The sequence below is a fragment of the Indicator indicator genome, chromosome 15, assembly GCF_027791375.1.
Source record: "Indicator indicator isolate 239-I01 chromosome 15, UM_Iind_1.1, whole genome shotgun sequence".
Taxonomy (NCBI): domain Eukaryota; kingdom Metazoa; phylum Chordata; class Aves; order Piciformes; family Indicatoridae; genus Indicator; species Indicator indicator.
The window spans coordinates 3,845,075-3,989,253 of NC_072024.1; the positions used below are offsets into that span (position 1 = coordinate 3,845,075).

Here is a 144,179-nt window from a genome sequence, read left to right on the forward strand (position 1 = left end):
TGTGTGATGTGTCTGTCCTCTTGGTTGAAGATAGTTTATCTCTAAACCCATGAAAAACAGGGTCTGTCTTTGCTACCACCCAGCCACTTGCTGGTGTGCTAACTGGGGGCAGGGTGGAAGGTGGGGATGAGCATCAGGGTCTTAAAGTGGAGCAGGTAGATTTAGGTTGGACATAAGGAGAAAGCTCTTCACAATGAGTGGTTAAATACTGGAATGGGTTGCCCAGGGATGTGCTTGAGGCCCCATCCTTGGAGATATCAAACTTGATGTGGCCCTGTGCAGCATGATCTAGTTGGAGGTGCAGGAGGGAGATTGGGCAAGATGATCTTTGAGGGTCTCTTCGAAGCCAATGCAATCTGTGGATCAGTGGTGCTTACATGCTGAAGCCGATAGTAACTCTTGGTGGTCTGGATCTTGTGCATGCTGGACAGTAAATCCGTCCTGTATGGTGGTGGGACATACATGTGCAGGGTCATATGCAGTTTTTGCATGAGAAACTCATGGCTAAAATGTCAGCATTTTCTGTGATGGCTTTTTATTTGAACAGTAACTTTCTTGGTGCTTGCTGCTCTGAGTGTAGTGCAGGTGGTTGTGTGCACAAAGCTGAGGTGGTGAGTGGGAGGAAAGCTTTCTTCAGCATCCTGGGTGATTTAACACCTCAGTCAAGTGTGATGTAGGTTGTACTTATACAGCCTTTTCTTTGTCATTTATGTTTTCCTAGAGTAAGTTATAAAGCAGAATATAGGTTTGATAGCATTTCTGCTAGGTCACTGCTTGACCCCCAGTGCCTCCTTCCCACTGAAGTGTTGTGCTCTGGGAATGAGTGCTGGATGATTAATAACAATAAAATGTTTGTTGCACTTCTTAAATGCTCTAAAGAAAGCTGACACAGTGATGAAGGGCTATTATTAGTATATACTCTACCACCCATGTTGATGCACTTTGAGTCTTTCCCTTTATTAACATTGGTAGAAGACCCTTTATGTTCTTATCTTTTTAGTATTTCAAATCTGAGCATCCAAATGCTGTGGGGAAATAGTGGTGAACACTCCCTCAGTCCTTCAGAGGAGTTAGGAGAATATACATTTAACTTTTTATGTTATTTTGTGGAGTTCTCTGTCTGCAGTTAAATGTTTTGCTGCAGGAAATTATGTTCTCCATTGCCATAAGAGAAGCCAGAGGGTGTTTATTAATCATTCTAAATAATTGCTGCAATCTATATACAATTTTAAACCAGCAGGATTCTAAATATAATGGAATGGGTAAGTTAATGATTATATAGGTAGGTATTGCATATTATTAAAGTACTTGAGGTTTGAAGGTGGGATTTTATTTTTTTTCCTGGCACTTCCACGGTTATAGAAGAGAGCTGTTAACTGAGGATCTTCCCTAACTCCTGTTGGCAGTAGCTGTCTCCTTGACAGTGTGTTTCCAATTGGAACCTTACAGTTATCTGGTGAGGAGGATTTAATTTGGTCTGTGGTGTAGTTTGAACCCTGTAGTAGATGCTTAGCGGTGATGCCAGGAGGGAATGTTACTTCTACAGGTGGGCCAGGGTCTCAGAGCTGTAACAGCAATATTTTTCTCTTGCTATAAAGTGATGAAATCCCTTTGTACAGTTTTCTGTTGTTGCTTACCTAGTGAAAAATAGGGCTGGCTTAAAACAGCCTCATTAGAGAGGTCAGTTCTATATTAACTGTTAGCATTTATTGAAGTGGTGGGAACAGGACTTTGTTCCACTAATGCTTTGGCTGTTAAGTCCCTCCATCCACTCTTCTCCATCTCATCTCCTCTAAATTTGGGTCACTTGGAATACTCAAGGAGGTGATATTTGTGGAGAAACTAGAAGTTTATTAGAAGGAACAGCTGGTGCTCTTTTTATCTTCTCTTGCTGCTAACCATGGCTGGTGAGAAGGGTGAATCAAGGGCATGGTCACAGAGGGAGGCTGTTCCATCTAAGGTTGTACTTCATTACAGCCTTTCAAGTGCTCTGAACATCCAGAATGATGTAAAAAGCCTGCTGCCAGCCCAGCCTGGTGGTGGGATGCCCTGTTTCAAGCCGAGCACTCAAATCTGCTTGTGTGGAACTGAGACTGGAGGGAAGGGGCAGAGCTGAGTCTGGTCTGCAGTTGGCCTTTTACTTTTGATGATGAGGGGGTTTTCTGTTGTGGTTTTAATTATTTTTTTTGTACAATGGAGTATATGCCTGAATAATTGGTAGGCTGCTGTTCCCATTTTGAGTTACAAGGGCACATTATTATAAATAATTGCCCTTGAAATGGGAACTTGCTAAGCGCTAACAATTTCTCCATCACGTTGGTCTGTACTGAATTGAAGCCTCACTTCATTGGCCCATACTGAGGAACTCCTTAATGATATCAGTTGTTTCCTTTTTAACCTTGGGAGTTAGGAATATATTGCCTTAGTTATTAAAAGGCAATTGAAAACATTTGTGCTACTTCACAGGGGGATATATTTAAACAGTGATTGATTGAAGTTCCAGCCAGAGAGTAGCCTTGCCACTTTTGAAAGTGACCTAGTAAGTCAGTCCTAGTTTTGAGCATTGCTACTGGCTTTTGGGCCATTCAGGTTTGCATCTGGCTTTTTAGGAAAATTCCTAATGTTTTTGTACATGAACTGGCATTCGTTACACACTGGTGCTGGCTCCATCTCTTTCCTTTCCGTCTGTCCTAGTTTATCCTTATAGTGACTAAATATATCAAGTGTGGGTTTTCAACTGTGCAGATGAAGGTATGAAGATGAGTATCTGCTTTGGATCGTCTAGGTGGAAAGAATGAGGCTTGGAACTATTCTCTTTTGTAGGAGGGTGCGTGTAAATATGTGAAATGAGTCCATCTGTTAGCATAATGGCTTGAAGAGAGTAAGGGGTGTGATTTATTCAGGGTTTCGGAGTGCTTTCATGTCACTGTCCTTCCAACGAAGCTGAAGCCATGAGATAAAGGGAAGTGAAGTTTTCCCCAAGACCACAGATCAAGCCAGTAGATTAATATCAGATTATCTTTTCCAGGCATGCCTTCCTACGTCTGGATCTTATGAAATGGACAGTGTGTAGTGATTTAAATCAAAGCCAATGCTGCTGAGCAACACCTCCAGAATGTTTAGTGAAAACCCCAGTGAAGGCTGTTAGTAGCAGCTTATAGCAGAGGGGAGATAATCAACTGTCCAAACCATGAACTCCTAACTTGCTATTTTGATTATTTTTTTGGTCATGTTTATTCTCCCACTCATGAGCACAAATAACTTGCCTTAGTAACTAATCTGTGGATTAACTGATAGGCAAATGGTTAAGTTTTATGAAAGCTCAGCTAAAATTCATGCAGAGTATTATGTGTGTGCTTGGTCGTGTCCTCTCTTGCATTTTCTTGTGCCCAGCCCTTAGTTTGGTTTCTGCAATTGGCAAACACTAGAAATTCAAAAGTGGTCAGTCAGGTATTTTTGGGATCCTCAGGGAGACAGCTTGCAAAGTATCCCAGTCCAGTGCTTCAGGTAGATGTGTTGAGTGCTTGCTGCTTGAAGTTTGGGGGTTGACTGGGGTAATACTCACTATTCCTTAAAATGTCATCCTGAACATTGAGTCCAGCTACTGGGGTGGGAGTGAGTACCAATGGAAATGGGGTAGAAATCTACATCACTGTCTGTGAATGAAGCAAGTGCTGAAAAGACTATGCAAATAAACAAATATGAAGAACTAGATACTTAGAATCCCTTTAGACAGTGACTATTGAAATGTTGGCAATGTATTTGGTGAATGTTTATCTTGCGGTCTGTGGAATGCTATTTCTGGCAGGTTACTTGAAGCACACTAAGATCTCTTATGGTGCTTATTAAATTTGTAAGCCTTCTTTTAAAAGAACTTGGACATAGCTCTTAAACTCTATGGGATGCTGTCTGGGTTGTTTGCTCATCTCTTCAGATGGGGAGATTTGGAGAGGTGAGGAAAGGTGTGGTCAGGGTGTTGTAAATTCGTGAGGTTCCCTGCAACTTGGCACCTACCCTGCCTCCTAGTGGAACATGGGTGGAAATGGTGTATTAATTAGTCTGATGATTATGAGTTGATATCTGTAGGTAGAGCAGACACTACTGAACACTTCATTTTAGTGCTGACTTTCTTCTACCCTCTTTCCCAAGAGCTGCTTGTCCTCTGGCTTAACATGTCTAGTCGCCCAGCAGGACATCTGCTTTTCCCTAGGGGTGGGTGAGGAAGGTGGTCAGGGGAAGCTCTTGGGCCCTCTGAGGAAGAGGTACAACATGATGCTGAGCATCTCTGCAGAACCATCTGTTGGGATTTTCTTTCCCTTTTTGTGATAAAATCTGAGAACCTTAAAATGGAGAGGTGTTTGATTATTCACTTGAAGTGAATTGATTTGTCTGTTTTATCAGTGCCATAACCTCATTTAAAACAGGCAAACTAAAACAACTTTAAGAGGGAGAGGTTTTATGTTTATCAGCCACATGGTACACTGGATTTTTAATGTATGAGTTTCTAGCTATCACACTTTATCTTCAAGAGTTTTCTTACTACTTTTGCCATTAAAATCTGAGACAAGCTGCCAAGGTCAGGAGGTTGCAGATGATGCAGCCATATTAAAAAGGGAGGGAGAAAGTTTATAGTGGAAATCAGAGTCTGTGATGGTTTGAAACTGTCTTTTTAATTTTTCCTTCCAAAGTTCAGAACAGAGAAAGTGAAAGAATGTAAATAAGTCACTATTGGGTGTAAGAAAGCAAAATAACGATTGTTCTAAACACTTCCATTGGATAGATAGAAATGTTTAAGAACTATTACCCAAAACAAAGTAGGCATTCTGCACATTCTGCGTTCGGCAGTGGGGGCAGTTGCTGGGCTGTCTGGCTGCTGTTTCTTCTTCTCTTCTGGCTGAAGATAACACATACTGACCTTGGCAGCTAAGTTAACAACTTTCTGCTCTAACTAACTGTGCTTCTCTGTCCAGGGGGGTCTGGGGGGAAGCTCCTGGGAGAGGGAGGCCCCTTTGGGAGGGTCCCCTTGGGGGGAAGCAAAGGGAGATCGGTTGTGCTTTTTCTGATGATTGTATATATTTGTGAATGTTGTGAATTTTGTATATTTGTACGTATTCATTGCATTTCATCGTAGATTTTAGACTTTGCTTGTAAATACAGCCTTCATTTGCTTCCAGACTGAGCTAGCCTGGTTATTGTCGGTGGGGGGGGGAAATTTCAGCTCACACCGACACAGAGTCTTAGGTAAAAACTTGCTGAATTAATTAGTTGAGGCTGAGTTGTGGAAAATAAACATCATTACATGTGTCTTGGAGTTTTTTGCCACTTCCAAGTGACATGCAAGACACAAGTCTCCTTGATGTGTAGTCATTGGTTTACAGGATAAAAAAGGCAAAGCTCAGGCTTGGAGAAGAGAAGGAAGGTAAACAAAACTGATTCAGCAGCCAGGAAGGAAGGAGGTATGGCTAAGAGTAGAGGTAATTTACATTTGTTTAATCCCTTCTAGATTTGAAAGATTTTTGGGATAACAAGTGAAAACTTAGAGATGTCAAAGTGACTTAGCTTTTTCAGAGATATAATCCTTGAGTTGAGGGTGATGTACAGGGCATCAAATCACCAATCTCCTTAATAACCCTTTAAGCCTACATCAACTCTGTGATTTTGGTCATTGCAGGGCTGACAAATGGCTGTACTGGCATCACCTAAGGAGTGAATGATGAGTAGGTGAGGACAGAGACTAAATCAGCATTGCTGCTGAAAAGGCATCCCTATAACTGAACCCTCTGACTTCTAAATGATGTAGCCTTTTAAGAGGAAACCAGAACCCTAGTTTCTAAGGTTTGTGTTCCTTCATGTGAGGTCTTCAACTGTGCAGTCTCTAACATCTGTTTGAGTGTTTAAGCCTATGTTTTAGCAACATTCGCTCCCTCCAGGTAAAGATTTATTGATTCTACAGAGATGTTCTAGATACTCATTAGGTTTCTGTGCTTGTCATTAGTGGTGTATGAAAAGCCTCTATACAATAAACTTTTTACACCTTAGGAAATACTTTTCTGTTGTTGGAAACTAACATTCTCATCATTCATATAAGAAAGATATGTAGGTGTTTGCTAGACCAAAAGGTTCCCTGTTAAAGCTGGAAGAAAGTGGTTGGCTACACTGATGCTAATTTTTTTTTTTTCTTCTAATTCATGTTGAGGTGGAACCTCCTGTGTTCTAGATTATATTCATTGTACTTTGTCTTGTCACTGGGCACCACCCAAAAGAGCCTGGCACTTTAATCTTGACACCCACCCCTTGGATATTTATAGATATTGATGAGATCCCCTCTCAGCCTTCTCTTCTCCAGACTAAACAGTCCCAGGTCTCTGTCTTTCTTCACAGGAGAGTTGTTCAAGTCCTGCAATCATCCTTGTAGCAGAAGCTGTGGAACTCAGTGCTGCTGTAGACAGCCCTGATAAGCTCTGTTGCCATCATCACCCAGCTGTGATGGATGTGTACTTAAATGTGTTTTTCTTCTTGACAAGATAAAGGGCAGCAGCTGCTCATGTGTAACACTTCTCCCATTCTTAGACGTTTATTTGTTTGGCTATTTTCTACTCTTGACTAAGCAAGAGTTAGCTTTTGTCCCAGAAGTAGCTAAATTAATGTAAACAGGAGTTATTTTCCTATTCTTCCCTCACTTTTGAGGGTCTGCCCTTTCACAAAGCACTTTTCCTCTTGTCTCTTCTCTCCTACTGTTCTAAAAATTCTGTTGGAAGTACAGTGAAAAGGCAGTGAAGCCTTGCAGGGGGCTGACAAATGATTTGTGGAATCAAACACAATTACTGGAGTAGTTGCATATATACAGTAGTTTTCCTTTTGTATATTTAGCTTGGTCTGTTTGCAGATTTTTGGAGTTTATCAATTTCTTACTCTAATTGTTGCAACTATTGGATTTGGAATCTCATGTTGGCCATCTTTGCTACTGCATTGCTAAACAAACTGAAAATCTGTGTAGCTCTGCTGAAGAGCTGTTTGTAATGCTTTGAAAGCTGAGGTATTGTCTGCCTGAACATCATTTTTCCTTGATAAGACCTCTTCTGTTTTGCATTTTGATCTTATGTCTTATGCTATACTTCTGTCACAGTTCCCTGGAGAACAAGTAGGGTTTTCTTCCCTCTTTTCCTTTGGAGAATAACAAAAAATTCTGAGTTTTGCCTGACATCTTGTTTTGTAGTGAGTTCTTACCTGCCTTGTAGCTGTAGTTTGCACACTGGAGAGTTACAGTATTTCATTAGGTAGATGCAGATCAGAAAGCTCATCTGCAAAGCAGCTGAAATAAGTGAATCTTCATCAAGTGAATCTTCAAAAGCACAGCTTGAGAACTGGCCCCTGTGAATCTGCCTTAGTGAGTGCTGTGCCTTCACCTGGTGTTTGACACCACTGTTGTATTTACCCTTGAGGTGGTGATGGTGGCACCCAAGTCCAGAAAAGGAAGATCATGGACTTCTCAGCTTTTTCTGTGTTGCCCTAGGCTTTCAAGAGGAGCATAGTGTTTCTTCTGTATTCATTGATCAACTGAGTTAAGCTTTGATTCACCTTAATCAAGACTGTTGTAAGACTTCAGGTTTTAAACTTGTCAAGAATGTTCTTGTAACAGGATAGGGATTAGAACTGTTGTGGGTTCATTGGTTTACTTTCAGACAAAAAAATCCAATCAATCATAAATCTCTCTTTGGCCTAGAGTTACTGCAGTATTTATACTGGTTTCTACAAGTGTTTCTAGATGACTACAAAGCAGCTGCTTTGTTGTCAGGCTCCACTTAGAAACTGGGAAGCAATCTCTTGCTCATACTGCCTAAGCTGGAGCTAATATGCAGATGTCCTGTGTCGTGCAAGGAAATGTCAAGGAAAAGAAGTATGACATTGGGGTTTTTGTTGTTTTGTTTCTGTGTCATCTTCCATTGGTAAGAGAGCAGAATCACAGCACTTGAGAGATATCTGTCCCAAGTGTAACTTAACTTTAAAACTGTTCTGATAGCGCTGGCTGAACGTACTCCAGAGTTAAAAGTTGTATAAGCTTCTTACCTGAAGCTAAGCAGCTTAAGGAAGTTGCAAAGCTCCAGCACCTTGTGCTTCCTGCTGTTGTGAGCTATTTTGACATAGTCTTTTCTTCCCCCAGCATCTGAACATCCTAATGTTACGGATTTTGATAAATTGCCTAGTTAACTGCTCATGCCTGTATGTTATCCTGAAAGAACAAAAAGCTCCCAGAGCTTTCAATAGTTCTGATTTAAAAAAAAAGTGTGAAATTCATAGGAAATCATAGGGAGGTTTGAGATTAAACCTGCAGCTTTCTCCAGTCTGCTTTCGTTCTGAGATGGGCTCTCAATTGCTTAATGCAGCGTAGCCAGAGTTATGGTCTGGGTCATTTGATCCCCATAATTCCTTGTGAGATATCCACTACCTTTCTGGGAACCTTCTAGCCTTGTGGTAGGAGTTTTCAGGTGCTTTCTGGAGCTTTCTGCATTACAGTAAGAACAGATTTACATGTAAGCCCCAAACATATAAATCACAAACAACAGAGATGTTCTTTGCCGTTTGTGTCAAAGGATGCTCTCCTTCCAGGACATAATAGTCTGTAGTAACACTTTGAAGAGAGCCAGGCTTGGAATTTGTAGTTAATGCATACAACATCCAGAAAGGAAAAATCTTATTAGTCTTCTCTGCAGGTGTTTTAGCAAAATAAGCAGAAGAAAATCATCTCCCTTCATCCTTATGATCCTTTACAATACTATAACAAAAGGAATCTTCTCCCAGTCTTTGGTTCCTTCCAGTAGGGGGCAAGAATCAGCATTTCCACCATATTTTAAGTTTTTTCTGAAAGTACATCAGTCTGGGGAGTAAGCACTGCAGCCAGTTAACTGTCTGCAATCCCAGTTTAAATTTCCTCCAACTCTAAACTTGTAAAGATCTGCCTTTTTTTGTTTTCTTTTCTGAGAGACTCAGTCACTTGTCCAATAAGCCTAATTAAGGTGGTAATGAACATATCATTCCTGGATTAATTTATTCCTGTGCTTCCTGGGAAGCGATATTATCTAGTGATTCAAATTAGTTAAATGACACAAGTGAAAAAAAGTTGTTTGTGACACAAGGTACATATGAAATGTCCATGTTGCAGTGATGCTACACAGATTTACACTTCACATGTTAAATTTAACCTATGATGGCTTTATGGAAATATGCAATGCTTATGAATCAGGGGGTAGAGAATTGGTAGTGTATGTTTTTTCTTTTTGACCCCAAGTGGTTCAGGTTTGGCATTGGCAACAGAAAAAGAAATGTTGTTTCCATCCCCACCTCGTCATCTCAGTAAATGATGGCAAAAGGTGATTCTATCAGTCTCAGTTATGCCAAGTCACATTCAATATTTACATGGATGTTCCTAGCAAACAGCCATCCCCAGTTACCTGGAGGAAAGTGGAAGGAGCTTGATGGAGTCTGTTTCTGCAGCTGCTGCTCCATGGAGCTGGTTCTTCCCTCTAGCAGCTACAAGCTGTGTCCTGTGGTGCTGGCTCCAGTCCCTCTTTATTCTACAGATGCAGACAACTATAATTCTGGGCATGCTTGTTACTTCTGTTATTTATCTGCTTCCTTTGCAAACCCTCCTGAGTGATGTATTATTCTGGTAAATTCACAACTTTTCTCTGCATTGTGTGGAAGGACCTCTGGAGGGGAAAGAATAAAACCCTTCTTTGTTTCACTGGCATATATTGTACATTTTGTAGACTTTTTTTAACTAGAAGAAACTGGTACTTCTAGAAGCAAAATCCCAGAAAGGCTTTGTCATCTATTGATGATGGTTCTATCATGGTATTCTTTCTCTCCACCATGTCAAATATATGCAGATCCACTTAATGCTACAGGAATGTCAAAGAAGTCTTGAAAGCTTCTTTTAACGTGAGGTTTTGAAAAATCCTGCTTCCTGGATTCATTGTGTTCAGGTTACTTTAGTGCTCTCATAGTCAAAAAAGGCTCCAAAAGCCTTTGTAGAAATAAAATTACTCTTCATGACTTAAAAACATGAGCGTTGGAGGCACAGCTTCACATGCTCTTGCACAACATTTTTCATAGATGAGTTTATACATTTGTATTCTTGCTTTGATGATACTGCTTAAAGACCAGGTTGTTCAAGGCCTCATCCAACCTGGCCTTGAACACCTCCAGAGAGGGGGCATCCACAACCTCTCTGGGCAACCTGTTCTAGTGTCTCACCACCCTCACTGTAAAGAGTTTCTTCCTAATCTCCAGTCTAAATCTGCCCTTTTCCAGCTTCAATCCATTCCCTCTCATCTTATCACTGCAAGTGTTCTTTAGGTGTCTTCATGTATTCTCTAAGGCTGTGTTGCAGCATAAGTTAGAACTTTCTCCTTCCCTACAGTTAAGCATGCAAAGGTGTCCCAAATATTTTTAGTAATTAGTATCTTTCATGCCATATGTCACAGTTTGGATCATGACAATTGCATATTCAACTTAACTTCCTCCTGCAAGGAAGAGTAAGAATTTAGACTGGATGTTATGAAGAAATTCTTTACAGTGACAGTGGTGAGACACTGGAACAAGTTGCTCAGGGAGGTTATGGATACTCCCTCCCTGGAGGTGTTCAAGGCCAGGTTGGATGAGGTCTTGAGCAACCTGGTCTAGTGCAAGGTGTTCCTGCCCATGGCATGAGGGTTAGAACTAGGAGATCATTAAGGTCCTTTCCAACTCAAGCTGTTTTATGAATCTATGAACCCATCTAATATATGTGTTGAGACTGACGTGTTCCTGTTTTTCCTAGAAAATGGTTTCTCTTCATGAGGGTAACTCCAGCACATTGTAATGCAGAAGACCTCTTTCTGTAGGCACACTTGGAAATTGCTAAGGCATGTTCACCTAGGTCTCCTCCTATCCAGGAGCCTTTGCTGCTTTGACTATCGCAGAGGAAAATACAAATTCAGTGACAGATTGAAGTTCTGTAACATGTCTCTAGTGTGGCTGCTCATAAAAGATTTTTTTGGTTGTCTTCTGGCTGCTTCTTCCCCTCCTGGCTGAAGACACAGATATGTTGTTAAACTATACAAACCGTTTCCGCTCGGTGCTTTAAATAAAAGGTGGTTGTGTATCTTGCTAAAGAGAGGAAAGCAGCTTTGCTGCTTGTAGCCTGTGGCAGAAGGGCTGAGCTTTCTGGTTCAGTGGCTTTATTGGTTCTTAAAGAATTATGAATTTAGTTTAAGGTCACTTCTGCAAAAAAGTGCTTTCTCTTGGCCTGCAGTACACAATTAATAGTGAGAGCTGCACCAAGTGCATTACAGCATGAAGGGAACCTTGGAGATCCAGAAGAAAAACAGCGGCTTTTGGGGTCTGGGGCTTGTGGCTGCTTTATTCCTAGTCACTGTGGAAAAGGTTGGTGGTTGTTTTTCTCTCTTTTTCTCTTCTCTGAAGAAAAGGTGAAGTGGTATTTGGGAAGCAGGAGCTTTTCCAACTGAAAAGCTCCAAGTGTAGGTTTTCTGAAGCTGTATTGCAGACTTGCTTTGGCTCCATGAACGATTTCAGAACAACGTTATTAGGATGAAATAAACCTCCTCAACCTTAAAAAATTAGATTTGGGGTTGTTTTTGCATCTCTTTCTCTGGTGCAAACTATGTGCTCTCTCTGCATGGCTCTTCTGCAGGTTTGTTTTCCTACCAGGGCACTTAGCAAGGTACTGAATATTTTACAAAACACTTAAGATCCCTTCTCCTGTTCTTTATCGGTGGTTTTTGAAACTCTGTCAGACAGATTGCCTAATTTCAATTTAGTTCCTATGTCAAGAACTTGATTTAATTTTTTAATTTATCTTTTATTTCCAGTACTTCAGATATTCTTAGGTTCATTGTGCCTGAATGTTATCACAATATTTCTCTCTGCTCCTTCCAGTTTTGTTAGGTTCTTTATAAAGCAAAGCTGTCAAACTTCTCCAGCCAAGCTGGTGTAGTCTGTATCATGTCTAACCTTGTGCTGATGTTTAAAGAGGTCTTGATAAGTAATTTTATACACTGTGTTTTGTGAAGGTTTTTTTAATAGCCTGAAAGCAAAGCCTCGTTATGCAGGAAGGATTAAAGAGGTATTTTTGTTGTCATAGATCAGCTGTGGTTGCATGCGCTAATTTTGGGATAGACCCTGAAATTCCTCTCTCGGTATCAGTGGAAGAGAACTCAGTTGACATCTAACCTCTAGTATTCTGCTTTTTTCATATTAATGGGCCTTATGCTGAGACTTGGTTCCTGTTAGGACACAAGTGACAAGATGCCCAAATAATAATAATAATAATAATAATCTCTCAATTATACAAATCTGTGATTACCTGCTGGCATTTCATTGCTCATAGCATTTTTTCTTTCCCTTTGCTTTCCACCATAGCAGTCTGGGTACTCTCCTTCCAGTGGTCAGTTAAAAAAAAAAAACAAACAAATGAATCTAAACTAATGCTGGAAGTCATACTGCAGTGATAAAGGGTTACAGGGCTGTGTGGGGCAAAGCAGAGAAAGTGAGGAGTAGGGAAGTGTTCTATTATAACAAATAATTTAAAAATACCATGTTCTGTGGTCTTAATAGTAGCCATAATATTATCAGATTGTGTTTAACAGTGCACTGTCCTGTGCAAGCTAATCAGCCACACTAATCAACTGAACATCTGTAATGGCTTTAACTATTCTCCAGTGGGTATTTTTCTGCCTGTTAGTTCAGTTTAAGTGTGGGTGGTTCTGGGGTTTTTGTTTTGTTTTGGGGTTTTCTTTCCTGTTATAACCTCACTTTGGGGTTAATAATTCAGCTCCTAGTTTGAAATTTGACTACAGTGCAATTTCCAGTTTTTCAGGCAGTGCCTCATAGTTTCTTCTTATAAAAACCTTTGCATAAAGATATGTGAGCATTTTATTTCTTTTCATAAGAGAGGAAAGTCTCTTGGGCTGAATAACTTCTTTTTTTTAAGGTGAAACTTCATAGGCATCAGTGCAGATTAAGCTGCTTTGGTCTTGAGTAAGAAGGGGGGGGGGGGAAACCACCTGAAATGGGTTCAGCTATAGCCATTCAGCTGTGACTTTGAGGCTTTTCTTTCCTTTCACATCAGTGCTCTATGCTGCAGGGGATTATTTTCTTGCATGTGACTTTGAGTGAGATAATCACAGACAGGATAGATTAAGGATACCTGTGGCCATATCTCCTGAAACTCTGTTCCCTTGCTAAAATTGGTGAATTCTTCTATCTAGCTCCTCTGTTCCCAGGCTATAGATAGATCAAAAGAATAAGAAAAGGCTGGTAAGGCTGTGTATAAAATGTTATTTCACTCTTTTTACCTTTTTTGCCATCCCCTTATTTACCAATACTCAAAGTACCTTTGCTTTTTTGTCTTCTTAGTGTCATATTTGGGTATTAATTCTTTTCTTGGACAACTAAACAGAGACAGTAAATCTCCTCACCCATTGCACACTGGCTGCCAAGCTGTAAATGAGTGTTGCTGTGGAGTATGTGGGGAAATAGAGTTGCTCCTTAGCTTTGCAGGATGAAATCTCGGCTTGGGGCTGCAAGATGCATTCTCCTAGTGCTGTTTTTCTGTTCTCTTCAGACATGCAAGGTGATTTGAGAGTTATTCCCTGTCAGGCAACTGCTCATGTAGTGCACCAAGCATGGCCTAGCGTTAAGCTTAGCTTCTCCATTGCTGGAGGCAGTTTTATGATGCATTGAGCTTTGGAGCAGTAGACTCTCCAGAGGAGCCTTTTGCTGTTGGCTTCCCCACGCAAACTCCTCCATGGGTCACTACTGAGTGATGTTTCCAATAAAATCTATCCACTGTGTACATGTGGGTTTAAAGGCTATTGTACTTGGAGATGTGTGCTGACCTTAAAAACAAGGATTTACTGCTAGTTCAGTGATGTATGTGACACCTCACCCTTGCTGCCATGGCAAAACCTGGAGATGTCTAATAGCTAAAGAAGAAACAACAAAGGATCCCCTGTGTTCACCTGCAGGCTTCTTCCTCTGCTTATCTGGCTGTGAGGCAGAAAACAAGCCTGTGGGGTCTGTCTCAGGTCAGCCTGCCTGTAGGTCATCTCTTCCTCCAGGCTGGCTTCTGCTTGGAGAGAAAGAAAAAAGAAAATATGTGAAACATCTGGACAGATTAACTTTCTCAATTGGAGCAATGTGTCTCACCAGCAAGTCTTCATCAATTCTATGTCATTTTAGTTCTAGGGAGTTTCTCCTGCTATTAGTCAAAAAGAAATGTTTAGTGTAGTAGTAAAGTACTAAATTTGCACCTTGAAGCCTACAACTCTTATCAGAGGATCCATGTAAGCGGATAATTACCTGTCTTAAAGTCATGTAATGAAGTTGGTTTGGTTTGTTTCTACTATCTTTATAATGACTCACTGCTAAGGTTGATATAAAAAGCTGAATTAATGGTTGAAAATGTTATAGCTGATGAATTAGACACAGGATGGATTCTTCTCCTATATTACAGTTCAAAATTCTCAGTTTAATGAAAAGTTAGGGTAGAAATGTTGAGTTTCTGTATGCTTTCCTGTAGTGAGAGCAACTAGAAAGGCTGGAGTGTACATTTTGAGTGTTTTTAGGAGCAGCAATATTTGTTATATGGAGGTTTGTACATCAGAGTCATTTCTTCCTCAGGAAAAATTACTTAAACACTGTTTGTGTAATTTTTGGTGCAGTCTGTGGAGAACATTTCTGTGTTGAGTTCTGTGTGCTTTTGAGTCACAGCTCTCTTACAAAGTAATATGTCTACACTTTGAGTGGATTGACTTGTGTTGTTGGTTTATCTATTGGAATATAGTGATCTGTCTATGCTTATGGTTATTGTGCTGTTGGTTTGGTTTTTTAAATTTCTTTATATTGGGATTTCCTTTGTTGGATTTTCTTTGTTTCATTTTTCCAGGTCGTCTGAGCTTATTATTACTTTATAGTGGTTCTTTGCTCCCTACTGTCCTGGAAGAGGCATTAATGAACCAGCTAAACTGTTTGGCCACTACCCTTTCTCCTCCCTCCCTGTTTCACCTACATGCCTCAGTAAAAGTAAATATAGGTGCCTGAATTTCAGTTACTGGGTTTTAAAGCATCTTTCAAGGGTGGGATGAGTTTTAGTTGTCCTACATTTTGATGCTGTGTATGGGATAAACGTAAGGGAGAACAGCACTTTTTGTTTAAAAAAATATTTAAACTAGATGGTATTACAATGAGCAAGAGGATTCTTGGAAATTCATCAGTGTTTAAGTTTTTGAAGAGGCAACTGATGACAAATTGCTGTAGGTAACCCTTGGAGCCAAGTCATCAAGCCATAAGCAGCATTCCTGGAGGGTCCTGGCCAGAGGTGGATTTTAGGGTCAGCTGGAAAAAAGGCAAGATGTACAGATCAGCTTTGTTCTGGCCCAAGAACATCAAAGTGAAATTATGTATGCAATGGGAAGTGATGAGTTATATTTGAGCAACCATGCAGGATAAAAGAAGCTTTTGAAGTTATGATTTGTAGGAGATGGAACCAAAAGTCTTTTGAAAGAAATACTGTTACTTGTACCTCACCACAGACCACTCTCCATACAAGGGCTCTTTGCATGGGAATGAGGAATGTCTAAAAAGTAACCCTAACAGTCCAAGGTCAGTTGTATTTTCAGAACTGGTTCATCAGGAACATGTCTTGCCATCCTAAGGCTTGCTGTGCTAATGGTCAGCAGGTACTCTGGCAGCCCTGGGGAGCTGGTAGTACAAACACAGACATCAGTCATCTGAGTTATGGAAACAGAAATCAGGTAGTCAGGTCCTCCCTTTTCCCCCTACCGTAGCTACACAAGGCATAGTTCATCCAACTCTGTTTGATTTTTCCAGTAGCCTTGATTTATTTATCATAATTCTAGACCCTTAGATTATTTTGAAGTGATTTGTGACATCTTGGTGTCTGGGTTCAAAGAATTTCTGACCTCTGGAAGTACCTGTCTTGGAACGCCTGGTTGAGGGTGATGACCCATATGTGTTATCCAAAGAGTGTCTGAAATTGGTGAGTTGCAGGGGGAAAGCCTCAGGCACACAAATTATAGGAACAAGAGCTTGGAAATAACAGTGGAAATACTTTACTTGTGACAGGTCACTCTTCTGGAATTGGAAAAAAAATAAAATAAGGCTTTTTGAATTTGGTTATTGGCTTGAAATATTGTTATTCCAAGGAAGGAAGAATTGATGGACAGAGTGCAAGTCATGTCATCAAGCGTGCATTGCAATTTTAACCTTGCAGTATGCTAATCACAGAGTTTTGAAATGCAAGAAGCTGTTTTACTGACATTTGTGTGTCATGGATTGGCAAGGCATTTAATAATTGACTGAAGTGTAGAAGAATGTATCTGTGTAATGGTAATAAATGGAGGTGTTCAAAGTAGCAGCAGAAGTTGGCCTTGACTGGTGAAGAGTAATATACATGTATTTAAATTTTAATGACACTTGTAGGAAAGTTGAAACTTTTCTTTGTGTTCAATAGGCAAGATTCTTGATTACTAGAGGGAAAGAATTTTTACCAAGAATTTTCAGCCTGGAACTTTTAGTTTGCTGTAAAAAAAAAAAAAAAAAACCTGCCCTTTTCTCCTATGCTGTTTGAAGGTACAATTTTGGTGCTGAAGAGAAGATCCTACTTGGAAATTGGAGCTCAGTGGTAACTAGGGCACACAGTCTGTGTGCAGATGATCACTGCAGCAAACCCACAGGTCCCCTCTTAGGGCTCGAGAGCCACATCTTGGAGCAAGGACAAAATCTGTGCTTGCATCCAGTTTGGGACCATGCTTTTGTCATTTCAAATCAAATGTCTTGTTGATGCCTCTGCTGTTCATATGTCATAGGAGATGCTTTGTCTAAGAGTGTCTTAACTCTATTTCTTCTGTGAGTTCTGTTTTTTCAATCAAACCTTCAAAATGGTATGGGAAAACCCCCAACATAACTTTTTTGCTTGTTTATGTTAAACTAGTTAACCAGAAGCCCTGACTGACTGGACAGAAAAAGCAAATTGTGTTAAGATAAGTTTTGAGGTATCAAATGTGAACTTTTGTACAAGTCTCTTTTGTCTCCTCAACTTGTGTTTACCACTGTGTGAATGTTTTCATGAAGTAATGTAGCAGAAAAGCAACATAATTCTGTTTAAATGTAATATATATGTTTTGAATTTGAAAAATTTAACTACTTTATGAGTATCTCAACAGCAGAAATAGACATAATTTAGGTTTTTTTTATGAGAGTGACTTAAAAATCAAATTGGAATCACTCTGGAATAGGTCTTCACAGAATCATTAAGGTCAGAAAATACTTTTAAGATCCATGTATGTTGGTAGTTTAAATTGAAAGAGTTAAAAGATTCTGATAAACATTTCCCTGGAAACCTGGGGAAAAAAGCCAAGCTGGTTCTTTTGCAAACTGTTCCCAAACTGATCAAGGTAGTCTGTTTCTTTACTGCAAAGTAAACCCTTCTGGCTGGGTTTAGAAGAGGCTCTCAAATTAGTGATACAGAGTTGTGGAAAATAGTGGCCTTAAAGTAGGATTTCTGAGAACTTTAAAATGAATGTCCTTCCTTATTTCCTTTTTGCAACTTCAGTGCTTTTGCTGACTTGGGTGGAATAACTCCCTGTGGTAAAAGGCTTGGCTCAGTTAAAGCTTTGCTCAGTGGGTACAGTTCTTAAATGAAAGAACTGCAGATACTGAGTTCAGTAAACTTGTTGGTGCATTCAGAGGGGGTTGTAACAGTATGACAACTAAGGTATAAAGCAGAGATGGTCTGTGACACTGCTTGTAGAACAATTAGTATGTGAGGAAGGTGGGCATTCAGTGATTACAAATGTTCTTTGTCCCACTGAGGAAAGGAAGGACTCAATTAAATGTAAGGCTAGATGAAGGTGCACTGTAAACCAGAACCACCTGCATGGCTTGTGTGCCAGAGAGATTTAGGTATGGATAAAGGATGGATGGCCAGGTGAGGCAGGGGACCATGACTGAAAGAGTCAGTACATGCAGTCAGACAAGAGAAAGTGATCAAACTCCCCACAGAATAGTTTCTAGTTCTTCTGTTTTAAGCTTTTGTAAAGAAATTTTGCTTAAAATGATGTTTAATGAAGTCTCTGCTAATGACACACTAGAGATGACTTTAAATCCTACTAAGTGCTTGACAATGGGTTCTCTAAAACTTTATTCTCTTTGTGCTTACAGTCCAACTTGATCAGGATGATTTGTCTATTGTCCAAGTCCCTACAGGGATCGAAAGAAGAGCCACGGGCAGCCTCACAACTACTGCCTGCAAAGGCTCCTTCTAATGAGTGGTGCTACCATGCAGCCATAGAACAAAGACCTAATGAGACCCCAAAGGAGTCAGAGCTGCCATGATTTTCCTTGGAGCACCATTTGAAACTTTTTTTTTGGAGGAAGGCAGAGTATTGCTCAGCAGGGTTTTTTAACTCTTGTCATACACTAGTTTTTTTAACTGGTCAATTTCTACTTATTTATAGTCTTAGAGGTGCATTAGATGCATCTGCTTTTCCTACAGAAGCATGCTGCCACTGCTGACTCTCTAACAGCCATTACTTCCTCTGTAGCTTTGATTTTTTTTTGAAGCCTTTCAATCTCAAACATTACTCATATACCTTGCTCTCTAGATTTGCCCATAGGATTGGCAGTTACTGGCACAGGTAGATGCTCTGTCTCTGGAAGTGTTTCAGGTCAGGTTGAATGGGGCTCTGAGCAACCTGATCTAGTTGAAAATGTCCCTGCTTACTGGAGAGGGGTTGGACTAGAGGACCTTTAAAGGTCCCTTCGAACTCAACTCAAACCATTCTGTGATTCTATATCCCTGCTGACTGCAAGGGTCTGGACTAAATCATCTATAAAGATCCCTTCCAACCCAAAGCATTCTGTGGATCTATGATTTTTTTTTTTCAAGTAATTTCTTCAGAAGTTTCAGCTTGAACTGACATTGTCTGCTTCAGTAGGACGAATAATTTCACGTAATAGAACTTGTGATCAACTCTGGCATTGGGTAGATCCTTGACTTGTGACTTCCATACGTTTAGTAACTTTGAGTTGGATTGATAGCAACAGAGACAGGTCCCAGTGAGCTGGGCTGTCCTGGTATGAAAGCCAAGTCTAGAGACCAGCTAGTACTGGAGAAAGACTAGCTTGATTAAATCATGTGCAGATTTAGTACTTCTGTAGAGGTTTTGGTGGGTGTTTTTGGGGTGGATTTCTAATATCTTATGTTGTGGGCTAGCTTTTTTCCATGTAGATACTACATGAACCTAGAATGTTTTCATCATGGCACTGGTTTCTTTCAGCAGAGTGAGCACTGTAAGAGGCAGAAGCTTGAATTAATGATGCAGAAGATAACAGTGATTTTTCACAGCTAGTAATTTCATTTTGGGGGAAATGAGAAATGGATATTCCCCCTCCTTCAAGGAGGGCTACTTGATGTTGCTGAGGGCTATCCCATGCTCATCAGTGCATCTTCTCTTTACAATGCCCTGTGGAAATAACTCTATCATTAGCTAGAGAATTAACCTCATAATTTATTGAGATGAGATTCTAATAATTCTTTCCCTTTGCAAAGGTATGCTGACCTCTAGTGTCAGTACATCAGTTGATTTTCTGCTTTGTGATTTGTGATCAAAACAGAAAAAATAAGTTCTAGGTCTCTGCAGCTCTCAAGTTCCAGGAATTTCTGATTCATTTAGTCTGGGTGACACCACAAATTCCTTCAACTCCTACCAAAGTTTAACTTGAACTTGTCAGCCAGATCTGACAGGTTCCATTTCTATGGACTGCACTAAAAATGCCACCTTTGGGGTACTGCTGCTTTTTACACTTGGCTCTAGGTAGTAAAATTAAGGTCACTGAATAAAATTACCAACTCTTGAACCTCTCCTGAACTTGCTGTTTCTTTCAGATTCCCTTGTCTATCACTTACGTATATGATCTGAAAGCACATAGGTTTTGGAAAGCTAATTTTGAAGGAAGGAAAGTCATGGTGATTGATTTTGGTTTTTCTTTTTTGGGGGGTGTGTGTGCTTTCATCCTATAGGATTTGTTTGGTTGTGGGGGTTGGTTTTTTTTTGTTTTTTTTTTTTCTTACTGCCTTGTGGTTGTCTTCAACAAGCTTTTCAGAGGAACTTAATTGTCTTCAAAAGGCTTTTCAGAGTAACTTAATTATCTCTGCAAGTCAGAGACGTATAATAAAGAAATCACAGGATGTTAGGGGTTGGAGTGGACCTCCTGGAGGTCATCTAATCTAACTCTCCCGCCAGAGAACATTCACCTAGAGCAGGTTGCACAAAGTGGTGTCCAGGCATGTTTTGAATGACTTCAGAGATGGAGACTCCACCAGCTCTCTGGGCAGCCTGTTATAGTGCTCTGCCACCTTCAAAGAAGCTCCTTTTTGTGTTTAGCTGGAACTTCCTATGTGTTTTAATCTCTCTACCGCATTAGTCTTACAGAATATAAGATCTGGGGGATTTGTTTTGTTTTTTTTTTCTTGATGTGTTGCCATCACATCAGGTTTCGCCGCCTTATGGTTTTGACCTATCTTTGGCTTCTCCTGAACTAAGACTAGGAAGCCTTCTAATGTAAAATACATATTTAAATTTCTTTTTGCGTATTCTGTGGGTATTGTTGTTTCTTCACCATCTTTTCCAGCCACAGCAGGTGCTGCTTGTCTTTCTTTCAGGCATTTACATACAAAGTGCTGTAGTTCTGTGGAGATAACTGAAGTCCAGGTATTTCCAAAAGCACCTAAACGATGTGGACCTGCTCCTTTGCTTCTGCAAAGTGAGGGGGAGGTGAAGTTTATTCTTCAGTATTAATATTACATTCCTCTCTATTTGTAATCTGTGACATGTGAAATGGGGCAGTGAGATGGTGAGAAGGTGGGACTTGGGTTTTTTTGTTTGTCTTTCTAACTTTCTTGCCCATTTCTGAATGTGGATGATCTAAAAAACAGCCATGGTTATCTGGAAGCTCTGAAGGTCACAGAGATGCTCAGCAGTGTCACCTGATTTTGAATCCCTTTGCAGATTATTTCCATGTGATAGATGATTGGAATATGTATATTCTGAAGAGCACCTTGCTGCAACCTTTCTAATGTAATGGATTTTGACTTCTTGCCTCTGATGGGGATCTAATTTTTAGATTAATACAATCATCTTAGATTAACACAGTAAAGCTGAGCTGCAGTGCTACTCAATAATACTTCATTTTGGAGCAGTTTGGGGAGCAACAATCTTACTCCAGTGCCAGATATTCACTGAGGATCTATAAACAGCCTAATACTTGATTTTTATTTTTCTTCTTTTGAGCATTTTGGCAGAGACAACCTCAGTGCCAAAGGGGAGGGCAGGGAGTCGGTGATGAGTCTCATGCTTCCTGTGCCTTCCAGCTGCGCACTGGGGTGGTATCAGCAGAGAAAACCTCCTTTTAGCTTCCTTTCTTTAGTGGGAAGGCTCTTGCTGAACAATGAACTGAGGAGAAGCTTCAAGATTTTTATATTTTGCTGTTAAATGTGTATGCATATGAAGTTACATCTTTTTGTAAAGAACTGACATGTGAATGAGCATAAGGAAATGTTTATCTGGCTTAAAGCTATAAATTTGAACACTATTGAATGTCATGTTTTACAAATGAAATTTTGGGTGCTCAGGAGCAGATCCTAGACTAGCAAAGTCTGAGAGAACAGAGAGAAAATGAAGCATTTGAAGTGATTTAAATCTTACACGGTTAGCAAGCTGCTGACTACCCTTCTGTCTTTTAGATATTAAAATGTATTCAAATACAGTGTAGGCAGAGGTTGAGATGTATTTTTATTTTACCCACATATAAAACTTTTCCTTTCTTTTAGGTTCTACCAAAGCCTTTTTTTTTTTCTGGCCTGAAACAGATCTATCATGTTCTACTTCACCCTGAGAACTTAAAGAACAAAATCAAATTAATTTAGCTTTTCCATCTTTCTTATATTTGGCCTTCCCCTGTAAGATTGCAAATGAGTTGACATAGAAGATTGACCTACTTTAGTATTCTTATTCCAGCTCCTCCCCTTTCCCTCCCTGCCCTTCTGACTGTCCTCAATACTTGGGGCAATCATTGCAGAAATAAAATCCCTGGTTTCCATGAGCTGGGGTTGTGATGCTTACGGAGGATTTTTTGCATTGCAGCCCAAAACTGAGGGTATCCTGAGGTACTGCTTTGCCACACTAGGGTGGCCCAGGCACAGTCCTGGCTTCTGATGGCTATGGAAGCAGCTGGTCCTTGAGCAGCACAGACAGGGTTGGATCCTGGACTGGTGTTTGGCTCTCATGCCTCTGCTCTGTGGGTGCTTATGCGTAAAGTTCCCTAGGGGATGGCTTTGCAGATGGCCCTTGGAAACACGAAGTGGTAGTTGAGATTCCAAGTTTTAACTTTTAAAAAAGGGATTGTTTGGGGTGTTGTATTTTGGTTTTAATTATTACTATTAAAAAATAGTAAGGTCTTGGACTGCTGATCTGATGCAAAACAGGTTTCTACCTTCCTTTCTATGACTTCCTCAGTATGTTCATCTGACCTCAGAGATGTTTTTTATCTCCAGGGTAGGAAGAACTCTCATGTTGTGTGGTTTGTGTTTTTTTTTTTTTTTTTAACAAGCAGACTTATCAGCAGTTTATTACACTTACATGATTCCTCTCATAAACCAGCTTCACTTTAGCTGCATAGGATAAACTTCTTCAGGTCTTAAGGGCTAAGAGAATTGGGTGCAATTCCTCAAACTGTCTGATCCAGATTGCTGCCTAGGGGTGAGATATGTCAGTGTACCCCTATCTGTAGGTACTTGGGAATTGCTGTAGCCCTACAGGAAGCTTGCATCTTGTACCACCTCTGGCAGCAGATACCTGCTGAGTGATCAATGCCTATCACTTCCTAGAAGTGTGAGGGTTTGGGTTTGCTTAGTTTTTGGTTTAGAAGCATATGGTAAAAACCAGAAAGCAGCACTTCTGAGAGTACAGAGCAGAGGATACCACTGTCAGCACTGTGTTGCTGCAGAAGCTGGTCCTGTATCCTCTCTGAGCTGGGATTGCAGGATGAGAAAAGATACAGTTCTTTTGGCAAAGGTCTGAGGGATGTTTTCCTGGGATGCTTAAATTCTCCTGGTGAGTCATGAAGCAGGGTGTGTGATCTCTTCTGGGGTACTTAGCTTGAAATTCAGACCTATTTACAGAAGTATTAGAAATTTTCCACTGTGATATGAAACACAGTTCACATGGGAAAAGGACATTCAGCCATCTCACATTTGGTTCCTCAGTTAGTGGTTGATTTCTTGAATTTGATGTTTCTGTGCAGTGATTGTAATCTAATTGCAGAAGGACTCATTTGGTCTAGTCACAGCCTCAGATTTTGCCCAACTCCTCTTTCTTTGAAGAAAGAGGAACTGTGGAACTGATATGCATGAAATAGAGGCCATAGTTGTCACACAACTTCAGAAAATGTGCTGTAAAGCTTCTTTAGAAAAAGTAAAATAGCAATGTAATAGCCTGGCTAGCCTTGGTAAACTATTTATTATCTAGCTAGTAATAAAGGTGGGAATGGAAGTCATCAGATGCACTTGGGTGCAGTGTACTCACTAGTGGGTTTTAAGGTTGGGTTGCCAGGTCTTCCTCAAACACAAGCCCTATGAGGAGAGGCTGAGGGAGCTGGGATTGTTTAGCCTGGAGAAGAAGAGGCTCAGGGGAGACCTCATTGCTCTCTACATTTACCTGAAGGGAGGTTGTAGCCAGGAGGGGGTTGGTCTCTTCTCCCAGGCAGCCAGCTCCAGAACAAGAGGACACAGTCTCAAGCTGTGCCAGGGGAGGTTTAGGCTCAAGGTGAGGAGAAAGTTCTTCACAGAGTTGTTACATTCTGGAGTGTGCTGCCCAGGGAGGTGGTGGAGTCACCATCCCTGGAGGTGTTCAAGAGGGGATTGGACGTGGCACTTGGTGCCATGGTTTAGTAGTCATGAGGTCTTGGGTGACAGGTTGGACTTTGATGATCCTTGAGGTCTCTTCCAACCTTACTGATTCTGTGATTCATATTTTTGCAGCTGAGTGCAGGTTGAGTATGGAGAGCAAGCAAAGAGTAAAGGGCTGAACAGGGCTTTAATTAAATCATTATTGCACATGTTCAGATGGTTGCTAGCAGAGCCTATACAAGGCAAGTGCAATGCTAGCTCTTGTAACAATCTGACAATGGGACTCATTTCAGGAACAATGCCATCAGTTCCTGGGCCCATAACCCAGAGGTCGATGGATCGAAACCATCCTCTGCTACCAAAAATCTGTGCTGGTTTGGGGCCAGACAGATCCTCTCTTGCCCCGAAAGGGACAAAAGAATGAGACTCACACAAACGGATTGGAGAGTGATGGAAAGTTTAAATGGAAAAGCAATTGGTGAAGCTACAGAGAACTACAAACCACAAAGCATAGTGACAAAGAGTATCCCAAAGCGTACAGAACCCCTCACAGAATTCCCAAAGCTTCCCAATCCTTCCCTTCTTCCCACCTGAGGGTAAACCCAAACCCCCCAGGGCTCTTTCTTCCCCCTCCCGCTGCTAGGCAAGTCTCAGGCTGGCCAGGTCTGAGACTGCCCCCCCTCCATTCTCCTCCTGGCATTAGGCCTAGACAGGCCTAAGAGGCCTTGAGGATACTCCCCCGGCATTACCCGATAAGAGAGGACATCTCCCGTGGGAGCAGAGAGGGAAGAAAGAGGAAGAGAATGACTTTGCAGATGGCCTTATAGGGTGCAGGATTTATGGGTAGAAATACGTCGTTTCCTGTGTCCACCCTTGTGGGTGGGCACCCAGGACACCAGAGGTGTATCTCATGCGGCAGTGGCAGGGGGCACCCAGCCTAAACTGCCACACAAACGCATTAAACTACTGCATTTTGTGTGTGATTGCACCTCCTGTACTGTCTTCCTTTAAATCTTCTGTTTCTTACAAATAAATGAATGTTGGTGAGAAGCAGGAGCTACAGAATCAAGTTATCCATCAGTTCTGCTGCTGCAGATTTATACAACTTCTATCACCACCTAGATTTCTACATGTAATACATGTCCCTTTCTGTTAAGAATTAAGTCACAGGAAAATGAGCAGCAACATGAGAGGATCTGACAGCTTTATGTTTATTAAAAAGTGCATTAACAAGGAAGCTGGCTCTTAAGGATCATCATGGGATTCACTTTTATTTTTGTTCTTTTAACAGGTTAAACCGTGCCACCTGGAAGACTAAAGATACAGTTCACCTGAGACTGAGCCACAATTACTGAATTTAGGTGACTGAAGATGCTGCTGCTGTGGAAACAGCTGTTCCTGGTATCATTTGTTGGCTGTCTTGGAGGTAATCATACACAATTATGTCTAGCTTCCAGTTTAGAGCTATGCATAAGTCTCCAGATTCTAGATTTGAACTGCACTTCAGAAATAAAACCTTGGAGCTTTTGAAATGCAAATGTCAGAGTTTAGAAACCAAGCATGCAATACATACCTTAAATAATACAAAATATTAATAGTTAATGAATGAAATTACCATGTATTTTTCTCCCAAGTTACCACATCAGGTTGTGCTATCAAAACAAACAGAAGATACTTGACCACATGAAGGGTGTTATTAGTGATGCATGCATTGTAGGTATGCTGATTTAAGAGCTGCAATGTGTGTTTTTCTTTAACTGGAAACTGTGAATTTTTCCTGTCCCTAGAGAAATCAGCTGCAGCTTTTGTCAAAACTTTGTGTACTTCAGAATGGATTTATTCAGGAGGAGTAGTGCTATGTTATCACTGCACCAGTTCAGAGGTTTGCTTTTCCCACTCTGCCAGGCAGTAACCCAGCTAATTCTCAGGGTTTGGAGGTTGTGTAGCTTTTCAGGTGTCTCTCCTACCATGCTATCTTTTCTGAGTTGTTTTTCTTTACCAAGGCCAATGTTCATAGCAGCAGAAGTCCCTTACTTTCCTTGGTGACATCTTCATTCAACATGCTTTCTGCTTGAGCATCCTTAGTAATTCCAAGGGGTGTGTAAGGAGAGTTCTGTCCTCAGCAGCTGACTTGTAAGCCAGCAGTGTGCTCAGGTGGCCAAGAAGGCCAACAGCATCCTGGTCTGGATCAAAAACCGTGTCCATCAGGAGTAGGGAAGTGATTGTGCCGCGGTACTTGGCCCTGGTGAGGCCACATCTTGAATGCTTCTGGGTTGCACAGCATAGGAAAGACATTAGGGTACTGGAGCACGTCCAGAGAAGAGCAATGAGCCTGGTTGAGGGGTTTGGAGGGCATCATATGATTAGCAGCTGAGGGAGCTCAAGTTGTTCAGTCTGGAGAAGGTAAGGCTAAGGGGAGATCTTATTGCTCACTACAAATCTCTGAAAAGAGATTGTAGTGAGGCAAGAGATTGTGTTGGTCTTTCCTCCTGAGTAACCAGGGATAGGATGAGATGAAATGGCTTGAAGTTGTGCTAGGAGAGGTACAGATTGGACATTAGAAAAAAATTTCTTTACTGAGGGAGTGGTGAGGTGTCAGAACAGGCTGTCCAGGAGGTGGTGGAGTTGCCATCCCTGGAGGTGTTCAAGTGTGTAGATGCAGTGCTTCCAGGATACGGTGTGGTGGTCATGGTAGCTGGGATATGGATGGACTCGACCTTCAAGGTCTCTTCCAACCTTAGTGATTCTGTGGCTCTGTGGTATTTGTAGTAGAATGAATGACTTCATGATGTTTGTGGTTGCATTGGTCTTAGGTGAGTATTGATGCTGAAGCAAAAGACCTGTTAAAAATTCCTGGGTTTCAGTTGATAAAAGGTAAACAAGTATTAATTTTTTCTTGCTATAGTTTTTATTTAAGTTTGTAAAATTTACTATTTATTTGTTGAATAGTAACAAATATCTAAGTTAGAACTAGTGCAAGAGAAAAATACTCAAACCCCAATATTTCAGCATACAGTAAAACATTCTTTTGAAAGACAACAATAATTTTACTCTGAAATTGTCTCTCTTTAAATTGCAGAGTATGCAAATCTTCTGGCTTGATGTATTGAATTTAAATGGGGGGAAAAAAAACCCTTTGAGACAATACTTGAGATAACATCCAGACCCAGGAGGGTAGGCTGACTCCTGAATAGTACAGGGTTCATCTTTGTTGCTGTGTTACGAGCAGTAATATGGAGAAATGTGTAAATATCAGCATTTGGAGAGCTGCAAACGGATACTGGAGTGTGAGCTGCAACATCTGCAGAACTCTTGGTGTGTGTCTCACAAAGCTTTGCTTAGATCACTTTGACCTTGGTAGTGATTTGTTTGGAGAACATAACCTACTTCAACAAGGACTTGGTTTTTAGCCTTTAATCTCTTACTTTTTTTTTTTTTTTAATTTAATGTTGTTTCAGTTCTTTTGGGTCACATTTAAAAGCTACTTAGATGAAAGCAAGTTTTGTTTCGCTGCTCATTGAGGAAGGGTGGCCTTCAGGATGATGTGAAGGTTTCTTATTTGTTACACTTGGTGTTAATACAGTTTAAGATGATTTTCCTAATAAAAACATCTAGTCATAAATGTAGCTCTATGTAAATGTAAGTGCAGCAAGAGACACAGTATCAAAGGAATGATGTTAGCTGCAAGTTCAATATTTTAGTATCAAAGTTGGTATTGACTGCCAACTATTGAAGTTTCCTAATACAGAAATATTTGTTGCTCAGCTAATTGCTAGTAGATTACTTAATTGCCAATCACCATTGCAGTAACAAGGAAAATGTTGCTAGTCTTTTGAGGTACAAATGATTCTGGCCCTGTGTAAGGCTGTCTTTCTCCTGTGTTGATCCTGCTAGCCATTCTTTGCATCTGTTTCAGTTCATCTCCCTTCAATTAGGATACTTCCCAAATGGCAGTTTAGTAGCCTTGGGCAGTTGGTAGATTGGAGGTACCAGCAAGAAGTCAAGCAAAAAGCTATTTTTCACATTGCCAAAAGCCAGATGGGTTGATGGAGCAGGACTGCTTGGAAGCCTTGAGCACCCATAATTGATAATGTATATCCCCGACTTAACACTGCTGTAGTGCTGTTGTGAGATTGTTGCTTGGAGTTAGTCAGCACTTGCAGAGACAGGACTTGGAGCCAGATGTAATTTGCTGAACAGCCTGAACTGAGCATTTCTAGCTGCCTAAACCATCTCACTCAAAACAGAAGGTCACAGAATCAACTAGGCTGGAGAAGACCTCAGAGTCCAACACCACCTGACTACTAAGCCATGGCTCCAACTGCCACATCCAGTCTTGTGTTTTGAACACCTCCAGGGTTGGTGACTCTACCACCTCCCTGGGCAGCTGATTCCAGTGGCCAGTAACTCTTTCTGTGAAGAACTTTTTCCTCATCTCAAGCCTGAACTTCCCCTGGTGCAACTTGAGACTGTGTCCTCTTGTTCTGCCACTGGAGCCCAACCCCCTTCTGTCTACAACCTCCTTTCAGGTAGTTGTAGACAGCAATGAGGTCTCCCCTGAGCCTCCTCTTATCCAGGTTAAACATCCCCAGCTCCCTTAGCCTCTCCTCATAGGGTTTGTGCTCCAGACCTCTCCCCAGCCTCGTTGCCCTTCTCTGGACACGTTCAAGTACCTCAATGTCCCTCTTAAAATGAGGAGCCCAGAACTGGACACAGTACTCAAGGTGTGGCCTAACCAGTGCTGAGCACAGGGCAGGATGACTTCCCTGCTCCTGCTGGCTACACTATTCCTGATGCAGGCCAGGATGCCATTGGCCCTCTTGGCCACCTGGGCACACTGCTGGCTCATGTTCAGCTGCTGTCAATCAGTACCCCCAGGTCCCTTTCTGCCTGGCTGCTCTCCAGCCACTCGACCCCAGCCTGTAGCTCTGCATGGGGTTGTTGTGGCCGAAATGCAGAACCTCAGTCCTGACATATGCAGTTCTGGTGTTTGGAGACTGGGCATGTGTTTAATGATAACATTACCTGTTTGCTTCTATCCCTTGAATGTTATTAGTAAACCTTTGGATCAGCATGCTTCAGAAATCCACTTAAGAAGCCTGCAGTTGAGTTTTATTTCAAGACAGATTTTTTGATGTAAAACAAGTTGTTAAACCAATCTGAGAATATTTCTTTTAACCCATCATTAAGATAGATCAGCAAGTATTCTGATTATGTGGAGAACAATTTTTCCTGTGCTCTCTTTATAAACAAAAAGACCTGCCTGCAACTCAGTGTGATGAAATAACATTGCAGCTACAGAAATGGAGGGATGCTGCTGATCTTGGCTTAGAAACTTTGGCATTCTCTGTCTTTACAGAGAATATATTTCCATCTAATTCCCTGGGTGCAATACCCTGTACCGAATTGCCTTTTGTTTATCCTATGTGAGTCTTCACAGTTCATCAAAGTGGAGATGTGAGACTATTTAATGAGAAAAAAAGTAAGTGGCCCTTGGGTTTTGGTTTGTTGATGTGTGCTTATATCTCTGTGACTAATGATCCTGCAGTCTTTTTGTCTATTTACTTTGGGGAGCAAAAAGGTGATTAGTTAGCACTGAATATATATAGAGAGAGTTTCACAATGTCTACCTTGTTAGGAAAGGAACTTTAAAACACATACTTTAATATTATTATGTTTAAATTACTCTGAAGAACAACTTCAAAGGTAAATGAATAAAATATGCCAAAAATATGAAGAGCTGGAATACAAAACTAAGCCATGATCTGGGGTGAAGTCATGAACTGATTCTGTGTCACAACCTCTCCTTAGTCTTGTATAAGCTTCCCTCTCTTGTGATTGACCTGGTTGGTTTCACTTAATCTTGGTGAACTGCAGAGCAGTTCCTTCATTTCCAGAATGTGGGAGGATAAGCACACTGCAGACTGCTGGTACAGTGCCTGGTGAACATCTGAAGATAATTAAGCTTAACACCTATCATAGGCTTACAGAGTGGTTTGGGATGGAAGTGGCCTTAGAGCATCTACTTTTAACCCCTGTGTGATTGCAAGGGCATCTCCTACTAGACCAGGTTACTGAAGGCCCCATCCAATTTATCCTTGAACATTTACAGGGATGGGGTATCCACTTGTTCCAGTGCCTCAGCACTCTCACAGTGAAGAATTTATTCCTTCTATCTAAGCTAAATCTACTCACTTTCAGTTTGGAACTGTTACACCCCATCCTATCACTCCACTTGCTGATAAAGTGTCTCTCTCCATCTTTGCTGTAGTGCTTCTCTTTAATGACTGCAAGGCTGCTATAAGGTTTACCTGGAGCTTGTTCTTCACCAGCTCTCTCAGCCTGGGAGCCTCTTTATAAGAGAGGTCCTCCAGCCCCCTGATTATTTTCGTGGCCAGCTCTGGAGCTGCTCAGGCAGGTCATTCTTTCTTGCACTGCAGGCCCTAGAGCTGGATATAAAATTGAGTGGAGGTCTCAAGAGAACAGAACAGAGAGGCAAAATGGTCAGAATATGATCACGTTTCTGGGCTGCAAGTACACTGCTGGCTTATACTCAATTCTTCAGCCACCAACATGCCCAAGTCATTCTTAGCAGTGCTGCTCTTAGTGTACTCATCTCCCAGCCTGTATTTGTGCATGGGATTGCCCCAACCCATATACAAAACCTTGCACTTGGCTTCCTTGGACTTCATGAGGTTTGCATGGGCAAGCTCTCAAGGTCCTGGATGGCAGAGTGGCCCATCCCAGAAGTGTATAAACTGCTTCTCTGCAGATAGCTGCTTTGTCTTACCACTCTTACTACTTTTGCCTTCGTTTGCCTGCTGCAGTTCCTTGCACTGCTCAACTAGAGAAGAGGACACTCTGTGGGGAGTGACTTCACCAGCCCTAGCTGGCACCAGTGCTGTGCAGGTGTTCACCCAGCCTTTCCTGGCAGTACTGATGTGAGCACTGGCATTAGATTATTTTTTCTTACTTTGGTACAGTTTTTGGTTGCCTTCTCCTGTTAAAGCTAACTTGTTCTTTTCTCCACAGAATAGGCATCTTTTTAAAGTTTCTCTTGAGAAATAGGAGGAAAAACAACTTTAGAAGGATGTTTTTTGAAGGGGAAAGAAAGCTGTGAACAAAGAGAAAGTTCAAAGAAAAGAAACAAGAGAACTGTGTGTGTAAATGCATAAAATTTTTGTTCTTTGGGAGATGAAAGGGCACATTTCAAACAGCAAGTCCAGGGCCAGATCTGTAGAATTCACTCAGACTAACTTTCACTAGGACAGACTTTCTCTGCTAGGCTTCTAACACTCTTTGCCACCACAAATAGTGTATCCTAAAAATGCCTTGACTGCCCTTTGCATAAGTGAGGCAAACAAAAACATTACTATTAACCTTTTTTTTTTTCCAGCCATTAAAACATTGGCAAAAATAAAATAATTTCAGTCCAAAACAAAACCCCCCAACAAGCCAAACAACAAAATAAATAAAAAAAACCCCAAACAAAACAGAACCAGGAAAAACCTTCCTCAAAAAAAAAAAAAAAACAGAGCCCCAACCCAAAAAATATTTTTACATACAGAAACTATTTTGACGTTGAAGCCTGCTTCCTGTTTTGTCCCTTTACACTGAAGTTTGCAAACAGGGAGTTTTTCATTCTAATTCCTTATTTAATAGTACACTTAATTTGTAAAACTAGATCATATTATGTATTTGTCAGTTCTGGTGTTTTCTTTGGTTTTGTCTTTTCCCTTTTTTTTTTTTCATTTTATTGATTTCTCAATCTAACACAGAAAAAAAAAAATAAAAACCAAAACCTTAAGCCCTCAGGCTCAGTAATGTCATGAATCGGATCCACAGCTTTCCTCTTTATTAGTATTAGGTTTAGGAGACTTATGAAATGAGAGAGTATTGTTACTCTCTTGATTTTCAAAAGAGCATGAAGATAAACTTTGTGTTCTTACTGATTTATTGTTGCTATTAAACTGTGCCATGAGGAAAGCAGAAATATCTTCTTCAGAGGAAATCCTTGGCTCTCCACACCCAGAATACCATTTCATGAGGTGATAGGTGATTTGCTTGCTGGGGGAGGTGCAACAGACCCCAGTCAGGTTCTTTTTTAGACCCTGCCACTTCTGTCTCATAGATTTGGAGAGGCAAAAAGGGATCCCACTGGCAAGTGTGATATGGGGTCACTTTTTAATATTTTTATTGTTTTTTTTAATTAAGGTTGGAAAAGATCTCCAAGATCATCAATCCAACTTACCTAGCACATCCCTGACCACTAGACCATGTCCTGAAGTACCACATCTGCTTGTTTTTTGAACACCTCTGGGGATGGTGACTCCACAACCTCCCTAGGAAGCCTGTTCCATTGCCTTACCGTACTTGTCCTGGATCCTAAATACAAGGACCTCATAAGATCAGTGAGATGACTGAACAATATTCCTGTTCATTCTATAATCTGGTGCACTCTCATGAGACTTTCAGAACCTACCTGGATGCATTCCTGTGTGACCTGCTCTAGGTGATCCTGCTTTGGCAGAAGGGTTGAACTCAATCTCTGGAGGTCCCTTCCCAGCCCTACTAATCTGTGATTCTGTGTGGAAAGAGGCTTGAATTTTTGTCAAATCCTTCCTAGCCAGCTGATCTGGAAAGCCAGTCCCTTGCCCCGGTACCAGGTTTGTGTACAGATGCAGTAGTCCATGTTTTCCCATCAGTCTGGGATAGGTATTTTTTATTTTTGAGTACTGCTGTAGGATCTGCCCACAGTAATGAATCTGGCCTCAATCCATGCTTCCCTGAATTTGCATGAGCAGTCTGCTTGGAGCTCAGTCTCCTACCCAGTACCCACAGGTGCATTTGTTATCTTCCTCTTGGTTAGCATTTAGGGAGTGAGATGCTGTTTCCTTCTGGTTAAACACTTCGAGAAGTTGCAAGAGTGCTTGGTTTGTGTTGTTGGTTGTTTTGTTTTTTTTTTCCTTTCCTATTTCTTGAAAACAAGGGGTATACAACACATCAATATGTTGGTGATTCAGTGTTGATGAGGAAATAATTCACATGTTTCTGGTGAATTCTTGTATTGAAACTAATCCCATGTAGGAGTATATTTGCAGTCATAAATGTGTAATTCTTATAGTAGGTTTCTTAGACATTGGCAGAATTCTAATGATACCTTCCCTGGTGTGAACCAGATACAGCTCTTGGAAACTTGCAATAATTTTGATTTAGTTTTCAGTGAGGACTTTCTGTATGGGTGAGAATCCATTTGTAGGAAAAAATAAATAGCTGTCACTGTGACACTGCTCTTGTTAAAATTCAGTTTTCATTAAGAGTTACAGCATTCAGACAGGGCAGGGCTGTATCTTAATGCATGATGGTTTTGCATATTAATAGTAATATCCTTTTTTGTCCATTTCCCATGTACAATCACAGTGCTAAAATGCATCTCTGCCAATAGTGACTGTCAGAACTGGTTAGCCTGGATTGCTGGTGCATTACTAACAGGCTTCTTTATACTGATAGAAAATTCTGTTTGCTTATAGAATCAGTTACAAAATGAGGAACCAATCTTAGAGTTCTGTTTTTCTATGAATTGTTGGATATCACAGGTGTTATCAGAAAGCAGAATTGCTGCTGTTAATCTTAAAAGGCATATATTGTAGAGATGCCTTTGCACTTAAACCCAACATGCTATCAAGCTTCACTTCTATTATGGTGAGAAAAAAGATGATGCAGTGAACAGCCTGGTGTGTAAAATCTGGGAGGCAAGAAACTTGCCCTGCTGCAGGCATCTTTTATCTATAGACTGATAGATAGTGGTATCTGACTGGAGACCCAGTTTCACCTCTTACTGTGAACCAATGTAAAACTTGCCTTTGCCTTCCTGCTGCAACTCTTGCTCTTAAAAGACACATAGAGGTGCTGAGGGCATGGTTTAGCACCAGACTTGCTAGAATAAGAGAATGGTTGGACTTCATCATGTTAAAGGTCTTCTCCAACCAAAATGGTTCTAAGGTTCTGTGGTCATCTAGTACACTGTGCCTTAACACTGTGAGCTTTTCTGTTTGCAAGCTGCCAATGGAGCACTCGCAAGAAAGGCTTTTTAGGGCTTGTGTTTGTTCTTCATCAATATAGCAATAAAGGTGAGCAGCAATGCAGAATGATGCTAATCTGCTAACTTGGAATGAAGCAATGTGTAAACCTGGGAAGGTCCAGATCAGTGAGAAGACTGTCATTGTCTTCATGGACTTTCTTCAAGTTTGGTGGATTTAAAGGAGTATATTCAGTGATGGGCATATTCCGATCAGCTGCAATACTTAATTCCTTCAGTTGGAATATGCTGTGTTATTAAAACTGTTTGAAAAGAGACCTTAAACACCTTGGAAGAGTCTCCTCATCTACTTTCTTCTCCAAGCTGAAGAAAACTGTTTTTTCTGAAAGCCACCACCTCCTTGCTGCAGATATTGTCTAACGTTAAAGCTGAATCCTGCCCTCCAGACGATTCACGCTCCATTTCAATAAGACAAATGCTGGCTTTATCATTGATTAACCTCATCAGAGAGACTTTATGGCATTTGAACAGAGAAATTTTGGCTAGTGGCAATTCAATTTTTTTATAGGAATTACCAAGAAGAAATTTTGAAGTGCTTTCTCTTGCAATAAAACATGGCTAATGCGAATAGCCTAAGCATAAAGGCTGTATGTCTTTATCTACAGTCCTTGTGCCTAGTTCAGTTTAAAGTATGGTAGAATATAGCAAGGAATTCCAATATATATAATTTGTAAAAGGTTATGGAGCTTGGCTGCATTTAATAGTAACCCTTACCAAAATACATACTCAAATCTACACCTTAAATATTAATTAAGGATGATGCTAATTCTCAGTGCATTGAGACTTGTCTGCTGAGTTTCTTGGTATTTCATTTATGACTATTGTTGTATGACTTCAATCTCCTGGCTCCAAAAAAAGAGAGTGGCTTTTCAAGGTACATAGCTGTTCCTTAGCACGTAGTATGGCTGCTATGTGATGGGAGTAGGACAGAACCCTGTCTACAGCTGTTGTTTTTGGGTTAGCAGGGCCTAATGTTGGCAATGCAGGGTTTTAGGAGAAGCATGGTCTTGGAATCTATTGTGGGACAAGTAGCTTCCACCCTAACATCAAGCAGCTCTCCCCTCCCATCCTTAGGTGGTATGAAGGAACTCTAGGAACTATGTTGAAAAGAGACTATGTAATCTGTTCTCTTGCAAACTGAGATCCATCTTTCTTCTTTCTTAAAACATCAGTTTCTCTCTTTTGTCTCCTGGCAGCAACTATTAAAGCCATCCTTTAATTGCCAGGCTGTCCCTACTGAAGAGATAAAAGTTTAGAGCCTGGCTGTTTTGCCTTTCTTCTGCTGGTTTGTGTAATGAAATGAAGATAAAACTTTCACTCATTACCTGGATAGTGTCCTACTGAACAGGCATCCTATTGTTTCTTCTGCCTTTTGATAGTAAACTAGAGAGAAGCATCCCAAGCTTGCTGTTCAGCCATTTTCATTGATTAGATTTGCCTTCTGAAGTATCTGTCACTGACTATGGCTGAAGAATAAACGATGACCAAGATGGATGAGTAATTTCATCTAGTGTGATAGATCCCAGAGTCATGGGTGCTACCTTTAAGCTTCTTTTGTACCTGCAAAAGAGATCTAGTGGTGCTCATTGCTCTACAAAGACTGTGATTCACACATTGCATTGGGTTGGAAAGGGACCTTCAAAGGTCATCTTGCCCATTCTCCTTGCAGTGAGCAGCAACACCTCCAGCTAAATCAGGCTGCCCAAGGCCACATGAAATCTGACCTTGAATGTCTCCAGGGACAGGGTCTCAACCAATGTGCAGGTGAGTTAGGCTATAGAAATACCAAGGTGGGTAGGGGGATCCCCTTTCCTCTGTAAGCAGAAGGGTAAAAAACATTTGGGAGAGGAGGAATGCAAGGGAAAACAATTTTGGGAGAAGTTTGCTGTGCAGACCAGCCCCTGATTTGGTAAGCCCAGGACACTGAAGCAGAAAGATGTGTTGTAAAAGTGGCTGAGTGACAGTTTAAAAACACTGCAGTATAAAGCTGAATCATTTGGCAGATGTTCTGGAAAACAACAGAACTGAGAAGAAATACTTCAGTTCGTATATTTAAAAAGCCTTCCAGAAGAAACTGTCCTGATTTTGTTGTTCTTAATGATCATGTTCAAAATGAATGCTTCAGATTTTTGCTTTTTGGTAATTTTAAATAGGCTGCTGGTAGCTTCTTGGACAGAGGCTTTATTTTTTGCCATAATTAAGTTGTTAGTATAATAACAAATGGGATAATATTGCCCTTTAACTTTTCCAGTATGGGATCAGTGATGAGATTTTTTTGGGGGTCAGAATTTATCAGGAATGAGAACACTGTTTTCACACTGAGTTTTCAGTAAAAAAACCCAACATCCAATTGTAAAGCAAAAGTTTAACCTCAACCATATTACAATACACGTTTGAAAACCTAAGCAAATAGAAGCTCATTTGTATTCTTGTCTGATTAGCACAATCAGAACTTATTGATGCTAAAAGGAACCAAATTTCCATAACTATAAACAGAATATTAAAATATAGCTGGCTAATGTAGCATGATGGTTTGGGATTTTTTTTTCCCTTCTTGGAACGAGCAAGCAGTTGTGACATTCTCCTCAACTTTTTAGGAGTCTTTTAGCAAAGTCAAAAGCATTTCAAATGCATGCCTTTTGGCAGGAAACTACACCTTTCCTTAGAGAAATGCTTCTTGCTCTCTTGAAAGAGAAAGCAGAAGATGACACATAGGTGAATGTTCATGCTTGACTCTCGTGTAGTCAGGGTCAGATGTTCAGGAACTGACAAGTCACAGAAACCACTTTACTTGAACCAGGCACTGTGGGTATTTGGCATTTCAATTCATCAGAGGAAAAGAGAGAGTCTTAAAGAAGAAGGGGAGGTGTGGAGTAGCTTTATGCAATGATGTACACTGAAGAACTCTGTATTCTGAAGGCTGTTTGCCTGTGGTGTAAAATGATAAACCTGGAATAGCTTAATGCAAAGGACCCAGGGAACTCTGGGTTTTGAGGACACCTGGATTTGAATTGTGGTGGCTGTGACTTTGTGTAGGTGACTTCCACTTCCATTCAGATTGCCAGCAAAAAGCATAAAGATGCTTGCAAGTTTTTGTGCAGTCCCAGGGGTCTGTGTGAAGAGTCTTAAACCTGAGAGTTACTTCATTGTTCCAAATACACCTTGCAGTTCATTCCTATCTCCTAAGTGGCATTTCCATTAAGAGCTACCAAGTGTGAGGAGTTGATGGATTAGTAGAGGCAATGAAGTCAGGAACTGTTTTAAACAATCAGGAAAGTTTCCCAACTCCTGTGCTACTCCTTCACCATTGCAGACTGGAGAGACTCAAAATGCCACCTTGTCCACCGTGAACTGCAAGTCGCACCCTGCACGCATGTACTTTGCAAAATGATTTGGTACATCTTACAGTGCTCTACAGCAGGAGGCAAAGGACTACAAGGAAAAGAAGTTTTATTCCTTTCCTCTTGGCAGTGTCTGTGCAATGAGCGCTTTAAAATGTTTTAAACTTGAATTAAAACCAGCTTAATTTACCTCCTGATGGAGAGTAGGTTTAAACTGCATCTTAGGAAGGAGTTTTTCAGTACAGTGGTGAGACTCTGGAATAGGTTGCCCAGAGAGGTTGTGGATCCCTCCTCCCTGGGGGTGTTCAAGGCCAGGTTGGATGAGGCCTTGACCAGCCAAGTCTACTTGAGAGTCATCTAGTTGAGAGGCTGGAGTAGGTGATCTCTGAGGTCCCTTCCAACCTAAGCTGTTCTATAATTCTAGGAATATACCCCAACAGAAATCTTGTAATGGCATCTTAAAGGAGCTTCAGATGTGCTCCTTGGTCACTTTTAGGAGACTCCTGCTTAGCTTGGAAGCTTTATGTTTTTAGAAAGCCTTCCAGAAGCAATTGTTCTCCTGCAAATCAGAACCAGTCCTGTAAAGCTCTGCTCCATGTTCAAGAAATTTTTTAGCTAGTTAATTTCAGATTTTTTTTCTGGTCTTTATGTTGCCAAAGATCATCCATCGGCAGTGACTTCATGAATTGGGTCTTTTAAGGTTTCATCACAGTTCTCATTGGTAAGGTTCAGGGTGTAGGGAGATCAGCTGGCATGTTATTTAATGAGGCAAGGCAGCCATGGGAATGTGTAATGTAATACATTTTGTCCTGCATTTTTCAAAAGGTGAAGAAACATTTATCCTGTATCAACAGCTTAAAAATGGGACAGATTCATTCCTGCCTGAGATGTGCTGTGCCAGCTGGGAAGTGATTCCAGCACGCTCTGATAAGAGACAGTGGCTTGTGAGATAAACTACTGACATTAATGGTACCTTGACTTTTGGGGAGAAGGGGTGGTGTGACAGTTCTTTCTGCCCTCAAAATGTAGAACTGCCTTTGACTGCAACTGTGCAAAAAAATAAATACATTGTGATTTACTGACTAGCCTATGCAAAACTTTATTGCAGACCATAAACTGTAGTTTAAAGAAAGAAAATTACATGCTGGAATCTATTTTTTAAATATATATTTTATAGGTAAACCATAAAGATTAATCTCAAATTCCAGATCTTGCATCCAGAGCATTGATGCAGGGTGGACATATTTCAGCTTTTACAAGAGTTTACGAATGAGCGAGAGCAGTGAGCAGCAGATTGGAAAATACTTCAATTTTCTGTTTTATTTTAAAGTAGTTTTTTGGATCTTACCTTGAATTACTCTATTCTGCAAATAGTATCTGAAGGGAAAATAAAATTACATGAATGCATGAAGTGAATGAAGGAAAAAAAGCAGTTGTTGCAGATCATAACCTTACTGGTTGGGGTGACACTTTCAATTCCATTTAAGTTCTCATCCTTTTTATGTTGGATTAAGTAACAGTTTTTGTCTTCTTATTCCCATAGCAACCTTATCTATCTTTTTGTTTTGGTTTGGTTTTTTTATGTAAATCTGCTCATCTCTATCTTTCAAAGCTTGTGTATGAATAGCTTGTGAAGGAGGGTGAGGAGAGATAGCAGAGACTTTCTGGTGTAGGAAATAAGGGGAAAATGTTTTGGAGAGAGATAGAGAGATAAAACCATTTTGATTTACCCAAAGCTGTTTGTTGCATCGTTTTCAGTCTAGGGTGTTTTCATGAAGACTAAAGCTTTCATGCTTTTTTAGTAGGTTGTTTGGGCCCAGTCAAAAATACAGAGTTAATGGCCTACCACTTTATGGTTTCTATAACTTAAGACAGTGCCACTTTTAGTGAAGTTTACAGATTCACAGATTACATGGTGTTGGAAGGGACCCTCCAAGGTCATCTTATCCAACCCTTTTTTCCTTTTAAGTGTTGACTTTCCTGAAATACAAAACATTCTAAGGAATGTTCTTAAACATCTGGCACATGATTTTTTTAATTCCCTTTTTTTTGGGGGGTTGGGGGGGGAGGTTGAGGCAAGGCGAGGAGTGGGGAAAAAAACTTATTTACTGAAAAGTCAAAGCAAGTTCTTGCTAGTGAAGGAATTTGAGCCCTTGTTTGTCAGTATTACCTAATGGGGTCTTGGTAGCTGATTTAGCATACCACAGATAATATAAATCTCTCTAATTTTTATATTAATATTACATTAAGGGCCTGATCTAAAACCCATTGAAGTTGATAGGTATGTAAGATGGTTTTAAGACTTTTAAATGTTTCTTCACAAAGTTTGAGCACAGACAGTGAATGAATGTAAATAAGTCACTATTAGGTGTAAGAAAACAAAATAATCATTATTCTCAACACTTTAGAATAGCAGCAATTTAAAGCTTTGATCTTGTTGTTGTTGTTTTACAACTTATAAAATCAAACAAACAAAAGAAACAAAACTCAAGTTTCAGTCAACACAGACAACACAGATGTGTCTGTGTCATACTTTACCCTGCATAGCTGATAAAACGTGGATTTGGAGCTCTCTCAAACTGAAGTAAATATTTTAGTAATTCTGGATATATCTTGCAGCAACAAGTTCTGGAATAGAAGTGGTGTTGCTAAAAGGTGTGTAACAAGCAGGGCTGTCTTTGGTGTATGAAATGATACCAACATCCAATGGATATATAAATACACAGTAAATGTTAACTGTAGGTAGCCCAAGGCTGCAGCACACTCAGAACTACTCCTGGTACACTGCCTTGCTTCTGCCTTTATTCTCATATTGGTAATGCATTTACCTAAGTGTTTCCAGAACAAGGTGATGGTGAGCAGTGACAAAGAGCACAGGCTGTGAGTTGTGGGGAGTCTCACTTAATCACCAGGGAAATTCTCATCACTTACAAGAGATGCAGTACCTGGCTTTTATTTTCCTTTTATTACCTCTTAGCCCTGTGCAGTCAGTTTTTCTTTTTATCTTTTTTTTTTTTTAATGAAACTGTATTTTTTTCAGCCCATGCCTCTTTTTATTAAATTGTAGTTAACAATATACTTGGGAGGATTACATCACCCTATGTGGAGCAATTTGGCTTAGCCTGGAGATCAATCTGCACATAGAGCATCTGTCACTTAACAATACTGCTTAGATACCAACAAAAAGATTTGAGGTCCCACTGCGTTTTGGGGCTTTTCTCCTCATGTAGATGTCTCAATCCATTAAAACCTCTTCAGTAACACTGGGATTGTATTTGCCTCTAAGTGGAATAGCAGAACGTATTTCTGGGCAGCTGTTTTTCCTCTACTCCTGCAGCTTCTGTTTTGGAATGGTCTAATGCTGAAAGTATTAAACCATGTGGTTGCTTGCTCAGGTGTAATCCTTTGTTCAGCCACATTTGTTCACCCACTGAAGGGTGTGCACATTGGTACATCATGGCATATTAAAGGTTTACTGCTGCCTGCCACAGCTGTCATTTCTTTGACCTTTCAGTAAACTAACAGTCTTCCACATAATTTTACTTTCATTCAAGTGTAATGCCATTACTGCAGAGGCAGAGAGAATGCAATTCTCTGAAGATCTTGTCTCCTTCCCTTCTCTTCCAGAGAGGTTAATCTGCTCAAATGATCCCTGCATTTTTGTTTTTCACTCTCCTGCTGTAAGACAAGCAAAGGAAGAAGTGCTCTGGATCATGTTTGCACTAACTTTTGGGAGCTGGAGCACACTGGGATGAGGAACTCACCAAATGATGAACCCACCAGTTAGGTGGAAGCTCTCTTTTCCACTTGAGGCTTTCATTTATTTCCTTACCACTTTTATTTTTGTAGCTTTTTAATAACAGTTTATACATTGCTTTAATATTTTTTTTTTCTAGTATCACTTACCATGGAACTAAACAAGTCAAAACCTCTTTACCCAACACAACCATAGTTAAATATTAATGGGAATAACTTAAGCCTGACCTTTAATTGGTGTTCTGTCCGTAGACATCCATATCGTTTACAAGTGAACCATTTAAAAAACAAACAAACACCCTTCATGTGAATGTTTGCATTACATGAGTGCTTTTCAGGCAGTGTGGCTGGCCTTGTGATCTTGCAGAGCTGATGGAGAGAATGAGAGCTTGTAGATGATGGGCTGAAACTGCTGTCTGGGGACATCAATTCAAAACCTCGCTGCGTCGGGCAGCAGCTGTCATGTCATTGAGAGTGCAGATTCTCTTTATGAACTCATTGTCATTGTGATGTCTAATGATTTGTATTTTCCTACTGCTCTTTTATTGATTGATTCTACTGTATGTACTGCTATTTTAGCCAGTAATGAAGTTAAACAGTCAAATGAGTCAGTGATTTATTGGGTGTCTTGGTTTAGAGACTGAATCTACACTGCCACAGCGTCTCATCTGTTCTCTCAGCTCGTCTGAGATTTACCAGTAGGCTTCCTCACTCCCTTCCCAAGTACTAAATAAGTGTGTATGGTGCTTTTGATTGTCAATAATCTGATAGTAATAGTTGTTTTGTATTTCCTTATCAGTTGTTTCCACTTCTTTGCATTCATCTGGTTTTGAGTCCCTGATTTCTTCATGCATATCTTTCTGGATTTATTTCCTGGTATTTTTAAAATACCTTTTTTTGAATGTTGAGCTTCTTCAGTTAAAATCTAGCATTTTCCTCCTTAGTATTTGGTAACTGTTGCTCATAATGATATACATTTTCTCTTATCTACCCTTTAATCTTTGTAACTCTTTTATTCACTTCTATTTAGGAGTATCTATAGCCTTTCTTTAAGCCAGTTCTCTCTTATCCATCCTGTCTTTTCTAACAGTAATTCCACTGAATCTCCATCTTGGTTGGTTGTGGGGTTTTGGTGGGGGTTTTTTGTTTGTTTGTTTTTAGAAACCCTTTTTCCTCATAATAAATCCTCCTCAATTGGAAAAAAAAAGTCTAGAGATTCCACTTATGGGATTGGTCTATACTGTGGGATCTAAACATACTTCCAGACTCCAGCACTTAACAAGTCCATAGCAAAAGTAAAATTGATTTATCACATCCCACTGCCCATGAGAAGGCTGGGTTGGTTGATCTAGAAGCTGGAAAAAGACTGCTGTGCACTGCAGCTGTGTTGATTTGAGAGCAAGGCACTGAGCCACACCATGGTACTTGTCTGCCCCACACTGAATTGCATTGATTTGTCACTATCTGAGGTGTCTGAGTACATCAAGTTACAGTTCTTAGAGCAAGTCATTGCTCTGTATAATGAATTTAATTTATTCCAAGCCACGCTTGCATAAGTCTCCTGTTCTTCCTCCAGACAATGCAGTATTAGACACCAATTCCTTCTGAGAAAGACCAAATGCAATTTTATCATCTCCTCATCCTTTTGTTTAATTGCATAATGATTGTTTTTCCTGCTCTTACAAACCAAAACATGGGATTTGTTATCCGTGTGGGGATTAGACTGCTGGCTTTCTAAATGTCTCTATTACATCTGGGTCAGAGCAATGATTGATATTGGAAGAGAGGTTTTGTGACAAGACTGGAGTTCTGCCACATGTACTGAAAAGGCCATTCTGATTTTCATAGGGGACATGAGGAGCAGAAGTAGATGTGACAGAGCAAATGAAATTTTGGCTTAATTGCAGTGAGTAGATGTTGTGGTTCCAGCCAGGCTGATCAGCCTGCGTTTCTGTAGCTGGTAGGAACATAGCAGTTCTTCAGTAAGATAAAGTAGTGTTTGCAGTCATAGAATCATAGAGTCAGTCAGGGTTGGAAAGAACCGCAAGGATTATCTAGTTCCAACCCCCCTGCCATGGGCAGGGACACCTCACACTAGATCAGTCCTTCAGATTTGAGAAAACAAGCTGTGCCATGGGCTATTCTCATGTCTTTCTACCATGGCAGAACAGAACATGATCTGTTTTCATCTCCTGGATATCACCATATAATTTTACTCAGTAACCTTTTTTGGTATTAAGCAAGTAACTTATTGCTTCCTCTGAACTATCTGAAGTTTTAATTCTAACTTTTGCCTGGCTCCAACCTTTGGGTTTGCCCTTGCTGAGAAATGATACCAGGAGAAACTGCTGTGAAAATGCAATGGGCAGGTGAGTGGGCAGCATGCTGCTGAATGCTGCTGCATAGCCAATCCCTGCTCTGCAGGTTGTGGTGGAGTGTACACCTCTGGTATCCCTTCACTCTGCTCTACATGATTTCTTTTGACTGCTGTGAGACAGTTGCTTACAGTGAAAACATATTTTAGTGTAGATAAGTAGCACTGCTGCAATGTCTTGCTGTGAATGTTGGAGCAACTGCAAGTTGCAACTGCTCATCAAGTTTCCTTAAACATCCCACCAGGTGCAGGAAGTCACTGCTCAGCAAGAGCTGCCATGCACTTAATGCTGGCTGTGGTTTGCTCTAGGTGCAAAATAATTTGACACCTTCCACTGAACATTCAAATTCTCAAAAACTAATTAAATATACTCAGCAGCACTTGAGGAGAGGTTTCCAGATGAGACAAGAAACTGGCTGCTCTAGTAGCTGGAAACTGGTAGGAATCATCCACTCCCCATACTGAGCAGCTCCAAAATGAGCCCAGATGGCCTTTAGGCTCTTTTGGTAGAATTGACTTAGTCTTTGCTGCTTAAATGCTTCCATCAAATTTTACTCCCCAAAGCTTCTCAGCTTTTCTGCAGCATTTCCATCTCCCTGTGCTTTGGATACAGGCAAGAAAATCCCTTTCTAGGTCCTGCCCTAGATGTGAAGCCTTACCATGGGAGTATGCGCAAATTCTTGATTGCTCTTTCTTGCTGTTAGTTTGTATTTCTCTGTAACGCTCACCTAATGGATTGCTACTGAGATGAGACTGTCTGATGTTCAGGTGCCAGCAGCAAAAGCTGTGAAATTAATCTGGATGAAAAGAAAAAGGGAGGGCCTAGAGGAATTTGGTTGTAATTACTATCATGATATTAGTTGAGAAGAAAGAAAGGTTAAGGGATGTGCTGAGTCTGAATGTTGGTAAGAGGAGACTGGAACTGCTAGGGAAGCAAGGACTGAAGGGAAGCTGCTGAAGAGGAGGGACAGGATGGGAGGTGGTGTGAGGAACAGCAGAAATATGTAGGAACTGCATCACAAGCTAAAGTGTCTCAGACCTAATGAGAAACCATGATGTTGGGATTGAATATTCTAGATCTGGTGATTTCACTCTGTGTGACTGCTTCATGTGACCCATGTTAGAAACATTCCTCGTGGCCCCTCAGTGTATTTCCCACCTTCAATGTGTCCCCAGCAACAGGGACCAATGCGTCTTTTCTTCTAAGGTGTTGATGCTGAAATCTTACTGCTTGGGCTTTTATCATTTTATCTTGGGCAATATTTGGGATCTTAGGTGACTTTTAATTCTGGCGTTTTCTAATTCCAAATAATTAAGTTTGCAACTACAGTATGTCCTGCTAATTTTGAGGGACTACAGAGTAGTGTTTGCAGAAAAATACTGAATTGCTTTATACAGTGTGTTTTAGCTTTTGATTTTTTTTTTTTTCTTTTAAGAACTCATGCTTGTGCACAGGTTGGAGATGTGGCTTCATGGGGAAACTTGTCATCATTTGGCTTTTATCTTCAGAATTCAGGAGATGCTTCTGCTCCTTGGACTGTGCAATGTCCTGTCTCCTAGAGATAAAGTTACATTTTGTCATTTTTGTGTTTTTATGGGAACCTGGCATTTTTATTGTTTTAAACATCTCCCCTGTCAGCATCCCAGTGATGTAGCTTTTTTGCCTTTTATTTTTTTTTCTTACCTTATCTGCCACAGAAAATACCAGTTTCCTTGTCAGCTGCAAATGACATGATGGCAAAAAATGTTTCACTGCATCCCTGTTGCCTAAAGTCTATAAGAAAAGTAACTGCAGACCATCTGCTTCAGCCACTTTGGGCTACTGTAAAAGAAATGAACAAAATCTATTCTAGTTTGCTTTGATGTGTTCCTGAACATCCATCAAGCTACAACTTCAGCATTGCTCTGTGGTGGAAATAGATCATTTTTCTTATCTATGCTGTCCTCCTGAGCCTGTTAATGGAGTCTAATCCTAGCTGGTAACCTAAGAGATTTATAGTCATAAATGTTTGCAGCAATTTTCCAGAATCTATTTTATGCTGTGGCAACATCTTTGTACTCAGCTAGCTGCTGCTGCAGTTGTAGTGGAGCACCCAAGGAGGAGCCTGTTATATCCCCTGCTTTAGAAATGTTCAGTTTGAAGATCACAGAAGCAATGAATGTCAGTACCATGTGCTATCTTCAGGGTACTGAGGCTGAGTTATTGTATTTGTCAGATGTGAAAATTCACTTACCTCATTCTTCAAGTTGTGGTGTGAATAGTTGATACAGTAAAATAACTATTCCTCTTCTCTGTGAGCAACTGTGCTTCTGGGAAGATGTTACTTTTATTTCTGCCTCTGCAGTTTTCTTCTAACTATAACTCCATTAAGAAAAATAGAAGCTTTAATCTCCTCCAAATTTCTCTGTAAATGTTGTTCTTGATCACAGAATCCCAGCATGGTAGGCATTGAAAAGGACCTCTGGAGATCACCCACAGCAGGTTACCAAGGATGACAATGTCCAGGTTTGGGTTTGGAATCTCTCTAGAGTAGGAGATTCCACAGTCTCTCTGGGCAGTCTGTTCCAGGGCTCTGGCATTCTCATGTGAGAGAAGTCTCTTGTTTGTTTGTTTGTTGTTTTTTCTCCTGTTCAGATAGAACCTCCTGGGTCCCAGTTTGTGCCCACTGCACAGTATTATTAGTTTCTGTTTGCACTCTTATCCTCTCTGTGGCTTACTTCAGGTAGGCTATTGAAATCAATTACAAACAAATAGTGTCTAAGTTCTCTTATACTATTTTATTAAGCTAAAGACTCGAGGTGAAAACCCATCAGGTTTTCATCTGAGAAACAGTATACTGGAGAATGTAAAATAAAAAATTCAATAGTATTAGCTCTTCAAGACCCCCAGCACATCAAAGTACCTAACAGCAGCTGGAGATGGAGATAAAACCTGACTGATTTTGGAAAAGAAATGGCACTGGTGATTTTTGGCAAGGTAGGTCATGGGTTAAGGTTTGCTGTCTTCTGGTATTGTAGCTGATGGCTGGGGAGTGGCTTGTCTCAACGCACCTGCCTGCTGGTTGCGAAGCTGGTGGGAGAGGGACAGGTCTTAATAGATAAAGATATCCCAGAGTTTTAGTCACAGCAAGAAATGCAGTCTTGGAGCTGCAGGGCTTTGGAGATCCTGATCCTCAAAGAAAGGATCTGCAAGCTGTGAAAGCTGGAGGCTCACTCTGGAGAGCTGGAGCAGCTCCATAAAGACTTCCTCCAGGGGCTTTGTTTTGAATTAGCTCTGCTGGAGTTAATGGCATTCCTTATGTTTGCAGCTCTGTTTAAAGTTTTTGTGCATTTCATGCGATTTTGCTGAACCCAGGTAGGACATGTATTTTGAGATGAGAATTAAGTGTTTGGGATGTCTGTGAGTATGGGATTTTTATGCTGACTAACAAGTTAGTGTATCTTTGTGTGAAGCAGCAGCTGTGCTAAGACATCTGTTGATAGGACACTTACTCATCTGCTAGATCTGTTATTTGTCATCATTACATCTGTTACAGTCCATATGGCCCTAATCAAAGCAGTGGGGCTTTTTGCCAGGTGTTCTGCACCAAGTGAGATGGGGGAGATGACATATTTTGGTTGCCTGTATCCTAGCAATACTTCCTGGTGACAACCCAGCTATATTCTGTAGTATTTGTGGGAGAATCCATCCATTTCTTTAAGGAAGGTGGCTGTCTTTGGAAAGATCAAGGAATTAAGTCAGTGGCAGGGGGAAAAAAATTATCATCTTGTCATCAGTGTGTTTAATTGGCTTGTTTGAGGAAAGTCTTCTTGGGAACACTGCCACTTCTTTAACAAACAAAGCTTCAGGTAGGTAGATTAAATCTGGCAAAGCATTTAGCAATCTGTTTATAAAATCATGGAATAGCCTGATGCTCTTCAACACTAAACCTGCTTTGTAGTCATGAGTGGTTAGTGATACAAGTGCTATATGGACTTGCAGGATATTCTTAGTGTTTGTTTTAGGAAAGCTTCAGAGGGCCCCAGTCCTCCTTGCATTTGAGAACTTGGCTGTGGGGTAACTTCCTTGAGCAATCATCCTTCCCTCCTGAGATATCTTGAATTGCTTTGTTCACTGCTGTGCTTGCCTTGAGGTCAGTGATAATTCCTAGATAATAGGAATTTATGGAAGGCATAGTTTCTGAAATATTTATGGGACAATTTTTCCTTCAAAACATGCTTTTCCCTTACCATGCTATTTTCCAGATCTGTGAGTACGTTTTTGCCAGTGCATTAGTATGGTTACAAAAAAAACCATTCCCTGCTCATCAGACATTGACTCAACTTTTTTGCTATTAATGTTTCTCGATTGCTATTTTTTTTTTTTATCCTACTGTCTCTGGTCTCTTCTCTCTGTTCCACAGGGCTCACAAAAGCATCTCATCTTTTTCTGTCCCTCTTTCTCCTTTGTTACTGCAGAATCTTCTGCCTCATTCCATGCTGGCATCTAATGTTCACCACACTGATAGATCACTACCAAGTTCTTTCTAGCTTTTCCTATTTGTGTTTACATAACACAGACTTTGTTGTATGACTTTTAAATGAGTCTTCCTTAATTGCTGTAAGAGTGTTTAATTCTTGACTGCCTCATGTTTTTGCTGTATCCCAAGTGGTCATATGGGAGGTGAAGAGTTTGAGAGCTTTGTAAGTAACTTTTTAGTGCTGATGCTTGGTCCTGCTCATTGAAGCTGGCTCCAACAGCCTATTAATCCCTGCATGACTTGCTCATTAGATATTCTTCTTTTCATGCCATGGAAGCAACCTGCGGGGTCTCTTCCCTCACCTGCCTGTGCTAAGTAGGAGTTGGCTACATTTTATTTGCAGAATCTCTATGGGTGTGAGAAATGGATGGGTTAATGAGATGAGACTAATGTAATGTGAACAAAGATAGAACTGTCATTTCAAACCTAAAACTCCAAGTTGTCTAAGTAGTGCTTTGGGTTGTGAATTGTCAAGGGTAAAGGCTGGGCTGGCTGCTAGTGAGTGCCAGACACTCTTTATTAACCCCTCACCCATCCCAAAGAAGAAGAGAAAGGGATTAAAGAAGAGAGACTGATGGGTTGGGAAACTACCAGCTTTAACTGAAGTAATAATACCAAAATATATACAAACCCAATATTGAACTTAATCCTCTGTGGAAGTTATGTCACTGTCACCAATGATGCTGGGAGCAAGCACTGGGGAAGTCCCAGGCTGGACTCAGTAGCAGATGGGAACCAGATTCAGGAACACAGGGAATGTGATCAAATGCAGAGTGACACTGGCCAGTGAAAAAGAGGTTTGCTCCTGAAGATGCCCTGTATGGGCTGCTGTCCCTTGTTGGGCAGTTGAGGGTCACCTGTCCTGTCCACTTCTCCCTTCAGGTGCCACCCTTGACTTCCTATCCTGAGGTGAGGCACAGCTGTGGCAGTGCCCTTGCTGTGCACAAGGGCAAGTCTCAGCCTGAGCCCTTCTGCAGCCCAGCCCTTGGCAGGAACTCTCCCCATCAGCTTCTCCCTCCTAGAAGCAGCCCCTGGCTTTGCAAAGCTGCCCTGAGCTTCAGAAAGTGCCTCCCTGAGCAGAACCTGAGCAGGGAAGTCACAGCACTGACCAGAATCAATTCCGCTCTAGCTCAAAGCAGGACAGAATAAAAAGTGTCTTGAGGGTGGGAGGTTATTTCTGCTGGCTCTGTTCTGGAGCCTTAGAGCATGAATGGCCAGGGTGTCTGTGGCTGTAGGGAGCAGGGCTGAATCTCAGCCTGGGGGAGCATTGCTCATGGGTTGTACAAGGACACTCACAAGGGCTGGAGCTGCTCCTCTTAGTAGAACGAGGTTTACAACTTCTCCATAGTGTGTGAGTCTAACCTGCTATACTCTCCTTCAGATAAATGTTGTAGAGTAAAATGTAAGTTTAGCAGTGTGTTGCTGCATTAAGAGCTGTTGTAGAGGTTGCTGTGAAATTATATCATTTCCCTGTCATACCAGCCTGACTCAAACAAAACTGGAGATGGTTCTTCAGTAGCCAGTGAATCTTATCTCAAGTGACAAATCACTCCAAGGCTGTCTGCTTTGGCTAGTGTTTGCTTTTGTACTGTTAATACTTTATTTTTTGCCTACCATAATGATTGACAATCACAGAGACAGTTTTTTTTGTCTCATTTCTCCCTCCCACCCCAGTATGGTTTTCCCAGGTTTGATCCAAATCCTGGGGAAGGCAGCAGAAAGTCTCAGTTGATCTGTGGGCAGCTGTTTTGCTTTTGCTAAGGGCTAGATAGCTTGGAGTTAACAGGCAGAGTATCCCAACCATTCTGCAGAGAAGAGTAGAAGGGGATCTTATCAACATCTATAAATGTGAGGGGTGAACCTCAAGACAAAGGTGCCAGTCTCTTATTGGTGGTGCCCAGTGATAGGACAAGGAACAGCAGGTACAAGCTGGAACACAGAAGGCTCTACCTTACCATGAAGAGACTCTTTGGTGTGAGGGTGGTGGAGCCCTGGAACAGGCTGCCCGGAGAGGTTGTGGAGTCTCCTTCTCTGGAGTCTTTCAAAACCCATCTCTGTGTGTTCCTCTGTGGCCTGCCCAAGGTGATCCTGCTTAGTCAGGTGGGTTGGACTCAGTCTCTTGAGGTTCTTTCCAACCCCTAACATTCTGTGATTTCTTAGAGACTTAAAACTATGCCAAGCCTACACTCAATGTCTGGTACCTGACTAAAGAAGATGGTTAAGGAAATGCCTCTGTATAGCGAGCTTTGGGGTCTAGACTGGGGGGGGAAGAATGTTTGCTTGTGTACATAAGTGATTTTGTGTGATGGTGAAGAATGGCTTTTGTGGGGTTTGACATGTTTGGTTTTGGTTTGGTTTTGTTTTGTTTTTTTTTTTTTTTTTTAAGGAAACAAATTTGTCTTACTCCTTGTCTGGAAATGGTTACAGCCTCAGCATGCTGCAATAGCTACTTTTTCTGAAGAGCTGAGGGACTGGTGTTTGATTTCTTTTTCATTATATAACTTCTACCAGGCTAAGCAGGTTGTGAATTAGTACTTCATTAGGTGCTGACATTGAACAGAGTCCCCACTTCAGAATTACCTATTCAAGAAAACAGTTTAAGATTTGGTTGTCTGAATCATTTAGGTACTTGAACATCCTACCAGTACAGAATTACACATAAAGAACATTTAACAAGTTCTTCTGCTTTGAATAATAATGAGCTAAATGAAGTAATGGAATAAATATTTTTGTGGCTCTTAAGGGACAATTATGTTTGTAGAGCGTGGACCCTTGTTCTACAGTTATCAAAACATGGTGGCACTGCTAGTAAATGTGTTGACAATAAATATCAGTTGATGTAAGGGTAATAAGATGCTTGGGTATCACTGGACTGGGAGAGGAGCAGGGTTCAGTAGGTTTCCAACTCCAAGGAGAGAATGTGCCATGTACATTACTTCAAATAAGTAAAAAAAAAAACCACAAACCCAAAAAAACCCAAACAAACAAACTAGTAGAGACTCCTAGAAATTATAGTCTCACAGTATATCACAGATTGGAAAGGACCTCAAGAGATCATCAAGTCCAACCCCCCTGCCAGAGCAGCATCACTTAGGGTAGTCTGCACAGGAATGCATCCAGGTGCATTTTGAAAGCGTCCAGAGAAGGAGACTTCACCACCTTCTGGGGAGCCTGTTCCAGTGCTCTGTCACCCTGACTGTAAAGAAGTCTCTCTCATGTTGAGGTCAAGTCTTTTATGTTCAAGTTTGAACCTTGTTCCTTGTCTCATCACTGTGAACCACTGAAAAGAGCCTGGCCCCCTCCACTTGACACCCACTCCTCAGATATTTATACACATTGATCACATCCCTTCTCTTCTCCAGACTAAACAGCCCCAGGGCTCTCAGTCTTCCTTCATAGGGGAGATGCTCAAGTCCCCTAAGCATCCTTGTGGCTCTCTGCTGGATTCTCTCTTGAACTGGGGAGCCCCAAACTGGACACAGTATTCCAGATGTGGTCTCACCAGGGCAGAGCAGAGAGGTAGAACAACTTCCTTAAACCTGCTGGACACACCTTTCTTGATGTATCCCAGGATACCATTGGCTCTCTTGGCCACAAGAGCACATTGTTATATCAACTCCTAATCCAAAATAGTTTTAGCAGGTGTTCACAGTAAACTTCAGTAAATGCTCTCCGCAGGCCTGTGGTCTGCAGGTGAAGATCAGGGTATTTTTATTCTTTATCATGTGTTGATGTCAGGGGAGAACAAGGTCTGGTTTATCTTCTCCAGATTCATAGAATGGTTTGGGTTGGAATGGACCTTTAAAGATCATCCAGTTCCAACCCCTCTGCCATGGGCAAGGACACCTTCTGTTAGACCAGATTGTTCAAGGTCCCATCCATCCTGGTCTTGAATGCCTCCAGGGAGGGGCCATCTGCAACCTGTTCCAGTGTCTCAGCACCCTCCCTGTGAAGAATTTCATTCTAACCTTCAGTCTAAATCTGCCCTCCTCAAGCTTCAATCCATTCCCTCTAATCTTATCACTAGTAGCCCTTGTGAAAAGTCTCTCCCCTGCTTGCTTGTAAGCCTCTTTCAAGTACTGGAAGGCTGCTCTAAGGTTTCATTGAAGTCTCCAGGCTGAACAGCTGAAACTCTCTCAGACCATCCCCATAGGGGAAGTGCTTCATTATCTTCAGGACCTCTTCTAGACCTGTTCAAGCAGTTTGCTGTCACCCCTATGATGGGGACACCAGAACTGGATGCAGTACTCCAGGTGGGGTTTCACTAGAGCAGAGGGGCAGAATCACCTCCCTCTTCCTGCTGGTCACACTTCTCTTGATGCAGCCCAGAGTCTGGTTGGCTTCTGGACTGAAGGCAACCATTGTCTGCTGATGCTGAGTTTCTGCTTCACACTGTATGCTCTCTTTTTCCTTCATGAATTCACAAACCTGTCTTTTAATGGTGGTGGTTTTCACATCAGCTTCTCAGTGCTTCTCTTCCAAAGACACAAACTGGTTCCTACAGGCAATGATGCTTCTGTTACTTTTCCTTCGTATTTTGAAATCTTTCCTAGCAATGTGCTTGGGACTTGAAACTTATTAAATGGAAGGAGAGAGCCCACTGGAATATGCAGTTTTCATATCCTTGCTGTTTGTATGTGCAAGAACACGTTTTGTTCTCCTTTTCGGGCAGAATGAAAGGCTTTTCAATAAAGCTGAATTACATTTCCTTGCTCCATTTTATTGCAGTGGCATGTGTATTTCAGTTGGTGTAACTTCATGTACTTGGTGCTAAAGCAATAAGGCAAATATATGTATTAGCAGGGGAAAGGGGGGAGAAAATGCTGGTTCAGGAGTCAGAAAAATCTCAATTTCTAATTTTCAACTTTCTTCTGTACAGGAAACTATAAACAGGCAATAAAAACATTTTCACTTGCAGATTATACAAATCTAGATTGGGTTTAAATTGGATTTTTTTTTTTCCTTGTGTAGTCAGGTTTTGGTGGCATTTTTACCAAGATTATTTTCAGAAGTTTCTTTTTTGAAGTACTAAAGTTGCCCATTTCCTCCTGGTGAGATTTCGTATGAAAGAAGATAGAAGTAGGGCATAATAAATACAAGTAAGAAGATCTATACAAGACAAACTACTGAAAATATTTCATTTTGGTGACCAGTTGAAGAAAGCAGATAAAATTTTAAAACTCTGATGAGACAACTCACAGATCAATAGATAAAATGTAGGAAAAAAAAATGGGTTTGCCTTTTTCTCTCAAACAAACAATTGGATATTGTCATCCCAGGAGGCACTGAATAGCAAGTCCTGTTCTGACTCATTCCTTCTCAAACCCATCTTCTGTCCTGTTCTTACCTTCATTCTCTGTTTTCAGTTTACATTTTATCTATTAAGACATTTCAACAGGATAAGAGCCTCTGATTTCGAATTGATCTGTGAAAGTAAACACTGTTCTCCATTATTTACCCACCTTTTACAGTGTTTTATTTACCCTGTCAGTTTTCTGAGAACTTCATGTTCCTTCTCGATGATTTCATGTAATAGTAAATTTTGGTAGAAGATGCAGCACTTCTCCCCAGGGTTATTGCTGTCAGGATCCTGGCTTTATTGGAGAAAAAGAAAAAAATAAAGAACAAACCTAAACCTTAAAAACCCCAAACAAACAGAAAGCCAAACCATTCTGTCCTGTTATTCCATCAGCCAGGACTGACTTTGACCTTCAGTACTCAGAATCATTGGAGAAGACCTTCAATATTATCAGGTCCAGCCATTAATGCAGCACCTCAGCAGCCTGTTCCAGGTTTTCACTACTCTTTCAGTCAGAAATATTTTCCTAATATTTAACCTCTACCTTCCCTGGTGCAGCTTGAGGTTATTTGCTCTCATCTTGTCACTTTTTATGTGGGGAAATCAACACCCACCTTGCTGCAAGCTGTAGTAAGATAGTTTTAGAGAGGGAGGAGGTCTCTCTGCAGCCTCCTTTTTTCCAGGCTGAAGAGCCCCAGTTAATAGATTCATAGAATGGGTTGAGTTGAAAATGGACCTAAAAGATCATCTAGTTCCAATCCTCCCTACTGTGAACAGGGACACCTTCCACTAGCTCAGGTTGCTCAAGGCTTCATCTAACCTGGCCTTGGACATCTTCCAGGGAGGAGGCATCCACGACCTCCCTGGGCAACCTGTTCCAGTGTCTCACCACCCTTACTGTAAGTAATCTCTTTCTAATAACCAGTTGGAAGCTTGAGGAGGGCAGATTTAATCTATTCCCTCAGCTGCTTCTCACAACACTGATGCTCTAGATTCTTCACTCGCTTTGTTTCCCTTCTCTGGACCTACTTCAGCATCTCAGTGTCCTTCCTGGAGTGATGGCCCCAAAACCCAGTATTTTAGGTGCAGCCTCATCAGTGCTGCTACAGAAAAGCCTGAAAATCAGAGCAGAATCTCATGTGTAAGCAGGGAGCACTTTCCAAGGTCAGAGGCTTAGACTTCTTTGTATATTACTCATAGAGAACTCTCTTCATATTTTTCATAGTGATTTTTAATTATTGCCCAGTGTCACTTGGCAATGTGTAAAGAGAACATACAAGCATATGAATTACTTAACTGATGATATTTCTGCAGCTGTGTGATTAGTCTGGTGCTTAAACTGCTCTGGAAGGTAGGATGGAGAGCTTCCTGCTAATTAGTGGAAAAATTATTCTTTCATTGTAGTATGGCTCATGCTCTTTACTTTCTGATGGATTCTGCATTGCTGCTTGTTTCCCAAAAAACTCTTCCCCTCTGAGAGCAGTCTTCATCTGCAATCAGTGAGTAATAACTTCTGCAGTACCACACTGCAACAGATTGAACCGCAGAGCTGCAGTGGGTCCCCGCTGGGTGCCAGCAGGATGAGGAGGATGTGCCTTTCTAGATGCCTTGGCATGTCCCACAGGTCATGTCCCTTCCCGTGGTGCTCCCAGCCCAATCCCATCTTTTCCATGCAGGTTGTTGGACAGGACAAAGACAAGCAAGCTTCTGAAGGTCTGTATTTGCAATAAATGAGCACGTATCCTCAGAAAACAGTGATAAACTACTTCAATTTAATTATAGAAATTGTGTCACTGCATCTATGCCTTGCAGTGGCTGTGATGTAGGAGGGCAGAATTTTGTCTAGATTCGTTTTCTATACAAAAAAAAGTGGGCTTTTTTAATCCAAATGGTATGCCTGCTTTCATTCTAATGTAGAATAATGTGTGTCCTCTGGGGTCCTGTCAGCTCTTGGTTCTTACTTTTGTGGCTCAGGGGAATTGTGTTAGGGGAAGCTCATGAATCTACATTGTTAGAGAAGGAAGAGAAGGATTTTGGAAGGTCTGAAGAGAATTGCAGGGCGTGCTATTTTCACAGAATCATCACAGAACAGCAGGGGTTAGAAGAGACCTCCAGAGATCATCTAGTCCAAGGCCCTGCCAGAGCAGGATCACCTAGATCAGGTTTCCCAGAGTCACAATGTCCAGGTGGCTTTCAAAACTGTACAGAGAAGGAGACTCCACTCTGGGCAGCCTGCTCCAGGGCTCCAGCACCCTCACAACAAAGAATTTTTTCCTCAAGTTGAAGTGAAACCTCTTGTGTTCTAGTTTGTACCTATTACTCCTTGTCCTATCGCTGGGCACCCGTGAAAAGAGCTGAGCCCCCACCCTTTAGCTTTTGCTGAGCTTTGAGAAGATCCCTTCTCAGCCTGCCCTTCTCCAGGTGACACAGCCCCAGCTCTCTCAGCCTCTCCTTGTAAGAGAGGTGCTCCAGTCCCCTCAGCACCCTCCTTCTCCCGGTGCAATCAGCTTGGCTTGGGTTGTATGTGACCTCCACAACACGTCCAGTGAAAGGATCCAAACTTTGTGCACAGAAACGAATTCACAGTTGGAAAGCTGCAAACAGCCCTTTTTAAGAACCTCTCCTGTGAGCTTTGTGGGCAGTGACAAGGAGTAGTCCAGCAGTATCTTATTGTGGCATTAAAAGTATTTCTGTAAAATGAAGCACTGAAATGTTCCTCTTGCTCAGTGTTCTGACTGCAACAGCTGTTGCTGTTCAATATTAAAAAATATATTTGGAGAATTAGTTACTGTTGATCGACTTACTACTGCTGTTATGCTTAGTTAAAAAGGCAGCCCTGTTTTCAAGACTCTTTTAGTATCCTGTGTAAGGTTATAAATAAACATAAGGGTTTTTTTAATTGTTTGGGTTTGTTATAGAAAAATAAGTGTTTTATTTCTGGAAAAACCTTTCTTTGTCTCGAACCTCAATCTTCAGATCGTATTGCATGTTATATCTAGCTCAAATCAAGGTTTTAATGAGGCCATGCTTTCCTGGATCTTGAGTCACCACTTAGAGGGAAAGTTAACTTAAATTTAGGATAAAATACTGCTGCTCTGATTTTTTTCATTTATGGAGACTCAGTAGCATTTCTTTCTCCTCTTACACGGCTTATAAAGATCCCAGAAGACCTGAGGCCAGGCAGAGCAGAGAGCTGGGTCAATACACTGAGGTGCAAAGTGCTTGTCTTCAGCAGAGCTTAGAGATGTTACCAGGGATTCAGCTGCAGGGAGATGGTTGAGGGGTTTCCTTTCTGTTGGAAAAGATTTATATCTGTTTGCTGATTAACTCTGTTCCTAGTCTCATTTTACAGTTGGTTAGAGGAGCTCAGCAGGATCCTGATGTTATTTCCATCAGAACCTTCATTTCTGAAGTAGCAGTGGCTTAAAGACCTATTTTTAAGTTATGCTTATGATTCCTGTTTGGTTGTCAAAATTAGGGTAGCATGAGCCTAGAATAAGAACAAAATTAACCACAGAATTTGCTTAATTATGTTCTTGCAAATTAGTTGAGTCCTAATTCTGTCATCCTCCCTCATTTTGAGCAGACATTTCTTCTGCAGCCAACTGACTGAAATCACTGAACTTGGGTGCCTCCTAAGAGATGTGATAGCAGGGTTTGAGAACGGGAAACTCCTGTGTGTTCAGTCTTTTGTGCTTCCTAATATCTGCCTCACCTTTCTTTCCAAAACAGAGCTTGAGAACTCCAGGACGAAAATGCGAAGTGCGGTATCGGTTCGAGAGGGGCAGGGAGTTGTGCTGCTCTGCGGACCACCCCCTCGGGCAGGAGGTAAGAGACCTTCCAAGCTTCATGCTTCAGCCAGAGCTGATTGACTGTAAAGTGGAGTATCTCCTGGAAATGCAATAGAGAGCAAGGATGAGACCTAGTTTTGGAACAAAATACACAGGGAGAAAACAAAACCAAAAGAGGGAGAGAGAAGTACTTAGGAGGATTTCCTTTTATCTTGGGAAGCCTTTCTAGCTCCTAGTGATTTCTGTGTGCTTAACATGTCTGATTTTTTTGATAGTTGCAGTAATTAATTATCTTCTGGAGTTAAATTCTGCCCAGTTTCACAGTTGCTAAGCCTTCTGAATCTGGTTTCCTGTCTGATTAGATAATTGCAGAGAGCAGATTGTTGTCTTTAATTATTCTAGTATCTACCTGCTTTCTTGCACTCAAGACATTTGATAGTGTAAGGTCATGATGCTGGCATGACTTAAAACACTGCTGTCTGGAGGGGGGTGAGAAAACTGGGTGTATGGTTTCTTGGTGCATCAAAAGTTCTTCATACATTTTATCATTCATTCTGCATCTTGAGTCTGTGACTAATTGCTATTGAGCCTCAAGCAGTATTTGAAAGTAACTGAGTTTTATTTGTTTTTAATTGATATGGAGTCTCATTATTGAAGGGCTATGATGTCAAACGTTATATTTGATTGCAAAGACAAGGTAATGTAAACTAAACATTCAATACAATAATAATAGGTCTTGTGGCTTAAAATTTGCCAGAGTCCAAGCAGACACAGCCATAAAGTGGCAATTTTACAACTGTCTGAGCTTGCAGAATTTTTCCCTCTCTAAAGTGATATGTACCCTTAAATCATTTTTATAGCCTTGCAACAGCTTTGTCTTTTCAGCTGCTGAGAAAATGGGTCATTCTTCCAGCTATCTGTAAGAATTAGAATGATAAATTTTTGTTTCTACATGCAGTCCAAGGTCTGAATTACCCCAGCCATTCCTACACTCACATCCCTTGAATGGCAACACACCCAGAGGTGATCACCAAAGTGGCTACAACTCTGCCTGGCTCTGGCAATGTTTAAGTGTGAGGTGTTAAACAGGAGGTGAGACCAAACACAATCATGAACAGTGGTTCAAATCAACACATGGAAGAGGTGGGAATTTCCTTTTGCAGTCAGCAGGCAGGGTGTGATTGACACCCCCTACACTAATTGTGTTGTTCAAGAAAAACCAACAAAAAAACCCAAACCCTGATAATAATTAAAAAAAAAAAAAAACACAAAAAAATACCAGAAGCAAGCCAAGGGCTCCCTGAATTATCAAATGGAATTGAGAACTGATACCAGACTTAAGTAAAATCCTTGGATGTGTCTGATAGCTGGAGGATTAATCATTGAAAGTTTTGGGGAGATATGGAGCAAGGTAGAAAAATACCCTTCCTTTTCTTTCTTCACCACAATGAACCTATAGCATGGTGGCATTAAGCACACAGTGCCTCTAGAGCTGTGGTGGTTGGATGCAGGTTGGAAAGTCTTAGATAAAATCTTTATCTATTAAGCAGCAATAGGAATAGCAGGGATGGTTTAGGAACAGCTGACATGGCCTGAGGGCTGTTCAGCCCTTTCCAGATCAGTGATCTAATTTATTTTTTTTCCCTTGGATTATGTGTTTGTGGCACTGAGCTATCAAATTATTTCAGACAATACTTATTCTAAAAACCTTCTCAAATGTTTTGTCTTTCCCTTTAGCCCCCCAAATGCTGATCTTTTGTCTTGTCATGTTGTGCAATTTCGAAGTTCTTGCTAGTTTAATTGCACTGAATTCTTACATTCTCTGTAGAGAGTCTTCAGGAAGAGACTTGATTAAATTATGATTATTCCTCCATATACAGCATTCCAGTTACAATAGAAACCAATGTTCATCCCAGCTTATAGCATGGGATAAGGGAAATTGCTTCCCTTCTACAATTTGGCATCTTTTTTCTCTGCTTATCTTAGCCACAGCCATTCACATGAGTTATATGAATATCCCCTTTCAATGGGGAGCAAATTATTCATGCAGTTAATGGTATATTTGTCCTTTCCAAGTCTGAAGTTCCAGTTTCATCAGGGTATGGACATTTACCATTTAAACCAACAATGAAACTCCATTTAACATCATACACAGGAGCTTATGTGCCGAGTTTGTGTTTTAGCCTTCTTTCCATGATGGATGTTGGTGTATGGGAGGAGGAAGTGGGTGATCAGCATTTCTAGTTGAGGGTGCTCAGATGATTTTTTTTACTTTTGTCATTAAATGCAATCTGTATGGCAAAGCACACCAATATTTTCTTGAGAGTTGTCATGTTTTGGGCATTCCCTTTTTTAGCAGCATTGTTTGAGATGTACTGAATGGGAGATTCCATAGGTGTGTGGAGGCTGGAGTTGTGAGGATAGACTGAGGGAACTGGGGCTGTTCAGCCTGGAGAAGAGAAGACTCTGGAGGGACCTTAGAGCTGCTTTCCAATACGAGAAGGGATCCTACAGGAAGGCTGGAGAGGGACATTTCATGAGGCTGTCTAGTGACAGGACAAGGGGGGAATGGTTTTAATAAGCTGAGGGGAGAAAATGTTTAGACTGGATCTTAGGAAGAAGTTTTTCAGTACGAGGGTGGTGAGACTCTGGAATGGAATACCCAGGGAGCTTGTGGATAGCCCTCCCCTGGGGGTGCTCAAGGCCAGCGTGGATGAGGCCTTGAGCAGCCAAGTCTAGTTGAGAGGCATCACTGCCCATAGCAAGGAGGTTGGAGTAGTTGGTCTGTAAGGTCCCTTCCAACCTAAGCCATTCTATGACGACTTCCTCCCTGAATATGTTACTAATTCAGCTGGGTTTTATGCTCAATATTATAAGACAAGTTATAATTGAGCAGTGAATTTTGGATAATTAAGATGGTCATCTGTCATCGTTCTGCATGACCATACTTCTGCATCAAATTCTAACTCTGTTACAAGGGAGTCTGTTAAACTACCCTGTGTTCTCCACAAATCAGTAAATCATCTCACCCACAGACTCAGCAGATAAAATGATGTCTACAATTGATTCATGTAGCTCTCCTGCTATCTTTTTCAATTGTTAGAAACATTAAATTCTGCCGAACTCTCTGTGGCTATTTTTTACTATGTTACTGTTGTGTCTTTGCTGGTTTTGAAGAGCTGTCAATATAACAAACATCTCACCAAACAAAACTTAATATTGGACACACTTAATGTGCAGCTGGTTAAAAGACATTCATGCAAGGCTAATTTCTTCCCATTCTGCCAAGAATGGAAAAAGCTAGGCATATGGAGATCCAAAAATGATTTTTCTGTGCCTATTGATTTTGTTCCAAAATCAGTATCTAAGGAGCAACAAAGTCCCAAGGAAAGCAAATTCACAAGTTCCTGTAGGGTTTCACCTACTGTTCATACTGAATGTGTAGCTTGATTATCATGTAGCTTGTCTTCAGCCACTTCCGTTTGCTAGATACTGTGACTGATATTTGTTTAGTGCAGTCAGTTTTACTTATCTGACATGGATTTTGGATTTGTGAGGTATATTCTGCTCTTCAGGAGAGGAGGAAGCAATGAGGCATGGTCTTTTTCTGTTGCGGTGGCTTCAGAGCTTCTTTATATATGGAGAAAAAGGTACTTTTTAATGGTAGTAGGTGAATGTTTGCTTGATGGTCATTCAGATATTTGAAAGAATTCAGACTTGCCTGGAAAAATGAGGAATTAGCTTACTGTTGGTGTATATGCTCCCTGTTATCTTGTTACTGTGTGGAATATGGCCATAACCCACAAGAACTTTAGTAAATGGCAAGAACATTGTGGAGCTGACAAGCTGTTGCTTGGAAATGGCAAGGAAGTTCCATTTGTCATATATTCATAATTAGCCTTGTGTTATATGTGTCCCTGTTTCGTGCAGCATGACAAAAATATTTCCACATCTATAAAGCAGCAAGAATCTGTCCTCTGTCTTCCTATCATGCCCTGAAAACATAGGCTATTAATCAATAAATAAGACCATGTTTGATAGAGAGGGATCAATTTTGCTTACAGCATATTGTTTTAAAGTTGTGACATGCTGATGTGAAATGATATTAGATGATGAAAAAATAGATCCCAGTTTATTGCTGACTGTTTGCTGTGACAGATCATTCAGTGAATAATGTCATGTCTCTTGCAAATGAGCTTTTAGACTTGCAGATTTGTGCTCCTGTCTCTTGTATTGCCATTTGGAGACCTGCAAGTTCTAGCAGGACTGTGCTTCATGAATAACATGGTATGGAAAGTATCTCATATGCCAGGGATATTTTGATGCTTTGATTATTCCTTTCCTGCAGCTCTTGAATGTCAACACCCTGGGCTTTTTTTCCCAGGGAACTGCAAATTGAATTGATTTTACTTCTTTGACTTTGGAATCATTTCATACCCTTAAAACAAAGCAAAATCAAACTGATAGGACTCTGAAATTCGTTTTCTTTTCTGCTGCCCCTCAGTGTGTTTTCAGCAGGTGGAAAGCATCCTGGTTTTGCACCTCTTTTTGCTTCTGTTACATATTGTGGATGACACTTCTCTGGGCATGACGAATAAATCATGCTTGCAGTAGGCATGGTATGAGGGTTTTGCACAAAAATGCATTCTAAGGAGGACAGCCTGTGGAATATTGTAAAAGTAATGGCCTTATAAATGGTTCCATAGTTTTCTCGAGCTGTTCTCAATCTGACAGAGAGAAATGGTATTTTTATTTAAAAATATATTTTTGCAATAGCCCTGCTGGTGTCATCATCATCATCTGCACAAATTTCAGCTGACAGTCTGAAATCAAATGGTACCCCAGAGACACTCACATTTGTCCATAGAAGGGACAATAACACGCATTCACAGCTGGATTTCTCAACCATTGCTATCTGTCACAGCATTATTTTCACCACCAGTAACAAACCAATGCTTCGGAGACACTTTTGCTGCTCTGCACTTTATCAAATGCAATCTTTCTAAAGCACCTTTGTGATAAACCTGTATTCCAAGCTGAAGGAAATCAGACCAAAGTTAGTATGTGTTTATTTCCTTCATTTATTTATTTGTACAATGTCTACAGCTACTTACAGTATCTGATTTTAAGTTGGCATGGAAGTGCATAACTAGCCTAAGAAACTTTCAGCAAAAGATGGATTATTCCAGTTTGGGAAAGGGCAAACTGGGCAAGCATGGCATGATTGGCCTTCCAGTATCTGAAGGGGGCCTACAAGAAAGCTGGGTAGGGACATTTTAGGCTATCAGGCAGTGACAGGACTGGGGGGAATGGAACAAAGTTAGAAGTGGGGAGATTCAGACTGGATGTGAGGAAGAAGTTCTTCACCATGAGAGTGGTGAGAGCCTGGAATGGGTTGCCCAGGGAGGTGGTTGAGGCCCCATCCCTGGAGGTGTTTAAGGCCAGGCTGGATGAGGCTCTGGCCAGCCTGATCTGGTGTGAGGTGTCCCTGCCCATGGCAGGGGGGTTTGGAAGGAGATGATCCCTGTGGTCCCTTCCAACCCTGACTGATTCTATGATTCCAAGTTCCAGCCATGTGCCTTATCACCAGGAAGGCCAGTGCTATGTTGGCATGCATTAAGTGTGTCCAGCAGTTCAAGGAAGGTTCTCACCCTCTACTTTGCCCTGATGGACCATATGTGGAGTATTGTGTCTAATTCTGGGCTCCTCAGTTCAAGAGGGACAGGGATATGCTAGAGAGAGATTAGTGGGGGCTATGAGGACAATGAAAGGACTAGAACATCTGTCTGATGAGGAAAAGTTGAGAGACCTGGAGCTGTTTAATCTGCAAAAGAACAAACAGAGAAAAATCTTAATGTTTATAGGTATCTAAAGTGTGAGTGTCAAGAAGGTGCCAGTCTCTTTTCAGTGGTGTCCTGTGATAGCACAAGGGACAATGGATGCAAACTACAACATAAGAAGTTCCACCCCAACATGAGGGAAAGCTTTTTACTGTAAAAGATAGATTATTGTTTTCATTAGTGGGAGGTAAGAGCATGTCAGAACCTATAGTCTGTGCAGTGAGAGGTACAATTTCACCTGTAGCCTAAGGAGGACTTTTGCATAAGAGTTGGTCAGCTCCTGCTGGTTGCAGTGCATTTGGTTTCCACTGAAGATTTACTAGGAGTTGGTTACTTATAATAGTAGCATGAGAGAACAAGGAGGAAAGCAGATTTTTGTGGGAATAATACTGCATAAGTTTCATCAGCAAAACAGATGTGGGCACTCAAGAAGTCCTTGAAAGTCTATGGGATGTGCAGTTTATTGCTGATTCCTGATCTCACTGGCCCTATTTTCTGAACCTGAAAACCTGAGAGAGGCAGCAGCATAGGACGAGAATATTTTAATGGCAGCTATGTCTTTTGGTGGTGGGATATTTGTTGGAAAAATGGGGAGATGGAAAGAAAGAGGTGGAGGTAGATTAGGAAGAACCAACTTGCAAGCAAAAGGTTCTGATCAAGGCCTTTCACTTAGCTGTTCCCAGGTGTCTCAAGCACGCCTTGGGAAAAAGAAAATTGGGAAAAAGAAAAGAAAATTGGGAAAATTAACTGGATTTGGCCCCTTCTCAAGGTTATTTCTATCCTTAAATTGTTGCTGCGGGGTTTTTCTCCTCCTAATCTATGTATTATCGTCTCCGCTAAAATATTTGAGCTTTTCTTTGGAAGCAGGATAATTGATTAGGAAGAGGCAGGAGGGAGATAGCTGCAGTCCCAGCACAAAGTCATAGCTGATTATTACACTCTTAACAAGAGTACTGCAAGTAATTTTTGTTCTTCACAGGGGTTTACCAAGTACCTTCTCCTAAATGAGTGCAAGACTACCAAATGAAATTTATCACTGATTGCTGCTTGCACCTGTAAACATTAGTAAATTCCTTTGGAAATTTACTCTTGGGTATTCCCATTAGTTTCCTTGAACTTATCTCCTTAATACTTAACATCCAGAAGAAATCAGATGTGTTCTAGTTGAGCAATAAACTAAACTATCATCTTTCTATCCTGAAAATTATTGTAGCCACGAAGCAATTTAAAACACTTTCAAGTGTTGAGAAAGCACAACAGCGTTGTTGGAAATGCTCTGAGCAATTAAATGGAAAGTTCTAGGGAGGTGATTAAAAGAACAATTTGTCATTTGAAATGGATATGGCTAATGGGTATGTATTTAAATACTGCTTCCTAAAGCAGTTTCTTACTCTTCTGCATACTTCCAGAGTAGGAATGATGTGATCAGAGCCCAGACACTTTGAATAGCACAGCTAGTCTGAAACAATTAGTTCAGAAATGTGATAAAGAGAAACTAATCCATCATCTGGAGAGGAGGCAAGATTGGGTTTCTATTCAGCACTGGAACCCCAATGGAAAAATGCAGTTTGTTAGACTCTCCCATTAACATCAGGAGTTCCTTGGAGTACCAAGGAACATTTAACCCTCCAGTTAAGGAACACTTTGCTATTGCGAGGTCATGTTTGGTTTGAAACTTAACACTAGGTAATGATCAAATCTTATGTGTGACAGGGGAGAGGGGAGGGACAAAAAGCAGACAGACTAAGCACTTGATGTTCTTGAAGGTCTTTTCCAACCTGGTTAATTCTGTGATTCTGTGTAATTGGCCAGTGGAATGTGCTGCCCAGGGAGGTGGTGGAGTCACCATCCCTGGAGGTGTTTGACAAAAAATTGGATGTGGCACTTGGAGCCATGGTTTAGTTGTCATGAGTCGTTAGGTAATAGGTTGGACTTGATCTCTGAGGTCTTTTCCAACCTGGCTGATTCTGTGGTTCTGTGATTCTGATTCCATAACACTTCAGTTCTGATTCCATAAGCAAGGCCACACTGCCAAGCTGCTTTTCCAGTTTGGAGATGCACTTATTGTGAGCAAGGGCAGGTTGGATGAGGTCTTGTAGTGTCCTTGCCCATGTCAGACGGAGTTGGAACTAGATGATCTTTTAAGGACACTTCCAACTCAAACCATTCCATAAGTCTGAGGGTTGGTTGTTTGGTTTTTTTTTTTTTTTTTTTTTTTTTTGTTTTTTTTTTTTTTTTTTTGTTTTGTTTTTTTTTTGTTTTGTTTTGTTTTTTTTTTTGATGGCCTTAATAAGGAACTAATGCTGCCGGTCTTGAATATCTGTTCCCAACAGTGAGCTTAAGACTGTTTCTGTTTAATAGCAATGGTGTGCTTTGCTCTTGGCACTGCTCTGAAAGACTTCTTAGAAAAGACTTTACCATTTGTTGAGTGTAGGAACAGACAGGCCTTCAGTGGGCCATTTAACATTGTTGGAGCTTTGTCACCTCAGGCAAAAGGTAGCCAGCTTGTTTGTGTGATTCCTCCTTGACCAGTGTATGGCTGTGGTACAGGGGGGAGGCAGTAGAAAAAAAAATACAATTCAGTGCATATCGATTTTCTGGGAATTGCATCTGTTTTTACATCACACTGGCTCATTTCAAAACCAGAAAATGAGTGGATCCCTTACCATATTCCATTTTAAAAATGAAAATTAGGTGTTAGCCTGAAGTAGGAACCTTGCAATTTCAGCTAAAACATTTCAATGTTCTCATTAAATGTGTAGATTGAAAATGCAAGATACTGCCTGGGCCTCTCGTGTTTGGGGTTGTTCCATACGCAAAAGTTGCATGCCTAATTACCTGCACAGTGTGCTGAAAATTGATCTTTTATATTTTATCTACAAAATAATTCAACTTTCATGCCAAAAAGATTAATGGTCTGCATTAGTTTCAAATCAGGGTGTTTCCATTGTACTTGGGAATAAAATGAATTTCTCAGCAGATGTTCCTCACTTTTTCTTTTTTTATAGCTGGACTCTGATTCCCATTGTCCTGTTTACATTTTGTGTAGACAAAAATATCTTCAGCCAGAAAAGAAGGGTGTTAGATTGAAGAGTTCAGGGTGAATCTCAGACCCATTTATAAGTCTCCAAACAATTTTTCCCTGAGTTTGGAAAGTAATCCAGCTATTTGAATTGAAAGAGAATAGGTTTAGATTGGGTTTTAGGAAGGAACTCCTCACTATGAGGGTGGCAAGACTCTGGAATGGATTGCCACAATACAGGTTGTAGATTCCCCCTCTCTGGAGATGTTCAAGGCCAGGCTGGATGGAGCCTTGAGTAACCTGCTCTAGTTGAGAGGTGTCCCTGCCTTTGGCAGGTAGGTCAGAGTGGATGATCTCTAAGGTCTTTTCCAGCCTAGGCCCTTCTATGATTCTCTTTTAATGTGATCCTGTCTCACCTTACTCCTGGCAGCCACAATTCAATCCCTGTATGTAGAAAACATCAACAAAAAGTGAACTGCTAACCTCCAGATTATAGCTGGGCTGTGCTCTGAAGTGTGGCTGCAGCTTTTTGGAAGCAACCAAAGACTTTTGCATTGTTGTCTGGAGGGACAGGAAGGATGTGGACCTCATGGAGGAGGGCCATGAAGATAATGGGGTGGCTGGAGCACCTGCCTTATGGGGACAGGCTGAAGGAGCTGGGGTTATTCAGCCTGGAGAAGGCTCCAAGGAAACCTATTAGTGGCCACCCAGTAGCTGAAGTGAGACTACAGGAAGGCTGAAGAGAGACTGTTGCCAAAGGCCTGCAGTGTTAGGACAATGGTTTGAGATTAGAGGAGATTTAGATTGTTGTTAGGATCAAGTTCTTTATCATGAGGGTAATGGAACATTGGAACAGGATGCCCAGGGGGGTGGTTGAGGCCCCATCCCTGAAGATATTCAAGGTTAGGCTCAACGAGGCTCTGAGCAACCTGATCTAGTGGAGGATGTCCCTGCAGACTGCAGGGGGGTTGGACTAGATGACCCTTCCAACCCAAACCACTCTGTGATTTGGTGATTACTGATATAACTGCTTGCCTGCAAATAACTCGGGATGCCCCTCAGAAATACTGAGGTTTGTTTGTTTCCATCTGAAAACACTCCAGGACAGTTTTTCAGTTTCTGGGCAATTACTGTGATTGAGAATATGCCCTAAAACCTTGAAATTCTGGACAATTTATATCTAATAAAATTTTCAAGAGTTTTTTTATTGTCACAACTATATCTCTTTTGACAGTGGCACCTAAAGAGGTTATAGTCTCCAGTTACACATTTATTAGGAGATCTCATATTGGAGTACATAAACACCTTGTCTTATGCCTGGAGCGGGTAAGATTTTTATTTGTAGAACAACCTTTAATGTTTGCTCAAATATTGAGAAAGATGTGATTTATTTTATGGCAGAGAGAAAATATTAGCTCCTTTTTTTTTTTTTTTTTGGCTGAAGTCCAGGCACCAAGAGTAGCTTTGTAGCTATAGATGTACTAGCTTGCCAAAGGAGGGATAGACTTTTTCTGGTGGTCAACTAAGTGGAATAAAGTGGCTAATAGTAAAAGAAATCTAGTTAATGAGAAGTTTGTTGGTAGTGTGTGTGTAAGATAAAATGTATTACACCTCCTCAGGCACTCACATCCATGAGTGGGCTGTATTAAAAGAAGCATGGTCAGCAGGTCAAGAGAGGTGATTCTGCTGCTCTGAGACCTCACCTGGACTACCATGTCCAGCTTTGGAGCCCTCAACATGAGAGAGACAGGGACCTCCTTGAGTGGGTCCAGAAGAGGGCCACACAGCTGATCAGATGGCTGCTGGAGGCTTTTCAGCTTGGAGGGAAGAAAGCTTCAGGGAGGCCTTAGATATATTTCAGTTGTGGAAGGGGACCTACAGGAAGGATGGGGAAGGACTCTTTAGAAGGGCTTGTAACAATATGGTGAGGGACAATGGTTTGAATCTATAATAGGGCAGACTTAGGTTGGACATCAGGAGGGAGTTCCTTACCATGAGAGTGGTAAAATACTGGAACAGGCTGGCCAGGGATGAGAGAGTCATTCCCTGGAGACATTCAAGATCAGACTCAGTGTGGCCATGGGCAGCCTCATCTAGCTGGAAGTGTCTGTGCTGACTGCAGGGGGGTTGGAGAAGGTGACCTGTGAGGGTCCCTTCCAATCTGTGAACCTATTGCAGTAGAATCTTTTAGGCTGTAGTGAGCTAAGGACAGTTTACATCTAGCTGAAGAGCATTCTTTGGGAGTTTAATGCACTTTTACCTCATGCAGATTAATTTACTACCTTTAAAGGATTTGTTTGCACTTTCCTGGATGTTCCTGTGTATAGATGTTCCTGTGTATAGAGCTGTCCTCAGCAGTGATGGCAACTTGGCATCTCTGTGTGACTGCCCCACAAAGCCATATCTGATTGCTTGATGTCTGTGAGCAAGAGCTTGCTCCTTCCTGAGTGATGCTCATCCTCAAAGTCAGAGTCTTCTCTCCGTTTTCTGTCATCTCATCACAGTTGGAGCTGAAACTGGGCCAAAGGATGAACTAATTGGTTTCGTCCTTAATTATGGAATCTGTCATTATCCTCTCAAATTCAGTGTTACTTTTCCATTACTTTTAAGGTAGCTAATTCAAAATAGCTGGTTGTTTCAGTTTTCCACCTCTTTAATTGCAGTTTGTGACATTTCTATATTTTGTCTGATTACTTTCTTGCAAAGAGTTTTTAAAAGCCATAATACTGCAGGTTTGGCAGAGTTCCAGCTGCAGACAGAAAAAGCCAGGATGCTTCAGCTTCTCCTTGTGTCTCTGTTACACAATATTCTAAACTCTGAATGGGAGAGCTGCCTCAAGTGCTATAGCTTTGGGTAATGATGAATGACATATGAAACATCTTATCTTTAAACAACAAAACATAAAACCTCTAGCTATGGTTCAGTCAGCTTGATGCACTCAAAATCAAGTATTTGCAGTTTTTTAAGGATTATTTATGGGAACATCCACTTCACTAATTGAAATCCAATCATTTTTGAATCATGGAACTGTTTCAACTGGAAATAAACCTCTAAGATCAAGTCCAACCATCAACCTAACACCACCATGACCACTAAATCATGTCCTAAAGTGCCATGTCCATACACCTTCAACACCTCCAGGGATGGTGGCTCCACCACCTCCCCTGGGCAGCCTCTTCTGATGCCTGACCATGCTTTCAGCAAAGAAATTCTTCCTAATCTCCAGCCTAAAACTCCCCTGTTGCAATTTGAGGCTGTTTTCTCTCTTTCTGTCACCTGATACTAGGCAGAAGAGACCAAACCCGACCTCACTCCACCCTCCTTTCAGGGAGTGCTAGAGGGCAATGAGGTTTCCTCTCAGCCTTGTCTTCTCTGGGCTGTACAGCTGCTCCTCACCAGATCTTTTCTCCAGACCCATCATTAGATTGGTTGCCCACCTCTGGACACCCTCCAGCAGCTCTTGAACATAAGTTTAAATCTGTTCCAGAACAGTACTATTCACATAATTTACTTTGGGTTCTTTTAGGACCTTGATTTGGGTGTGAGTTATGTATGGGGCTAGTGATTATGTATCAAGCAAGGGTATGGTCCAGCACACAAGGAGCAAAGAGATGGCCTTCAGAATTTTTGCATTTAGTGGATAAAATAAACTTAACCAATTGTCCATATATACAATTTTTAATTGAACCCTGAGTTACACAAAGCTCCTAGAACAGTGTGAGCGTGCTGCACAGTAAATAATAATCACAGAATGCAAAATAAAGAGAAGCTGCCAACCAAGGCATAGTAAACAAATAAAAATTGAGTAATAACTGTAATTTCCAATACCTTATCCTTGCATGGTCACCAAATAAGGAAAAAAAAATATGCCTTGGAAAGCAAAGGCTTAGATCTCCAAGGAAGCCCAGGAGAGACATATTGCTTCCATTTATAACAGAAAATCAACTGAAAACTTGTAATTGACAGAAAGGGGAGTGAGTTTATGTCCCTGGAGGTGCCCGAGGATCAGCAACAGGCAAATGGTATAAATATAATAAATCATGGAAGGAGTTGTTTAATATGAATTATTTGGGGAAAATAAGAATACAATTTTGTAAAGTATAATAAATATAAAATGAGATGTTGGCTGTGGGGCCCTGGTAAAAAAAACGACCCCCTGCTCTCTTTTATTTAAGAGAGTCAATGAAAATATATGTTGAAAAGGAAATTAAGTTCCAGGAGTGCTTATTCATAGGCTGTTGAAGGACCCAATTAAACTGGAATACACTTTACATGGCTTTCATAATCATAATGACTGATTACAATGAGTTTACTCTTGACTTAACCCAATATAACAAGAAGGAAATCAAGCTGCTGATTTTCTTGCTGTGTATCCAGATCTGTCTGACCCCTTTGAATATTTTGAATGTCTTTTTTTCCCTTGTAATTTTCTCCTTGAAAAAAAAAAAGAGAGAGAGATTGAGAGGGAGAGGATTGACAATAAAATCTTGAGCTAAGGAAAACAAGTAGCTCAATAAGTACCAGAACAAATAAAGCCTGACTTCCTGCACTGTTGTCTTGTGAACATAGAGATGAAAATGCAGTTTATTTCTTTATTTTTTTTTCTTACAGTTCTTCAGCTGATATCTAGTTTTGTCTGCAGCCCCTTCCTCAGCCTTGTGGACACTCATTTCATCCAGGTGCTCTGGAGAAATGGAATTATTGTTTGTTTTCTAGTCTTTGCTGTCAAAGAGGTGGTAGTTCCCTTCAAATTCTTCAGGTGTACTCTTTTTCTTTTCTTTTTTGAAATAGTTTTTTTTATTCTGTTGTTTCTGTTTGAAGTGGCAGATTGCTGTTGAGTAGTGCCAGACTACAGCCACAGTGGTACACAGATACCACCTCCCTGCTCTGCAGTGCTTACTCAGCAAGATTTCTCCATTCAAGTGCAGACTGTTGATAACTGCACCTTGGTGTTTGTGGTGTAAGATGGGGAAATATCTGGTACAGAATGTTTTGGTTGACTGAATTGTCTTTGGCTTGTGCATGAGATTCTTGTGGCATATCTCAAAAGTCTTACTTGGAGACAAGCTAGATCAGTTCTGGGCTCCTCAATTCAAGAGAGATGTTGAGGTACTGGAACATGTCCAGAGAAGGGCAACGAAGCTGGGGAGGGGTCTGGAACACAAACCCTATGAGGAGAGGCTGAGGGAGCTGGGGGTGTTTAGCCTGGTGAAGAGGAGGCTCAGGGGAGACCTCATTGCTGTCTACAACTACCTGAAGGGAGGCTGTAGCCAGGTGGGGGTTGGTCTCTTCTCCCAGGCAACCAGCAGCAGAACAAGAGGACACAGTCTCAAGCTGTGCCAGGGGAGGCATAGGCTGGATGTTAGGAGGAAGTTCTTCACACAGAGGGTGATTACCCATTGGAATGGACTGCCCAGGGAGGTAGTGGAGTCACCATCCCTGGAGATGTTCAAGAGAAGCCTGGATGAGGCACTTAGTGCCATGGTCTGGTTGATTGGCTAGGGCTGGTGATAGGTTGGACTGGATGATCTTGGAGGTCTCTTCCAACCTGGTTGATTCTATGATTCATAGAATTTTACTTCCCATTGCATCAGCTCTCCCTGATCTTTTCTTGGCAGATCCTTGCTGCTCTTCCTTATCACAAATCAACTGTACTTCTCATGTTATGTAGGAAAGAACTTTTAGTGAAAGCTGTTGTTTCACCTGAGGATACCCACTGCATGTCCAGAAGGATAGGTGACTGTTTCCAAGAATAAATATTTCCAAATATGACAAAACTTAAACACTTAAGCAAAGTCCTGAGGCTGTTAATTGTTCGCACTCCCTGCTCCTGCAAAATTATGTTAATGGAAGAAGTTTAAATATTGGTAGAAGAAAATTAAATGCAATTATGATAAGCCATTTCATTTGATGCCCATTTTGCATTAGCCAGTCCATAAATATTTTAATAATCCCATTTATTGAATTTTTGTGGTGGGTTTTTTCATCTCCACAATCTTACCTTGTGTTAAATTGTCCTGTTGCTTTTGCACGTTCCTGGCTTCACCTTCATCCTCAGCTGCGAGGGTTAGCAAAGTGCCTGCTCTGTTTCATGACTGCAGCCAATTTTTTATGCACTTTCAAATTAAACCTGTGCAAAAAGAAGTGATCTCCATTTTTGTAGGGGCAGTGCAAATGCTACATGATATTTTAAGATGAAGGCAGGTCAATCAAGCTGTAATCACCCCTAATTAGTGCTTGTAGAAGCTATAATCTTTTTATAAACTTTCAGCCGAGCGCCGCTTGGGTGAAAAATTATTTCTTGCCTGGAAAACCATTAAAAATTAATTTCCTTTGATTCTGCAGGATATAAACGAGACAGGCACGTGGCCTCACACAGGAAGGGGCTTTTTGCCAATTAAAATTGGACACACACGGCTCAGAGCAGTGTTCAGGAAAAAAAAAAATAAAAATGACCCAAACAAATTCTAATGTTTGTGCCAAATCTCTTGGTTTTATCTTTGGAAGTCTGCTTTTCCTTTCAAATGACCAGACCAAATGGTAGGGAAGGGCTGCTTTGCCATATCATATAAAGGGAGTTTTGATGAAGTTTTATGAGTTTTTATGTGAGAAAAATTAGTTGTACTGTGTGTTGAGCAGTACTGGGACTCCATGCTTCCTTTGACCTTCTACACTTGCTGTTTTTAGGTGTTGAGTATCTAGCTGAGTTGTTAAGTAGCTACTGAATGAATAATGCTTCTATTTTAGCAAAACTTGGTCTCATTTTTGCTGTTTGTTCCTATTTCTGTGCATATTAAATCTTTTTAAAAAAACAACTAGATAAAAAATTATCTTTCTGTAAAATACTTTGAATTCCTATCTGCTGGAGGAGTTATGGCTTTGGTGGACAGAGTGATTGGTTTGCCTTTATTTGGTTTTGCTAGATCTGATCTAGTGTGAGATGGGCAGGGGGTTTGGAACTAGATGATCCTGAGGTTCCTTCCTACCCTACCAATTCTGTGATTCTAATACTTAGTAGAAATGATTTTTCATAGTCATTGGCTCTCTGGTGGTGTTTGTTCCATAATACACTATGCTATGTAATACTAGGTTGTAAAATTGCTAAAATGAGCTGGTGATTGAAGGGGTGGAGTGGGGGAAGTGGAACCCCCCCAGCAACCATCCTTCTTTCTTTTTTTTATTACACACCAGAACTGTCGTTTGCGTGGATCTTCAATGAATATCCCTCGTTTGTGCAAGAGGACAGTCGGCGATTTGTCTCTCAAGAGACTGGGCACCTCTACATAGCCAAAGTGGAGCCATCAGATGTGGGCAACTACACCTGTGTGGTGACCAGCACCGTGACCAACAGCCAGGTTCTTGGGTCACCAACGCCTCTAGTGCTGCGCACGGACGGTACGGTGGGCTGGGTTACAAGGGCTCTGGTTAGCAGGGCCAGAGAGGTTCTCCTCCCCCTCTGCTCTGCCCTGGTGAGGCTGCATCTGGAATATTGTGTCCAGTTCTGGGCCACTCAGTTCAAGAACCACTTCAGGGAACTGCTTGAAAGAGCCCAGCTTAGAGCCACAAAGATGCTGAAGGGAGCAGAACATCTCCTTTATGAGGGTAGGCTGAGAGAGCTGGGGTTCTGCCTTGGAGAAAAGGAGCCTGAGGGCTCCTCATTCATGTTTATAAAGATGTGAAGGGCAGTGTCAGGATGACAGAGCCAGGCACTTCTCAGTGATGTCTAATGATAGGACAAGGGGCAATGGGTGCAAGCTGGAGTATAGGAGGTTCCACAGGAACATGAGGAAAAACTTTTTCTCTGTAAGGGTGAGAGAGTCCTGGAACAGGCTGCCCAGGGAGGTTGTGAAGTCTCCTTCTCTGGAGACATTCAAAACCCACTGGGAGGCATTTCTGTGTGACCCATTCCAGATGATCCTGCTCTGGTAGTGTGGTTGGACTGGATGATCTTTCAAGGTCCCTTCCGACCCCTAATATTACATGATTCTGTGATTTTGTGACTTCCCTTTGAGGCATGAACAAACAACACATCTAGACATCAGTGAATGCTTTTGTCTGTTACAGTGTAACCTTTCATGGATTCTCAGGACAGTGATTGCTCTATAAGAAGTTAAACTATTTTGTATTGCATGCTCCTCTTCCTCTCCGAAGTCTGACAGTGATTTCAGTGGCAGGTCCCTGTGGTTCTCTTTCTAAACAACGTGCAAGAGAAATAAACTTGGGTTTGAGTTTGATGTGGTGTAATACAAAAGAGAGGAAAAAGGCTTTGAAAATTAAAAATGACCTTTTCAATCCTGTCATACAGGTGTGATGGGAGAATATGAACCTAAAATAGAAGTTCAGTTTCCTGAGACTCTTCCTGCAGCTAAAGGCTCAACGGTGAAGCTAGAATGCTTTGCACTAGGAAAGTAAGTTTTTGCCTAAACCCATATTGAAAGCTGAAGCACATTAGGGTTCATCTACACAAAAGTCATCCAGTTCTGGCAGTTGTTTAGGAGCTGTTTTCTACAGGTCCTATTCTAATCATCACAATTATTGCTGTGGAATAGAAGGGCAGTCTTGGGGTGGGTTTTGTTTTGTTTAGAAATAAAATGTAGATATGACAACACAGGAATTTACATTTCAGGTTATTCTGAATAGCATCAGTGCAGTTTTGCCTCTATCCTTTGGCCCTATCCTGTTGTTTTGTTTTTTTTATGTGGAAAAGGAAATGTTGTTGAAGCCTGCCAGAATTCTGTCTGAATTTTACTGCTAAATGGACTTGATGCTTTCATAATATTGTTCTTCCTTTATAGCTGAAATAAAGATTAAAATGCATTCCTCTTCTGAATGATATTTCACACACAACTGACATCTTTTCTCCTTCACAAATGATCTGAGAATGTGTTTATGTTTCTGTAAATGTATTTACTTACCACATTGAGGTTTATTTGCAGATAGCTTTATCAGGTGTTCATAATTTTAAGTGCCAAATTGATAACTTAATCACATGCTATTGCTTTGGTTCCTCAGCTGGGTGAGTGGAAGCTTTAAAATCAGAGAATGAATGGTTGTTTAGGATGGGAATTTCAAAAGGCTTGCCTTTATTCTCCTTCCATGGCAGTCACTGGTAAATCTCATCCATCTCTAGGGGAGGCCAGTGCTGATTTGCAAGAAATTTGACTGTCACTGGACAATCACACAGATATGGATGAAAAGTTTGGTACATGGAACAGAACAGTACATGCAAATCAGTTGCCATAGAATCTGACCATCTGTCATGTGCAGTGTGAACACCACTTCTAACAGAAGCTTTTAGTTGCTTCTGAGTTTTATTGTATATTAGTTTAAGGTTTTAATTTTGCCACTCAAGTATGTTAATGAAAGCTAAATATTTAAAATCCTGGTGTTTTTGATTTTTTTTTTTCAGCCCTGTGCCTCAGATCAACTGGAGAAGAACTGATGGTCTGCCCTTTCCAAGTAAAATAAAGCTGAGGAAATCCAATGGCATGATTGAAATACCTAATTTCCAGCAGGAGGATGCTGGACTATATGAATGTATTACTGAAAACTCCAGAGGAAAAAATGTTGCAAGAGGACGTCTCACTTACTATGGTAGGAAACTTTCTCCTTCTTTTCATGTGAAACAGAAACCACTCTAGGGTACCTTTGAGTTCATAGCTTCTGCAGTACCATCAAGCTTTTGTGCTGAAAGATCTGTGTCATCTTAACTATTCACAGAGGACTTCTGCACCAAGATTTTTGCATAATGCTTGTAATGAATGTCCAGGCTCAAAAAGGTTGCTAAGAGTAGTGTGGAAATTGCTTGTCCTTATTTTTGCCGATGGTGGAGAGATATTTTTAAACATCCTTACTGGGCCACTGGTGAAACCTTAGATTTCCAGTCAATTGAATTTATTTGGGGGATCATTTAGGCCTCACATTTACAGGAAATACAAATTCTATATTGCTTTAGGAAGAGATTACTGATGGGTATTGTCAATCCTTTGCTTTCAAAATGGCCAATTTTATTTTAAATGAGTAAATAAATGAGAGAATATAATCCAGCATAGGAAATGAAAGAATATGAAATGTAATAGCTGGAAACAGAGTCTCTTGTGCATTTCAGGCTATAGAGTGAAATGAATATCAGCAAAGTACCTTGGTGGTGTTTTAAAGCTAGAGTGATTTGCAGCAAAGTGGTAATTGACAATTTTTGTTAAAGCCAGATCTCAGCAAATATAATTTTCTTTAGGTAAATGGCAATTCAAGGAGTGTTTGAGACTGTGCTTTGCAATGCTATTCCTCACCTAGGAATAGCTCAGTGAAGATTTATTTATTTCTAAGTTATATAATGTTCTTTACTACTTCTCTATGGGAAGCTGCTGTTTACTAGAACACTCAGAGTGATGCAAGGTAGATTTTAGTCAATGAAAAGTTCAGCTTAAAGCAGATTTAAATTTAACAGATTTTATAAGGAAGGAAGAGAAACTTCTGTCCACTCAGATTCCAGGTTGATAGTTACATTGATTTGATGCCACATCATTTGATATGTTCAAGGTTAGGTTGCATGGGGGGGCTTGGAACAACCTGGATTTTCCATATGTTTGAAATCCTGTTAATGAGACAGAACAAAAGATATAGAACAAAAGATCTGATCCTGCTCTGGCAGGGGTGTTGAACTCCAAGTTCTCCAGAGGTCCCTTCCAACCCCTAACATCCTGTGAAAGGAAACATCTAAGATGCTTCATGTGCTAGTGTCATCTGCCATTCCAAATTTGGCAGCATGCATTTGACTTTATAAAGTGACTTCTATTTGTTACTTGAAAGTTTCAGACAAGTTGTGGTTTGAGTATCAGTTTGGGTTGAGTATTCCTGCTCCAGTTTTAAATCAGGGCAGTTGTAAGGCATGTCAATAGAAACTACGTACAAAATTGAGTTAGCTCTTGTAATTACAGCAATGGTCAATCTTGAGCATTTGGCCTGCTCCCCAAGTTTTGTTTTGCTCATTAAAGGACAAACAACCCAAACAAAGAATGTGGCTGATCAATAAAAAGCAGGGGAGTTGCAGTTTTGTGCCAAGAAAATCGGTGTGAACGTTTTCCTTACAGATTCAGAAAGGTTATCTGAACCCTCAAACTGCATTCATTTTGCAGCATAAATATCTGACCGTATTAGGTTCATCACTAGTATGGATATTTAGACTAAAAGGAATAATGGGACCTGTAACAGCAATAATGGAACTCCAACTGTTTCGTTTCATTTCATTTGTTCTGCTTAATGAAGCCCATTCTGCAGAATTAAGTAGATGTCAGTAATCTTTCTTATTTTGTTGCTTGCTTTGTTGTCACAATTAGAATGCCAACAAGTTTGTGTTCAGGGTAGTATCATTTCAACACTCTTTGATAATTTGAAGGGTTTTTGTTCTGTTTGTGGATTAATAATGTTCTATAACTGAAAATAATTTCTGATGGCTTGCCACTGTGTCTGATACCAAGGCTCAGGAATCTGTCTGATGAAGAAATCCAGCCATATGCTTCTTAGTCTTCCAATAAAAGATTGATATTTAAGGAAGTTGTTCTAAAAGCAGATGAGGTTTGGGGAGAAATTAATGCAGTATACTGAAGACTTAAAATAAAAATCCATCCATCTGCCAGGAAGTACCAACTATGGCAAAGATGACTAAAATCTGTATGGTAATGTTAGTGGATGTGGGCTGCTGTTAAAATATTTTACTGATAGAAGTCTAAGATGTGTCTGCTAATTGTGTGTAGAAAAAAAGCATGCCCCACAAATAGACAAATTCCTTTTCATTTCAACAGTGGAAACATTTATTTTTCTCTTTTCAAAAGAAGAAAAACCTACCTAAAAAAAAAAAAAGAACCTTTTTTTAAGTCATCTTAGTGAATTATTGTGAAAAATAAATCTTTTCAGGGAAGAATAAAGAGACAAAAAAAGTCAGTTTGGCTGAGAATTAGAAGGTCTTCCTTTCTTTGCAGAATTTAAAGATTGCTTGTAACTGAAGCACAAAGCAGGTCTTGAACAAAAGCTTGAAACGTTTCACTGCTCAGCTGTGAAGCATAACACTCACACTCTTCTGATTTGTTTTATGAGCTGAAACTGTAAAATTTGAAATCTGAAAAATGAAACTTTCAGTGCATAAATGGTTTGATGAAAAGCAAAACAAAACAAAAAAATCTCACTTATGTTTTCCATGCTATCCTGCCTCCTCTTCCAATAATGGAACAGAGGCTCAACTTCATTCGTGTCCATGGCAATTTTCTTAGGAATGGTTATAAATATGCTCAGCTTAGAAATTCTGTGCATGTCAGTAACTCTCTTCATGAAAAATAAAATATGTCTGGGGTGTTTAGGTTTTTTGTGGGTTTGTTTTGGTTTGGTTTGTTTTTTCAATTTATTGTGGGTTTTGATTACAACTCTCAATCTATAGTTGAAGTCAATAGTAAAAACAAATACTCTAAACCAGATATTCTGGATTCTTTCATAACATTGCTGACAGTCTATTCATATTCATTTTTTGTCCGGAGAGGTTTTGTCAAGCGAAGCCCAACATCAAATCATAGAATCACAGAACATTAGGGCTTGGAAGGGACCTCTAGAAATCACCTAGTCCCACCCCTCTACCAAAGAAGGATCACCCAGGGCAGGTCACACATGAGCTCATCCAGGTGGGTTCTGAAAGTCTCCAGAGAAGGAAATGTCCAGTTTATTGTCATTTGTACTGTTCCAACGTTTGTTTAATGTCATTTTTCCCCTCAGGGGATTTCAGAATGTGCTAGAAATAGGACATGATTATCTAACTTTGATTTAATTTAAAACCTGAATATATAAATAATTTGCTTTCACTTCATTAGTATATTTGTTTCTCATGGCTTTTAGCCTTTTCCATAAAAAGATTAGAGAAAAAGAAAGAATCCATGGAGGCATTTCATGGCATGGAAAAATGAGAAGAGATCAAACAATTACATTTTTGTATTTTAAGATGCAATTAAGCATGTAACATGGTAGAGCTGCATGGAACAATTTAAAGTATAATTGAAAAAAAAAATTCTAGCCTTAATTAGCACATGCTGATCTAACAGACCTTATGGTTGTCAAGTACCAAAGTGAAATGTTTAACAGAGAGAAAAAAGATCTGCTGCTGTTCTCTTGCTCTGCAGTAGTGGTCTGCAGGCAAACCCCCAGTAATACAGAGGCTCTATAATTTTTAGTATTAAAAAAAAAGTGTATTTTATTTATTTGGTAATAATGTGCCACCAAAATTACAGTAAAACAGCATTATTATGTGTGTGGAAGATCCTCACTGTTTAAAGCATTTGTCTGGTGGCTTGACTCTTTCATGGAGGTGTCTTCAAAATGTTAACTACAAAACTATAAACTATAAATCCCTGTGACAGGACAAGGAATAATGGATATAAAAAAGAACATCAGAAGTTCCACCTCAAGATAAGAAACTTTACTGTGGGAGTGACAGAGCACTGGAATAGGTTGCCCAGAGAGGCTGTGGAGTCTTATTCTCTGGAGATTTTCAAACCCAACCTGGACGTGTTCCTGAGCAGCCTTCCCTAGGTGATCCTGCTTTGGCAGGGGGGTTGGACTCAATGATCTCTGGAGGTCCCTTCCAACCCCTAACATTCTGATCCTGTGAAGATCAAACACTCATTCACAATTCTATGGTTCTGTGAAATAACATCAAGTTGCTAAGTTTGATCAACCTAGAGTTTGTCAAAGCTAATCATTTCATTGTCTTTCTACAGAGACAAATTGTCCATCCCTTTTACATACTATAAACCTTCCCCAATGATGTATCAAGTACCTGTTGCTTAAGAGCATTTTTATTTTTAAATGGAAGTCAAATAATGGACATCTTCAGGGAGATGTGAGATTTCTCTAGGCTCAATTGTTCTATTAGGAAAAAAAAGTTAATCATGCTTAAAGTCCCTTTGAGTTTTGAGGTAAGATCAGGTTCATCGTTGCTGTAGGCATCAGCATGAGTGTCATAGCCTGACTTTCAGATATACTGCCTAGCAAAATGAAGGTCACATTTTCTAGTTGTTTTTTTCCCCTCAATATGCTTCATAGCTACTTTCTCTTGAACTATGTAAAGTTCCTTTTGACTCTGATTTATGGCCCAACTGCTGAGCTATCCAAAAGGATTTTTCAAAGGAGATTTGCAGCCCAGCTTTCATGCTGTAAATTGCCAAGTAGAGATAGGTGTGTAAGCAGACTGCATCTTATGTGCAAGCCCCAATTAGGGACTGTTCTAGAAGAGCTTCCTGTAGTCTTCTGCCTCCAGGCAGAGGCCTGGCAGACCTCAGTACTCTCTGTGAGAGTGCAGTGTCTAGACAGAAGTCATGAGCCTAAAGCCCTGCTTCTGTTTTATTCATTTTCAATGGCCTCGGGAATTAAAAAGAGATTTTTCTTGGAGTCTCCTACTCTGAAGGAAATCATGTATAAATATACATGTTGACATCCATTGTACTTGGTACCCCACAAATCATTTACAAATCAGATCTCAGTACACCTTCTGAGAAGTGTCAACTTTCACTTCATCGCCATCACTCATTGCAGTTGGTCTTCATTCATATCAGCCCCCACAGAAATTACTGCAAAGGGTTTCTTAAAAGTCTAAAAAACTGATTCTTCCTTTCCTTATGGACTGCAGGGATGCCCTAGAGTGTACTGAAGAAACAGTTGTTTTCTTCAGGAAGACCTGCCTGGCCTAATTAGCTGAAAGAAAAGGGTGATCATAGTCACCAAAAACAAGATGGTTGAGTCTTCTCACAGGGATAAATGTTATGAATTTAAACACTTGTACCACTTCTTACCTGTGGGACTGTCGAGTATTGCAAGGAATGTTTTAGGCCAGAGCAAGTGAAGCAAAATACAGGCAGGTGCTTTTCCAAGTGAGTGACCATGAGGCTGATGGCTAACCTTCATTAGAGAATCAGTTACCGACAAGTATTTCATCCTAAGGGAACTTTGTATGAATCTTTCATGAACATTGCACAGCAAGTTCCTAAGAATTCTTAATATTATCACACAATACGGATTCCTGTCACAGTCTCAAACCCTGCACTACACACTGCATTAAAATCAACTTCCAACCTCTCAACTTGCAGGACATCATCTGTTTGTTTGTTTGCTTGGGTTTTTTCATCTTAATGACAATGTGTTGCCTGATTGCCTATTTCTTGCTTGAGGAGGAAGGAGTGGTGCCTCCTCAGGAAGATCCAAGTTGTATACCAAGCCAATGCAGTAGCTCCATGAGAGAATGAGGCTTTGTTACCACATCTTTAGTCTCCCTTCAGCACACATCTTGTAGTGGTGGTGGCACTGGATGTTCTAAGTAACATCTGCCTAACAGTGACTAGACCTTAAGAGGAATGACTTTGTGCATTCAGAATCATTTAGGTACACTCAGGCAGGGCTCAACAGAAAGGGCTTGGAGTCATGTTTTGAAGAGAGTGTACAGATCTACTGCTACACAACCTTCTGTCTGCACTTCTCACAGTTGCTGCAGAGTGGACCTCTTTACCTTGGCCAAGATTCAGAGTATGCAGTGGAATAGTCCCACCTGAGATTGCTCCATTTAGCTGCTGTTTCAATTTTGAACTGGTTAGCTGAAATTGTTCCGTTTCAAAGAGTTTCTAACGCTTTCACAGCCTTCTGTAAAGACTTTGAGATGTGGCAGCTTGAAAAGAATGTTTTTCTTTCTGCTCACTTCCTTCATCAGTAACTTGAAGGGAAAAGGCGCCTTCCTCAAGAAAATCACTGCAGTCTACATCAGCCCTCTCTGGTGGATAAGCAGGCATTGTAAATTTCTTGTGCTGTGGCTTGGGGAACTGTTCTGTTTGTTTCTGGTTTCAGTGGTTGTCCTTCTCCCATGCTTTCCAAAGAGTTTGTCATATCTACGGTGGGGACTTAGGAGACCCTCCTATGGAGACTGTCTGACACAGACTCCTGAAATGAAGATTTATGGTGTAGACAATGTTTTTCTTATTAATGGAATTGAATCCAAGATCTTCAACTTGTCAATACACTCTATCTAGACTACTTTCAAATGGAGATAGGCAGTAGGTGTGAAATATTGCACATGTATGGATCCATCAATAATTCAGGTGCTGCTGCATGTTGCACAAATGTTTAGGTATGCAAAGTGCAGGAAGCATGGTGACATGGAGTCCTGAGCTTTCATCCCCTTGACACATCTGGGACAAATACACCAGATGACAAAGTGAGATAAAGCAATGGCTCCTTCTTGAACTCTTTCTTACCAGATGAAGATTTAACTAAAATCATTCTCAGTGAGATAGTACATTTGTCTGACACAAAGACCAGCTTATCCTGTGTTTTAGAGCTGACCTTGACAAAGAGAGTGTAAAAAAAATTTAAAAAAAAAATCTATAATTCCCCAAACAAATCACAGAAACATTCAGGTTGGAAAAGACCCTCAGGATCACCAAGTCCAACCCAGAACCCTATACTGCAAGCTTCACCCCTAAACCATATTCCCAAGTACCACATCCAAATGACCTTTAATCACATCCAGGGTTGGTGATTCAACCACCTCTCTGGGCAGCTCATTCCAATCCCTGACCACTTTTTCTGTGGAAAAAAATGTTTCCTAATGTCCATTCTAAACCAACCCAGTCACAGCTTGAGGCTGTTCCCTCTTGCTCTGTGAGGAGAGACCAGCAGCAGCCTCTCCACAATGTCCTTTCAGGTAGTTGTAGACAGCAATGAGGTCTCCCCTCAGCCTTCTCTTTTTAAATCTAACCAGCCCCAGCTTCCTCAGTCACTCTTCATAAGATTTTTTTCTTTGTTGCCCTTCTCTGCACTGTCTCCAGTACCTCAATGTCTCTCTTGTACTGAGGTGCCCAAAACCAAATACAATACTCAAGGTGTGGCCTCACCAGAGCTGAGCACAGGGGGACAATCACCTCATGAGGCATAAGGGATGTGCAAAACAAAAGTAGTAACATAGTAACAGGGTTTCACTGTCAGCAAATACTGGTTGAATTCCCACAACTCCTTTGTTAATACTTCAATTAATAAATTCTAGTAAAGCCTTCTGTGAGAAGTTAATCCTAAGTGTATATACATCAATCATAAATAGTATTGATCCTTGTTATCAGAAGGGTGCTATTGTGCATGATCATGTTGAGATCTTATCTCTGCTTTGCCAGAACACCTGATGGAGAGAAAATCTGTATGCTAGAGAAGAGTGAATCTTTTCTTTAATGCAATTAATACCAACTCTCATCCAAGCATTGGTCTGCTGGTCTTGTGCCTGTGGCTATAGAACAGGTTCAGCTCTCAGCTGTGCTGCAGACTTCCTTCTGGCCAGTCATTCATTTCCCCAGCCAGAATTAATTGCTGGTGTAACTCCACTGTGGTAGGAATTTCAACAGGATTTAATCTGACCTTCTGTGCTTCCAAAACTCATCTATTAAATAACAATATTTTCCTGTATCACCAGGGTCTCTTTCTTTCTTTGTTTCTAATTGCTTTGAAATGAGTGTTACAAGATTTTCCTAAATTGAAACTTTATGGAAATCTTTACAGTAATCAGATTGACTCTGGAAAATTCTTTTGCCCTTAGCTATGTATTTGCAACCAAGTTTCATTCTGCTTTAGATCTGTTTTGCAAAGTCCAGAATTCATCTTTTCTTGGTGAAATGGCATATATTGAGATAATAAACCTTCTGGTAAATTGAGTAGATTCAAAGAAAATTCACATGAATTAGCTCTGTTGTGGGAAACAGCTCTAAAGGCATAAACTACTGTTGCCTTTCACACAGTGATGGTTTCTTTCCAAGTGAGCTTTTTGGTTTTACCCTGTGAAAGCTGTAACAGAGGTTTTAAACTCTATCTTTAGAGTTGGAATTGTATTTTCAATAATTCTGAATGATGTATGCTAGAAATACATATTTGTTATGAACTTTCTTAAGGCCATGTTTTGATTTGCATCACTGAAATGCTGTGCGAAGACTGTTTTTCAGACCAGTGTCATATATTCATCCAGTTCAAGCAATAAAAAGCAATTTAAATGGTATTTAAAACTAGAGATTACATACCACTGCATTTTGTTTTAGGACTTAAAGGACTCTCTTCAGTATTAATTTCATGATTTATCTACATCAATTATTTAATTCCAGTCCTACCACTAATATCTTTATCTTACATGTACCTCAGTTTCAAAGCTGTGTTGTTTAATGATTAGTGGTTTGAATATTGGTTTCACTAGTTTGACTTCAGTGGTTTCTAAGCTCAATTTTCTTTTAGTTTACTGCTTGTGATAAAAATGTGTCGAAGCAGCTCCCTAGTAAAAGACCTTGGAGTCCTAGTGGTCAGCAAGTTCTCCACAGGCCAGCAGTGTGCCCTTGTGACCAAGAGGGCCAGTAGCATCCTGGGGTGCTTCCAGACAAGTGTGTCTAGCAAGTCTGGGGAGGTTCTCCTCCACCCCCACACTGCCCTGGTGAGACCACACCTGGAATACTGTGTCCAGTTTGGGGCTCCCCAATTCAAGGGAGACAGGGATCTTCTGAAGAGAGTCTAGTAGAGAGCTATGAGGATGACTGGGGGACTTGAACATCTTTGCTGTGAAGAAAGACTAAGAGAACTGGGGCTGTTTAGTCTGGAGAAGGTTGAGAGGGAATCTTATCAAGATCTATAAATATCTGAAGGGTGGGTGTCAAGATGAAGGTGCCAGGCTCTTTTTGATGGTGCCCAGGTATAGGACAAGGAACAGCAGGTACAGGCTAGAACACAGGAGGTTCCACCTCAGCATGAGGAGACTCTTCTTTATAGTGAGCACTGTGATGGAGCACTGGACCCCACAACCTCTCTGTTCTCTTTCTCTGGAGGCTTTCAAAACCCGCCTGTACTGTCCGTCCTAGGTGATCCTTCTCTTGCAGAGGGGTCAGACTCTATGATCTCTGGAGGTCCCTTCCAACCCCTAACATTTTGTGATTCTTTGAACAGTGAGTAGTTTGTTTCATAAGGTCACCTGAAGCTGAACCAGTGAGAACTTTTGTTGGTACAAACCATCTCATGAGTGCCATGCAAATTAACCCTTTGATTCTCATATGGAGCAATAACTTGTTAGAGGTTTGTCGTTGATGAGTATTTATTTTCTTTGCAGCAAAACCTCATTGGGTCCAGACAATAGAAGACGCTGAAGTTGCTGTGGAGGACACTTTGTACTGGGAGTGCAGAGCAAGTGGGAAGCCCAAACCATCATATAGGTGGCTGAAGAATGGAGAACAACTGTCAATAGAGGTAACATCCTGTTTTGAAAGCATGGTGCTACATGAAATTCACAGTACTTCCCATGGGAATTCACAGAAGTCCATGTAATTAGTCTAGAGAAATGCCTGAGACTGACTTCTGTATGTTTGTCAAGAGCATCCCAATGGAAACTTCAAAAGCTACAATACCAGAAACACAAATTATGCTGTATAAAAATATCCCAGCTAAAGGCACATTTAAAAGCAATGACAGAAGCACAGAAATAAGTATGTGAGGGAAGTCTGGAGAAGGAAGTTTAATTAAAGTTATACATTAAGAACCATAAGTGAGGGAAAGAGAACTGAAAGGATTTTGTTATACTTGCTATTGGCATTTCATTAAAGGTCATAAGAAAATATATTCAGACTTTTTGATCAAAAAAAGTGAAAACTCCTGAAAATTCTTAGGGTCACTACTACTCAATGCAAATAATGTAAAGTAAAGAGCAGTGTAACAAAGCTATTGGCTTTAATATGGTTGGCAAAGTAAATTAATGGGAATGAATGCATCTGGTGACAGGGAAAAGAGGTTGTACTTAGAATACACTTTTCTCCCAGATTAGAAACACAGAAAGGCATCTGATAGCTATACTGATTTTAATCTCACTGCTTCATTGAGAAAAATGCAGATTCTGGGCATTGCAGGGAGGTATTTTGGCCTTGGCCAGTGTGTTGTGCTCAGTGTTGACCCTCTCTGTTGAAGAAGGAGTCTACTGCTGAACTGGATACAGCAAATGTCTGTGAAAAGTGATCTACACACTGAAAACCATTTCTTACCAGAAAGAGTGTAATAGTTATATGCTCACTAAAGGGAATGGCAGTGTTTTGTGGACAGGTTAAATGGGGGAGCACAAAATCTCATCCTGGTGATTTAAGAGCATTGTTACCGTATCATACAAAGTCATGCAGGTAATGTGCTTTTTTTTATTATTATTTTATTTTTACCTCAGTGGCTATAAAAATATCTCCTCTCATTCAATCTTCCCATTTCTGCACTTCTGAGTATTGGTGTCCAGCCTCTGGCATGGAGTCAGGGCATAAGCATGACTTACTCAGAAAATATTTTAAGGACTGTAAACTCTGGGACTAACCCTTTGAAGGCCAGCACTGAGGAGACATTGGAGGAGGAGTTTTCTGTCTCTACCAATCAGTTATGTTCAGCTCCTTGACTGCAATAATCCTTCTTCTGCTGGGGTTGTTCTGCTTAGCTCTCCTTCTCCAAAAGAAACCCAAATCTCTTGTAAGGAAGGGTAAGAGCAGCAGCTTGGAATGCTGGACAGAGGAGCAAGATGTAGAAATTCAGTCTTGCTCCATTTTAGGATTGTTTTGTCCTTTTTCTAATTGGCTTGAGTGCAAGAGACTGGGAAGGGGACCTGTCAAAGGAGGAGCTGAGCTGAGCTGTCCTGGCTGTTTATAGCTAGCCAGAGTCACCCTGCAGTGGGGCTAACTCTAAGTACATGCCCTTAGGAAAAGGCAGAGAGTGAGTACCATTGCTTTAGGCTTGGTAAGCCATGTCCAGATCTGTTACTTTAGGCCTGGTAAGCCATGTCCAGATCAAGAATGAAATACCAGAAAATAGTTTTGAGCATATTTTTTGTTCTTTTGTCCATTATTGGTTTTCTGTCTTTCCCTAGAGAGAAAGCTCCTTTGGTTTTGTCTTTGTCACCAGTTCCTGTTCTCACCATTCCTGCCACTCCACCCTCAAATTAGTTGCTTCTTACTGTAATTAATACAGCTTTCCAAGAACAAGCAAGGGGAGAAGATCCTTCTACTTCAGTAGCTTTGTCAGCTCTAAGGCACTTCGATACATCTTCCATTTAATGACTGTTGGAATCTTTTCTGCATAGTATTACAGGGAGCTCATTAGCAAACGGCATGTGTGAAGGCTCTGAACGGTACAAAATGCCAGGGCCATCTGTACAGCTTGGATACCCTGGGCTGTCGTGAGGAGCAGCCTGCTATGGTTTTGTCCATATTTCAGGGGAAACAGGAGGATGTTTGGGATTGTAAAGCCTCTCTGAAACTGAGCAAGACTCGATTCCATACACTGTGTTTGCACATTTGATCCCTGTTGTTGCACCCTAGTGTAGTCATGTCACTTATCCTCGACCTGTTCTCATGCTGCTGCTGTTACCTTGACCCCATTTGCTGTACTTAACACTGCCCTATTTATGTTCCTTACTTATCTGAAATTTTTCACAGGAAATACATCATCAGTAAAGATGTTTTTCTTAATATTCAGGGAAGGATCCAAATTGAAAATGGTGCACTTACAATATCAAATCTAAATCTGACAGATTCTGGCAGATACCAATGCATAGCTGAAAATAAACATGGTGTCATCTATTCCAGTGCAGAGCTCAGGGTTGTAGGTAAGACTTTTTCCTTTCTCACTAAAACACAAACATCATTCTCCCTCTCCACAACCCCTCCACCTGCCTCCTATCCCATCCCATCATGATCTCAAATTTAACTCAGTCAGATGCTATCACTGAAATAAACATTTTTGTCAGCCTAATATCTTTATCTGCAGTGCTGAGGAATTGACTCATCTGCTTCCAGAGGATTTACAGTCCAATTCATTGCTTTAAAACAGAACACAGTTAAATTATTCATTAGGGGAAGAGCAGGGATGGGGAGTTTGGACATGGGCCCAAAGATTAAAAGGGCTGACATGGTCAGGAGGCAGCACTGGCTCCACACATCAGTCAGAGGCACTCACCCTCTGCACCCTGGCTCCAGTGCTCCCTGTGGAACCATGGCATTTAAAAGCAATAGGATGCTCTTGTGTGCAACCTGCCTTGATTCAAGGGAACAAGGGGTTGTCATTCCATCAGTCAAATGGTGTGTGTTTGAGTTTGAAATAACAGTAACAGCTGTTTGTCTGAGGGAAATGCTGAACTTGTGACTGCCTTCTGCTCTCCTGCTTGTGTGATACCTACCTCTGACACAGACTGATTTCAGAGCTAAGCTTGTGAAGAGCAGTGTGTTTTGGGGACATTGCTTCTCTATTGTTAAGGCTACAGGCTCCTTCACATTTAGTCTCCTAAACTACTGAATTTTCTTTCATTGTTACTATAGATTGAAGCCAAGTACCTTTTCTTAACTGTTAGTAAACACAAACTGTGCCCATTCAGCATGAGCAGCACTGTAGTTTTGTGTCATCTAACATACCTGATGTGCATTCTTACATGGAACTAGGAGCCAACTACTTCCTTGAGTTCTAATGAGCCTGATGGTGATGATTGCTCTCCCTGGACTTGGACAAGCTGTTTATGCTCACACTGAGGCATGTGCCTAACACTGGCTGGGTTTGGGAGCTTTATCTCAGATGAAGTCAATGGGGTCTTCTGTGCATGCTTTGTTAGGTGACATACTGTGCACAACTGAGACCTTTGCTTGTGTGCCAGTATGAGGAGAAATGCACAGCTGTCCATTGGAAGATCCATTTGAACTAATTCATGTTTTTAATTCCATTTGGAATCTGAGAAGTGTAAGTTCTAAATAGCAGTACCATTAACAGAGGTAAAGGTGCTTTGTTTCACTGTTTCTATCCCTTCTGTTTCAGCTTCTGCTCCAGACTTTTCCAAGAATCCAATGAAGAAACTGATCCAGGTTCAGATAGGCAGCACAGTTGATTTTGAATGCAAACCCAAAGCTTCCCCTAAGGCCAGATGCTCCTGGAAGAAGGGAGGTGAGCAGCTACACGAAAATGAAAGGTATCAAGTTACATTGGTTTGTTTTGATCTTACAAAAAAGCTTGTTTGTGTCTTTTTATGTAGCAGTGGCACCATAGATCCAAGTAGTTGTAAAGAGTCTCTAGCTGGGACCCTGGCTAGCTAGAAGCCTGTGTAGCTGGGAGCATTCTCTGTGGTTGGTTTTTAATTGCTGTTGTATCTGGGCACTGAGGGTATGTGCATAGTACTGTCTTTGAGGTCAAGGGCCAGGTTTTATTTTCAGTTTAATGCAGAGTTTAGCCTGATGTAGAGAGAATCAGGTACTGCTAGAAAACTGGAAAGGCAAAGCCTACAAAACAATACTAAAAGCCTTCAACAAAATACCAACAAGGAGGCAAATGAGGCATATTAGAGCCACAGTGATGATGTGGCTGAGAGAGGGGGAAAATGTTAATAACATGGAGGTTCAGAGTCACAGATGAAAACACGAAAAGCAAATGAAAATACCCTTTCAGGTTCTTTTCAAGCAACCATGAAATGTATCTACCCATGATAACAAGTTGCTGCTTTAGTGTTTACACAGAGGAAATGTGTTTTGGTGTCAGTAATTCTCAGTGGAGAGTCTTGTTATTCACCTGTGTCCTCAGCTATTGACTTCCCACGAGATGTAAGCATGTTTTCCAGGAATAACCATTAAAGCATGATTGAATTAGTCATAAACTCAACTGGCACAAGCCTACTGATTAAATTGTATAATCAGGCTGCAGAAGTGTACCTCCCTGCTCTCTGGAGCAGCTGTTTGCTTTCTGTCTCTCCAGCACTGGGGATTCCTGCCCCCTTCCTGCCCCCTCTTTTTACATTTCAATATTTGCAGAGAATGAGAGTTTCAGGTAGTGAACTGGGACAGAAAAAAAAACCCTCCTTGGATGAATGGTGTAATTAAGATACTGATATATGTGATTTGGTGTGGAACTAGGCAGTTTGGTACTCAGGACGTTCCAGCTGCACCACTTCAGCACTTGGCAGAGGCTGTAAAAACTCAGAGGAGCAGAAAAACTATTTGGGAGTTTTGTCTGCCCTGAGGTCAGCTTTTCTGCAGCCAGGAGCTAAGCTGTCTGAGTTAGATATGGACTCTAGTCACAGCAACAGCCACAGAAAGTTCACCTGGATGCAATGAGAAGAGGGTGACTGTTAATGCTGCTCTTGCAGTGCTCTGGTATCACTTGGCAGGAGAACCTGGGTACAATGGTATCATTGAAGCATCCAGAAGTCCAGGCATGGGACTGAACACTTTGGGTTTGAAGGAGGATTGCTGTGGCAGCGTGGTGTGATTTCATGAATGTATTCCTGCTCCTGGAGGCCTTTGTGTTAGGTTTTACAAATAGCCAATCATCTGGAAAGCATTTCTGAGAGGTTCTTCTGGTCCTGGTGTTTCTGTGAAACACCACATTGTGAGCTTGCTTTGAAATTTCTAAACACAGAAGTTGCTGCCAGATGAGCCAAAGCTTTTAGCCACTACGATTGAGACCATTGTTTGTTCTGTTGTAAGGCTGGAGCTCTCTCCTTGTACCTTTTTGATTTGGACATTTGCTGTTACCTTGAGCTGTGCAGTTCTGGCTCTTCACAGGGCCCACAACAGTGTTCAAGTGTTAAATGTTGTCAAATGTGGCAATTTGGCAGGAGAGGAGGTGTCTGTCATTACAGAGCTTGACATGGTACCACAGACTCCCTAGCTGGCTGCATGCCTGCGAGCAAAGTCTTACTCACAATAACACTACCTGGTTTTCCTTCCTACATGAAAAACTCCCTCATATTGTGCATAGCAGCTGATTTTCTCCATTTGAGAAAATTCCTAGATTTTATCTCCATAGAAAAGCAAGCAAGAAGACTGGGATTCTTCCCATTCCTACCTCTCCCTTGTTGGAGCTGCCTATCATCAGCCTTCAGCTAAGCTGTGTAGGTTTGATTCATGATATTCAAAGTTGCCAAGCATGCCTGGACCTTGCAAGGTTCTGCACTTGTCTAAAAGCATTCCAGCCCCTACTGCATTGCTTTGTGAGCTGTCTGTCTGGATGGGCTTGAGATCTGGTCTTAATGGTCTGAAGGCACAAATCCAGGCTGGGTGCAGACTGGGTTGAGAGTAGCTCTGCAGAGAGACCTGGGTGTATTGATTGATAAGCTCCCCACGAGCCAGCAGTGTACTCATGCAGCCCAAAAGGCAAATCGTGTGCTGCATCAAGAGGAGTGTGGCCAGCAGGTCAAGAGGGGATGCTGCCCCTTTAGTCTGCTCTTGTGAGACCCCCACCTTGAACACTGCCTCCAGTTCTGGTGTCCCTATCATAAGAAGGACAGAGCAAGTCCAGAGGGAGGGCCACAAAGATGATCCAAGGTATGAGACACCTCTGCTGTGAGGATAGGCTGAGGGAGCTGGGGTTGTTCAGCCTAGAGTAGAGAAGACTCTGGGGGACCATAGAGCTGCCTTCCAATACCTGAAGGGATCCTACAGTTAGGCTGGAAAGGGACATTTCATGAGGATGTCAAGAGACAGGACAATGGGGAATGGTCATAAGCTGAGGGAGAGCAGGGTTAGACTGGAACTAGGAAGAAGCTCTTCAGTATGAGGTTGGTGAGACTCTGGAATATGTTGTCCAGGGAGTTTGTGGATGTCTCCTCCCTGGGGGCATTCAAGGCTGGGTTAGATGAAGCCTTAAACAGCTGAGTCAAGTTGAGAGGTGTCCCTGCCTTTAGGAGGGAGACTGGAGTAGATGATCTTTAATGTCCTTCCCAGTCTAAGCCATTCTGTGGTTTTGGGTTGGCCTTGCAAAGCAGTACCTACCAGTTGTATTTGTGGGTGGTACCAGGCTAAAGAAAGCAATGTGCAGTTTCTGAAAGAGCATTGAGCATGCATGGTGCTGCCTGCTTCGATTTACAAACATAAACGATTGCTTTTAGTTCTGCAAAGTGCAGGTGTTTCTAAAACAGGGCCTGAAGTGTCTCCTCCTGTATTTTTTGGACACCACACTGTGAGGAAACAGAATTAACAAAGACAGTAATACTGAATTAATCTAAATGAAGTACACTCAGCTCCAGAGCAGAGCAGCAGTGTGATTCTTTGCAGAAAGCAGTGGAGTTCATTACTGTCTGCCATGAATAATTGCAATTCTTGAATTCCTTGCAGTTCTACAATTCTTGCAATTCAGGAAAGTGTTGTGAATTAGCAGGACATTTTTTAACCACTAACTGCATTTCTAATGGAGAAGACTGTTGTGGGGGGTGTCTTTTAATTGCAGGAAAAGGGAGGAATGAGTTTCCTAGAAGGGCATAGTGCTGGTCACAGTCTTCCAGTGTGCTCATTGCCCAGGAGAGATAGGGGAGGCAGAATGAGCTTAATTGCATTTGCAACTCAAACCTATGGTAGGAATCAGGCTCACAGAGTCCTCCTTAGGAGAGACAGATATTGAGTGTGAGATGGAGACAGAGACTTCCTTCCCTTAGAATTGCCAGTTGCTTGTAAAGAGCAAGAAGGAAATCAGTCTTCAAAGAGTGCAGCAAGTTATTTTGTCACCACAAACTAAACTAAAACAGGGTAGACTTAGATTGGACATATTAAAGTATTTCTGTACTATGAGGGTGGTGAGACACTGAACAGGTTGCCCACAGAGGTTGTGGACACCTCATCTCTAGAAGTGTTTAAGACCAGGCTGGATAAAGCTTTGAGAAACCTGGTCTAGTGAGAGGTGTCTCTGCCCATGGCAGGAGTTTGGAACTAGATGATTTTCAAGCTCCCTTCCAATTCAGGCCATTCTATGATTCTATGAAATCAGTTCCTGTAAGGGAAGGCCTCTTGCACTATAGCCCATGTGGACAAACACATGTAGAGTCTCCTAAATCTATTTGCTCTTGACTAGTTCAAACCATACTCTTGTTGATGTTGGGAGATCTGCTTGTGGTATAGTGGAGCTCCTGAGGGGTGGTAGAGAATGGGGACAGTGTCACCTAAATGTATATAAACATCAAAGTGTGTCATCTTCTGAGGATGTGGCAGCACATCCCACCAGCACTGTGGGATGGAATCCTGGGTTGAGACCATGCCAGTTTACAGGATCAAAGGATCACAGGATGTTAGGGGTTGGAAGGGATCTCCAGAGATGAAGTCCAACCCTCCTGCTAGAGCAGGCCCACAGCATCTAGCACAGTTGACACAGAAATGCATTCCCCCAGCACTGTGGTATGGATCTCTTGGTTTAGACTGTACCTGCACTGGGAAGTCTGTTGAGAAGGCTAAGAGACCAATCATGGCTTAGCATGAGGGTGGAACTACTCCTTAAAGTCAGCTGTAAAAGTGACAATGTCACCTAAGGTGCAGCAACAGGGATTGAATCTCATTTTTAAGCAAATTCCCATTTGAATAATAAGAAGGAAGCACAAATCCTCCATTACTTCAATGTATTCCTAGGCTTTGTGGTAAGAATATTTATGTTTTGCTGAAGGTACTGACCACATCCCTTTAGTAAAGCCTGACAGATTTTCATTGACAGCACCCTTGCTTCCTTCTTAATTTCTTTTTAAACGCTGCTGCGTTTTCAGTGTGGAGATTGGGATAATGACTCAGTAAATTTTAATTAAATGAGCTGAATATGATATGTTTTGTGAAGGGAAGAAAATATAATTCAGCATGGATTCATGAGCTCTAGGCTGAGAAATCTCTCAGTGCTGAAAAATGCGATCTTGCTTCTTGGTAGTTTTGCAAAATATGTGATTTTTTTTTTATTATTATTTTTTTTAATATCTTGCTGAAGAGAGCTGGACAGAAAAGAGCCGTGGAATGCAGAGAAGTGAAAGCATAGGGGCACTGCAGAACATGCAGGAGGAGAGACAGAAAATAGGGTTTCAGTTAAAAGAGGATGTGCTGCCCACCAGAATGCAGTTTTGGACCTGTGCAAGAAATAATTTGGGATGATGGAATGAGCAAAGTAACCAAGGTGAGAGATTCTCTTTCCTTTCTGCTCTGCCCTGGTGAGGCCACATCTGGAATCTTGTGGCCAGTTCTGGGAACCTCAGTTCAAGAAGGACCTCAGGGAACTGCTTGAAAGAGTTCAGCACAGAACCACAAAGATGCTGAAGGAAGTGGAACATCTTCCTTGTGAGGAAAGGCTTGTGAGGGAGCTGGGGCTCTTGAGCTTGGAGCAGAGGAGCCTGAGGGTGACCTCATTCATGTTTATAAAGATGTGAAGGGCAGAGTCAGGAGGATAGAGCCAGGCTCTGCTCAGTGATGTTTTCTATTCCCCTATGGATTTTTTTTTTTTTTCAAACACCTCGTGGTGTGCTTCAGTTCGACCCATTGCTCTCCATGAATGGGAGCTAAGCAACAAAGAGAGCACTGGAACAGGCTGCCCAGGGGAGTTGTGGAATCTCCTTCTCTGGAGACTTTCAAAACCCACCTGGATGTGCTCCTGTGCAGACTACCCTAAGTGATCCTCCTTTGGCAGGGAGGTTGGACCTGATGATCTCTTGAGGTCCCTTCCAGCCTCTGTGGTACTGTGATACTGTGAAATACCAGCTACTGGTTTTATCTTCCCTGTGGTTTGAGTTCAATATTTTTTTCTTTTCTGTTACAGCTTGAAATGCTGTGATGTGGCAAGCAGTGCATTTGCTTACCAGTACTTCAATAGGAGCTTTTGGGTTTTGTTGTTTTTTTTGTTGTTGTTGTTGTTGACTTTCTTAATTAATCTGGTTTAATGTAGTTGGGATTTGATTGATATATAAAAAGGCAGCTTTGACCCACTTTCCCACTGTTCCTTTGTACTGAAGTGTTACTGACTGGAGAGCAGTATGTTTGTGTTTATTATCATACCAATAAGGACCTAAAATAGTTGGCTTTTCTGCTGAGTAACCTGACACAAAGCAAGGCAGTGATTACTTAGTTGGATTGTGTGTTCAGTTATTTTAGTAGTAAAGCATTGTCACAGGAAGAGGAACAGGTTTGCATTCATTAACTGTTTAATGAATGGCACCAAGTTTCAGGTGGCAGCCTTGTGGTCTTGGATCCTGAGGCATATTCTGGCCCTTAGCCATGTGTGTATGGTTGTACTGCACCAACACCTCCATTCAACAGGATTTTGGTCAGCAAGGTAAAACTGTGCAGAACTTCAGATAACAGGGTCCCAGTTCTCTGAGCAAGCAGGTTTGGGGAATGCAGAATAGCTTCAATATTCTGCTGCTGCACATACTGGGCAGAATTGATGGAAATCCCTCAGCTCTCTGGAAGATGGAATGCCCAATATGTGCTCCTAGTTTGGGTGGGACAGGAAGAATCTCAGGGGTTCACTAGCATGGGCCTCTCGAGTCAGAAATCCAGTGATGAGACAAGGGGCAGTGGGTGCAAGCTGGAGGTTCCATGTGAACCATAAGAAAAACCTCCTTCAATGTGAGGGTGACAGAACCCTGGAGCAGGCTGCCCAGAGCAGAGTCTCCTTCTGAGACATTCAAAACCTGCCTGCATGCATTCCTGTGTGACCTGCTCTAGGTGGTCCTGCTCTGGCAGGGGGGTTGGACTGGATGATCTTTTCAGGTCTCTTCCAACCCTTAGCAGTCTGTGATTCTCTGATTCTGAAGCTCTGTAACTGATCAATTGCTTTTCTTGTTCTGTTGATCTCAGTCAAAGATCATGGGCATGAGTTAAGATGTTTGCAGTTGGGTTTTTTTTAGTTGCAGTTTGTCATTCCTTTGGCTCTTCTCAAAGATTAATTTCCTATAATTTTGCTGACGTGTTAGCAAGTGATTATGGTTTTATTTTGTCAATGGTGCTTTGATGTGATGACCAGAGAGGTTCAAAATGGATCTCCAGATGTGCAAATGGAACGCATCACTTATTTCACAGGGTTAAAGGTTTCTGCCATTTGCCAGTGCATCAGAAGCATGCAGGTTGTTGAAAATGGAATTCACTTTGAAATTTGCTGCCCTTCAGCAAAATGTGTTGGAAAAACACTTGCAGATAAAGGGAATGCCAAAGGATGTGTTATTTTTTTAATGTTAGAGTTCCAGATCACTCCCTGGCAGTGGGCCAGCCACTGTGCACTTGTTTTATCACAGTGTCTGAATATCTAATCATTTTAAGCATGCTAAAAGCTTCAGTTTCTCTGTTTCAGCAGGAAGGGGCAGAGCTATTTCTGGGTTTAGTGTTCTCAGAGGTTGCACTGCATTTGCTGGTTTGTAATTGAAAAAGTAAAGCCTTTCTCTAATTTACCAGTAAAGATTTTATTTTGACAATGCTTTGGGTTTTTTTTTCCTGGAATTGATTTGCTGATTTTTTTTTTTTCCTTTTAATTCTGGGAGGGGGAAAAAAACCCCACACCTTGATTCTTAATTATCTCTCAGCTTTAATAAGCCTGTTGCTTAATTATTTTAGGCAAGCTAGACTTGCAGATAGCTTAGAGCCCTATGAACAGGATTCATTTTAATTAAACAATAGACATTTTCTGGTTTGCACCCTGATCCTATTGCTTTTCTTTGTTTGATCTCAGGCTTTGTGAATGCTGTTGAGTTTTTATTTGGTTTTGCCTTTTTTTTTTCTGCTGGAAACTGCTTGAGAACAGACAGTGCAAGACAAACCTTTGCAAACTACACAGGAAGTCTGACAACTCAATAGCTTGCTTGCAACCCCATGATAGATGCATTTTAACACTTTTTACTGATTTGGTTACAATTACATGTAAAACGTATTAGTCCTGTCTTCCACACCTTTAAAATGCCTATAAATTGTATTGTAAGATTTAATTAATTATAATTGTGCCATCTAATACTAAAGGACTTCTTATCAGGGATGGTGGTGATAGAATCAGAGCGTGACTGAGGTTGGAAGGGACCTTAGAAATCATCTACTCCAACCTCCTATGGGCAGGGATGCCTCTCAACTAGACTCTGTTGCTCAAAGCCTCATCCAGCCTGACCTTGAACACCTCCAGGGAGGAGGCATCCACAACCTCCCTGGGCAACCTGTTCGAGTGTCTCACCACCTTCATACTGAAGAACTTCTTCCTAAGATCCAGGATGAGGGGGTAACAATTTCAAACTAAAAATGGGGAGGTTTACATTAGGTATAAGAGAGAAATTCTTCCCGGTGAGGGTGGTGAGGCACTGGGACAGGTTGTCCAGAGAAGTTGTGGATGGCCCCTCCCTGGAAGTGTTCAAGGCCAGGCTGGATGAGGCTTTAAGCAACCTGGTCTAGTGAAAGGTGTCCTTGCCCATGGCAGAGTGGTTGGAACTAGATGATCCCTTCCAACCCAAACCATTCCATGAGTCTGTGAAAGAGCAGCCAAATACTGCTTGGAATTTTCCAAGAGATGTTCAGAAGCCTCAGGGAGGTCAGTTGTGCTGATGCTGATGAAGCACACCCCCTCACAAATCTTCCTCAAACACCACCATACCATCTCAGGTACCTCAGTACATTTTGAAAGATGGTTTCTTCCAGATGTAAACTGATTAAAATGTCTATTTATAACTCTTTTCTCCCCCACAGAAGATGCTTTGTCATTCTAACAAGATGATTTGCTATCACATGTAATTTGCATCTGTTAACTCCATTGTTGCACCACCTTTGCCCAAAAGAAATGTCTGTCACCTGCAGCCATGAGCACTGCAACACCTACTTCAAGAAAATGCAATAATTAAGAAAAGCAATTAAAAGTGGTGCTTAGTTCTGGAGTGTGTTTTGTTGTAAAGAGATGAGTAGTACCAGTGCAGCTGTGGAAGGAATCCAGATTCCTGTTTTCAAATGCAGTCTCTGTGTAGCTTTGAGGATTAGGTGAACTTGCTGTTAAGGGAAAGGAGCAGCAAAAGTTCAGAGCCACAACAGATCCCCACCAGTGTGGTCTGTGCTTAGTGAACATGGTTATGGAGGATCAGAGAAGTTAAGAGTGAAGAATAAGATCACTGAAGCCATCAAACTTTAGAGCTGCATTCTTCTGCCCTTGTTTGCCAACTTAATTATTCACTGAAATAATGAATTCAGGCATATTGCTTAAACACAACCCGCCCCCCCCAAACACATCATAACACTGTATTATTTATCATATAAATGACTATAAATAATTAATGAGAGTGAAGTTTACTGAAGAGTCTACCTTTTATGGGTCAACTTTTATTTTGCCATGCAGTTACATCTAAAGTGGTGCATTCACCTGCTGTGCCTGGCTGCAGTCCTAAAAGACTTTACAGATGCAGCTGGTGCAGAGGTTTCAGTCTTGCAGTGTCCTTCATCGGCTACCTACCATAGCACACATGGGCTTTCACGTGAGGAATTGATCATGCTGAGCTCTCAGATACACTTCATGACTGCCAGAAGAGCAAGGAACCTGTTTTTTTTCAGCCAAGCATCCTGCTTGTCCCATGCTCAGGACAAGTTTTGAGAAGAAAAGCAGTGATCCTAGTTCCCACCTAACAAAACAAACTTCTCCATTGCCTTTTTGTAGTATGTATTTAACTTTCCAGAACTAAACCTAAGCTGGGACAAATGAAGATGGAGTGATACTAATTTGCCTGAAATATGTTTCAAAGAAGTAAGAACAGAAATGGATAGTTAAGTAATCTTGCCCTGAATAGAAGCAGGTTGATAATGAAGTACATGCAACTGAGGTGACTGCTCTCTTCCCTTGCTCAGCAATGTTAAGCTTCATGACATTTGGTACCTTCTCAGTTGATGCTTACTCTGGGAACTGTTAAACTTGAGCTAATGCACTGAGATGCTCACCTGGAGTGTTCATGTAGCATCTCTCTCCCACACAAACGCGTGTTTGCACACTTACATATCTTAAACACTGCTGCTGCTGATGCCCAAATCCTGGGTTCAAGACATGGGTTCAAGATGAGTTCAGATTTGTTTTGTGTTGTCAGTGTATGGCCACAAACATTTCAAACACACACTCTGATTGTCTAAGGTAACAGTGTGAGTATTTAAGTGTTTTGTCTACGAACCAATGCTGCAACTTTTTAAATCTCTTCATAATTTTTTTAGAATCACGTTTTTGAAGGATGGAGGACTAAGAATAGCCAATGTGACCAAAGCTGATGCTGGAAGCTACATGTGCCTGGCAACAAACCAGTTTGGAACAGCCAGTGGCTCAACAAGCTTAATAGTTACAGGTAGGTGAGGTGGAACAGAGGGGTGTCTGTGAGGTGATGTAAAGTGAATTGCAAACTCTGCAGGAGAAGTCTGCAACACTGTGGAGTCTGAGTTTGCCTATTGAAAAAATACTAAATGTGGTGGAAAGTAAATAATGTGAGAAGTTCTGTGTTGGACAATATATAAAGCTAAAAGAGTATTTGCTATTGAACTTTTATTACTAGAGAGGAAAGAGATTCAGGGATTTTATGTCATATCCTAGAGAGCTCAGAGATTCAAACAGAATTAGTTTGGTCAGTGAAGTAACAGCTGCACTTTGTCCATCTGTGCTCCTAAATGATTCGTTTCCCTTTATGTGGAAATAATAGAATTATATACAAAGTATTTCTAGGATTGTGTTTCAGTTTTACAGTATTTACTTGCAACTTGTTTCCATTAATGTGATGCTGGAATAACAAGCAGCTGTTCTTATTGACACTATTTCTGTTCCATATCATATATGGACCCAAATATCCAATGCCTTCTACCCTGTCTTGATTTCTTCTAGTTTCCAGATTTTATTAGCTGCTCCTCTCACTCCTACCTCTTAATCTTCCCAGTGGCTGCTGCTTACAGCTTCCTGCTCCAAAACCCCTGAGTGTTATTACTGAGAACCACACAGGCTCTTGAATTTCATTGCTGTGGGCTGCAGTGCACTTAGCTTTGTAAAGCACATTGGCCTGTGCACAGCAGGTTAAAATTTACCTTTTCAGTGTTGAGTAGCTCCTGCTGGTAAACGTGCAAGGACACAGTGGTCCAACAAGAGGGTCAGGCAGCAGCATTTATAGTCCAGCTGCATAGTTTGGAGTGACAGCCAGGAATGAGATTTGAAGAACGTGGTAGAATATTAGTGGCAAGCAAAGCTCAGCAATACAGAGATCCAATAACTGATACTTCTGCTCTCAACAGAGCCAACAAGGATTACTTTGGCACCTTCCAACATGGATGTCACTGTGGGAGAAAGTGTTGTGCTGCCTTGCCAGGTTCAGCATGATCCTATATTGGACATCAGCTTCACCTGGTACTTCAATGGAACGCTCACGGACTTCAAGAAAGACGCTTCTCATTTTGAGAAGGTTGGAGGGGTGAGTGACCAACAGCTTCACTTGTTTTATGCAGCACAGAAAACCTTACCTATTTTTCCTTTTTCAACAGGCTAAAATTAGGATGTTTCTTCTCTTTTGAGCATGTACAATTTTCATCTGTGTTGGAGGGAAATCATTCACTGAGCTAGCTTGCTGCTCTTAACCCACTGTACAGGCACCTTGCGTTTTAGACTTGAAGTCATCCTACTTCTGTTTCTGTATCTGACCCCACATGACTTTTTGCAAAGACTGAGGAACTTGGCCCAGACTTGATAACCCCCAGCCTAAAGCCAAACAGAACATCTCATCTTTCCTTGTTTTAACTCTACTTCCCTCCCAGCATATCCCTCAACATCCTGCCTGAGCCTCCCTGGGTGAGAAGTCATACATCTCATTAAATATTTCCTGTGTGGGATGCAGAGATGCTGCTGGGGGGGGGCGTGATAGGCATCACTGGTGCCTTCTAATCAAAACATGAGGAGTAAAGCAATAGGACAGATGCAGGATCTATCAAGAGAATGAAATCAATTACAGCAAAAGAGCTCATTATGGTGCAAGCCACAGCCAAGTGATGACAAAACAAGCAGCTGAGCATCGGTGTGAAACTGGCCATTAGAACCCTTCATAAAGGTTCTTTTTGCATATTCTTGCCAGATCTCCTGCTCTGGAGGAATAGCTGGGGGTTAGACACTGCTGCCTGTGAAACTGTGACATTTCAGTACCTAACTTTATTCTTTTTTTTTTTTTTTGCCTGTAAAACCTTGAAAGATTGAGCATTTAATCAGTAGGCACCAAACACAGGGACTGTAGTGCAGTTTGCAGTTGATTAAATAGAAGTGCACGTGGAGATGATGAGATTTCCTTGTAGGAGCCATGAGATATTTATATATCATGTGCATGTTCACAGAAATGTTTGGAGGATTACAAACTGACCATCTGTCAAGCTGTAATGGGAATGCTCTGATTTCATAGCCCGTTACCTTCCAGGATTGCTACAAGGGCTTTATTTGTTTAGAAATATTTTCCCCCAGCTGTACTCAGGTTGTACATACAAATAGTAATATTAGAAAGGAACTGTTAAAACCAGACCAAAATCTGAATCTGACATTTGGCTTAATTAAGGCTTTGTAAGCTGATTGGAAGATGCCATTTTCTCACTAAAAAAAAAAAAAAAATCAGCTTTTTCCAAAACCAAACACAGGCCAAATTCAAAATCAAAGCCTGGGTTAGGTGGTTCAATTTATTTTATTTTATTTTATTTTATTTTACTTATTTTATTTTATTTTACTTATTTTTTATTTTATTTATTTTATATTTATTTTATTTATTTTATATTTATTTTATTTATTTTATTTATTTTACTTATTTATTTTATTTTTATTTTTATTTTGTTTTTATTTTGTTTTTATTTTATTATTTTATTTAATTTTATCTTACCTTATTTTACTTTATCTTATTTTATTTTATTTTATCTTATTTTTGCCACTGGGGAAAAAAAAAATCATCAAAAAGTAGTTTTGCACCAAAAATTCTCCATCAGTGCTGGATACAAATCCAGAATGTGAGCATTGCCTAACTCAGAACCCTGAATCCAGAACATTTTACTTGGAAATTTGTCATAAGGGACAGAATTGGGGGATTTGTGGAAAATAGCCATTTAAGGGTTTTATTTGTTTGAAGAGGGATTTAAGCTCATTAGTAGAAAACTTAATAAAAGTTACTTAGAGCTCCAGGAAAAGATTTTTATGAACTTTATATCCCACTAAAGTCAATGAAAGAATTTCACAGGTGATGGTAAGTAAACATAAATAGAGAATCATTTGGGTTGGAAGAGATCTTTAAGATCCAGTACAACAATTCTCTATCTCTACCAAGTCTGGTGCTAGGCCATGTCCCGCAGCACCACATCTCTGTGTCTTTTAAACACCTCCAGTAAAGTGGATTCAACCACCTCCCTGGGGAGCCTGTCCCAGGCTTTGAGAACCCTTTCAGTGAAGAAGTTTCTAAGATCCAACCTAAACCTCCCCTGGTGCAACTTGAGGCCATTTCTTTTTTGTGCTATCACCTGTTACTAGGGAGAAGAGACCAACAGTTCCTTTCAAGGGGTTGCAGAGAGTAAAAAGGTCTCCCATCAGCTTTCTTTATGTTCCTTCTTTACATATTCTAAGCCTTCCAATAGCTGCAGTGTGTGTTGTTTTTAATACCTGTGCACAAATAATTTTCTTGGTCATAAACATGGCAAAAGCAAAGTAACTTTTCACCAGACAGATTTGCGTAGTGACATCTTGGAAATCCCTGTCACACATGCCTGAGGTGTCCAACATGTAGTAGTTAGTGGGAATGTTATGGGACCACCACCTGGTCTTCCAGATGGTTAGAAAAATGCAGGATGTAACAGTGTCTTCCTGCTCTCTTTTGTGTTATGCAGATGATGTATCCAAAGAGCAGGGCACACCAAGCAGATTCCCACAGTTTGAACAGATTGCTTCTAAGCTGTTTGGGGTGTCACCTGCTCTCAGAGCACAGCACTGGCTCAGGGTGTTACCCAGTCAGGAGAAGCAAAGCAACCTCAGTAGCTGCTTGGGCAACTCAGTCTTTGTATGCTGTGTAGCATGGAGAAAGGAAGGGGATCTTGCTGTCACCTGGCCTTGTCCCTGCTGACAAGGATTTAATTTGGCTAAGCAAGAATGTGGATACTGCTGCTGGTCTGCAGAGCCATGGGGGTGTCATCTGCATGGGAGCTTTTTGCTGCTGCAGGTTTCTGTGTTTTCCCCACTGCTTTGCGGGGATTCTTCCCCAGAACAGCCACGAATCATTCAAGTGCAGTGTTTATAATTTGCTGGGGTCGATGTCAAGCAAAATCATTCTGTTAACAATCCTTGTGGTCAAGATGTTTTACATTTAGTTTGCTAAAATAAGTTTGTGTAGAACACGATTTGCTTGTGAGTGTGCACTGTTGCTGGTGGTCATTCCCTGAATATCCATTTGCAAAAAGCAGATGGATTTTAGATATTGCCTTCTTCTCATGTATAATAGGCAGTCCTGCAACCCAAACCTTTCTATGAACCTCCTGATTTCTGCTTTCACCAGGCAGAGAAGGGAATCAAGCTTGATTGCTTTCAGTTTGTGTTGCATAAAGAATTAAAACATCCCAATGCTGAAATAATGGGGGTGAGCATGGAAAGGTTGCTAATTATTTTCTCAGCACTAAAATAAACTCCAGAATTGTTTCTTACACTTTCTCCCAAACCATTGTGCACCCAAAAATAGGTCATGTGGCCAGAGTAGCTGAAGATACCCACTAGATAGGGTTCTGTCCTCCAGTGAAATTCTGCTTCTCCTGAAACCTTTTAGAAAATGGAAAACTTTTAAAAATAAAAATGTGCTTGAGAGATTTTTTTCACCTGGAAAATATGTTGTGACCTTGGGTCAATGCAGTAATTCAGCTGGCACAAAGAGGAAATGTTTGAAGTGACACTGGCTACCAAAGGTCTTGGTGATGTGGAAAACAAATACCAGGAGCCCTAATGTGGTAGGAAGTTAACACAGCTGTCACTCAATTTTTGTGGCTGTTTCCCTTGATTCAGGAGATGACATGAGAGACATGATGGGGGGGAGGGGGAATGGTTAAAGGCCATAAAAACCACATTTTTCTCTTGGGATTTTGAGACAACTGGTTGGTCATAAGGCACTGATGTACTTCATGGTTCCTAGCAGCAGTCAGCAGGTACATTCCCCATATGAGCTAACCTTATTGCAGCTTACTTCTCCTGGAAAAGAGGGGCACTACCTCCTGTGGTGCTGAGGGTTTAGCACCAGAACTGGTAGAGTTAGAGAATGGTTGGACTCAATGATCTTAAAGGTCTTTTCCTACCAAACCAGTTCTCTGATTCTATGTTTATTAGGAAGATGCTTACAGACAGTTGCATGGAGCAGCTGAGGGGCTGGACTTGCTGCCCTGCCAGCACCATCTTTAACAACTTTATCTTCGCCTTTTTTTGGTTGATTTCATTTACAGATACTGCTATTAAATTACAAGGTAGTAATGTGTTATGTTAATAAGAACTTTGTATTTCAACAGAGTGCCTCAGGAGATTTAATGATTAGAAACATCCAGCTGAAACACAGCGGAAAATACGTTTGCATGGTGAAGACAGAAGTGGATAGCGTAGCGTCAGCAGCAGACCTGATCGTGCGAGGTACCTTTCAGCTCCACTTCCCAGGAAGCACAGTTTCTAACATTGTTATATTGTAGATCACAGAAACAACTGATGGCTGTAGATTACAGAAACAATTCATGACTTGCATTAAGTGATGAATGATTGTGACTTGAATTATTTCATTCTGCCTTGCAGTTAGGGAGAATTTCAGCTCAATTTTTGGATGAAGCCTGATTTTTTTCTTTTTTTTTTTCTCCAGAGAGATTAAGAGCTGGAGGATATAATATTGACCTCACAGCCTTTCTGCCTGTGACAATCCTTCAAGTCAGTGATGAGAGGGAACTTGGTACTGGCAGCTGCGACTGAGCGGGAAGTTGATGTCTCTGCAAACTAACAGTTAGGGTTGGTGACCCTGGAGTCCTTCTGTGAAATGGGCAATTGCTGCCAGAGCCTGGGAAAGGCTTTGTTCCAGGAACACACTGGAGTTCAAAGAATATAATGCAGTCTTATTCCTTTTTTTTTTTTTTCAGAGCTGGAATGTTTGTGGTTAAGCCAGAACTGTAGCTTTCCTTGCTGATGATATAGTTTACATGTATTGCAGGAGAGAAGCTTTGATCTAGAAGAGCACATTGAGATCAACACTTATTTGATGTATTTTAAAATAAGCCAGATATTTGCTAATTGTCAATGTGCTGTTAAGGTATTTCAACCCCTTTGCTGGTGCTGAAGAGACAAAACCCAGCATTTTTGCCAGCATACCTAGAATCAGGATTTTCCAGCAGGCAGCAGAAAGCTCGTCTGCCTGGACTACTGCTCAGGGTGCTGATCAGATATTGTACTGAAGAATCGCTACAGTGCATTGTAGAGTAGAACAGCTGTAGATAAAAAACTGTCAGAGTGCAGCAATGTGGTCGTGGGCTACAATAGGACATTGAGGACTGAAGTAAAAGACACCAGAGTGATCAAGGGATCACACTGAACAAAGGCCCTTGGAAAAAAACCACAACCCTGTCACCTGTGCTGCCGTTCAGAGTGGTTCTGAATTGGATGCTCAGTTTAGTGAATGTAAAACAGTAATTCCAAATGTTCTCACCCCAGGTTGAATTGTTGTCTTCTTTCCACAGCACTGGTAGAATGCGGATCCGTGCTGCTGTGTTAGAGCTTTCCAAGGTACTGCCTTTACAAAATGCTGTGTATTTTTCAATCTGATTCCAGGCTCACCTGGGCCCCCTGAACATGTGAAAGTGGATGAAATTACTGATACCACAGCTCAGATCTCCTGGCAAGAAGGCACAGACAATCACAGCCCAGTAACCACTTACACCATACAAGCAAGGACGCCCTTCTCAGTTGGCTGGCAGCGAGTTACAACAGGTAGAACACAATTCTTGTTACAAGCTCTGTTGAATTGTTGACCAGGGACACCATGTTCTTATTTTATTATTATTTTGTTTTCTTTTCTTTTTAAATAGTTCCAGATGTGATTGATGGAAAAACATTCACAACCACAGTTGTGGATTTAAATCCTTGGGTGGAATATGAATTTCGTGTGGTTGCCAGTAACAAAATAGGAGGTGGAGAACCTAGTTTACCCTCAGAAAAAGTAAGAACTGAAGAGGCAGGTTAGTGGGTTCTTCTATTTGTTTATATTTTAAGAATCTTGAATGTTTATTTAAAAAGAGTATTCATATCCTTGGCTCTTAGCAAACAAGCTTGGAATAGCCATGGAGTATAAAAGCCTGGAACCAGTTCATGATTTGTGCATTTAGCTGTGGACAGTTTGTGGTGCATTACTGAGCACCACAGAGGCATGACATCTAAATACCTTTAAACTGTATTTAGCATGCCAAAGTCTGCCAGTTCAGGCAGTGCTGCAGAGTCTGGATGTGTTAATGGATGGGAAAAGGTTAATCTTGACAGGGTCTTTTCATTTCCATTGTTTGATCAGTGTACACCTCCCATGTAACAAGTGTGCAGTTTGGAAGAAGACATCAACTGGAACCCCAGGAGTTCACTTGGAGTAAGGCCATTGCCCAAGACATCTGCATAAGTTAACTCTGTTAAAAAAAATGAAGCATGGCTCCAGTTTTTACAAGCATTAGCTTGCATGTTTCAGACTGCAAGCTAGTGAGGGTCTTTTGGGGCATTCAGAAAAACACCAGCCTGCCCCAGTGCTGGGCAGCAGCAAGGTGGGTGCAGGACAGGACTGGGGCTTTCCAGGACTGCTCACACTGCCTCAAAAGCATTTCCTTGGTTTGCAAAAGCAGTATGAATACAATCAGGTCAGCTGCAGAGCAGGAGGATAATATGATGTGATGTGGTCTCTTGTACCTGCACTGTGTAGTCAGCTGTGCATTTCCTTTCCACAGTTCCTGAAATCCCCCCATCTGAAGTCAGTGGGGGAGGAGGCAGCAGGTCTGAACTGGTCATAACATGGGATGTAAGTTTCCTGGCAAGCAATTTCTTTTTCAGAGAATAATTTTTTTCTTTTTTTTTCATTCAAACTCCTTAAAGTATGAATTTCCTTGGCTGCAGCATCTTCTCATCTGGGATGTATATGTGCTTGGTAACACTGTGCAGTCAGCTCTGCATGTTTGCTTTCCCCCTCCTGCTTCCCTGTGTTACTGTGCTGGGTAGCAAGTAGTGGGGAGCTTAGTTAGTGTGGCTGGGATTGCTTTTTAAACAAATGTGAAGGCTAAAAAAGGGGGCAGGAGGGTGGGGGAAGAGGAAGAGGAGGTGCTTATAGGTTCAGCCAAGGAATGATGCTATTCAGAGCAAATATGCAGCTCTTGCTTTCCTATCATTAAGTCTGGATGCATGTTGTAGCCAGTGCCAACAATCAGACACTACTTTGTTAGGTTTCCTCTTTTTAATGAGATAAGAAATGTTAACATTCTTTTGTAACACTGACTGCTCTGTGTGGTTATCTAATCATGATCACAGCAGAGGATGGTGTAAGCCACTGTACAAAGGTAGTATTGGATTCTGGAAGAGTTGAGTAAGCAATTACTCATTTTTTATGAATTATAGATCGTGAAATTGGAAAGGAAAAAAAAAGGCATTTCCTGAAGAGTCTTAGAACAGTATACTTAGTGAAAAATAAGGAAAATACCTGAAAATTATTCTCTTCTTGAAGTGCAAACCTTAAAGTTGAAAGGAACATATCTTGCTTTCCTGTTCCAGAGTTAATTTGTTGGTGGAACAATACCAAACGCAGCACCAGAAGCTGGTTACAATCATGTCTGTTAGTCTGTCAGTACTTTCTTTCTGCAGAACATGTCCTGTGCTGTGTGTAGCATGACAGACTTTGTCATCTGTTGCTTTTCTCACAGCCCATTCCTGAAGAATTACAAAATGGAGAAGGCTTTGGCTACGTTGTTGCTTTCCGCCCCTTTGGCACCACGACTTGGATACAGACTGTGGTCACCTCTCCTGACACACCACGATATGTCTTCAGGAATGAAAGCATCTTGCCCTTTTCACCATATGAAGTCAAAGTTGGGGTCTATAACAACAAAGGAGAAGGGCCATTTAGTTCAGTAACCACAGTGTTTTCAGCAGAAGAAGGTATGTGGCTGAGGTACCTCAAGACTGAGTTACCTCTATATATTTACATGAGGGGTTTCATCTGGTAATGTAACAATAGAATAGGCAATAGAAATGAGACCACTTGGAACATGGACATGTTTTGATCTTCAGTCACCAGCGCTGCTGACCATCTCTCATTTACTGATTTCCCACCACAGAGCCAAGCATAGCACCTTCTGGTGTGTCTGCAACAAGTCTGTCATCCTCCATCATCGAAGTCTCCTGGACAGCCATTCCCTGGAAGATGAGCAGTGGAAGGTTACTGGGCTATGAGGTAAGCTCATTGAATGTATAGTCCCACTGGAAAGGGACTGTGAGCCACAAGGGCCATGCAGGCTACAGGACAGCAGCACATCTGTGTGCAGAGTCCTTCTCACACAAACCAACCAAGCAGTGTGCTCTGACCTGCAAATAGTGGATTTAATTTTGCTATTTATCTCCTTCTTGGAAGAAGTGTCCTTGTCTGTTTGCAGTGCTTGCTGCTAGGACCCTGTGTCTTCCTAACTGGCTTTCCTGCCCCTCTTTGCTTCTGTTGGTTTGTTGATTTTTTTTTTTCCCCTACTATTTTTTGCTTCTTTTTTTTTTAATTGTTTTTTTTTCTTCTTTTTTTGTTTTGGTTTGTTTTTTTGTTTGGTTGGTTTGGTGGGGGTTTTTTTTGGCTTTTCTTGTACAGCCTCCAGTGCTGAGTAAATGCAGCTTGCTTTCTTCCTGCCTCCCCTACACCCAGAAGAAGGCTATTTCCTTCCAAGTATCTCTGAAAACAAAGAACGTAGAACAAAATTCTGTTTTGCTGATAGCCATGTGCCTGTCTAACAGTGTTTCCAAACTGTCACTTTTTCAGCATTACATTTACTCACAAAGGAACTGTTTTATAAGGTACAGTTATCCTGGGGTCTAACTTGTTTACTTTTTAGATGAGGTGATGGTTTTCCTCCTGTCATCTTTTAATTCAAGTCAGATCTACTATTTCAGTTTCCATTTTCCTACAGTCACAATAAATAGAGCAGCAAGTACGAAAAGCAGATGGATAAGAATTATTATATTTTTTTTTTTTTACACAGTAAACTTGTTTTTTAATCCTTAGTGTAGTTTCACCTTTCTCAGTTGAGAAAAAAGGAAATGCACTTAAAGGAGTCAAATGCAGTGCTGTGGGTGCACACTCCATTCCAAGCAAGATTTTAAATGGTTTTGTTTTCTGTCTACTAGGTTAGGTACTGGAACAATGGTGGAAAAGAAGAATCTTCAAACAGAGTAAAAGCTGCAGGGAATGAGACATCAGTAAGAATAACAGGTTTGAAGAGCAACTTAGCATACTACACAGCTGTCCGTGCTTATAACAGCGCTGGAGCAGGTCCCTTCAGTGCCACAGTGAATGCTACCACAAAAAAGACACGTAAGTAGCTTGAATTTCAAGTGGGGAGAGCTGTAAGTGTGTGTTAGTGCTTGCAGGGAAATGAAAACAGGCACCTTCCTGGGGACCACAATCTGCATAACTCCTGAATTCTCTCACAAGCCAGGGGAGTCACACAGATCTTCTATTTTCTACCCTCTGCTGCTTTAGCAGGATGAGTAAGTAAAACCCAGCTGTGCTAGTGGAGCTGAAGATAGATATCTAATTTCTGCACAGAATCTTTTATTATTCTTCCAGTAGCTGGGAGAATTTGAAAAGAACAATTCCTGTCATTTGGAAGGTAAAAGCCAGACTTGTTGCATTTTTCAGGGATTTATAACATATTTTTAAGTTCTCTAGGGCATGGCTTTTGAAATGCAGTGATCCTCATCCCATTCATGCAAAACAATCCTTCATGTCCATTGTTTCCCCTTGAGCAAATTGCACAAGAGGCCACTTTACTATTAAAAAGAAGAAACTAGGCCAGGGAACAGATTGTCAAAGGCTGCACTAATTTGTCTACAAATGGAAATATTTTTAGTGTGCTCGTGCATTGTATTGCAACTCAGAATCAGGGTCATAAATCTCCAAGTATTTCTGTCACAGTCACAAGAATGTACAATTAAATATGTCTGAAAGGTCAAATTCTCTGGAAGAGTCATTAACATCCTGCTTCCAAAAGCAGTCACATCATCAATATTACAAAACAAGGCAGTTTATCAGCAATGATTATATGCAGCAGTGAGTGGCAGCCTGTCACTAAGGACCAAACCAACACAGATGAACTTACATCTGCTTGACTTTAAATATAATCTGTGCGTAGTCACCATGAATTGGCTGAGCTGAACTAACTCACTGCCTGTAGCCTGTACCTGACGTGATGAGAAGTTTTCTCTAATTAATCATCTCTCTGGCTGCTCACTCAAGGTCATGCCAGTCTGGTCAGTGATATTCCAGAATGAGACCTGGACAAGCACCTGATCACACTGCTCTTAACAGGAGCTGGATCAGGCCCTTAGTCATAAGATCACTGCTGTTGGAATAATTATAAATAAAAATTAATTGCTTTATGTCCACATATCTTGCTGGTGAATAAAGAGAGCAAAAACTGCAGTACAGTGTAATGTCAGTCTGAAGGATTTTGCTAACTGCTAATTGAATTGACTAAGACAAATAATTCTCTGTACTGCTGCAGTAGAATCTGATTTTTCATTCAAATGTCTGATTTTTAATCAATGCCAATTTCTACCTTAACTTGAATATTGGTGATTGATGTGTTTTTCACTGAGAAGGATTTCTGTGCACACTGCATTTACATTCACCCTACATGATTTACAAGATACTTCTCAGGGACTGTTTGCTACATCAAAGCAAACAAATACCTAAGGTCAGCTGGCAGTATATTTCAAGATTCAGAAGTCAGTGTTTATCTCAGACCATTAAAGTATCTTTGCTCTTATAATTGAAATCAACAGCCATGTTCCCAGCCCAAAATAAGAAGCATAGCTTAGTTTCATAAAATCAATCACAGAATGCCTCAGGTTGGAAGGGACCTCAGTGATCACCTGGTCCAACCTCCCTGCCATGGGCAAGGATAGCTCTCAACTAGACTCAGCTGCTCAAGGCTTCATCCAGCCTGGCCTTGAACACCCCCAGGAAGAAGACATCCACAACCTCCCTGGATAACATATTCCAGAGTCTCAGCACCCTCCTCATACTGAAGACCTTCTTCCTAAGGTCCACTTCTAAACTACTCTCCCTCAGCTTCAAACCATTCCCCTCCTTGTCCTGTCACTAGACACCCCTATGAAAAGTCTCTCTTCAGCCTTCCTGTAGGATCCCTTTAGGTATAGGAAGGCAGCACTAAGGTCCCCCAGAGACTTCTCTTCTCTATGCTGAACAACCCCTGCTCCCTCACAGCAGCAGTGTCTCAGCCCTTGGATCATCTTTGTGGCCTCCTCTGGACTCACTCCAACAGCTCTGTGTCCTTTTTATGCTGGGGACACCAGAATTGGACACCATATAAAATGTCAGGCAATTGAAGAAGATGTTACAGTTATTTCTTATTTAGAAGGTCTTAATACAAGAAAATGTTCCATCCATCAATTCTAAGCACCAGTGTATGTGACCAGGCATCTGAGGCGCCTCAGAGAAATCCAGGTAACTTTGTGCACACTTAGTGCTGGGCATGTACTTAGGTGTGGTGGTGGTGGTGGTTCAGGATTTGACCTACTACAGATTAAGTTCTGCAGTTCTGAAGATTGGAGATTAGTGGACATTTTGGTATCTGAAGTGAATTGGAGCCTTCTAAATCCTTTCCAAAAGTCAAGTGGTAGATAGAGGCTTACGGGTTTTTTAGCTATAATTACTCCTCATTTTTTCAGCTGTCATATTAATTGTTGTTGTGGATTTAAAAGAATGACTCATTGCTTTTGAAACTCAGCTTTAATATCTCAGTGTGAAAACTGTTCAGATATGCTGTAATGCTTAATTCTCAGGAGCAGAACAATCTCCTCTTACATTTACACAAATGGGCTTATTAGTGTATCAGGTTAAATTCTGTTTAGTGTATAGAATGGGACACATGCTGCCAAATATATACCTGCAAGTGGTTGCTTGACTTCAGAATCATTCTTTTAAGTCTCACTCTTAGATATTTTTTTCTGTGTCTGCTTTTTGTTATGAAGTATAACCAGGAGGGGTTTGATCTGACTGCTCATGTAAAGAAGGTAGGAAGCTACCTGTGTGAGAGACTTGGAAAATAAGAGTGTTTAAAAGCCCTGTCAGTGTTTACTACTGAAACCTTCAGCATCAAAGCATGGCACAGTCCACCTAAGCAGTAGTTGCATCCACTAGGTGACAGCAACAGTAAATTGTTTTCCCTAACACATTTAGAAAAGATTTTAATCATTGTGTCACTGTGTGACCCATTTTCTAGCAAACCGACTTGAGGCATCTTAAGAGGTTCATCCTTACCTTTCCGTTCCCTGGAAGCTCAGCAGCTTGAGGTACATTGAAGAGGACAGCCAAAAGCATGCTACTGCTTTTGAAACTAACAGTCTCAGATTGTTAATGAACAAAAAACCCCAAGAGATTTACTTGGCCATAGCACACTGTTGTTCCAGCTGCAGGGACAGAAGTGGTACAGACAGCGTTTCAGACTTGCACCTCCAGTTGAAAGAGCAGCAAAAACCTGTCAAGTATTTTTCCATTACAAAGATGTTAAAGTAAATCAGCACAGTGTGTGGATCTGAGTATTCACTAAGAAAGGCTAGGTTTGTCTAAAAACCAACCCCTTGTGAAGTATTTGCTTAAAATCCTGGCAGGACACTAAAACTAGGAATTGTCTGTTACCATCATTAGAGTTTGTGCTAATTGTTCACCCATGTCCTAAGATCTGTGCTTTTGTCTGGCTGTGTTTACAGAAGGACATCAGCAGGTAATACAACTTCAGAAATAATATTTTTGTGCCATTCTATTTTTCCATTTCAGTGTCTGAACCATAAAGTGTACAAACGAGGCTGCCTTTCAGTTGCTTTTGCATCTGACATGTAATGACAGGCAATTACCTGAGCTGTTATTTCCTACTGTTGTATAAATCACTAATGCCAATTGAAGTCATGCTTTTGTTATGTATTTGAAGCCCCCAGTCAACCCCCAGGAAACCTTGTGTGGAATGTCACCAACTCCAGAGTGATCCTCAACTGGGAGGAAGTAAGAGCGATGGAGAACGAGTCAGAGGTCACTGGGTACAAGGTAAGGGAAAACAGATCAGAAAAATACCTGAAAGCAATCCCGTCTGCTTTGTCTTGTCTCTTTGCAAGGTGGGAGTCCACAGGAGGCATGATACCACCTATAAAACATTTCAGTACTGTCTCCTTTGGATAGAAATTAGAACAGATCCTAACAGTGTCTTACAACCTGTGATCCTTTAACCATTAATGTCCAGTAAATGCCTTCTCCTCCTCATGCAGGCAAAGCCAAGAGCTGCAGGCACTGCTGCCAGCTTGTTGGGATCCCATTTACCCAGATGTGTAACACCTGGATGTTGTAACATGTCTAACAACACTTATTATAACTCTGTAACATTTCCCCAACTGTGTAACAGCTTAAAAGAACCCAATTAACCCAAGATATAGCTGATGGGTCCAGCTTATTAATATTTACTAATACCATTTATATCAAACGGATATCCTTAAATTTTACTCTTCTTACCTACTGAAGGGACATGCTCATTGTCTTGATAGCAATTAGATTGCTGCATCTACTCCAGTTCTGATCAGCACGCAACTGCACAGAAGTATTTCGATGTGTCAGGTATCTTAAGTGTGTTTAAGAATAGCTGAGGCTGTTCATGATGAGCTGCAGAAGCTGGATCACACATGATGTATTCCTGCATAAAAGATTTATGCTGAAGATCTGACTACTCACTGTTCTGAGTTTACTGGCAAGAAATACCTGTTTATAGCATAGATAAAGCCATCCAGTCCCATCGATGGTAGATGACCTAAAAACACACCATGCAGAGTTTCACACTGCTTGCTGCCTCCCACAACACTTCCAGGTTTCCCTGTGGATAGTAATATTGCCGAGCACACAAGGGTAAGCTGAATTTTGATTAAGATGCTTAATTTTACTGAAGTAAAGCACTTACGGGAGCTGGATTTATCCCAGAAGGCAAGGGCCTTAACAGAACTTGGTTTGAAGCTGGGGGCTCATCAAGCCTTCAGGACCAAAGGGAGGCTGATGTTGCCATTAAATCCCTCCTCCTGCCTACCCATACTGAGCAGCAGGCTGTGAAGTTCAGATGAGGCTTCTGCTCCTTAAAACAGGAGATGCCAAATGCAGTTCAGTTTCGTGGCAAAATCATCACTGAGCACCTGCAGAACATCTCCCAAGCACAGGCTGTAATTTTGATTACTTCACTCCTTCCCAAACTATGTATTGGCATAAGCTGATCTAGGTAATGACAGATTCCAAGAGGTGGGATAATTTTTAGAACAATACAGCATCAAGATACTTAACAGATTCCATTGTTCACGTGTGATCATTACACATCATGTCATTTTAGATTAAAGCTGAAATAAAAGAGTGATTGATGTTACCTTCCTCCTTTGAATGTAATTCTGCCCTCTAATATTAACCAAAAATCAGATCTTTCCTCTCCTCCCATCCCTTTGAAGTCTGAAACCTTGTTTCTAACTGCTGCTCAGCGTGAGCAATGTCACACTGCAGCTCTTGGCTCCTGTTGCAGGTTTTGTACAGGACCAGCAGCCAGCCCAGTATGAACGTGCTGAGCACGGACAAGACAACTGCTGAACTGCTGCTGCAGTCTAATGAAGATTACATCATTGAAGTGAAAGCAACAACTGATGGTGGAGATGGCACCAGCAGTGAGCAGATCCTGATTCCCAGGCTAGCCAGTAGGTTAAAGCTGAATCACCATTATTTTGTCACATGCTTATATAATGTCCCCAACCAATGCCAGAACCTTCTCCATGCTGGTCATGGTATAGAGAGACAGCTCTCTGCCTTGGTGTAGAGAGCCATTACTAAATCTACAGCTGACACCCTGCAGATGCCACAGCTTGTCTTTGCAGGAAATGAGTCCTTACTGATAGGGAAAAGAGAATTAATAGTGTGTGTTTTGTGGTTAAAAAAAAAAAAAGTAATAAAAAGAAAAGCAATTAACAGTCTTCATGCCCTTATGCATGGCAAACTTCATTCTCTTGAACTGGTAAATTACCATCTAAATTGGTATTAAAAAGATCAGATTTTTTTTTTTTTTACTTTTCCTCCTTTTTCTTTTCTTTTTTTTTTCCCCCATTATTACCTTGAAAGTAAAGACCATTCTTACAGTTTCAGCATTTTGCAAGGCTTTTCTGTGGTTAGAAAACATTTACTGTCTTTTGCTATGTTTTCATTGCTTGTCAGAAATAAAACTTTACAATCATTTTTGCTTAGCATGTAGGAAGAGCAATTTTTTTTTTGGCATAGCAGAATAGTCATGCATTTAATCCTGACCTTTTTCATTTGTCACAGGTATGGATGCAAGAGGTTCTGGTCCATCAGTCTTGAGTATCTTCAGTGTATCCAGCTTCTTCCCAACAATATTTTCCTTGACTCTTAACTCCATGTTGTGATGATGCTCTTTTTTTTGTTTGCTGGGAAAAAAAGAAAAAAAAAGAAAAAAAGAAAACCAGAATCTGTTACTACAGAAAAGTGCTTTTTTTTTTCTTTTTAAGAAAACTACAGTGGTTAATGCATGGTTTTTCTTCTATCCTGACGTGTTTTTAAACTCTTTATATTTCACTGTAGGTTGAAGTAAAACTATCCTGTAAAGTTTAGCAAATCCTTTAAAAAGGAATCCAAAATGCCTTAATACTTGAACCAAAGGAGTTTACATGTTACATACTTCAGATACAATGTGAGAGAGAGCAATGGCACCATGATCAGAGTAAGGAAGAAGAGCTCAGTGACAAACTCCATTTTGCAGTGGCACTGGGTGTATTCTTCTGATGTTAGGAAGACATCAGAGCTGTGGTTTTTCAAGTCAGTTGGGAACACACTGACCAAGAGGCCATCCTTAAGACCCTGTCATAATCCAATAGGTTTGGATCAGTTTTCTTACTGCCCTTTATATAAATTATTCTAAATCTAGCAAGAAATCAGAGAGGGAAGGTAGGGAGCAGTCCATGTTGGGATGTCCCAGAGCTGTGTTTCAAAGGTGGCTCTGTTTGATCACCGTGTATATTTATGCACCTTTTGCAACATCCAACCTTCCTCTCCAGCATGACATTTTGAACTTGATTTCCTTATGTACCCACCTTACATTTCCTAACCAGCTTCCTCATTCATAACTGAATTCTCCCACCTTCCTTGAGGCTTGTTCTGTTGCCCTTCTCTGAACTCCTGTCAGTGTTTCACTAAGAAGTGCCCAGCTGCAAGCATTAATGAGATGCAGTTCCACCATGGCCTTATGAAAAGGGACTACCACCACCACCTCCCTACCTTGTTGTGTGGTGCTTCCAAATATGCAGTCCCAAATTATCTTGCTCTGTTGTCTCCACTGTAAGCTCATCCTTCATTCAGTGTTACATTCATAACTCCCCTTCCACTGCTCTTGAACCAATTCAAAACTTACTTCACCTGCTCTGGCACTCTCATGCACTCCATTACTGCTAAGCTGATGACAATACTAGAGGTTAGAAGAAAAAAATAAATACATAAAGACACTTCAGGCTTGCTGTCATCTTTCACAGCAATACATTAAAAAACCATTAAACCTGGTATATTTGATGTCTCCAGTTGTGAATTTAGTCCAGTCACCCATCTTTTAGAGAGCTGCCTACATCCATGGTAGAGCAGTGTTCATGTGACATGAAGCAAACCCTTTTAAAGACTCTGTTTTTCCTTTCACAACATTATTGCAACAAAAGGAGAACACCAGGATTAATGAAATGATGGTAGCACTGTAAAAAACCAAAATAAAAACAAACCCACAAAACTTTGGATATGCATTCAAATAGCAAATCACTTTCTTAGTATCACATCCAGATGGACATCTGTGCTCAGTGTGGAAGGAAGCAGGCTCTGTATATACTGTACATACCTAGTTATAAATGGCTAGTTGCTTTTCAATGTGGCTAACCAGTGATGTTAGCAGACACTTGCAAATGGGGGGTGGGTATGGGTGGGAGATGGAAAACCAGGTGTTACTAGTCAATATCTAGTTATGTTCCATACAACAAAGAGTGACTCTATTCTCATCTCACACCATTCTAGTCCCTGTCCCTGTACTGCCATGTCCATGCAATTCCATTGTCTTCTTTAATTTCTAGTTATATATCTCCATGAGATATGTGCCCAGTACCTTGTTTCATATTGAAAAGTTTGAAATTTATCCTTAAAATTCCAGCTGTGTGTGTATCCTATGGTTATCTGTATGCATTTTTTTCTATTACTCTAATAAAATATTTATTACATCGAGGGAGACCACAATATTGCAGAGTATTCCTGCTTGGTCATATTAGAGATCTGCACACATGGGGATTCAGTGCAGCTATAAACAGTGCTTATTGGGTGTCCTCATCTTTCTCTGCTGACTGCTCAATAGATCTCCATCATATTTGCACTAACTGGCACTTGGGGTAGGAGTGGTTTCCCTCCCAGTAGCTTTGCTGCTGAAAGATTAAAATCCCACCCCACCAATCCAGGCCTACTTACATAGAACACAGGGGCAGGAGGGTGAAGAGGAGCAAGGATGTAAACGTGTCCCAGTTGTGGCCTGGAGCAATCAGATGTTCATGGAGCAGGGAATCAAGTTTGTGCTTGAGCTTCTGAGCTGCCCACGTGGCTTGCAGCACAATGGACAAAATGCCCCCTCCCTTCCCTTGGCTTCAGTGCTCATTTACCCAGTACGGCTGTTTCCTCTCCTCTGAAATTAAAACAAACAAACAAAAAGAAATTACATTGAAGAAGAGTTTATTCTTTATAATTATTTATGTAGTGTGTCACTATTTAGCATTAGGCTGCATGGCATGGCCTGTTCAACTCTTGCAGATTGTGTATTCCTTCCCATAAAGCCCAAGCACTAAAAACCTCACCAGGAACATGGGCAAAACAGAACTATTTGATACTTTAAAATCCTCTCTTCTCCCTGCATGACAGGAAGCTGATCCAGATGCTGCAGTAAGGGTTAATAATAATCCCAGCACCTCTACAAGTGCATACAAAGAGGCAAGACTGAATTCTTCTGCAGCAAACAGTGTTTTCCCTTTCAGATGGTTGTAGGTAGACACCTGCCCTGCTCTGTGTTCCCCCCAATGGTCAGATTAATCTTCCTTTAAACTGATCTCTGTTCCTCAGCTCATGTTAATTAATTCAGTTGATATCAATGTTTATGGCAATAAATCTTACTTGATTCTGCAGGGAGAGGTGGGAAAATAAAGAAGTTGTCCCTGGGGAACTTTGGGAAGTTTAGAAGGAAAAGGTGAAAGGCCAGTCAGAGATAAGGTGAGAGGCCTCTAAGCCAACCTACCTCTTAAAGGCTTTTCCAGAGCAGCTTCTGTGGCTAACCAAGATCAGCAATTCAGACCTGGTGGAGAAAAAGAAAAGAAATTAAATCAATGATAATGAAAAATGTGAGCATCACTTGTGTGCCTGGAACTGGGGATAGTGGGGAAGGTATTTCTGCCATTCCACTTGTGCTTGCACCAAAAATAGCCACCACTTTATTACTTACAGTTGCTATTCTTTGAACTCCAGTAGGATGAGTCACAGTTTTTAGGAAAACACTGCTGTGAAGTGTGTGGTTTTAATACCTCACCCCAAAATGTAGCTGTTCCTCCACACTCTTCAATGATAGTGAAGGCTGCCAAAGCCCAAAGCTGAGTAGAGCTGGAGAAGAAGGTAACAGGGGAGTGCTGAGATTTGGAGGTCTGGAGGGTGAGGGCTGCTCATTGGGTTATTTTAGGCATGGGTTTAAAGATTTTCACCCTGCCTTGCTGTCCCTCCACACACACAACCTCCCTCCCCTCCCAAGATTTGCTTTCTGAAAGGTTTCTTCTGCCACCTGATTAATGTGGAGAGTTTTCATTCTGTTTATAGCAGGGGACTTAAGAACACCCCCCTGTGCTTCTAGAGCATGGATCTTTCAGCTGGAGTTGGTGTAAGAATTTACAACAAAAACACAAACAACTTTTTCCTTGGACAATTTACTCTCAGATATGTTGGGAACATACAGGGTCCCCTATGAACCATAGAACTGTTGGGCTGGAAGAGACCTTTGAGATCACCCCTAGGGCTTGCAATCCCACCACTACTGCTATGAATACAAAATAAGTTAAAAGCTTCCCTCTAGCCCTAGAAAACATGGGAGATCTCTGTTTTCTACTTAATTTGCCTTGTGCTTGGTGGCATACAGTCGTGGGCAGTGCCTGTCAGCTTGTATATGTTATGTCTTAATAACAGGCAATAAAGCAAACTGTCCTGTGTAAGGGAGTGCATTAACCTGACAGCTCTCTGTCTCCAATAAATAACAGCCAAATATTGTGAAAATAAAACAAGTTTGTAAACAGGCAGTGGCTCTCTTAAGAAAAACAACCTCCTCCATTGTTTTATGCTAATGCTTTGAACTCCTGAAAAGCAATAAAAAAAACCCCAGGGATGTGCTTAGCAGAGATGGATCTGGATGTAGGCTCCTGGTGTTTTATTCAGCCTGCTTGATAAAAAGAGGCATCACTTCTCTTTAAATCTGATGCCTACTCAAGTGCAAGCTGCAGCATGACAGAGGGGAGATGGCACAGCTCTTCAATGAGTTTCCAGCTCTCTCTCTTACCCTCTTAAAGCACAGCTTTGCTGCAAAGACTTCTCATAGTTCAGAGCTGCCTCCCTGGCGTGTGTGCAGCTTGGGTGTCTCCAGAAAGCAGGATGTACAGCCTGTAAAAAAAAGATACATTTGTCTTTTTCTAAGCTTAACACCCATTTTCATCAGCCTCAGCAAGCAGAGGCTGCCTGCACCCTGCACATAATGGGAGCTGTTTCTCAGAGGTGCTGTTTATGTCTCACCTTTGGCTTGGAAGTCTTTCCCAAGGTCAGCAAGGTGCCCACATCCTTGGCTAGCATCACTGGTCACTACCACTCCATGACAAAGCACTGGCTGCAGGATGAGGAGATGCAGACAGATGCTCCCTTGGCAGCCCTCCCAAAGACCAGCACATCCCCTCACACTGTCCTTGGCAGAGGACATCCTCTCCAGTGCAGACCTTGGGCCCTCCCGGGAGCTGCACAGCCACTGTCCTGCCTCTCAGGAGGGAACTGCTGCTGCAGATTGCAGACAGCACAGCAGAGGCAACCTCAACAGCAGGAACCATGTCCTCTGCCAGAGGAACACAGCTATCTGGAGATGTGCTCAGAGTATGTGTGTATGTCTGGGCATAAGTGCACTCCCACAAACACCTTTGTGCCAGTCTAAAATAACCTCCAATTTTGAGTCTATTTTCCTGATTTCCTCTTGCTGACAGTGGCTGTGCATTGCCGGTCCTCTGACTCTCTCCTGCCTCTCATTAGGTGCATCAAACAGTTCCCCTCCCCGACAGTTTGGTATTTCAATAAACTCTCCTTTCCTTTCATGGATCTTCTCCATCAGCTTTAGCTGCCATGTTGCAGTGTCTGTGATGGCCTTATTGTAATTCATGTCATGCTCTTCATTTGCTTTGGTTTTGAACTCTCTGGTTTGAGACTTTCCAGTTTGTGCATGAGAGTCTAAGTATTAGAATTTCACAAGACTTTCATGTGCATCTCTCCTTTGTTTATCCCCATCTCCAAGGGCCAGTAAAACTTGATAACCTCATTTGGTATTAAATTTCTTTTCTTGAGCTCCTTGCTCTTTGAAAGTCTTTTTTTTTTGTTTGTTTGTTTAAATGCACAAATATAGGAGCCATGCCAGTAACTCTAGGTAGCATTACCAAAACACTTTCTTCCCAATGTACCCAAGATTATTTTCTTACCCTTTAAGAGCATAATTAGTCCTGTGAGGTCTGGACCATGCCTGCTCTCCATGCTGTGCTCTTCATTCCATCTCAGCAATTAATCCCCTTTGGGTGGGAGAACATCAAGGAAGTGGCAAATCCTGCACAAGGAAGAATGAAAAGCATCCTGTTAGGAGCCAAAAAAGGATGCAACTTCACAATACTCATTAATTTGGCTTATAATGATTTAAACTCAAAGCAGCTCCTAGGACAGGGGGACATTCCAGAATTGTCCATCAGGTATGAGCAACTATTCATTGATTCCAGCCATTAAGCCAACACTTCCAAGTCCAAAGCCAAACCATGTCCCTCAGCACCACATCTACATGGCTTTTAGATCCCTCCAAGGATAATGATTCAACCACTGCCCTGGACAACCTGTGTCAGTGCTTGACAAACTTTTGATGAAGACATTTTTCCTAATGTCCAACCTAAACCTCCCCTGGTGCAACTTGTTCCTTGGGAGAAGAGACCAACACACACTTGGCTCCAACCTCCTTTCAAGAGAGTTATAGAGAGTGAGAAAGTCACCCCCTGGTCTCTTTTTCTCCAGACCAAACAAACCCCAGTTGCCTCAGCTGCTCATCACAACATTTAGTGCTCTAGACCCTTCACCAGCTTCATTGCCCTTCTCTGGGCCCATTCCAGCACCTCAGTGTCTTTCTTGCAGTGAGAGAGTTCAGCACCTTGCTGCCCACTCAGCTTCCCAAATCCCACACTCTTTGGGACACAGAATGACTCATCTGCAAGAGGTGAAGTGACAGTGTCAATTCTCCCCCCTCCATTGCCAACTGAGGGTGAAGGATTGGAATCACCCAGCACCACAAGGGGAGGGTTTGCAAGCCCTTGGTCAAAAGTGGGACCTAAAAGCATCTGCCAAACTATCTGACCTTTAATAAAAATGCAAACAGAACAATGAATCACAGAATACATCCAGTTGGAAGAGACCTCAAAGGCCATCCAGTCCAATCTTTGACCCAGCACGGAAGCATCAACACTAAACCATGTCCCTAACTGCCAACAATGCTTCCTTGGGATGGCAGCAACTGGCAGCTGTGCTCTGGAGCAGCTCCCTGCTCTCCCCCAGCACTTAGTGCAGCATCCTCCTACTCTGGGACACAGAGGGCCTCAAAGCAGGTGTGGGGACTTATTTTTAGCTGCTCTGAACTCTCTCCTCTGAGGCCAAAATAGAAGTGTGGATGGATTGTTCTTGTCACCCCCGGGAAGGTGCCAGTGAAAGCTCCCCTGGGATTTGAGCAGCTGAATATGCTCCCCGTGCCCATTAATTGGGAAGGAACATCAACAGCAGGAAAGGTTCATGGGGATTGCTCTCCCTGGTGATTTCATTTCAGGGCCTCTTTCCACTTTGTCCTGGCACACAAGCAATGGCCTGTTACATCAGCTAAAGACATAAAAAGAAAAGAGACAGAGAAAACAAGGGGGAAAAACCTCTTTTTCATGCCCTTTATGTTAAAATGATAAATCATTTTCCCAGCTGGAAGACCTGTGAAGGAGTTTATCAAAAAGGAGGTGTTTAACAAAAAAAGGCTCTCATTAACAATCCAAGGGGAGTTGTGGGTAATGCAGACAAACCTTTTGTCACCTTTCCTATCACTGCCACCAAAACTGAAGCACTTAAAGTTAGACTTGTGTCTGAGACCACCGAGACAACTTGTCACAACACTAATTATCTATGTGAGCAGCAGAGCTCTGAGCAGATTGAATGAGTTCCTCAGCAGTGAGATCATTTCAGCAGCAGCAGCATCTGATCATCATTACTTTTTGCATATCAGATGTAAATCGACTATAATGACAGGAAATATGGCTTTGGTACCTTCACAGCAGCTTCAGATGAGACAGAGGGGAACTCTTCCGCAGCAGCCAAAAGCTTCCGTTCATGTACTGGAAGACAATGTCTTGAGAGTTCTGTGTTGCTTGGAAACATGAAAACTAAAGCACCATTAATTACCTGTTTTCGAGCAACCAGAGTATCCAGTGCTGAGGGCCTGAGCCAAGCCTAATCAAACCCTTACCCCAGTTTCAGCAGACTGGGGTAAATCCAACAGCCTTTGCAATAAGGAGAGGACCAAGGCAGAGCAAAGCTCAGCCAAGTTGTACTTATGACTGTTTTCCAGGAGTGTCAGCAGAAGGCTTCGGGCAGACACTCAAAGGGGTGGTTTGCAGCGGTCCCTTCTTGCTTTCACATCCCTGACTCTTAACATTGTCAGCTTCTTCTTTTCTTAATGTATGCCCTCTTTTTTGTAAAAGGTCACCCTGACAAACACCCTTGCAAACCTCCATATGGGACCTATATAAACCCATCTATACATTTGCTCCAGACAGGAAAGCATGCCAATAGTCCCAGTCATGGCACAGAAGCATGAGTTCAGCCAGACCTTCTGCTATCATCCCTTCTGCCCAAAATACTGCCAAGTAACAAAGTCTCTACTATTTTATCCTCTCTAAAATCGTTTTGAACTGTTAATTAACCATTTTTTAACTACAGACTGCTTGCTGCTTTTCCTTCTGCTAGTACTGGAGTTTTGGGTCCTAACTGAAGATTAGAATCAGCCTCTTCTTGTGGGTGTTTGAAACTACCCTAAAATTTTCCAGCACTGCCTAAAGCAATCAGCTAAAACTCCAACCACAAAGATATGGGAGGATAAAAATAATTCCAGTAAAACCTCCTTAATTTTCTCCAGCAATCCTCCTTGTGTGTGACCTACAAAGTGTCCCTTCCCTTTCATTTACAGTGAATATTAATCTTTGTCTATCAACCCAAGCACAGCTTTAGGGTGTTTTCCACTCATTCATATTCACAAGCTTGACCATCACTGCTGAAGAACGTTGATTATCTGGGTTTGGATTTGGGTTGGGTTTTAACACAGCTCTACTTGACACTACTGAAAGCATTTCATCAAATAGGTGCAGAAAGGAGGTGAAGCCTACATGCTGCACAGCTTGCTCAAAAATGGGCACACACTGATGAGATGGAGACACATCAGAGTCTGAAACTCCACCTGCAGCCGTGGTGGTCACCCTGTGCAGCAGGCACAGTCTGAGACCATGGCACAGCCTGGAAAAACACAGAGCACATGGAGGTTCTGAACCAAGGAGAGCTTGCAGTGGTCCCCAGCTGCTTCCTTGGGGTGTAAGCAGGGGGTGCAGCAAAGCAACATCAGCACACAGCTGCCTGCACCACTGGGGTGGGGCACACCACATCCCCATCAACTGCATTGACCCCTTTTTGGCTCCAGCCTCACCTTCACAGTGGATGGTGCTAAAAAGGGCACAGTTCAGCCACAAACCCAAAGCTGACTTCACACTTAGCCCCAGGAGCCTGACTGGCCTAATTCCAGCCCTTTCCAGTTTTTCCATCACGTGTATATGCTCCTATAGAATCATGGAATGAGATCATCAAGTCCAACCAATAACCCAGCACTGCCCAGTCCACCACTAAATCCTGCCCTATAAGGTACTTTTATGACCACTGGTGCTACCATATATGAAGTCCAAGACCCATTTCAGCTTTTGCAGGCAAAGTGCCTCAGCAGCATTTCAAATTGCCTCCTCCTCTTAGGAAGTTAATGAGCAAAACCCACTGGAGACTGAGACTTCTTCCAGGTCTCTCTCTGCCTCCTCCCCACCTGAGCTGCTTCACCTCTCACCATACTTCTAAAGAAGCAAAACTAACATTTCCAGGGAAGTACTCCACCAGGAGCACGAATTTGTTGAGAAAATCCTCTCTAACCAGACTCCAACTGCTCCTTTTTTCTGCTGACACTGTTCAACACCCACAGCTGAAAGGCACCATAGCAGACACTGGTGATGGTCACCACTGTCAAAGTGTATGTGTGGCTAGGAGTACTGCACAGACCCAGTCCCACAGCTGCCCCACATCCCATCTTGCTCCTCCCACTGCAGCCCAGTTTTGGATCTCTTGCCCATAGCACAGAGATGGGACACAGCCACCTCCCAAGCTGCTGGAAAAAGAACAACTTTCATCCTGTAATGCTTTGTAAACATGGCAAATGCTAATTTTACACTTGGCCTCAGCTATTTTAAGCAAAAATTTGCTTTAAAAGACACCAACAGACAACCTTTTCCTCTAGCTAGCCATCCATTTCTAAATGAGCTGCTTAGATCACTAATTTGGAGTTCTCTTCTCTCTCTTTTCTTTTTCCAACTTTCCTCAGCAATAATTGCCATGGGCAATCTCCACGAATCTCTTTTGACTCTTTCTGAAGGTTAAACTGACTACAAGAGAGACAGATCAAAGGGAAAGCAAAACTTCATTCTAGAAGCACAAAACTATTTACATAACAAGATAAGCAAGAACTCCTCAATTCTACCATGTAGACATGCTTGTAAAAAGTGTATAAAATTAGGTGTTTTTAGTTCATCTGGGGAGGGGAGAAGAGATGCTTTATAGCTTGTGGAAGAGAAGAGACACAAGGCTGGCAATCAGGACAGTCTGGAATGCAGCTAATTGAAAAGATGCAGACTTTTCAGGGCTTCCTGCCTGAAGGAGAAGAATCTCTGGGAGCCATTTTAATGCACAAGAGGAAAAGAGAATGAAGCATCCCATGGCAGCCTGGGGATGACACCTCCAAGGAGCAAACCAAGGACCAGGAGGAGCCCAGCCAAATAAGTCAAAGGTTCATATGTCAAATGACCAACCTGACTATGAGAATCATAGAATTTTTCCATCTGGAAAAGACCTCTAAGATCCTTGAGTCCAACCATCAACCTAGCACTACCATGGCTGTTAAACCATGGCCCCAAGTGCCATCTCCACATGTTCCATGAACCCCTCCAGGGATGGTGACTCCACCAGCTCCCTGGGCAGCCTGTTCCAATGCCTGACCACTCTCAGTTAAGAATTTTTTTCCTAATACTGACTGGAAAACGACTGCCAGAAACAATCAGATTGGTGCAGACAGCCCTGGGAAGAACTGTATTTCAACCTCATCTTCTGAGCTGCTCCCTGAGCTCCTCAGCAGCAGTCTAATAATAGAACTGATGAGAGATGATACAAATTGACTTTGACTTGGTCAGTGCAGAGCAATAATAAAAAATCAACATAAGAAAGACTTTTTTTCCCAACACATTTCTCAAGAATTGGTCTCTTTTGGGCCAGCTCTAGCAAAGCCAAAATAATGAGAACTTAATACACTTATTGATATTTATTCTAACAAGTTCATCATCTTTCCTCACTCATGCACTGGAACCAAATCCATAAGTGTTTCAATATCAAACACCCACCCTTGCCTGCCCTCTCAGGACCAGAGTTATCTGTTCTGCAGTTAATGAGCTATCCTCTAGGAAGAAAGGAGGAAGGCCATGCTTTAAATTAGACCCATCTGGTAAAGGCTTTCTTGAAAAGATGACACTTATGTCATGCTTTGCAGCTATCACAGGCAGAGGTTTCCCAGCAGAGACCATCTGTCCCAGATAAGTGCTGCCAGTCCTCAGGATTATCAATTAGTCAGTAATGATGGTTTATATGAAAGAGGTGACAGAGGGGTCAGGAGGCTGACCTCTGAATATGAGCATCACAGTGCAGCCTCACCAGGTACTGAGATGAGGAGCAAGGCATCACTTCCCAGTACCTCCCTTTCCTTCAAGGAAACAGCAGAACTCTTGCTGTTCTTTGAGTTCAAGTAAGAACCAAAATGCTGCTGCCTGTGGTCACTATCCCAAAGCTGAGCATGTGCTGGAAAGCATGAGACAGGTTTGGGTCCCTGCCATGCTCAAGCTGTTTTAATCCAACGTTTCTGATTTTCTTGAAGCTTCAGGGATTAGAACCCTCTCTAATACATACCTCAAACTCCAGCTGCATGTCTGAGATGAAAGCCCAGCTTTCAGAGATGAAGACACCATGATTTCTAGACTAGCTCCATTAGATACAGCTCACAGCACAGTCACAACCACAGCTTTAAGACTAAATTGCCTCAAACCCCATTTCAGAGGGCTCTCAGACCACAGCCAGCCCTGGAGCTGTTCCCCTCTCCATTCTATGTAGTTTCAAGTGCTTTGCAACACGACACATGCTCTGTTCTCTGATCACAGTGCAGCTGAAGGGCTGTCACACGAGTCCTGCTGTTACTAAAGCAGCTTCTGTCTCACTGCCCTTACCGTGGCAGCACAGGGCTGGGATCAGCTTCTGAGGAGAGAAATTGCTTACATAATTTATGCTGTCTCCTGTTGTCAAATTAACCACACAAGCTTCAAAATATAAGCAGACACCATGAGGAACAACACGTGTAAAATGTGGTACTATATGGTAGGAGCAGAAGATGGGAAATTCTTGAAATTAGAAGAGAATAAAACTGGAAGGTATTAGAGAAATGTCAAACTTCATCTGCCTCCCCCATCAATGACACATCACACATGGCTTTAAAGGCAGAAGATATGATGTCCAGGTGGCTCAAGGAAGGTATTTGAAGTACCCAATAAACATTACTCCAACAAGTGGACTCTGCTGCTGGCACACCACACTTGTGACCTCCAGGAAGGGACCTGCCATGGCTCTCTTCATTAGTGATAAGGAAGGGGCATGATTTAACACCAGACTTGCTACTTAATGGTTGGTCTCAATGATCTTAAAGGGCTTTTCCGACTGAAATGATTCTAAAAACTCTCAGACATCTATTTCTCCACATGTTCAGAACCCTGAAGTCATGAGAGTACAGAGAGCACAGATGCACAAATGAATGTGCCAAAAGGTGCTGAAGCATTGGTCTTCACCACAGGAAACCTTCCTCTGCACACCTGCAGTAGGAGAGGACTCCTGGCTCCTGATTTCACTTAAATAGATGAGGAAAAAGACAAAAAGCACACAAACAGAAAGAGGGAGCAGGGGGCTGCTTTCTAAACACAAGAGGTGCTGCTGATTTTCAGGCTGGAACACCACAGATTTTGAAACTAAACTCTTAAGCAGTGGTTTTTAGGTTTGTTGATTTTTTATTTTTTTTTTTTTACCACATCAGTTGGATTTATGTCTGTGGGAAACTTTTCTTCAGAGAGGCTCTTTTCAGAGGATCAGCAGGGCATGGAGTGGTAGCAGTGTGCAGGGAGAGCTGCTGCAAAGCTGGGCTGTCCTGCAGGAAGCCTTGCATTTGCATGGTAAGCCACAGCTACTCCCTGGGTGCTCAGATACAGGAAAGCCACCCCAGAGGTTTTTTTTTAGTTAGCAGCAGATCTTTTCACTTCAAACTGAATTTAAAGGTCAGGAATGTTTAGAGCTTTTCTCACACTTAGCTGGAGCAGTGTTACTCAGCTCTCCTTAGGAGGAGCAGTGAGGAAAGCTGCAGCTCAGCCCTGCCAGGCTGCCAGGGTCACAGTCCTGTCTGTAGCAAACAGTGTCTGACATCAGCCCCCTTCCCAGTGACAGTGGCCCTGCTACACTGGGATGTGGTGTGAGAGACACTGATACCAGTGACCTTAACAGGAGCTTTTTAGCACTTGTCAGGGCTCTGACAGCTGAGTCATTTTAGGCATGTAAATGCAGCACGAGTGGAAAGCAACCAAACGTATCTCACTGTCCTCACAAAATTGTCTGAGGGAAGTTCAAGACATTTAAATTCCATTTTAACCTTTCTCATCTTCTGCCAGCAGACCTGTTTTGGATCATGGTGAAGGTTTCCTACCTGACAGGGCAATTCATAGAATAGTTTTGGTTGGAAAGGACCTCAAAGATCATTGAGTGCAACCATCAACCTAACACCACCAAGGCTGTTAAACCATATCCCCAAGTGCCATGTCTGCACATTTTTTGCACTCCTTCAGGGATGGTGACTCCACCACCTCCCTGGACAGCCTGTTCCAATACCTGACCACCCTTTCAGTAATGACATTTTTCTTAATAGCCAACCTAAACCTCTCCTGGAAGAATTTCAGGCCATTTCTTCTTGCTCTGTCACCTTATACTAGGCAGAAGAGACCAACCCTCACCTCACCACAACCTCCTTTTCAGGGAGTTGTAGAGAGCAATGAGTTCTCCCTCTCAGCCTCCTCTTCTCCAGACTAAAGAATGCCAGTTCCCTGAGCTGCTCCTCTTAAGACCTGTTCTCCAGACCCTTCACCAGCTTTATTGCCCTTCTGGCCTTTCACTTCACACTTTGACTGGAGGGATGGGCAACCTAATTCCCACCTCCTCCCTCCCACCACTATCAGCAGCACCACCTCACCAGCACCAGCCAGCCAGGGCTGCAAGGCACAGACACTCAGTTATGATCTGTGCTCTTCACTCCTCCTCATCCTCTTATGATGTCCTGACAAATGGCTGAGCATTGCAAGGTTGCATTCAACATCACTGAGCTTCCCATTGTGCCATTTCCTCCCTTTTTTCAGCATTAAGGAACAGGTGAAGTGCAAGATAAAGAATAAAATGATGACCCTTGTCATTGTCCTCCAAATGAGAAACACTGGTGTGGCAGCCTATTTGAATAATCAAGGAAAGGGGCAGATCCACACACTTGATTTACTGGCAGAAATGTTGGTCTCAGCTATTGAGCTCCTGGTGCTGATGAAGGCTGCAGGAAAATTATGTGTATGCAGAATGGATAAGAGGGGAGGGCTTGCTTCTGCCTGCCAATATATGAAGGACTTCAGTGATGTTGGTTTGCTTGGGTTTGTGATTAGATTCACATAGCTTATGCCAAAGTACACCTCTGATATAGATGAGCAGTTAAATAGCAATAGAAGGTAAGATCTTTGGATTCACCTGAAATGCACTGGGGAGCACAGGGAAGGACCCCTGGAGAGACTGGTTCAACCCCAGCAAGGAGTGGGAAACCTTTAGAGGGCTGTTACTGCAGTGCTTCTGGACTGCTCATTTATCTCTAACATGCTGCTGAGACAGCACAAGATCCCATCTCCTCTGGGGGTGGAACACAACTTCTGAAGCCACAAGGAAGGAGGCAGACAGAGGTGGAGACAGCTCACCTCACAGACCCCCAACACTAACAGCAGAGGCAAAAGCTCCTCAGACTCTTCAGACTTCCCAGCACAACTGCATGGAGCAGGGCTTTGAAAGACCCTCCCTCTTCTTCCTCTCCTGGTACTAAGAGGCAGTTTCTCAGATGACTGAAGGAGAATGCCTAGCCTCAGAAGAAGGTTCTTTCAGAGATGAGCAGGCCTGACTCGTGTCCTAGCTGTACTTGTTCAGTGCTTCACTGCAGGGTGAGCTCAGGACTGACAGCAGCTACTCTCAGGGGCACCACCAGCAGTACACAGGGGCAATGGGTAGACACAGCTGGTGGCATCAAGCAAGCAGCCTCACTTAGCAAGGCAGAGCATCCATCTGGGGCTTTGGAAGCGTCAGGTTCTGGCCTCCCAGTTCCCTTGCACGACTGCATTTCTGCTTTGCTCTGCTGCCTCTACAAGCGCTGACGGTGCTGAGGCTCCAGGTGTGCTGAGACCACAACTTACCCTGACGATGAACATGACAAAATTGCTTGGGGTTTTGGGGCTTTCTTAGCTGCTTGGTTGCCTGTATTTCCATAAGTCCCTTATCTGACACTTGGAGTAAGTTCTCTGTTACTTTCTGCCTATAAACCTCCTACTCAAGGGATCCTCCTCCAGTACTGCAGACCTTAGCGCATCTGTTAGATAATATCTGATGCTGCAAACTCTTGGATGTTTGCTCTGTCACCCAGCACCAGAGAGCCCTCCCAGCCCCAAAACACCTTGGAAGTGCCTCAGGAGTCCTGTTGTACATCCACTGCATAGCACAGGACCATAGACTGGATCACACCACATGCTGAGGAAGATGAGGAGAAGAGATTCTCCTTTTTCCTCTCTCCTTCATCAAATTCACACCTCATCACCATGCTCCTTATGGCATCTCATGCTACTTTGCACCCCTTTGCATTCACCTCTTCCCTCCCACTTGGTCCCTGGGCACATTATAAAGCTGTTGCCATTCTTGGACTCAAATGCTACCACTGAACTTCCCCAGAACTCTTCTCTCTTTCAGCTACACCCTTTCTGCCCATGCTGCACTAAGTTTATTGTTATTTTCAGGGCACAGAGTAGAAGTCACATAAAGCAGCAGCACCCCTGTAAGGCAAAACTGATCCTACACATGGGATAGAAACATATGCAGCTCACAATGACCACCTGAAATGGGGTTGTATAAAATGACAGAGAACACCAAAACTTTCAAGATAGAGAACAAAATTCTCTGTGACACACTTGTAAAAGGGAAATATTGCATATTACTTTTAAATGTGTAATTTTATGAGAAATGTGGCCATGCTGCATTTCAATGCCTGACTATCTCAGGATTTAGTGCATCAGCTGAAAATTTTCATGGTCAAGAGAAAAAGCAATAATTTTTAAAAGCTTTGAGTCAGGGTTGCTCACCTTTAGCATGGTGGTTTGGGATCTGTTCAGGCTTTCAGGCACAAACAGCTCCATATCATGGAATCACAGAGTGTTAGGGGTTGGAAGGGACCTCCAGAAATCATCAAATCCAAACCCCTAACAAAGCAGGATCACCCAGGGCAGGCCACACAGGAATACATCCAGGCAGGTATTGAAAGGAGAGGGAGACACCACAGCCTCTCTGGGCAGTCTGCTCCAGTGCTCTAGCACTGTTGTTTCTAGTGTGTGATTTAATGATCTCCAAAACACACACTCAAAACTAAATCAATGATAAGCACATGTTGGAAATACAACACACAACACATCCTGGACTAATTCACATGCAAGGCAACAGTCTAAATTGGGAATTCTTACCTTGAAATTATTTAATGTCTTTGTATAGTCACAGAGAAGTTAGAAAACCACACATCTGACTCCTTTCTGTACACACCTGAAATGGGCAACAGAATCATGGAATCATTAAATTTGGAAAAGACCTCTAAGATCATTGAGTCCAACCATCAAGCCAAGACCACCTTGCCTACTAAACCACAGGCAAGGTGATGTTAGGGGCAAGGTCTATGTGTTTTTTGACCACCCTCCAGGGATGGTTACTCTACCACCTCACTGGGCAGCCTGTTCCAATGCCTGACCACTCTTTCAATAAATAATTTTTTCCTAATATCCAATCCTAAACCTCCTCTGGCACAACCTGGGGTCCTCTCACTCTATTGCTAGGAGAGGAGACCAACACCCACTTCTTGTCATGTAGTTGTGGAGAGCCCAGCCCATGAACATGGCTGTTCAGTGACCATCCACATTGTCCTTTTCTTAATCATACAGAAATCTGGACAAACAACAAGAGAAAAGTGAAGGCTGATGTGTGCAGCACTTCATATTTCAGTCTCAACTCTGCCTTGTCATGTGTGCATTGGTAAATGGATTAACTCATGGGGCTGGAAATTACCAAGCAGGTGTCTAGAAGACATCCGTAAGCACTTCTGCTATAGTCTAATTAGTGTTCTAATACATATCACACTGCAGAGTCATCATTATTTCCTCTTCATTAGCTGCTGGTAGAGAAGGCATCTTAAAAAAAATGCCATAACCCCTTTTTCTTTTTTTTTTTCTTTTTCTATTTTTCTTTTTTTCTTTTTCTGTCTTTTTTCTTTCTCTTTCTTTTTCTTTTACTTTTTTTTTTAAATAAAAATACAATAATCCAAGAGCTTCCTTCTCCCATTAAGATAACACAGGCAAAGGGAGTATGATTAATTAATGCCACCTAAACTATGTGCATTAAACATTCAAACCCAACACACCAGCACCTGCAAATCATGCAATGCACTTGTCAATATTAACACTGGTACCAAAAGAAATGTTGTTTAGAAAGGAAACAACAGAAGGATAAACGTTTTCTGCTGATCCCTTATTCCTATTCTTTGGAAAGAAAAAGACCACCAAGTTCATCAGAATGCATTCACATTATTCAAAGCATGGTCTGACCTGGTGACTGGAGAGCTATAGAGTCTATCTAGCTTGTAGTCACTTCAGGGGGAGCAGCCAGTGGCAGCTCTAGCACAGTTCTGAAGCGCTTTAGCTAGTGATAAGCCTCTGCCTGAGCACACAGCTGGAGGATGGAAGCACTGCTAGAACACCACACAATCTCCCAGCTTCCCAGATGGTCTTTGCAACAGGGCTGAGCTCAGCCCTGCTGCACCAGGGCTCCTTGCAGGATCCCAGCAAAGCTAACAGCCCTCTGAACTACATCACCGAAACACCTCTAGAGCCTGGGGCTGCCAGACACTCATGTTTGCCCTTAGGAGCCCCTCTGGCCATTAGACACTGGATACCTCTCCACCTTGGGATAAGGTCATATCCAAGCTCACAGTCCAATTTTCCTTATGTTTCAGAAGCTTAACAGCTACCAAAGTGGGATAGATTCCAGTGCTCCCTTCCTACAAATCTCACATCTGCCAAAGAAATCTGTCTCAGCAATATCTGTATTTAACTTGCAACCCTATTCAATGCTGCAGCCTAGGGGAAGAGTGGCTGGAAAGCTGCCCAGCAGAAAAGGACCAGAGGCTGTTGGTCAACAACCAGTTGAATATGAGCCAGCAGTGTGCCCTGGTGGCCAAGAAGGCCACCAGCATCCTCGTTTGGATCAGAAATAGCAAGGCCAGCAGGACTAGGGCAGTGATCATGCTCCTGTACTCAGCACTGGTGAAGCCACACCTTGAATACAGGGTTCAGTTTTGGGCCCCTCATTACAGAAGGACATTGAGGTGCTGGAGCACATCCAAAGAAGGGCATCAAAGCTGACAAAGCATCTAGATAAAAAGTCTTATGAGGAGCATCTGAGGAAACTGGGGTTGTTTAGCCTGAAGAGGAGGCTCAGAGGAGACCTCCTTGTTCTCTACAGCTCCCTGAAAGAAGATTAGAGCAAGGCAGGGGTTGAGCTCTTCTCCCAAGGAATAAGTGATAGGACAAGAGCAAATGGCCTCAAGTTGTGCCAGGGGAGGTTTCCGCTGGACACGAGGGACAATTTCTTCCCCAAAAGGGTTGTCAAGACCTGGAACAGGCTGCCCAGGGCAGTGCTAAATTCGCCATCCCTGGAGGGGTTTCAAAGCCATGAAGATGTGATGAGGGGCATGATTTAGTTGTGACCTGGCAGTGCTGGGTTAATGACTGAAATTGATGATCTTAAAGGTCTCTTCCAACCAAAACAGTCCTGTGACTATCACCACCCAGCTGGCAAACTGACCTGAGCAGCGGAGCTTCTCTCCCAGTGGAAATTAAAGTCCTGGCTACAGGTGGACCCAGTGGTACAGCACATTTAGTTGTTCAAGCTGAACAATTGGTGATAAAGCCACTTACCCAGCCTGCTCTCTCCTGTTGTCAGCACAGCCCTTACAGAGACCTTTTGATAATTTGAGAGATTGAGTGATATGTCAAGGACCCAGCTCCTTTCCTCCTAAGCCTGTGCAGCTGGGATAGCCACAGAAAAGCATTAAGAGATACCAAGGTCTTACTAAAATAAGACATGCCCTTTTCCATCTCAAAATTCAATTTTCCATCAAAGGTTGAAAATTAAGATGAACTCACCAGAGGGGACAGCAGCTGAGGAAGGTACATTTTTATGGCTGCTTGGCCTTTGACAGCAGCCCTTTAATTACAGCACATGGCAAGTCTTCAGCAACTTGCTAATTATGCCTGATCCCCCAAACTCAACTTAAAGCTTCTCTGCAGTTCTGCTCTCCACCTTCTCTGGAAGTGCAATAACAGATGCTTCACAAACTAATCCCTTATGAAATGTAACACCAAGTCTGTAATGAGGTTTTACTGCAACAACAGATTTGACTCTCCCCCTAGAGATGTATAGAAATCTGGTGAATTTTTAAAAGAGCTCAAGCTCTAGGGAGCAAAAACTCCAAAGCTGACCCAGTCTTGAACCTGACTCACTTGCTCTGCACCCAGCATCCATGGAAACAGATTTCGACCTTGAACTAAAAGAGAGTGAGCAAACTGACATCCTGCTGAAACTCACTGGTGTCTCACTAGTGACTTGGCACTACAGTGTCACTCTGTCCTTACAGAGAATGAAGCAGCTCCACATTAGCACCACCAAGGGGCTGGGGAAATCACCCCAGGATTTGCAAGGGACCTTTCTGTCCATGGCACAAGGACATGAAACATGTGGACATAACACTTCGGGGTATGGTTTAACAGCCACGGTAGTCATAGGTTAAAAGTTGTTCTTGGTGATCTCAGAGGTCTTTTCCAACCCAAAGAATTCTAAGATTCTATGACATGTTTTCCTTGGGTTGCCTAAGCTCATCACTTTCAGCCAAGATGAGAGGAGGTGCTCAGATGGGGCTGGCTCCTTGCTGAGAAACACTGCAGCTCACTCTACATCATATGGCTATGGGCACACACCGATGGGGAGTCCAAGTCCCCTGTTCCCATAAAGAGATGAGATGAGGGACTTGCCAGCAACATCTTCAAAGCCAAGCCAGGATGAATTCCTTAGTCTATACTCTCATGTCTCAACAGATCCACACTTCACTGCAACATTATGGAGCACTGCATTTCAAAAGCACCCCACAAACACAAGTCACCAGGTGCTGTGACTGATGTCATGGGTTGGCAAGGCTTTAAAGACAGGGAATCAGCAGCAAATAGGTTAAACAATTTAGGGAAGGTTGTTCAATAAATCAGTTTGCACAGCCTGGGCTGAAATTCAGAGATCTTGTCTCCTGCTATTGTCTTGATTTAACTTTGCTAGAACCACCTTAATTACTTTGTTTTGTTACAGGCAAAAACTTGAGCATAGGAAATAATGTAAAGCCCTGTGCAGTGCTGAAAAGAAAACTTGATGGGATTTTGTCTCCTTTGCTGAGAACACCCAGGACAAAGAGCAAAAGGTTGAAAGTAGATGGGCCACTGAGTTTTCTTGGTTTGTTTTTACAGGTGGTGGTTTTTTTTTTTTCCTTTCTCCTTATTTTATTATTATTCAAGATCACTGAAGTGTCCAAGGAAAAGGGTAATGGTGTCAAGAAAATTCACCATGTATTTGAGCTGAATTCAATGCAGCTCTATTAGCTTTAGATCAGCTTCTTTTTATTTTTTAAAGACAAGTTTACATCTCAGCTTAAAGAAACTATTGAACCACATATAACTGGAGTGGTGTGCTCTACCTGGAGGCGTATTAAAGTAGGCAAGAAGCACAGGAGTTTGATAATGCCTTAATGAACCATGGACATAGTGTTGGATTTCATATATTGATCACTCTGTATACAATTAGTCAGGTAAGTGCAAGTTTACAACTGGTGCTGCTCCTCACTCCTGTTTTCTGTAGTGAATAAAACTGTCTGAAGCATAAGTGTAGGAAAGCAGTACTGACCTTAGCAGTAACATCCATCCCCAGTAATGAAGCATGAAGGCTTTGTAAAGTCATGCAGAAGAGCAGTCCATTGAAGTTGTGCTGACTGGTTTCTCACCTGTAGTTTAAAATGAGAGAGAAACATGGTTTAAGAATGTTTCTTTAATTGAAGTTTCATGTAAATCAAGAGAGTCATAACTTGCTTGATTTCAGTCCCAGGTACACTTATATTTGACAAGCAAAACCTGTGAAAACATTTATAATATTTAAAGGCAATAATTTTCAAGTTTTTCTTCCTCCTTTGTCTCATTAGCTGTTGCAGATATTGATATTATATTCTAAAACTAATATTGTGCTCTGGTCTAATATTGTATCCCAGCTGTGCCCAGCTCTGGAGACCCCAGCATAAGAAGGCCATGGAGCTTTTGGAGTGGGTCCAGATGAGGCCACAAAAATGATCAGAAGGCTGGAACCAGTCTGCTGTGAGGACAGGCTGAGAGAGTTGGGAGTTGCTCAGCTTGGAAAAGAGAAAGCTCCAGGGAGACCTTACTGCAGCCTTTCAGTACTTCAGGGGCCCATAAGAAAGCAAGGGGACAGATATTTTAGCAGAGCCTGTTAGGACAAGACAAGGAGTGACAGGTTTAAACTGAAAGAAATACTAGCCCAGGCTGCCCAGAGAGAGGCAGATGTAGATGCCACATCCCTGAAAATATTCCAGGTCAGGTTGGCTGGGGCTCTGAGCAACCCAATCTAGTTGAAGATGTCCCTACAGACCACAGAGCAGTTGTGCCAGATGACCTTTCAAAGGTGCCTTCCAACCCAGGCTCCTTCGGGATTCTATAACTGTTGATGACTCAATGGCTATAGGTAAACATCTTCTATGACTGAGACTTCTGAAGATGTTATTTTGAAAGGTCCACTAGGACCAACACCCACTTAGCACATCAGGTAGTCACTGCAAAAATCAATTAATTCAACAGCTATTTCTGCAGCCTAAAGTTTAATTGCCCATGAAATGCTGATGTTTTTCAGGATAGCAGAAATCTTTCATTTATGCTTAACCTGGACTAGTTTTTCTCTCCAGGCATCTAAGAACAGCAAAGAGATGCTTGGATGTGCAGACAGAAAATGGCAGATGCACGTGAGCTGGGTCTCATATATTCTAGACCAGTTAAAACACTGCTTTAACACTTAAGAAGGTATGGTGGAACATGAGTAGATATTCCAAACACAACCTGAAATACTAACCACAACCCTACCACTTGAACCCCAAGGTAATGCCTTCTATTTTCACCTCTCCCACCTTTCATCTGCTTCTTGTCCCACAACCAGAGTTTGTGTCTGTAGATTTGGAGGTTTCTGAATATTATCTGTGAACATCTTTACAGTAAAGGTGGTGATACACTGGTACTGTTTGCCCAGAGAGGTCTCAAATGCCCCCTTCCTAGAAGTGTTCAAGGTCAGGTTGGGTGAGGCCTTGAGCCACCTGGTTTAGTGCATGGTATGCCTACCAGCACCAGGGGTGTTGGAACTAGATGGTCCCTTCCAACCCAAACCATTCATGAATCTGGGGGGAGCCATCCCCCACCTCAGTGAACACATGCTTTCACAGCATCAGCTCCACAACAGCAAGTTCCTACCCACCAGGCTTCAAGGACATGCAGTGGGGCTGGCGTTTCCAAAAGCTCTCTACGCCCACAGAGCTACGCCAAGAAGTTCGCTCCAGTTATGGATGCTGGATATTAACAACAACTCTAAACATCCTAATTAGTTCATCTATCTCGAGACTTACAGTAGCCTTTGTGTAGAAGTATTTTACAGTTGGATAACTTTAATTTTTTTTTTAGCTGTATGTAAAACAGGCCACATCAGTATAATCCTTAGAATCTAATAACGATTCCATCAGCGTAAAATCATTATCCTTAGGCAAGAAGGAAACCAATTCAATTATGATGTTGGTTGAAAAATCGAGGGTGAAAAGTTGTAGTACATATTAAACTTGAGGCTGGAAAAGTTGTAGTACATATTAAAATGGTTCCTACAAAATTTGTGCATCCAGGCTAACAAATGCTAATACGTTCTTTTGTTACCTTCTAATTTATATGATTCATGTAAGCCTGCAGCAGGAGGAACTTGTTTTAAAATTCATCTACGTTAAAAAAAATAGCAATGCAATGAATTGTAAAGTTATTAGCATTCATGTCTGGTTGTGTTATTAAGCTGTACACATCAAATCTGGTAGTACAAGTACAGAAATGTCATAATGAAGTAGAACAGCATTTAATCAGAAGAATTTTCTAAAGGTCATCAGAGCATCATATAAATTCATTCATGCATGACAGCAATATGAAATAAGTGACTGAAAGAACACAATAAGAATAAACTTCAATCTTGGAGCTTTGTTTCCAATAGCAGAAGAATTAGCTGAATTTCATGCTGAGAGAACAGCTAAGAAAAAAAACCCACAACACCCTGAATTCTGTAGCTTTAATTAATGAAAGACTAATACGAGGCAGATAAGGGATTTTACACAAGGGAGCTAACGAGGTATGTACACTGATAGCTTCCTGTGAACAGCTGATCTCATACATCTCCTTAAAGTTGAAAAGAAGTGTTCAGCTCAGTTTTTTCTTCCTCATTAGCCAGATGAGCCCTAAATGATGTCGTTTAAATAACCAACGAGCTGTTAATATTTTTTGCACCCATAACCACAGTTTGACTGCTCTATGACATGTATTATAGGTCTGATACTTGGCAGCTCCAAACTTTGAAGCTATTTTAATATCTCATGTTAGTGTGGTGATGGTCTCTGCTTTCCTTGCTGAGCACTGAGGTGCTCTGGTATGGTCAGAGCAGATGTGGTGGGTCATCTAGGGCCAGGCTCTGGTACCCATAGTCAGAAAAACCACAGGATGGTTTTGGTTGAAGAGACCTTTCAGATCACAGATTATTAGTGGCTGGAAGGGACCTCAAAAGATCATTCAAGTCCACCCCCTTGCCAGAGCAGGGTCACCTATACCAAATCACACAGGAACGTATCCAGTTGCATTCCTCTCCAGAGAGGGAGACTCCACAACCCCTCTGGGCAGCCTGTTCCAATGTTCATCACCCTGAAGTCATCATCAAGTCCAACTGTTAACCCATCACAAAATTATGTCCCTCAGCACCACAGCTCCACGTTCATAGTTGTGTTCAGCAACATCTTGCTCTGCACAAGACCAAACTGATTTCACTTCTCAGAGTAAAGTCCAACCCACAGCAATTAAAGGCACCAGGAGGGTGCATTCACATGGTCCATACAGGTGACAGGATGCAGTGGCTCACAAGTGTAATGGGACAGGCTAAATAACTAATTCACCAAGTATGAGGTGTCCCTGCCCATCGCAGGGTGGTTGGAACTAGATGATCCTTGTGGTCCCATCCAACCCTGACTGATTCTATGACTGTTTCTGAAGGCCTGTGTGTACCCATGGTTTTCACTGGTTTAGTTGTGCTGGACATAAAAAGAATCACAAATTCATGGAATGGGTTGGGTTGGAAGGAACTTTGAAGTTCCAACCACTGTGTCATGGACAGGGACACCTTGTACTAGACCAGGTTGCTCAAAGCCCCATCCAGCCTGGCCTTGAACGCTGCCAGGGATGGGGCATGCACAACTTCTCTGGGCGACCCATTCAAGTGCCTCATTCCCCTCACTGTAAAGAATGTTATCCTAATATGTAATCAAAATCTCTCCTCTTTCAGTTTGAAACTGTCCTGCTCATCCTATCACTACGCTTCCTAATGAAGAATCCTAACTTTGGAGGAGCCTTTTGCTTTGTGCTGGTCTCCAGCTGCAGGTACAGGAACTGGAGGGACACAGGGGGTGGTGATGAGCCCTGTTCCCTTCCCTGAGCAGCCACTTTTGGGCAGTATCAGGAGCACTGCACTGGTGCCTTAATCTTTTATCCTGTTTGAAGAGGATCACTTTTACCTTTTAATATGGATTTACTTTTTTTTTTTTGGTAGTTCTTTGCCATGATTGAAGCAAACCAGATTCCTGGTTCTGCACTACCAGCATCAGTGCTGGCAGAGGAGAGGAAGCAAAGTTCTTTCACATATTTCAGATGGCCAGGCCTGCAAGCACTGGGAAGCCTATAAAAATGGATCTCTAAGCTTTCTTAGCCTAATTGCAAATGGGAATTGCCTAAAAGCCACTGCTTCACTCCTGCTGGATCTGTAAATCCTCTGACTCTGTGTGTGTGCCTGCATCTGTGACAGCTTTTTCCCTTAGAAAGGAGCACTGATAGTCACTGAGGACACTTGGGATTTGACACTGGAGCAGACACAAAGTCCAGATGCTATCTATTTTACAGCAACAAGCCAGCTGGATTATCTGTGACTCTGCATCACCAAGAGGAAAAAAAAAAAAAAAAAAAAAAAAAAAAAGAACACTCTGCTCTACATTTCAGAATTGGAGAATCCACTGCTGTGCTTGTTTGAGTCTCAAGTTATAAAGAACTGAGTTTTCCAACCTGACTCCCAGCACCTTCTCATCTCCATCCTCCTCAGTGGTTGTGCGTAAGGCAACAAGGACTGAACCTACAGCCTTGGACTTCAATTCCTTTCCCTAGAGCAAATCCTATACTGGGTAATAATAATACCAAAATCTGACACACTGGGTCATAATCCCATTCAAAACTTAACCTGTACATCACCCATCAACTCAGGCAGGACATGACACATGCCAAGGCAATGTTACACCATCATTTTACATCTCCTTCTTTCCTATATTGCCGATATGTCCAATCAATATGGTTTTTTATTCTTATTATTTATTTCTAATAAATTACTGTCTCTGGAGACAATTCCAGAGGCTGAGTACAGTTTTATGCATCCTTTTTCCTCCCCTCAATTCATTATCGTCTGCACCAAATGAAAGAATTTATAACCACACTCAGGTTTCCTGAGAAATCATCCTAGCAGCACACATACTGAATCAGCAGGAAAAAAACAAAATGAAATCAGAAATGAAAAAGCAGCATCCAAATGAAAGCTAGAGGAGCTGAAAAGAACCATAAGATTATAATCTTAAATTAAAGCTGCAGTCAGGGTAATATAAAAGATATTCTAATCACTACACCCAATTAAATGAACTAAATCACTAAAGCATGTTAAGTGCCTTAACTATTATAATAATTAAGAATCAAACAGAAATCAAGCATCTCCAAAAGACTGATGATGCACATTAGTGAACAGGGAATGCTGCTTTCCATCCAAATGCAGTGGCAGAGTGGAAAACATAGATGATTTCCCCCTGCCTAAAGCAACCAAGGGCATGAAGGTGATGTCCCATGTGGGACTCCCACTGGGAGATTGGATGGCCCTTTCCCCCCATGACAGTGATGTCACAGTCCTCAAAACAGCCTCTGGCCAGTTCCTGCACAGGGAAAGCAGCTCTGTGCTGCCTACAAAGCCACATCTCCTACAGAGGACTCCTGCAGATGTCTGCAACCTTCTCTGCTGCTCAGCTCCTGGCAGTCCCTCTCCTCTCCAAGGAGATAGGCAAAGAAATCTGATGAGAAGTTCCATGAAAAACACTATACTTCAACTGCAATGCTGTAGGCAGACACAGCTTTGTACATTCTCTGGTCTCACTGTCTGAACCACCAAAGCAAACGTATGAATTACGATCATAGAATGATAGACTGGTTTGGGTTGGAAGCGACCTTTAGATGAGTCCAGCTGCCCTGCAGTGAGAAGGGACATCTGCAGCTAGAGCAGGTTGCTCAGATTCCAACCCATCCTTCCAGGGTTGGGACATCTACCACCCCCCTGGGCAACCTGGGCCAGCGTCCCACCACCATGGCAGTAAAAAATTTCTTCCTGATATCTCAACTGCATCTCCCCTCTTTTAGTTTAAACCATCAGCCCTTGGTCTTAAGAGGTTCCACCAATGTAGAAGGGCATCCCATAGCTCAGTGACCACATTACCAAACATTTCAGTGAGAAGGGCCATTACAGTCTAGATCACCTCAGTCCACAATTCCCAGCTCCTCACAGCTGGAACATTGTGGCCCTAACACAGTGACAAATGATACCACAGCCTTTCAGATAAGAATCTGTGGTTCATGTACAACCCCTCATTAAATCAAAGTCCATCACCTTCCTATTCTCTATCAGTCTGAGGCTGTTCATGGGTGATAGATATTATAATTAGTAAAATCAACAACCAAGAGGCATAATTTAAATATGAGATTTGTCCGCGTGTGATAATTCCCCAACATTTCTGCACTAGCTGGAGCTAAGCTGCCTGCATGTGAGCATTGCTGTTGTGCTAGGCTAAAGCAGCATCACACCCATAGAGCTCACTGATGATGACTACCTCAGACAGGCTGCAGGAAATCTTTCTTTTTGAAGTCAGAGCATTCTCACTTCATGCAGGACCCATTTTTACTAAATTCTACCATTTCCTTGCCATCAGAAATCTGTGCAGAATAAATTAAATAAGGTGAACTCTAAAATCAGTGTCAAAATTGTGCTTTGTCTAGACAAAATGTACTCATATTTGGAAGGAACAACCACAGATAGAATAAAGGGAGGGAAACCTGTCCTGCTGGAGTCATCAGCTGCACTAAGACAACCTGAAGTGCAGTAGGATGCTTTCAGTGAGCACAGCAAAGGAGGATTGAGAGGAAATGGCCTCAAGTTGTGCCAGGGAAGGTTAGGATGGATATTAAGAACAAGGTCTTCCACTGAAAGATTGTCAAGACCTGAAACAGGCTGCCCAGAGAAATAACAGAGTCACCCTCCCTGGAGGACTTTAAAAGACACGTAGATGTGGTGCTGAGGGACATGGCTTAGCAGGAATGTTGGTACTCTTGGGTTAATGGTTGGACATAATGACCTTAAAAATCTTCTCCAGCCTAAGCAATTCTCTGATCCTATGGCCACTTGTGCAGCTTTCTCCTTGCTTGACTAATGCCATAACTCTGATGATTATAAAAATCCAGCAAATTTATTTAGCCAGAGAGAAGGAATAGTATTTCAAGTGCTTACACACACTGGATTTTAAGGGCATGTAAGTAATTATTTCTAACAGTTCCCCCTCCATTCTCACTTTCCTCACCCCCTTTGCTTGGCAACAGTTTGTAAATGAAAAATACACCAAGACAAACCAAAACTGAACAAAAGCAGCACTGAGTTTTGTTCCAGTTCTTCTTTATGTCTGTTTTCCCTGTAAGGAAAATACATTCAAGTGCTCACTGTGGGATTTCCTGTGCTGCAATTTTATCTCAGGAAAGTAATCTCTCCCACACCACACTGTATGAAAAGGGAGAGAAATACAGCTGTAATGTGGGGGGCTTCATTCCTATAACTTCTTCATTGCTGGCAAGTAAATACAATTACACATGCTGCACAGCAATACCTGCTAAAGCTGTGAAATACCTGCAGCACATCCAAGCCTATTTGAGAACTTGTCAAGTTTCCATTCAGGTAAAGAAGAAAAGAGGAAACTATTACAGGAGGATGGGCTCTGGTTTTGGCAGCAGGAAAGATCTCAAAGAGGAATATGAGCAACCTGCAACAACCAGCCCAGCACTTAGCCAGTACCAAGAGGTTTTTTAACAAGCTGTAACTCTCCCTACTCTTAAGTACTCCCTACTTTTAACAAGCTCATCTTCACCAAGTCCAGCTCATAATCACTTGTGTCTTGAACCATAGAACTATTATAATTGTAAAATATTGGACTAAGTATAGTCCAATGGTAAGGCTGATCCTTCAGTTCTTCCTTTGCTACATTTCCTAAACATAACCTGCTCCAATCCCAGAGAGAAGAGATCTTGGCAGTCTTCAACTTTCTCAGAAATCAGCAGAATTCTCCCCCAAAATGGTATTTATGTCCTGACTGCAAACTGCTGGCACTCTCACTCACCGCCCCCAAGCACTGTGCTCCCAAAACCAAATGCAGCCAGCCTGGCCAGCCATGCTGAGCCCCACTCCCACCATGATGGGTTGTAGTTTCTTGGCTCCTGT

General features: G+C 41.6%; 1 protein-coding gene across 1 annotated transcript; it reads left to right on the forward strand.

Moving 5' to 3' along the window:
* Positions 1 to 26,762: 26,762 nt before the first annotated feature.
* CNTN3 (contactin 3) lies at positions 26,763 to 115,525 on the forward strand. Its single transcript, XM_054387582.1, has 20 exons — positions 26,763 to 26,802; positions 57,111 to 57,206; positions 73,223 to 73,426; positions 74,337 to 74,439; positions 75,441 to 75,625; positions 85,179 to 85,315; positions 87,566 to 87,695; positions 88,892 to 89,042; positions 99,013 to 99,140; positions 100,069 to 100,244; positions 104,326 to 104,443; positions 105,620 to 105,778; positions 105,877 to 106,026; positions 106,774 to 106,844; positions 107,737 to 107,971; positions 108,151 to 108,266; positions 109,199 to 109,385; positions 113,026 to 113,138; positions 114,637 to 114,805; positions 115,425 to 115,525. The coding sequence occupies exons 1-20, from the start codon at positions 26,763 to 26,765 to the stop codon at positions 115,523 to 115,525; spliced, it is 2,769 nt and encodes a 922-aa protein (XP_054243557.1).
* Positions 115,526 to 144,179: the final 28,654 nt, after the last annotated feature.

Excerpts from the sequence above, each read along its gene's own strand:
- CNTN3 (XM_054387582.1), top strand. The coding sequence starts at position 26,763 with ATGAATGACTTCATGATGTTTGTGGTTGCATTGGTCTTAG. Across the intron at positions 85,316-87,565 it reads GAGAACAACTGTCAATAGAG|GGAAGGATCCAAATTGAAAA; the intron begins GTAACATCCTGT and ends CTTAATATTCAG. Across the intron at positions 89,043-99,012 it reads CAGCTACACGAAAATGAAAG|AATCACGTTTTTGAAGGATG; the intron begins GTATCAAGTTAC and ends TAATTTTTTTAG.